The following is a 131,372-nucleotide window of genomic DNA, read 5'->3' as shown; positions in this document are numbered from 1 at the left end:
TGGACTGAAGGGTCCCAGGTTCGATTCCGGTCAAGGGCATGTACCTTGGTTGCGGGCACATCCCCAGTAGGGGGTGTGCAAGAGGCAACTGATCGATAATTCTCTCTCATCGATCTTTCTAACTCTCTATCTCTCTTCCTCTCTGTAAAAAATCAATAAAATATATTTAAAAATAAATAAAGGATAAACAAAATAGATGAACCATTAGCCAGACTCATCAAGAAACAAAGAGGACCTAAATAAATGCAATCAGAAATGAAAGTAGAGAAGTGACCACTGACACCACAGAAATACAAATGATTCAGAAATACAAAAGATTGTAAGAAAATACTATGCCAACAAGCTGGACCTTGTGTAGGAAATGGACAAATTCCTAGAAAAATACAATCTCCCAAAACTGAATCAGGAAGAATCAGAAAACGTGAATAGGCCAATAACAACTGATGAAATAGAAGCAGTAATAATAATAATAAAACAATCTCCCAGCAAACAAAAGCCTGGGTCTGGGAGAGTTTCTCCAAACATTCAAAGAACTAACACTTATACTCATCAAACTATTTTTAAAAGTCCAAGAGGAAGGAACACTTCCAAACTCTTTTTTATGAAGCCAGCATTATCCTAATTCCAAAACCAGATAAAGAACTACAAAGAAAGAGAATTACAGACCAATATCCATGGTGAACATAAATGCTAAAATCCTCAACAAAATATTAGCAGAACAGGTTCAGCAATATATTTAAAAGATCATGCACCATAACCAAGTGGGATTTATTCCAAGGGGTGCAAGACTGGTATAATATTTGTAAATCAATAAATGTGACACATCACATAAACAAATTGAAAAACAAAAATCACATGACCATAACAATAGATGTGGAAAAAGCATGTGACAAAATCCAACACCCATTTTTTATAAAAACTCAGCAAATTGGGAATAGAGGGAGTATATCTCAACATGACAAAAGCCACATATGACATACATAAAGCCAAGATCATACTCAATGGGCAAATTAAAACTTTTTTTCCCTATGAACAGGAGCAAGATAGTGATGTCACTTTCACCAATCTTATTCAGCATAGTATTGGACATCCTAGCCACAGCAATTAGACAAGAAGAAGAAATAAAAGGCATCCAAATTGGAAAGAAGGAAGTAAAACTCTCATTATTCACAGATGACATGATACTGTACATAGAAAACCATAAAGACTTCACCAAAAAACTACTAGATTTAATAAATGAATTTGGCAATGTAGCAGGATACAAAATCAATACCTAAAAATCTATGGGTTTAATATATATTTAATTTAATACATCTTTATTGTTCAGATTATTACAATAGTTTCTCCTTCTCCTCCTGCTGCCCATAGCAGCTCCCCTCCACCTCATTCCCACCCCACCCTCTGCCCTTACCTCCCCTCCACTGTCCTCATCCATAGGTGTACAATTCTTGTCCAGTCTCTTCCTGCACCCTTCTCACAATCTGGGACTCCATAGGTGTACGATTTTAGTCCAGTTTCTTCTTGCATCTCCCACACCCCGTTCCCCCTAATAATTATCAATCCACTCCCTTTCTTTGCCCCTGATTCTATTATATTCACCAGTTTGTTCTGTTCTTCGGATTTTTATTTTTTTTAAAATATATTTTATTGATTTTGTATAGAGAGGAAGGGAGAGAGATAGAGAGTTAGAAACATCGATGAAAGAGAGTCATTGATCAGCTGCCTCTTGCACACCCCCTACTGGGGATATGCCCGCAATCTATTTCTTTCACCGGGTGGGGGAAGTTTTCTGACATTATTTCTTCAAATAGGTTTTCAGTATCTTGCTCTTTCCCCCTGAGGATTATCCATATATGTATTTTCAGAGAGGAAGGGAGAGGGAGAGAGAGATAGAAATATCAGTGATGAGATGGGTGTGCTTCCTGCACACCACTCACTGGGGATTGAGCCCACAACCCAGTCATGTGCCCTTGACCAAAATTGAACCCAGGACCCTTCAATCCTCAGGTCAACACTCTATTCCCTGAGCCAAACTGGCTAGGGCTTGCTGGCTTTTTTATACACCAACTAGAGGCCCGGTGCATGAAAATCCATGCACTTGGGGGTTGAGGGTGTCCCTCAGCCTGGCCTACAGCTTCTCACAATCTGGGACTCCTCAGGTAGGATCACTAGACCTGGCCTGAGATCAGGGCCTAGTGGGGCTTTCCTTCCCCTGGCTGCAGGCAGCTGGTTCCACTCCTGCCACTGCCACTGCTTGCCATCTGTGCAATGCTGCCCCCTCTCTCCTGCCACCAGAGGCCTCCCTCTGCAGGCAACAGACTGGGGTGTGCAGGAGGCAGCTGATCGATGTTTCTCTCTTATCGATGTTTCCAACTCTCTATCTCTCTCCCTTCCTCTCTGTAAAAAATCAATAAAATATATTTTATAAAAATAAATAAATAAGTCTTTATTGCTCAGATTATTACAATTATTTCTCCTTTTTCCCCCCATAGCTCCCTTCCACCAGGTTCCCACCCCACCCTCTGCCCTTACCTCCCCCACCCCATTGTCCTCATCCATAGGTGTACGATTTTAGTCCAGTTTCTTCTTGCATCTCCCACACCCCGTTCCCCCTGATAATTATCAATCCACTCCCTTTCTTTGCCCCTGATTCTATTATATTCACCAGTTTGTTCTGTTCTTCGGATTTTTATTTTTTTTTAAATATATTTTATTGATTTTGTATAGAGAGGAAGGGAGAGAGATAGAGAGTTAGAAACATCGATGAAAGAGAGTCATTGATCAGCTGCCTCTTGCACACCCCCTACTGGGGATATGCCCGCAACCAAGGTACATGCCCTTGACTGGAATCGAACCCGGGACCCTTCAGTCCCCAAGCCGACGCTCTATCCATTGAGCCAAACCGGTCTCGGCTGTTCTTCGGATTTTTAATGCACTTGATTTTTAGATTCACTTGTTGATATAGATATTTTTTTATCATAATTTTTATCTTTACCTTTATCTTCTTCTTCCTCTTCTTAAAGAATACCTTTCAGCATTTTATATAATACTGGTTTGGTGGTAATGAACTCCTTTAGCTTTTTCTTATCTCTGAAGTTCTTTATCTGCCTTTTAATTCTGAATGATAACTTTGCTGGGTAGAGTAATCTTGGTTGTAGGTTCTTGCTATTCGTCACTTTGAATATTTCTTGCCACTCCCGTCTCGCCTGCATAGTTTCTGTTGAGAAATCAGCTCATAGTCATATGGGTGCTCCCTTATAGGTAACTAACTGTTTTTCTCTTGCTGCTTGTAAGATTCTCTCTTTGTCTTTTGCCCTTGGCATTTTAATTATGATGTGTCTTGGTGTAGTCCTCTTTGGATTCCTTTTGTTTGGGGTTCTGTGCACTTCCTGGACTTGTAAGTCTATTTCTTTCACCGGGTGGGGGAAGTTTTCTGACATTATTTCTTCAAATAGGTTTTCAGTATCTTGCTCTCTCTCTTCTTCTGCCACCCCCATAATTCTGATGTTGGTACGCTTGAAGTTGTCCCAGAGGCTCCTTATACCATCTTCAACTTTCTAAATTCTCTTCTCTTCTTGCTTCTCCAGAGGAGTGTTCTTTGCCTCTTTGTATTTCAAATCTTTGACTTGATTCTTGCATTCCTCTAATTTGCTGTTGGGTCTCTGTATAATATTTTTTTTTATTTCCATCAGTGTATGTTTAAATTCTAGTTGGTACTTTTTCATATCCTCGAGGATCTCATTAAATTTATCGGCCTTTTCTAGGAATTTCTTGAAAAACCTTATAACCATGGTTTTGAGCTCTATATCCATCCTTTGTTCTCCTCCATTTTTTTTTTGTTTGAGATCTCTTTCCTTGTCTCGGCATTTTTGCTGCTTCCCTGAGTTGGTAGGGTAGCTTTGTGTGCTTGGTGTCCTATATGATCCGGTGGGTCAGCCTCCCCAGTTATCTGAGGTGGACACTCTTGGTGCTCGCCTTTGTGTACTGCGTGTACAACCTTGTTGTAGTTAAGTCTTGATTGTTGTTGGTATCACTGGGAGGAATTGACCTCCAGGCCTATTGGATGTGCGTATCAGCTGTATCTACATCAGGATACCTTCTGTATTGGAGACAGTCTTATAGGATCAGACTTTCAAAATTGCAATAGCCTCTGAGCTCAGCTTGGATGGGGCAGAGTCTCAGGGCTGAGCCACCCGTCTTGGCTTCCCTTCAGACCTGCCCTTGTGTGTGCGCCTTAGACCTCTGCCTTCCACGGATCCCCTGAGTTTCTGCTTGACATTCCAGATTCCCCTTGTAAGAGCATGGGTGCCCCAGGGGCTCTCCCTTCAGGTTTCAGTGCTCAGTGCAGTCGGAACTGGGGATTCAGTGCAGTTAGGAGCTTCCAACTCCTTCCGCTATGGAGAGACCGCAGCAACCTCTGCAGTCAGACCTCTCTGCGTGCACTCCCTCGCGTGCTGCGGCTCCCGGCTCCCCCAAGTCTCCCAGTCTCTGAGTCTCTGGGTGCCTTTCTCTACAGTTCAGACTACACCCGCATGAGCCTGGGTCCACAGGGTTTCTGCCTGGGCTGGGGTTCAGTGCAGTCGGAACTGGGGTTCAGTGCAGTTGGGGGCTTTCTTTCCCCTCCCTCCAGCCCAGCACTTGGCAGCCCTTTCTCTCTGGGTGAGCATCTCCCTACTTCAGCACTTTGCAGCTCCCGATCCGATCCGTGAGCCTCTCTCCTTCTTTCTAGTTGTAGATTTCCTGCTCAGCCAGCTTTCCTGTGGTTTTGGATGATGTCCGTTCTGCCTTTTAATTGTTATTTTGAAATTGTTGCGTGAGGCAGCAGTTTAGGTGCTTACCTAGGCCTCCATCTTGGTTCTATCCTCCTATTTTTTAATTGTTCTTTTTTTTGGTTCTCTGAGTGATTTTTTTCAACTCTGTCTTCTAATTCACTGATTTGAACCTCAGCTTCCCCTAATCTACTGTGTATTCCTTCTACTGTTTTCTTTTTTTAAAATTTCAGATGTTTTGTATATAAAAGTTCTCAAACCAACCTGTTCTTTTTTGTGCTATGTCATTCTTTATTTCCATTTTCATCATTACTATATTTTTTTTCATGCTGTGAACATCTTTACCATCATTATTCTGAACTCTGTTTCAGATAAATTTCTTTGCTTCATTAATCTATTTTTCTGGGGAATTATCTTGTTCTTTCATTTGGGGGTTCTTTGTCTCCTCATTTTGGCTGCCTGTTTGGGTTTGTGACTATGTATTAGGTAGATCCTCTATGCCTTTCAATCTTTAGTGCAGCACAGTATCAAACACTGTTTCTGACTAATTAGATCAGACAAAGATTCAATGCCTCCCAAGACTGCCTACAGGCTGATAGGTTCCAACTAGAATTGCTCCAGGCAATCGTCCTCAGGTGTGAGGAGAGGTTTTTTTAATAGCAAATGTGGAAATTTATTGAAGAACAAGTACTGTACAGACTCTCATGTTGGGAAGGGGAAAGAATCTCACAGCACAGACTCCCAGGTGGGGTGGTGGAAAGAGTCCCTGTGTGGAGAGTTTTTTAATCAACAGGGTGGGGCAGTTGCTTCTGTCTGGAGGCTAATTTTTAGTCTCTCTCTCCCTCTCTCTCTCTCTCTCTCTCTCTCTCTCTCTCTCTCTCTCTCTCTCTCTCTCTCTCTCTCAGTGATTTCAGAGAGGAAGGGAGAGGATGAGAGACAGAAACATCAATGATGAGAGAATCATTAATCGGTTGCCTCCTGCACACCTCCTACTTGGGGATTGAGCCCACAATCCAGGCATGTGACCTTGACTAGAATTGAACCTGGGGCCCTTCAGTCCTCAGGCCAGTGCTCTATCCAGTGAGCCAAATCAGCTAGGGCTATTTTTGGTATCTTAAATGACCTAAAGGCAAGGTGTTTTCCTATAGAGTGGGTCAACTACCTTTCCTCCAGACAAGGCTGCCTGTACAGCAAATGTCTGTGTGGGAAAGATGTCTTCTGCTGAGTGAGGGAATGACTCAGAATAGGAAACCAGGGTGTGTCTGCTTTCTGAACTCTAACCCCTGAGTTCCCAATCCTGGCTTCTGCTCACACAGCTTCAGCAGAAGCCAGGATTGGGAACTCGGGGGTTAGAGTTCTGCCTTCCTCTCTGCTGGAGCACAAGGTGAGTGGCTCCACAGGGAATTTTGTACTTTGGCCCTTTAAGAGGGTGCTTTCCAGCCTTACTCCCTGGCAGACAACAATCCTGCTGCTTTTCACAGTTGTTATGTGGATACCCTTCTCAACTCTAGTGCTCTCTGCTGGGGGCCCAGGTTGGGGCCCAGGGTTCTCAGTGACAACACCCTTCAGCTGAAATATTTCTCTGGGACTTCTGTTGCTATTTGTGGTACCTGAACAGCCCTTTCATGCCTCTGCCTCTCCTACTGGTCTCTATGCAGTTTCCACTTTTGGTCCTCAGGTATCAGAGTTCTCTTCCATTGATTATTCAGGAAGTTTTTCTGTATTTTAGTTTAATTTCAGTTCTGTATTTTAGTTTAACTTCAGTTTGTTCCTGGGACACTTACTCTGCTGCCATTTTTTAATATCCCAAAGTTTAATTTTTTAATAAAAGTTTAAAGTTTATTAACCAATGTCACTCCAATAAATTTAATTAAAAGGTAAAATAAAAAGCCTAATGAAGTCTGTAAAAAACTGTCAATATCATAAAAAACAAAACAATAACAAAAAATTTTAAACCTGTTAGGCCTATTCCAGATTAAAGGTGACTAAGGAAACAGGACAACAAAGTATGATTCTGGATAGAGGGCAGGTAGTGACAAATGTTATTGGGACAATGGGGAAAATTTGAATATAAATATAAATTAGATGAAAGTTTTATATGAATGTTAAATTGATATGGTGGAAAATGTTAAATTGACATTATGATTATACTAAAGGCCCAATGCATGAGATATGTGCATTGGAGGGGTTGGGGAAGGATCCCTCAACCTGGCCTGCACCCTCTTGCAGTCCGGGACCCCTCAGGGGATATCTGCCTGCCAGCTTAGGCCCAATACCCCCCGGGGATCAGGCTAAGCAGCTGTCAGACATTCCTCTCTCAGTGCAGGGTTCTCGCCAGTCAGGACCCCTTGCTCCTTACTGCTCACCTGAAGCAGAGGCCTCTGGCTGAATAGCACTTCACCTTGTGGGAGCACATTGACCACCAAGGGGCAGCTTCTGCATTGAACTTCTGCCCCCTGTGGTCAGTGCGTGTCATAGTGGCCAGTTGTTTTGCTGTTTGGTCAATTTGCATATTAGGCTTTTATTAAATAGGATAGGTTTTATTACATAGAATAGGAAAATCCCCTCTTGTTCTTTATTTTTATTTATTTATTTATTTATTTTTTTATCACAAGTTGCCAACAGCACTTTATTTTTTCTTTTCAACATCCTGTTCTGCAGCTTCTTTGGCTCTTTTTGCCCGGATGCCAAAGAGCCGGGCGTTGGCACGGGCCATTCGAAGACTGGCAAAAGCCTTGAAGTTCTTCTCCTCCTCTGTGATGGCCCTGGCCTTCTCCTTCTTGTAGACATTCCGTATGGGCATGACTGGTCCAGTCAGCTGTGTTGCCAATTTGAGTTCTTCAGCAGAACTGTCTCCCTTCTTGGGGGCCGAAGGCTTCCTGGGGAAGAGGATGAGCTTGGAGCGGTACTCCTTCAGCCGCTGCACGTTGGCCTGCAGGGACTCGGTGTACTTGTTCCGCCGCCTCGGATCCACCGAGATCCCAATGGTCCGGGCCACCTTTTTGTGGATGCCAGCCACCGGTAACTCTTCCAAGCTGAAGCCCCTGCCGCCGGCTCGCACTTTGGTGTGGTACCTCACGGTGGGGCATCTCACTATGGGTCTGATGAGTCCGGACGCGGGGCGAGGGGCGATGCGGCGCGCCTTGGCTTGCCGGGCCTTGCGCCTGCGGATTTTCCGCGCCGGCTGGTTAAACCACGTGGCAACGCGCCGCTGCCAGTCCTTGTGGAAGTGGGGCTTTAGGATTATGCCATTTCGGCTGGGCGCCATGGCTGCTGCCTACGGGCCTTCTCAGAAAGAGAACGGCCGGCAGAAAGAGCTCTTTATTTTTTTTAAATATATTTTTATTGATTTTTTTTTTTTTTTTTTTTTTTTTTTTTTTTTTTACAGAGAGGAAGGGAGAGTTATAGAGAGTTAGAAGAAACACTGATCAGTTGCCTCTTGCATGTCTCCTACTGGGGATCACACCTGCAACCAAGGTACATGCCCTTGACCGGAATCAAACCTGGGACCCTTCAGTCTGTGGACCAATGCTCTATCCACTGAGACAAACTGGCCAGGGCTCCCCTCTTGTTCTTAGAATTTGATTTTTTTTTTTAAGTACTTTTTTAAAATATATATTTTATTGATTTTTTACAGAGAGGAAGAGAGAGGGATAGAGAGTTAGAAACATCGATGAGAGAAAAAAAAAGAGAAAGAAAAAAAAAAAAAAAAGAAACATCGATGAGAGAAAATCATCAATCAGCTGCCTCTTGCACATCCCCTACTGGGGATATGCCCTCAACCAAGGTACATGCCCTTGACCAGAATCAAACCTAGGACCCTTCAGTCTGCAGGCCGCTGCTCTATCCACTGAGCCAAACCAGTTTCGGAGAGAAACCAAGATGGCAGCATAGGATAGACACCTGAATGCAGCCTACCACAACAAATTTGAATTTAGAACTGGAAAACAGGGGAAACATCGCCCTGAATCGCCGGATGGCTGGCTGAGAGGAGGCTCTACCATCTGGGAAGGAAAGAGAAGGTATGCTGAACCTCAGGAACTGTGAAGGTGCGGAGAACTGAAAAGGGGGCCACCTGACTTAGCTGCTGGCTTGCTTGCGGAGCGCAGAGAGGGTGGGCTGAGTTCGCTACTGGTGGAGAGGGCGGACAGCTAATGCAAGGCTAGCTTTCTTGTTTGGGAGGAAAACAGAACCACCCTATTGCTCTGATAGATGGCCCCAAACAGGGAGAGGCCAGACTGTCAGGCAGTGGGCAGAGATCTCTCGGAGGTGTGTGAAGCCAGCAGCCATTACTGCGGGACTCAGAAACCAGACCCTCGTAGGGAGGGGCTGAATAAAGCTTGTCTGCACCACCCGGGACTCCGCCCCAACCAAGCAGAGCACAGAAGCCCTTCCAGTGGCTAGTTTTGTTCGCCTTGAATAGGACTCTCCTAGGGAGGAACAGAAAGGAATCCAAAGCTTGTCTGCACCTATACCAAAGAGGTGCATGTGCCTGCAACCAATCTTCTGGGATTCACCAAAGCTTGGCTGTGCCGCCACGAGACTCCACCCATCCAAGCGGAATATAGAAACCCTCCTAGCTGAGACACTTCTGATCCTCATAGCCAATTGGCTTGGAGATCAACGCCTCCCAGTGATACCAACAACAAGCAAGGCTTAACAACAAGACTGCACACACAGCCCACAAAGAGCTACACCAAGACTGTCCAGCTCAGGTCACTGGGAGGCTGACTCACTGAACCATATAGGACACCTTAGCACACAAAGACACCCTACCAACTCAGGGAAGCTGTGAAAATGCTGAGACAAGGAAACAGATCACAAAGAAATGGAGGACAAGAAGTGACTGGATATAGAGTTCAAAACCACGCTTATAAGGTTTTTCAAGAATTTCCTAGAAAAGGCTGATAAAATAAACTAGACCTATGAGGATATGAAAAGGGATCAACCAGAAATAAAGAATACATTGTCTGAAATAAAAAAAATATTATACAGAGTCCTAAAAACAGAATAGAAGATCGCAAGAATCAAGTCAAAGATTTGGAACACAAAGAGCCAGAGGACACTCCTCCACAGAAGAAAGAAGATAAGAGAATCCAGAAAGTTGAAGATAGTGTAAGAAACCTCTGGGACAATTTCAAACGAACCAACATCAGAATTATGGGGGTCCCAGAAGAAGAGAGAGAGCAAGATACTGAAAACATACTGGAAGAAATCGTGACAGAAAACTTCCCCCACCTGGGGAAAGAAATAGACTTACAAGTCCAGGAAGCCCGCAGAACCCCAAACAAAAGGAATCCAAAGAGGACCACACCAAGACACATCATAATTAAAATTCCAAGAGCAGCTGAAACCGGTTTGGCTCAGTCGGTCTGTGGACTGAAAGGTCCCAGGTTCGGTTCCAGTCAAGGGCATGTACATTGGTTGCAGGCATATCCCTGGTAGGGGGTGTGCAAGAAGCAACTGGTCAATGTTTCTCTCTCATCGACGTTTCTAGCTCTCTTATCTCTCCCCCTTCCTCTCTGTAAAAAATCAATAAAATATATTTTAAAAAATTCCAAGAGCAAAAGACAAAGAGAGAATATTAAAAGAAGCAAGAAAAAAGCAGGTAGTTACCTATAAAGGAGCACCCATAGGATTGTCAGCTGATTTCTCAACAGAAACCATGCAGGCCAGATGGGAATGGCAAGAAATATTCAAGGTGATGAATAGCAAGAACCTACAGCCAAAAATACTCTACTCAGCAAAGCTATTACTCAGAATCGAAGGCCAGATAAAGAGCTTCACTTATTAAAAAAAAAAAAAAAAAAGCTAAAGGAGTTCATCACCACCAAACTAGAATTATATGAATTGCTGAAGGGGGTTATTTAGGAAGAGGAAGAAGATAAAGATAAAAATTATGAACAACAAATACGTAACTATCAACAAGTGAAACTAAAAACCAAGGAAATTAAAAAACCTGATGAACAATATTAACTGGTGAATATAATAGAATCAGAGGTATGGAAGGGGAGTAGACTGACGATCCTTGGGGAAAAGGGGAGTGGGGGTGTGGGAAGAGACTGAACAAAAACTGTGCACCTATTGATGAGGACAATGGGGGGTGGGGAAAGGACAGAGGGTGGAATGGGAACCTGGTGGAGGGGAGCAATTGAAGGGGGGGGGGGAAGAAGAACACATTTGTAATAATCTGAACTTATTTATTAAAAAAAAGAAAAAGAATTAAACAAAACTTCACATAATAGGGCCTAGCTGGTTTGGCTCAGTGGATAGAGCTTTGGCCTGCAGACTGAAAGGTTCTGGGTTCGTTTCCAGTCAAGGCATATGCCTGGGTTGCAGGCTCAATCCCTAGTAGGGGTGTGTATGAGTCAGCTGATCAATGATATTTCTATCTCTCTCTCTCCCTCTCCCTTCCTCTCTGAAATCAATAAAAAATATATTTTTTTAAACTTCACAAAAAAAGGAAAGCCAAGGAAACAATGAACATTAATAAAGGTACTCAAATAGTAATCAGGGAAATGCAAATTAAGATCACAATGCATTTCAATGCACACTCATCAGAATGGCTAAAATGAAAAAGAACACCACCAAATGTTGAAGGAGAGGGAACTCTCAGACACTAGAAATTTGTCCAAACACCAAGAAAACTCTTGAACATATCCTATGACCCAGCAATTCCACTCCAACCAGATGTGAACATCTGCCAAAAGATAAATTCCCATCAGCAAACAAATGGATAAATAAATTGTAGCATCTTCACACACAGAAAACTATACAGCAATAAGAATACAGCCCCATGCAACAGAGTGGGTGGATTTCACATACATACACAGACACACACACACACACACACAAAAAAAAAAACAGACATGAAACAATACCTACTGTGTGGCTTTATTTATATAAAGTACAAAAACAGACAAAATTCACCCATGTTAGAAGTCCAGTTAGTGATTACTCTTGGGGGCATCCTGAAAGAGGCTTGAGAGCCATCCTGAGGAGCTGCTCATGTTCTTTTCTTCAGCCGAGTTCTAGTAACCTATTGAATTCAGCGTATAACATTTCGTCCAGCTCTTCATTTATGGCTTGTGTACTTTTCTGTACATATACTGTACTTCAAAACAGTTATTTTTAAAAAGTTACATCTTTATATACAGACATACATAAATTCCCAAGATGCATCACTGAATGAAAAAACAAGCTGTAAAAAGTATGTGCACTCACTTTGGAAAACAGTATGGTAGTTCCTCAAAACTTTAAAAATAGAATTACCATATGACCCAGCAATTCCACTTCTGAGTATTGACCCAAAAGAACTTAAACAGGGTGTTGAGGAGAATTTGTACAACCATATTCACAGCAGCTTTATTCACAATAGCTAAAATGTCAAAGCAATCCATGTGTCTATCAACAGATGAGTGGTAAGACAAAAGGGAATGTATATAAACAATGAAATATTATTCAGCCTTTAAAAGGCAGGAAAATATGCCTGGCTGTTGTGGCTCTACCTATGAACTAGGAGGTCACAGCTCAATTCGTAGTCGGGGCATTTGCCCAGGCTCAATCCCCATCATGCAGAAGCCAACCGATCAACGATTCTCTCTCGTTATTGATGTTTCTCTCTCTCTCTCCGTCTTCCTTCCTCTCTGAAATCAGTAAAGATACATATATTTTTTTAAATAAAAGCTTAACAATAAAAATAAAAAGCAGGAAAATCTGACATGTGCTACAACATGGATGATTTTTGAGGACATTATACTAAATGAAATAAGCCAGTCATAAAAGGACAAATACTAAATGACTCTGCTTATATGAGGTACATAGAGTAGGCAAATTCATAGAGAGAGAAAGTAGAAAGGTGGTTGGTTACCAGGGGCTGGGGAGAGTGAAGAAGGGGAGCTGTTTTCTCATGGGTATAGAGTTTCAATTTTGCAAGATAAAAATAGTTCTAGAGATTAGTTGCACAATTATGTGCAAACACTTAATGCCACTTGATCTGTACACTTAAAAATGGTTAAGATGGTAAATTTTGTTAGGTGTATTTTACTACAAATTTTTAAAAGTTACAAAGTACATAAATAAATATTCAGTGTGATTCTTATAAAAAATGTGTAAAATATGTCATTTCAGTAACAACAACAATCATCAATAATAGCAAACATTATTGTCCTTCCCATGTGCCAGGCATTTGTATTAGTCATCTATTGCTGGGTGACAAATTATCTTCCCAAACTTAGTGGTTAAAACAATTATTTATCACTGACATAGTTTCTGCAGGTCAGTAATCTGGCGATGGCTTGGCTGAGTGGTTCTGGCTCACAGTGTCTCATGAAGTTGCAGTCAGCATGTTGGCAGACGTAGCGGTCACCTGAAGATCCGCCTAAGGCTGGAAGATCTGCTTCCAAGATGGTCACTCACATGGGCTGGTTGTTGGCAGGATGCCTCAGTTCCTCCCCATTGACAGCTTTACTGTTGTTACATCATGATGGCTCACCTCTCAACGTAAACTATCCAAGAGCGGATGCTTTTTATGGCGTGGTTTTGAAGTCCCTTAGCAGCACTTCTGCCACATTCTATTTGTTAGAAGCAACCTACCTAGTGCAGCCTATACTAAGGGAGAGAGGAATTAGGCTCCACCTGATGAAAGAATGAGAATCAAAGAACCTGTGAACATATTTTAAAACAGCTTCATACATTCATTAACTCCTGACAATAATCCAACAAGGTGGGTACCATCATTCATTCTCACGTCCCAGATGAGGAAACTGAGGTACTGAAGGTCACACAGAAGGGAAAGAGCCAAGATTGAAATTCAGGCAGTCAAACTGGGAAGTTATTATTAATCATTAATATCAACCAACAGAAGAAACTAATTGAAGAAAAAAATATTTAAGGCCCTGGCCGAGTAGCTCAGTTGGAGCATCATTCTAATATGCCAAGGATGCTTGCGAGTTCTATCCCCATTAGGGCACATATGGAAATCAACCAATGAATGCATAAACAAGTGAAAAACAAATCATTATCTGTCTCCCCTCCTCCTCTCCGTTCCTCTCTCTATATAAAGATAAATAAGTAAAAATTTTAATTAAAAATATTTAAGAGCCGAAACCAGTTTGGCTCAGTGGATAGAGCATCAGCCTGCGGACTGAAAGGTCCCAGGTTCGATTCCGGTCAAGGGCATGTACGTTGGTTGTGGGCACATCCCCAGTGGGGGATGTGCGGGAGACAGCTGATCGATGTTTCTCTCTCATGGATGTTTCTAACTCTCTATCCCTCTCCCTTCCTCTCTGTAAAAAATCAATAAAATATATTTTTTTTAAAATATTTAAGAAGGAGCATTGACAGGACTTGATAACTGGTTAGATGTGAGAAGATATAGGATAAAGGATGGCACCCACACACAGCCTGCATATTCCTTTAGCAGAGAGGTTAAGAACATAAAATGTAGAGACAGAGTCAGGCAGAACTATGATCAGTTTGCTTAGGGCAAATAAATTTGCTCCAATTTCTTCATTTTATTTTTTTTTTTTATTTTTTTTTTAAAATGTATTTTATTGATTTTTTACAGAGAGGAAGGGAGAGAGATAGAGAGTTAGAAACATCGATGAGAGAGAGTCATCGATCAGCTGCCTCTTGCACACCCCCTACAGGGGATATGCCAACCAAGGTACATGCCCTTGACCGGAATCGAACCCGGGACCCTTCAGTCCCCAAGCCGACGCTCTATCCATTGAGCCAAACCGGTTTCGGCTCCAATTTCTTCATTTTAAATAAAGTTGATCATATTACCTACCTGTCAGGATGTCTGTGAGGATGAAAGGACACTGTACATGCAAAACAATCAGTTTCCGGGGGACTGGTACAAAGAAGTAACTCAATAAATGGTAGCTTTCAAGTATACTTACCAGTGAAATATCCTACTGAATTATTCATTTAGATAAATCTTATCCTATTGGAATGTTGCCCCCACCCCCATAACTTTGAGTGGGTGACCAACTTTGGTAGCCGCATCTCTAGCGCCCCTGGCCCCTCGCCTGGGCTGGAGGACAAGGGACTCAGGCACCGCTCCCGCTCCGGGAAATGAGAGGGTGCAAGTGCCTCTGACTCAGTCACCCTCCTTGAGCCCATTACAAGGATGAGAAAACCGAAACCTAGAGCCTTGCAAAGTCACAAGACAGGTTACTGGCAGAGTCCAGGGTTTAGAATCGGATTTTCTGCAGATAAACAGGCCTCAGTTCCTCATTTCTCTTACCCACTCCCCACGCCCCCATCCTTGCTCAGAATCAGCACTGTGAAGAGCTGGGCAGCTTTTCTGAGAAGGAAGTTGGATTATCAGTCCCACGAAGCCTGGGGAACTCTAAAAATAAAGGAAGGAAAACCCCTCCCCAACTTCTTGAGTATCTGCGAATGAGGAAGGATTTTTTTTTTTTTTCTAGTTATGAGGCAAGAGGATGCACTCTGCTGAGAGTCCCTTGGTTCCGTGGTCCACGTTGAGGGAGAGACTTGGGGGTCGGGAGGCACCAATGGGGATTCCTTTGTGAAGAGGCTACCAGGGAGGGACAGTTGGCGCTCAAACTCCCTCAGCCGCTTCAGATGGCGGCAGCCCGGCCACGCCCCACGTGGCTGCGGAGACCCTTTTCCCAAAATGGAGAGCGGGAAGGGAGAGGATGTCCGTCAGAAGTTAGCCCCGCCCCCTGGGACAGCGAGAGCCAATTAGCAACCCGAAGGGCGGGCACGCGCGAGGCCAGGGGCGGAGGCTGCCGTTGCCCCGGCAACCACCGAAGAGAACGAAGGCGGTCGCGGCCTGGGAGGGATCGCGGCGCCGCGGGACTCTCCCTGCCGGAAAGGTCCCTCCCGGGAGAGCGCGAGACAGGCGGGGAGTCAGCGCCCGTGGAGAGCGGGACAGGTCAGGTCCATGAACTCCAATCCCGAAGCCGCTTTCGCGCCTCCTGTTAGCGGTTCTGAAGTAGGCTTAGCGCATGCGTACGCCTGGAGGCGGGGCTTTGCGCCCAGCTCTTAGGACGCATGCGGCATTGGAACCTTTGCGCTGGTGGGGGCGGAGCCACTGGCCCTGGGCGGGGCTTTCCTCTGCCCTGAGCTGGAAGTTGTGCAGTTAGATGCCTGCCTGCTCTTCTGCCTGGCCCTATTCCCCTCTTTTTATTTCGGGCTCTCCTGGAGAGGTATTTAGGATCCTATTAAGAACCCAGACTTAGTGGTCTGAAACTGCAATCCTACTACTGTTCCTTATTGCCTCAGTTTACTCATCTGTCAGGTGGAAATAATAGTACACTGACCTCACAGGGTTGTGACTGTTTTTACCCTCTCAGGGCTATGGCTGAAGTGCACGTGATCGGGCAGATCGTAGGGGCCACCGGCTTCTCGGAAAGCAGCCTCTTCTGCAAGTGGGGCGTCCACACAGGTATTCCCGACCTGGCTCCTTCCCCACCGAACTACCAGACTAGGGGTTCCACCTCCCTTCTGGCCCAATCCCTGAACCTCATCTCCCATCAGGACTCCTGGGCCTGACCGTACTGTGTCCATCTGTCTCATGCTCCTGCCTTATCCCTTTCCATGCCGTCTCTGGGGGCTCTGGCTCCAGCTCTGAACAAACAGCCCCTAAGGTTATGGGACTATAGGCTAGACCCCCCCCACACACACTCCCAATCCTCAGAACTCTAGACAGTCTTAACCCCATGGTTTGGACTTCATTCACTGTCTTAGGGGTGTCCTGGGTCCCTCCCCTGTCTTAATTCTTTGCTTAACAGTCTCCATTTATTGAGATCTTACTGTAAAATGGAAGTTTACATTCCAGATTTCAGAGGAAGACCACCCCTTGTATGCATAATTCTCTGTGAGAAAGGAGGAACCTGGTAATTATCCAAGCCCATCCGTATGGCCCAGGCAGGACCTCAGAGGCTCGATGTCTCCCATGTGAGGCAGAATAGTGCGGTGGTATGTGTAATGGTTAGGGCCACCAGATCCGAGCTCAAATACTAACTCTCCCATCTATTAAACGCAGGGGTCTTCAAACTACGGCCCGCGGGCCACATGCGGCCCGCAGAGGAGTCTGATCCGGCCCGCCAGGTTTTTTGGGCAGTGAGCGCAGCCGAGGTGTTACAGTAGGAATTAGTAGTTCATATAGTCCGGCCCTCCAGCTCTCTGAGGGACCGTGATCTGGCCCCCACTTTAAAAAGTTTGAGGACCCCTGTTAAAGTGTGGCCTCTGAACTTAACCTCTCTGAGCCCCCGTTTCCTTGTCTGAAAAACTAATAGCGGAGAGGTGGCAGTGTTGAGGTAAAGAGCACAAACTGCCTGGGTTCAAAACCAGTTGTTAATTAAATGTGTTGATTTTGGCCACTTGTCTTTGCCTCAGTTTCCCTATCTGTACAATGGTAATAATAATAATAATAATAATAATAATAATAATACTTATTTCATGGGTGGTTGAGCGAAATAAATGAATAGCAACAGCACTTAGAGAGGACCTGGCCTAGTAAGTGTGCAGTAAGTATTTACCCAGCTCATGTGAAAGTTGGATGGGGTCTTGTTTGTAAAGCCCTGGGTATGTTGCCCAACAGATAAATGCGCATGAAACGAGTGTGGCTATTGCTGTCCTTATCTCTTCAGGCCCTGGGTCCTGGGTGGTGGGGGAGATTCTCTGGGAAATTGTGGTCCTCCAGCTGAGCACATGAAGAGGCAGCTCTGGAGGCAGACTTGGTTTGCAGTCTGGGCTCCATCTGCCCTGTGACCCTCGGCAGGCGCTGTCCCATCACAGGGCCTCAGTTTTCTCATCTGTGAAGTGGGTTATATTGTATATGAAGAGCTGGACTCAAAGCCTGGTGCTTTCCTTGCCTGAGTCAGAGAGAACAGTCACTCTGCATGTCAGCGGACTGCTGGGGAGGGACAGTGAGTCCAGCCGAGAGCTCCGAGGCAGATAAAGGGCTTGGACTCTGCCGTCTGACCCAGCTCAGTCTGAATCCAGCTTCACAGTGGCACCTGGGTCTGCTGCAGGCCTGCTGTACCCAATGTGAACGGTGCTTGATGCACAGTAATGTTCATTAAGTGTTCATGGAACGAATGGACAAGTGACTTTCCTTCTCAGAGTCTGTTTCTTCACTTGTTTGGTGAGGCTTATATGAGCACCCACCTCCCATGCCCACTTACTTGTCCAACAAACATTTTTGAGCACTTTCTGTATACTAAGATCTGGTTTTGAGTCCTGGAAATTCAATAGTATGTAATATCCCTGCTCTCCTGGGGCTCACAGAAGGGGAGATAAAATAAATAAGCAGATAAAGAAATGAGTGTAATGATTACAGATGGTGGCAGGTACTCAGAACCAATTAGGTGAGATAATGTAACGGGGCTTAGTTTCGGATGGAAGGGTGAGGAGAACCCTCTGTAAAAGTGGCATTTGAGTTGATCCCTGAAAGATGAATAAAAGCCAGGCATGTGGACATCCAGGAGCAGAATTTCCTAGGCAGAGGGAACAGCCAGTGTCACACAGGAAATAAAAATTGGATCAAGGAAGCTAGAGGTAGCGAGGGATGGGGAGAATGATAGGAGATGAGTGCAGGAAGGGGGACAAAGGCCAGATACAGGGCTTTGGGGAGAGTCTGTAGTCTGGGGGAGGGGTAGGATTAAAAGTCCCAGAGGGTGGATTAAATGAATTCATCACTAAAGTGCTTAGCACAGGGTCTGGCATTTGGTAAGCAATCAGTGCCTGTTTGCTATTATGATCACCCTCTGTAGGCCTGGTAATATTTTGTGCCTTTCACAGAGTGTTCTTGCTTTTTGTGGAAGGGCACCCTTGGTCCCATCCTAGTCCTTGGACTAGGCCTCTAAGTGCAGCGTGAGAAAGTGAGAGTGATACTCAGCACTTACCCAGGCACTGCTCTAAGTGCTTTGTGTGTATTAGCTCTTTTAATCCGCTCACAAAGTGACAAGGAATGCGTTATTACACCCACTTGACATATTGGGAGACTGAGGCAGGAAAAGGTAACTTGCCCGAGTGTGTGCAGGCTCTGAACCAGGCCTTTGGCTCCAGAGTCCATGCTTTGTGTCCCCTGTCCCCCAGTGCTGGAAGAAACGGCCTTACAGCCGCAATGGCATGCCTTCCTGATGGCTGCCTCCACCCCTCCTTGCCTCATTAGTGTCCTGGCTCTCCTTGTAGGGGCGGCATGGAAGCTCCTGTCAGGCGTACGGGAGGGCCAGACACAGGTGGACACCCCCCAGATAGGGGACATGGCCTACTGGTCCCACCCCATCGACCTGCACTTCGCCACCAAAGGCCTCCAAGGTGGGTTCCTGTGCTGGGCCCTGAGCCAGGCTGAGGGGATGGGGCTGGGGAGCGGGGTGGAGGGTGAGGGGGTGGGGAGGGTGGTTAGTAACACTCTATGAGACTGAGAACACCAACTCCTGTCCCTGCTCCCCCGCCCTTTGGGTCCCTTTCCTGGCCAGGCCTGGCCCTGGAGAGACTGCGCTGAGGCCTCCCGTGGCTGGCTCTAGAGTGTGTCAGAGGCCAGGGGTGAGGGGAAGAGGGCAAGGGGGGACCAAGGGGAGAGGAGGGATGGCTTTCAAAGAGAAAACCCAAGAGACTCTTCAATCAAGAGGAAGCGGGAGGGTTTCTGAGGGAGAGGGAGGAAGGGCTGGTGGCTGTCCTCTGTTCAGAGGAAAAAGGAGTCTGCGGGGGAGGAAGGGTATCAGAAAATCTTTTCTGGTGGAAAATGTGGGTCATTGGAGAGGAGTGAATTCCAGGAAGTAGCCTAGGTAAATATGCCATATATTTCAACAATATAAATAATAGTTGCAGCCGAAACCGGTTTGGCTTAGTGGTTTGGCTTAGTGGATAGAGCGCCGGCCTGCGGACTGAAAGGTCCCAGGTTCAATTCCGGTCAAGGGCATGTACCTTGGTTGCAGGCACATCCCCAGTAGGGGGTGTGCAGGAGGTAGCGGATTGATGTTTCTCTCTCATCCATGTTTCTAATTCTCTATCCCTCTTCCTTCTTCTCTGTAAAAAATCAATAAAATATATTTTAAAAATAATAATAGTTGCTGATGACATGCCCTATGACGAGAGATGCCAGAGAGATGTCGGTGATTGAGACAGCTCGTGGCCCTGCTCTCACGGGGTTTACCATCCCATGGGAAGACAGAGCCATTCCCAGACTGGCAGCCCAGTGTAGGCAGGGATGGGGTGGAGAGGTCTAGAGCTGGCTATTGGAACCAAGGGGAGGCTCCTGACTCTGCCAGGGAGTTCAGGGAGGACTTCCTGGAGGAGGAGCTGTTGAGCTTTGCTGTGAGGGGCCAGTAGGAGCTAATAAGGCGAGGGAAGGAAGAGGGATCAAGGCAGAGCGGTGTGTGGGAAGCCCAAAGGGTAAAATGAGTGAGGGCATTTGGAGGATGGGGGGAGAGCAGGAGGACTGTGGGGGCGAGGTGGCAGGGGACAGGACAGGCCATGCAGAGTCTTGAATCCCAGGCCCCTGAGCTGAGGCTGTCCCCTGAAGGCACCGGAAAGCCACAGCAGGTGACTGACAAGTCCGATTTTGCTTCTAAAAGACCCTCTGGCTGCTGTGGGTGAAGGGTTGGAGGGTGAGGCAGGCAGGCAGCTGTCCTTTCACTCTTCAGACCCCACGTTCTCCGCTGGTCCCCCCAGGCAGCTCCCACCCCAGGGCCTCTCCACCCGTTGTTCCCTCTGCTGGGAATGCTCTTCCCTGGGTGTCTCCACGGCCCCCTCCCTTCCCTACTTGAAACATTCACTCCATGTCCCCTTTTTAGTGAAGCCGTTCTTGATCATCCCCTTTCTAAAACGGCATCCTACCCCCACCCTACCTAGCTTTATTTTTCTCCAGAGCAGTCATCACCATCTGGCATACCCTATAATTTGCTTATTTACTATGTTCGTTGTCTAGGATGTCAGCTACGCAAGGGCAGGAATTTTGATCTGTTCTGTTCACCTCTGTAGAGCAGGGCCAACCGCAGAGGGGCTCAGAAAGGAGAGTGAAATGAGGCTGGGTCTCCAAGGCTTTGCCTGCCAGGCTGAGGCGCTGAGAAAGATGCTTCCAGATGCCAGGAGGAAGGTGAATTGGAGGAGACAAGAAGTCCCTGAACCCGGAGAGGACTGGGTGGTCACAGGGTGGGAATCGGGGAAAGGTCCAGGACAAGGCTCAAGGTGTCTGCTTATCTGTGGATGGGCCTCCCTGAGCTGGGACCATGGACAAGGAGGACTCAGAGAGGGAATCAGCAGAGGCTTGATCTAAAGGGCCTTGAGTGTTGAAGTTGGATTTTATTCTGAAGGCACCGGGGAGCCATGGAAGGGTTTTGAGCAGGGGAGGAGAATGGATTCAGAAATAACCATTGGCTGTTGTGTGGGAGTGGGGGGGTCCAGAGAGGAGGCTGGGCAGACGCCAGGGAAGAGGACAGCCCAGAGAGTGACCGGCTATACCATCCCCCTCTCTCCTGTCTTGCAGGCTGGCCCCGGCTCCATTTCCAGGTGTGGTCCCAGGATAGCTTCGGCCGCTGCCAGCTTGCAGGTTACGGCTTTTGTCACGTGCCCAGCAGTCCGGGCACCCACCAGCTGGACTGTCCCACCTGGCGACCCTTGGGCAGCTGGCGGGAGCAGCTGGCACGGGCCTTCGTGGGTGGTGGGCCTCAGCTGCTGCATGGGGACGCCATCTACAGTGGGGCCGACCGCTATCGCCTGCATACTGCCGCTGGGGGCACCGTGCACCTTGACCTGGGCCTGTTGCTGCGCCACTTTGACCGCTATGGCGTGGAATGCTGAGGCACCCTGCCGCCGCGGCCCCCATCCACATACCTGGACGTCCATAAGGGGCAGGATGGTGCAGTGGTCAGAAACGTGGGCTCTGGAGACTGCCTTACCTGACCCAGCCACAGCATGGGGCAGCTTCTGTCCTGGCCAGCACCGCAAGCCCAGAATCTCTCCCTCTGAAGTCCATTTTCCCCACCTGTGAAATGGGGTACCAGGGGTTTGGGGAGAAGAGGCTGCCTCACACATGGACGTGCTAAATAAAGAACAGTTCTGACAGGTGTGGGTGCCTTCCTGAACTCCCGACCTGTCAGCTGGCCTGTGCCCCATCCTCTCACTGACACCCTCCTTTCTCAGACCCCCATCTTCTTCCCCTTTCTCTGCCTTAAACTCTGGGTGACTTGTCTTCCGCTTTCTCTGCCTTAAACTCTGGGTGACTCCCTATGAGCCCCTCTCCTTGGGGGTTTTCCTCCTCTGGGCCCCTGGGCCCCTCTGCCCCAGTCTCCCACCCTCTCCATTCTGGGTCCCCTCTCCTGACCCCTTGTATTCTGTCTCTATCCTCTGACTGAGCCCTCCCCACCAGGGCTCGTTCTCTCCGTCACACCCCCAACCCCCCACCCATCCCCATAGCCATCCAAGCCACCGCATTCGCTTTGGTAGCTGTCAGCCACCAGGAGGCAGCACTCCGCTTGGGGCGGGGCCGGGGTGCCCGCCCCCTCCCGGGCGGCTTAAGAGACCCCCCTCGGAGCCCGCCCACGCGAGCTGAGGACTGTGGCCAGGCCCCCCCTGATTGCCCTCCCCCGGGGGCCGCCCCCGCCCCGAGCGCTTCCTGGGTGGGGCCGGGGCGGCTTCAAAACCCCCCCGCCCCTCTAGCCGGTCCTCCCGCCGCCGCCATCCGCGCCCCGGGCCGCCCCGCTCCCTCCTCCCGCGGCGGAGCCTCTACAGCCAGGCCCCCGGCCGGGGGCAGGGGGGACGCCCCCTGAGGGGCGCACCCCCCCGGCTCGGAGCCACCCGCCGGGAGCGGAGGAAGGCGCAGCCCGAGGCCCCAGAGTCTGAGACGAGCCGCCCCCGCCGCCGCCGCCGCCGCGGGGAGGGGGGAGGAGGAGCGGGAGGAGGGACGGGCTGGTGGGGAGAAGAGGAAAAAAGTTTTGAGACTTTTCCGCTGCCGCCGGGAGCCGGAGCGCGGGGACCGCCTGCCCAGCACGGAGACAGGACTCGGGGATCCCAGACCGCCTCGCCGCCTCGGACGCTCGCTCCCTCCCTGCGCCCCACTCGGCGTCCCCCAGGCACCCCGATTCCGGACCAGCCCTCAGGAAACGCGAACCCGACGACCGACCGCGAAGGCTGGACCCAAGACCTCGGGCGCACCCCCTGCGCGCTCCCCGCCCCCAGCCTCGCTCCGAGCCCCAGCGCGCCCCGGACCTGTCCCCTCCGGGACGGGAGGCAGACCCGTCTCAGCGTCCGCGTTCAAGACCACCCTCCTCCGTTAGCGATCGCTCCCATCTCGGGCTTTTCCTAAGACAACCAGCAGCCGTTCACCAGCACCCCCTCCCTCCTCCCTGAGGACCTCAGCTCTGCCCCCCACCCCGTATCCCCCGTTCACCCGCAGACTCTCCCACCTTTCGGCGGGAGACCCCCACCCCCAGCCCCGGCAGGAGCGGGGCCTCCCTGTGCCCACAGCAGCCCGGCCCGCGCTCCCGGCAGAGCCGGGGGGCGCCGCCTCCCCCATGCCGCCCTCCGGGCTGCGGCTGCTGCTGCCGCTGCTGCTGCCGCTGCTGTGGCTGCTGGTGCTGGCGCCCGGCCGGCCGGCCGCCGGACTGTCCACCTGCAAGACCATCGACATGGAGATGGTGAAGCTGAAACGCATCGAGGCCATCCGCGGCCAGATTCTGTCCAAGCTGCGGCTCGCCAGCCCCCCGAGCCAGGGGGACGTGCCCCCAGGGCCGCTGCCCGAGGCCGTGCTGGCGCTTTACAACAGCACCCGCGACCGGGTGGCCGGGGAGGGCGCGGCGCCCGAGCCCGAGCCCGAGGCGGACTACTACGCCAAGGAGGTCAACCGCGTGCTGACCCTGGACAACAACCACGGTGAGCCCGCCCGGGGCGGGGGCGCCCGGGGGAGCCCCGGGGTGCCGCGGGCCGGGGTCCGGGAGGGAATCACCGGGGGAGGGAACTGGCTGGAGGAAGTGGACCTCGGGGGGCGCCGGGAGCGCGGGAGGCCCCCTCCTCCCCAGAGACTGGGTTGAGCTTCCTCCCCGCCAGGTGTCTGGTGCGGAGAGGAGGCAGTGAGCGCAGTGACCTCCTCTGGAGGCGACAGGGACATAGGGGGCCGTGGGGTAGCCCCTCAGTGGGAGAGAAACAAGTGGGGGGGAGCGCCTAGAAAAGGACTTTACCTCCGGGGTGCACCGGGGTGCGGGGGCTGCAGAGAGAGGGCCCTGCTTGCTCTGGGAGAGGCGAGACCCCGGTGTGGAGCGAGGAGAGGCAGCGGGGAACGCTGGTGCGGGCTCAGGGGTCCCGAGATGGGAAAATCCAAGGGCAGAAAAGCCAGGTGAGGACGAACTCCCCAGTGCCCTCAGTATGAAGTCCAACCTCGACACAACCTCGACAGGCCCTTTGGAGGCTCAGGAAAATGGAGTGGGCCCGCTTGCAGAGGGTGCAAGGGACGCGGGGTTGGGGGAGCGGTGAGGAGGTGAGACATCCTGGGAGAAAGGGGCCGAGGGAGGGGGAAACTAGCGGGAGGAGAGCTGGGACCCCAGGGGGGGCCGGGGGTGCGCGGTGAGGTGCCCAGAGTGGTTCGCAGATGGACGCGCGAGGGGACAGCCCGCCGAGGAAGCGGGCCCCGGGGAACCGAGAAGACGGGGTCGTGGGAAGGAGCGCTCCGGAGCGAGGGGCGCAGGCGTGGGAAAGGCGGGCTGGGGAGGGGGGAGGGAGACGGTGCTGCTGGGAGCCGCGAACCCCGTGCTGCGGGCTGAGTGAGGAGTCCAGCCGCAGGGGGAGCGGCGGGGAGGTGCGATCCACAAGGTTGGGGCGCGGAAGTCCCTCGTGGGTGCCACGCGCGGGGGGAGGAGCTGCGCGTCCCGAAGGGGGGTGGGGGGGACCCCACAGCTACAGGCTGAGAGTCTAGACCCCATAGTGCCAGTTCCTCCCCGCGAGGCTGGGGAAACCCCGGCGTCCGGCCGCCTGGCCCGCCCGCCCTCTTCCCTTCCTCCCCCCGTGCCCCGGGGGTGGGGACCGCGCGGAGCCTGGGGCGAGATGAGGCAGGTCCGGTCCCCGCCCTCGCGGCGGCCGCCGCGCCTCCCGCCCTGTTCACCCCAGTTCCGGGCGGGACGGCCGTGGGCCCGCCCCGTCGGCGCCCACGCGGGGACCCAGGGGTCCCCAGGGGCCCTGCGCCTTGGGGCGGCCCCCAGCCTTTCACTTTCCCTCTTGGGCGGTGGACTCGCGGGTCCCCAGCCCATTCCTTTGCCCAGTTGTGGCTCCAGCCAAATACCGCCCATCCCCCCCTCACAGGTCCGCCTCACCTTTTCCGTAATCGCTTCACCCTTTTTTTGTAGAGATTTAACGAAGACACCTTCAATGCTCTCCCTCCGGCTCCCAAACCCTGTGTTCCTCTCCGTGTGTGTGTGTGTGTGTGTGTGTGTGTGTGTGTGGTCTTCCTTCCATCTCTGTCTTCCCATCTCTCCCTCCCCTTCATTAGTCTCCATCTCTTTTTTTTTTTCTTCCTCTCTCTCAATACCAGGAAGCTATTTATTAACGTTTTGGAATGAATGAGGGTACCAGTGGCCAATAGCATGATTGCATTTATTATCTCTTCTAACCCTGAGCAATCACCTTGGTGCCAGACAGCCCAGCTCTCATCCTTAGTAGTCTCCATCTCTTGCCTCTACTCCTCCTCCACACCTCCTCCTACCTCTCCCCGTCTCTGGTCTCTGTGGTCTCGCCCTCCCTCCCTCTGTGGATCCCTGACCCCTTTCCTCCCTCCTTTCCCTCCCTCCCTCCCTGTCTCCCTTCCTCTGGGGTTGGCTGAGTAACCCCTGGACCAAAATAGTGCTTATTTGTAGGAGGCGGGACTGGTCTGGCTGGAGGGGGGATGGTAGAGGATGGGGGCCCACAGAAGGGTTTTCCTCTGACATTTCTCAGAGCCTGTCTCTGTTCTTACCTCCCCACTGCAGAGGCCTAAAGCAGATGTCCCCGTTTATCCAGAGTTCCCTCAACCTCAACCCCAAACTTTTCCTAGTCTAGAAAACACCTGCTAATTTTCTCCCCCACTGCTGAGCTATTCCTACCTAGAATAAACTTTGCCTTTTCTAACCAGCTGAGGGAGGAAGCAATTGCTAATCACAATAATAATAATATCGCATTAGCTTAGGTGTTGTCTCAGGAAACTGACTGCTTGAGTTTGAATCCCCATTCTGCAGCTTCCTAGCTATGTGACTTTGGGACAAATTACTTGATCTCGTTGTGTCTGTTTTACTACCTGGAGAACGGGTGTAATAATAGTATCTTCCTCATGGGATTATTGTGAAGTTTAAATGCAAAGTGCTTTATCTGCTTCGTCTCACTTCACACTCTCATCCTGCAATCCGTCCCTGTTTCACAGGTGAGAATCTGGCACAGGAATTCACTTGCTCAAAGTTACGCCAGCACTTCAGTTAGGAGACCCTGGGTAGGAAGGCAGGGAGCTTGATGTGGTTGCCATTTTCCAAAGAATAGCAAGAAACTGAGACTCGCCAAGGTCACAGAGCTCAAAGGCAGCAGAGGCAGGGTCTGCTCCAAATGCCCTTGACCCTACACTGCCACGTGACTTGCATTTGAGGCTCCAAGTACTGAGAAGATCTAGCAAACAGACACCTTTGGCGCTAGCCTGTATTGAATGGGCACTTGACAGATGATGGGAGAGAAGGGTTCAGAGAGGAGGAAATAAAGCCAGAGAGAGCAAGCCACTCATCCACGGTCAGGGTCGGACTCCCACCCGGGGCTGTCAGCTCTGGAGCCCAGGCTCCTCACCCTTGGGGTGTATCAGCTCCCCTTCCGCAGCCACACCGCTGACATCCCCTTTCTTCTCTCCTGCCTAGAAATCTATAAGACATACAAGCACAACACACACAGCATATATATGTTCTTCAACACGTCGGATCTCCGGGAAGCGGTGCCTGAACCCCAGTTGCTCTCCCGAGCCGAGCTGCGCCTGCAGAGGCACAAGTTGAAAGTGGAGCAACACGTGGAGCTGTACCAGGTGGGGGCATGGGCCATGCAGACAGACCATGGAATCATAGGGCTCTTTGTTTTTATTTTATTTTATTTTTTAAAATAATTGATTTTTTTTTACAGAGAGAAAGGGAGAGGGATAGAGAGCTAGAAACATCAATGGGAGAGAAACATCGACCAGCTGCCTCCTGCACACCCCTTACTGGGGATGTGCCCCCAACCAAGGTATATGCCCTTGACCGGAATCGAAACTGGAGCCCTTCAGTCTGCAGGACCCTTCAGTCTCTATCCATAGAGCCAAACCGATGTTGACCATAGGGCTCTTTAAAACTCCAGACTCCTGCCGAAACCGGTTTGGCTCAGTGGATAGGGCATCGGCTTGCGGACTGAAAGGTCCCAGGTTCGATTCCAGTCAAGGGCATGTACCTTGGTTGCGGGTACATCCCCAGTAGAGGGTGTGCAAGAGGCAACTGGTCGATGTTTCTAGCTCTCTGTCCCTCCACCTTCCTCTCTGTAAAAAATCAATAAAATATATTTCAAAACAACAACAAAAAAACTCCAGACTCCTAGCACCCTAGAATGTTAACCACTTAGAAGGCTGGAATCTTAGCAACTGGATTCTAGAACGCAGGTAACGCTGAAACCGGTTTGGCTCAGTGAATAGAGTGTCAGTCTGTGGACTGAAAGGTCCCAGGTTCAATTCCTGTCAGGGGCATGTACAATATATTGGTTGCGGGCACATCCCCAGTGGGGTTTGTGCAAGAGGCAGCTGGTCGATGTTCCTCTCTCATCGATGTTTCTAGCTCTCTATCCTTCTCTTTTCCTCTCTGTAAAAAATCAATAAAATTTATTAAAAAAAAAAAAAAATAGAACGCAGGTAACTTGAAAATTGAAATCTCTAGAACAGTTCAGGGTTCTGGACCTGCTCTGTCCCATAGGGAAACCTCTAGTTACACATGGCCATTTAAGTTTATTACAATTAAAAGCAAAAATTCAATTCCTTAGTCCCACGGGCCATATTTCAAGCAGCCGTAGTCACATGTGGCTAGCGGCTATATGGGACACCACAGATCCAGAACATTTCCACGTCACAGAGGGGTCTCTTGGATAGCTCTGTTCTAGAACATTTGGAATCTTCAGGGAGATCGGGGCCTCTGGGAGAGTTGGGTTCTCTAGAAGGTCAAGTGGCCTAGATTCTGTGTCACGTGGAACGTTAGATGTGACGGTAGATGGTAGACTCATACAACAAGGGAACTTTGTCTCCTGTTAACTCCTTGGCATCTAGAGAACCCAACTTCATGCTGCCACTCCTGGAGCATTCTGTCCAGAACCAGGGATCGTTCCACAGGAGAGTGGTGCTTACAGCTTCTAGGCTTATGGCGCGTCAGACTCCCGGACTTGTGGAACATTAACCTCTTAGAACGTCTTGGGCTCATTGACTGTAATTCTTGGGATGCTGTCAGACCCTGGAGTTATAGAATGACTTGGAACATAAGCCCCTAGAAAGTTGTAGACTCAGAACTGAGAGTGTCAAATGTGCAGAAATGTATGCTGAGTGAAGCCCAGGTGTCTGCAGGAAAAGCTGAGCAATGGGCTGTCCAAGCTCACAGGGGCCTGACATCTCACCAGCAAGGAAACTGAAGCCCAGAGAGAGAAAAGAATTTCCTCGGCTCCAAAGAGGATCAGGGTCTGAGGCTGAGCAACTTGGGTGCCTTGACCCCCAGCCTGGAGCTCGCTGTGGCCCAGGTGGTTCCTGTGGGTCCCCAGGGCGTGGATGGCTGGGAGGGGACTGTCAAAGGCCCATTTAGAGGAGCAGCTGGGGTGGGGGTGCAGGCAGTGGATGTGAAGGTGCATGGCAGCATCTACCCACCATCTCTCTCCTCCCATTCCTCATCCCCCAGAAATACAGCAACAACTCTTGGCGCTACCTCAGCAACCAGCTGCTGTCCCCCAGCGACACGCCTGAGTGGCTGTCCTTTGAGGTCACTGGAGTCGTGCGGCAGTGGCTGAGCCTCAAAGGTGAGGACCACTTACCTGCCCCACCCTGTTTTGCAAATGGGACCCCATTGTCCTGCAACTACTCTGCCTAGCACACACACACCACCTCTCACCCTCCCGCCCTGTGTTGGTGCCAAAGAGCCGAGACCTGGCCCTCCGCCCAGACACTCAAACCTGAGTGATTAATGGTTTGATCCATTTCCTGAGCACCGGCCCGTGCTGGGTGATTCTGGGGACACAGTAGGGATAAAAACAACTCCAGCCTTGCCCTCACAGAGCTCATGGCCCACTGTTGGGGTGGGGGAAGAGGATGGAGGTCCTGTAAATCAGGTAGTAATGACCCAGAATGGGTGAGCCTAGAATGGGGATCCCAGAGGAGGTGGCTGCACAGACTGGGATCCAGGAGGGCTTCCAGGAGGGGGGAGGGGACAGCAGAGCCAGCGTCTGAGGGATGAGTGGAACCAGCCCAGGGAAGGAGGGCAAGACTGTTGGAGGCAGAGGGACAGGATATGCAAAGGCCTTTACTTCGGGAGAGCCTGGTGCATGCAATCTGTCTGGAAGGAGATGGCCTCTGTCCTGTCCCAGCTGAGCCCACAGCGTCCACCTCTCCCTCCCTAATCTCCCTCTTACTCATGCCGCCATTCAGTACATGCTGGTAGGTGCCTGCTCTGTGCCTGGCCCTGGGTGGTGGTGCAAGGGAGACAGTGGTAGCCAAGCAGACTTCTAGGCGCTGTCCTCACCATTACTTCCAGACACCTGGGAAGTCTTGCCAAAGCCCTAGCAGGCAGTGATGACTGGAACGATCAGGGCCAGGAGCGGGGAGCCCAGAGCCGATAACCAAACCCATCTGGAGGAGGTGGCCCAGGAGGGCTTCCCGGGGTTAAGGGCGAATGTGTTGAGACTCATGGGGTCAGTGGTGGTTTGGCCAGATGAAAAGAGGGGGGTTAGGAAGCAGGTGGGCATTGCGAGGAGTGTCTGGGGCCACTGGACAAAGGTCATTATTTGAGCCTGGAGCCCTCAGTACAGGGTCCAGCACATAGTAGGAGCTTAGAAAACACACTCATTCATTCAAGAAGCCTTTCTCTCAGCCCTGCCTTTTCGCACCTGGGACAGGTCACGTCCTCTCTGTGTGCCTGGGCACCCTCTTCTGGGAAACGGTGGCTTTGGTGAGGGTGAAAGGAGATCCTGCCCACAGAGTTTCAGAACATGCCTGGCACTCAGTGTACCCTCCTGCACTCAGTAGAGGTTTGTTTTTATCATTGCAAGCCAGCCCCTGCAGGGAACAAGAAAGCAAGGATCCCTGCCCCCATGCATCCTGCTCTCCACTGAGAACAATGAGGGAAATAAATAGCCAAATACCAGGGACCCGGAGGGTCAGTGCTGTGGGGAAAATAAAGTGGTGTGATAGTGGGAGTGGGCCCGCATCCCGCAGGGCCTCTTGGAGGAGGTGACATTTGAACTGAGACCTGAAGGTGGAGGGAGAGGCAGCAAGGCAGAGAGCTGCAGCAGGAGGGTCAGTGAGAGGGCAGCTGGCTTGCGCCTTCCTGCCTTCTCCCCCAGGGGCTGGTGAGCCACACCCTCACACTGTGGCTCCCCTCTCCTCATAGATGAAATCAAGGGCTTTCGCCTCAGTGCCCACTGCTCCTGTGACAGCAAAGATGACACACTCCATGTGGAAATCAACGGTGAGGCCCACCCTTCTGTCTCGGTGCCATGTGCAGTGTGTGTGTGTGTGTGTGTGTCCCCTCCTCGCCCAGCCCATCCCCCATTCACCACCTGAGTGTGTGTATGTCTCCCCACCCCTCACCCCCTGACTCCCAAACTAAAACAGGAATCAGTATTGACCGCCGGGGTGACCTGGCCACCATTCATGGCAGAAACCGGCCCTTCCTGCTTCTCATGGCCACCCCGCTGGAGAGAGCACAGCACATGCACAGCCCTCGGCACCGCCGAGCCCTGGACACCAACTACTGCTTCAGGTGAAAACTGAGGCCTTCCAGCTGGGAGGCCTGACCAGTGCTGCGGGGTGGGCACCTGGCTGGTACTATACTCGGGCTAGTATCTCCTTCAGCCTGGAAAACTTAGGGGATGAGGTTTGAGTCTTAGAATGCAGGGATGTGTGGCCTGAGAGTCCTAGAATGTTGAGATCGTGTTGTTTTCTTGCTGGTGTGTGGGAATCAGAGGCTATTAGAATGTTGAACACCAAGAATGTGGGGATTCGGTCTTTGAAATTATTGGCAGGTTGGGCTCCTTAGAGCAGTGGTTCTCAACCTTCCTAATGCCGCGACCCTTTAATACAGTTCCTCATGTTGTGGTGACCCCCAGCCGTAAAATTATTTTCGTTGCTACTTCATAACTGTAATTTTGCTACTGTTATGATTCATAATGTAAATATAAGTGTTTTCAACCTGTATGAAGTAGCAACGAAAACAATTTTACGGTTGGGGGTCACCACAACATGAACTGTATTAAAGGGTCACGGCATTAGGAAGGTTGAGAACCACTGTCCTAAAGTGTTCAGGTTCTAGGATGCTAGAATTCAGTGTTAGTTATTGAAATCTGACAGTATTGGGCTCAAGGAGTGTTGGGATCCTAGAACCTGGGAATTCAGAATTGCCCTTTTGGATTCCTGTCTATTGACAGATTGGTGTGTCCAGTGCTGGCAGATTGCAATCCTCAAATCTTGGGCTCGGAGGATAAAATACTGTTAAAATGTTAGCCTTCACAAATGGCATCTGGAGAAAGCCAGAATATTGGTGCCCTAGAGTGCTGGGCTTGGTGTCGGCATGCGCATTCTGTGAAGGCCGGGATCTTGGACAGTGGCAGCTTGGCCCTCTTGAGTGATGATGGGCTCAGAACTTTGGAATGTTGGAATGCGGTAGTGAAATATTGGAATTCAAGAATGCCAAGATCCTCGAGAGTTGGAATGTGGAACTCCTAGAAAGTTGGAAGTGCTGTTGGAGTGTGAGTGTCTTGAAGATGCTGGTGTACTGTAGTCCAAGGAAGTTGAAAACTTGGATTTCTAGAATGTTAAAATTCAGAGTTAGAATGTTGTGAAATTAGTATAATCTGATCCTGTCCCTCCCTTACTTAATATAAAATAAATATACTTATTTATTTACTGATTTCAGAGGGGAAAGGAGGGAAACATCAATAATGATAGATAATCATTGATCGGCTGCCTCCTGCATGCCCTGTACTTGGGATCGAGCCTGCAATCCTGACCTCTGGTTCATAGGTAGATGCTCAACCACTGAGCTACCCTGGCCTCTGCTTAATATGTTGATGGTGCCCCTGGAGTTTTGTCATATGCTAGTCCCCCGCTGGAAAGTTAGCTCTTCTCCCAAGTTCCTTGCAGATCCTACCCTCAGCCCAGCAACTCAGTGAATGAATGAACAGATTGAGGTCTTGAGTGCCAACAGCTAATAACATTACAAAGAAAGGCAGGCAGCCATGTAAGCCTCCATTGAGAGGGACACAAAGTCACCTAGGAAGTCATGCAAAAAAAAAAAAAAAAAATTGAACCTGAAGTTGATCAAGATGGCTGCCAACTTCCAATTTTCTAGAAATATAGGGATAGTGGAGCATGTTAAACACCACCACAGTCAGCAACATCTAGATTGTGGGAGACCTGACTTAAGTTTCCTCAACACATATAATGCAAAGGTGGGAAATAAAGAGATGGTTCTGTAGATTTAAAAGAACAATCTTAAGAGATACATCAACCAAGAGCAATGTGTAAACCTTATTTGGATCTTAATTTGTGCAGACTAAAAAAAAAGATGTTTATGAAACAGTTGGGAAAATACGAACTAGATAATCTGATGATATCAAGGAATTATTAATTTTTCTTATGTGGTATTGTGGTTGTGTTTTAAAATAGTTCTGCATTTCTTGGAGATACGTATAGAAATATTTCTGGGTGGAGTGATATGGGGAGAGGAAGTGGTAGGAGTAGAGATACAGTGAAACTGGCCATGACTTGCTAAATGTTGAAGCTGGGTGATGGAGACATGAGGGTTCAAAAAAATATTCTCTGCTTTTTGTATGTTTGAGGTTCAAACACCATATTCTTGTTCTTAGCTCAAACACCATCTCCATGGGGAAGCTTCCCTGACCCTTCCTTCCCCAGCGTCCAGCGTCCGTGTGGGGCCCTGGGTTTCTTTCACTCATCAGGCCCTGTTGGGTCCTGTTGGGCTGACTGAACGGGAGAGCTCTGTAAGGGCCCCGGCTGCGTGTGTAACGGGCCCGGAATGCAGCAGGCCCTGAAGTATAAGTGCCTCAGGGCCACCTGGAGGGCTTGCTAAATCTGGCCTGCTACCTCTCATCTCCAACCCCCAGTTTCTGGTTCAGGAGTATCGGTGGAGCCTGAGAACTTGCATTCCCCACAAGTTCCTGGTGATACTGCTGCTGATTTGGGACCTCACATGGAGAATGGCTAAGTTGGATAATAGAATCACAGACTCTTCAGATCTTAGCCCTCAGAACACATCAGATTTGGCACACAAAGTAAAGATTATTCTGGACAGAGACTCTTCCACTTTTGTGAGCCTAGGACCCCACTGAGAAGCCAGAAGCCAGGCACCTTTTCTCCCAGAAGTATGTGCATACATACACATCTCTGTGCATATGGTTTGGGAGGCTCAGGACCCTCCCTGAGCCCACACATAGACTTCCTGATACCTCCTTGGCCCTCAGGTCACCAACACTTTATTTCCCCATCTTTGATGGGGAAACTGAGTCCTAACCAGACTGTGGAGGGACCGGCAGAGCTCAGGGATCTCAGCTCCCTGACTCCCTTCTTAGGGCTCTGGGGCTCGTGGGAAGGTCTTGCCCCAGAAGACCCTGTGTCATCACTCCTTTGCCCTCTGCCGAGCTGACATGGTTGTGCGGGGCAGATGAGGCCACAAGCTCTGGGTGGCATAGAGTCAGCTGTAAACCTGGCCACAAGCTTCACCACTTACCTACTGTATGTGAGCAGGCAGCATTCTTCTCTGAGGCTGGTTTTCATCCTTCAAATGGGAATAATAAAAAAAACCTGCCATGCAGTTTTGAAATGAATTGATGAGTTCTTTATTGATTACTATTTGAATAGGTAAATACGTGCACATGGACCAAACCGAGAAAGGATCTCAGAGACCCTCCAGCTCTAACCCCCAACCTCTCGCCGAAGAGGCAGCCACTTTTATTATGTTTGTGTCTCCTTCCAAAGAGTATCTACATGAGGCACTTACAGATAGCCATGTATTAATTTATTTTGCCCAAATGATAGTCTTATATTTGAGGGGAGTGAAGGGACTACATTTTCTTTCCATTTATTTTCTGATTCTAGAAGTAACACATATCCACTGTTAAGAATTTGGAAAGGATAAAGACTATTGTTCATCATACTAAATATAAATGCCATAGTAAAAATAAAAGATATTACTCATTATACCACATACAAAAGGTCACCATCAACATTTCAATAAATTTCCTTCCAGTTGCTTTATGCCAAACAGAATTTGGATCATACTGTACCTGTAGCTTTGCATAGTGCTTCTCCCACATGTTATAAACATGGAATATAAAGATCCTGTCTGCCCATAAGTCAAGCTTTTTAGCCATGCTCTCTGTTCATCTCAGCCATGGCCCCAGGGTCTGCACATTTAGTGCCCAGGTCCTTTCATACAAGCAGAAGCCTGGGCCCCAACTTAGGAGGACTGGCCCTTGGATCTGAACATGGGACAGAGATCATGAATCCAGAACAGTAGCATCTTATTCACCACTATTCTCCAATGTGCTTAAAAATGTTTTTTATTTATTTCAGAGAGGAAGGGAGAGGGAAAGAGAGATAGAAACATTAATGATGAGAGAGAATCATTGATCGGTTGCCTCCTTCATGTCCCCTACTGGTGATCAAGCCCACAACCCAGGCATGTGCCCTTGACTGAAATCGAACCTGGGATCCTTCAGTCTGCAGGCCAATGTTCTATCCACTGAGCAAAACCAACCAGGGCTCCAATGTGCTTTTTAAAACCTAACACATTGAACAATTAATTTATACATCCAATATTTGCAGAGTGCCTACTGTGTGCCTTGCACTGTAGAGGTACCTTAGGAGATAAAACAGACAAAATATCCTGTCCTCAGAGGAAGGCAGATAATGAACAAATAAATCAATATCTAATAAATAAAAGAATTAATAAATGAGTTCTAAGAAGGAAAATAAATCAGATGAAAGGATAGAGATATTTGAGAGTATTTTTCCTATTCTAATTTTTATTATGAACATTTTAAATGTATATAAAAGCAACCAGGATGGTATAATGAGCTCTTATCCAGCTTCCACAGGTTTTAAGGTTTTGTCTCACTTCAGACACAGGCATTTTCATGTTTTCTTGCATCTCTGCAATGCTGTTGTTATATGGAATGAAACCGTATTTTATTTTTTGTTTTTTTATTTTATTGATTTAAAAAATATATTTTATTGATTTTATACGGAGAGGAAGAGAGAGGGATGGAGAGTTAGAAACATCGATGAGAGAGAATCATCGATCAGCTGCCTCTTGCACACCCCCTACTGGGGATGTGCCTGCAACCAAGGTACATGCCCTTGACTGGAATTGAACCCGGGACCTTTCAGTCCGCAGGCCGACGCTCTATCCACTGAGCCAAACCGGTTTCGGCTGGAACTGTATTTTGGATTGGTATTCTGGGTAGGAGGGTCCAGCAAGGACTCTTTAAAGAGATGACATTAGCCATGGCTGGTGCAAGAGGCAGCCGATCAATGATTCTCTCTCATCATTGATGTTTCTATCTCTCTCCCCCTCTCCCTTCTTCTCTGAAATCAGTTAAACATAAAAAAATAAAATAAAAAGAGATGATATTAGTTTATTTATTGAGCACCCGCTGCATGCCAGGCAGTGTTCTAGGATTGAGGCTCCCTGAGTGAAGGACATTTAAGCATCAATTAAAGGAAGTGAAGAAATAAGCTGCAGCAGAAATTTGTGTGAGTGGCAAGCCAGGCAGAGACAACAGCACGTGCAAAGGCGCTGAGGTAGGACTGTCGGAGGAACAGTGAGGGCACTAGTATGGCGGGAGTAGAGTGGAAATGGAGAGGGAGTTGAGATTAGCCAAATCCAGTGGTGCCTTGTGGTTCAAGGCATCCGTCCTTAGCGAAGCAGGCCATGTTCAGAGCAGAAGAGCAACGTGACAGTCTGTCTCCAGCATTTGGCCCCAGAGGACAGGGTTTCTGTCTGTTTTGTTTGCCCTGAGTCCCTGTAGATCCCAGGCAGCTCACACTAATTCAGTAAGCAGTAGTTGCACAGGTAGAATGGACCAGTGGACATGGAGCTGCGCCGTTTTATGTTCCAGTGCATGGATGTGCCATGATTTATTAGCTGTCCCCTGTGGATTGGCTTCTTACAAGCTTGTTTTGAGCAGTGCATGAGACACTGCTTATTATGTTGCTCTTAGCACATGCTTGGCCAGAGGAAGTGCTTTATCAGTGTTGGCGATTATCAGTATTATAACTGTTGGCTATTGTTATCACAGTGGGTGCAAGAGAGACCGAGATGGAGATGGTGCTGGGCAGAGTGAAACACACACACACACACACACACACACACACACAGGGGCATGGCTAGCCTCTGCAGGCCCCTCTGTTGACCTGACCTGGATTCTTCATCCCGTGTCCCTGCCCGCAGTTCCACGGAGAAAAACTGCTGCGTGCGGCAGCTCTACATAGACTTCCGCAAGGATCTGGGCTGGAAATGGATCCACGAGCCCAAGGGCTACCACGCCAACTTCTGCTTGGGGCCCTGCCCGTACATTTGGAGCCTGGACACGCAGTACAGCAAGGTGCGTCGGGCCCTGGGCTGGCGATGGCAGGGACTGAGGGAGGGAGGGAAGGGAGAGGAGGGAGGGTTTCACTCAGAGGTGAAGTGGGGAAAGGAGAAACAGATAGACAGACTGGAGGAGAGGGTGATAAAGAGATGGGAAAAAAGCTAGAGACCGGGTGGGCACAGTTAAAGACAAGGCATATGGGGAGACCCACCTGGCAGAGTAGCTTGGAAGGAGAAAGAGAGACGGAGCGATGAGACAGAATGAAAAAGGCAGGAAGGCACGGGGTGATACACAGAGACAAGGAGGTGGAAGTAGAAAGAATGATTGAGATACAAATCAAGAGTGGGACACGTGGAGAGGTGGATATTGACCCGCCAGGAGAGAAGAGGTGGAGGGAGGTGGGGGCAGTCTGACCCCTGCGCTGACCCGCCCGCCCTCCCGCAGGTCCTGGCCCTGTACAACCAGCACAACCCCGGCGCGTCGGCTGCGCCGTGCTGCGTGCCGCAGGCGCTGGAGCCCCTGCCCATCGTGTACTACGTGGGCCGCAAGCCCAAGGTGGAGCAGCTGTCCAACATGATCGTGCGCTCCTGCAAGTGCAGCTGAGCCCCCGCCCCGCCCGCCCGCCCCGGCAGGCCCGGCCGCCTCCCCGCCCCCCCTAGCCCCGCCGGCTGTATGTATTTAAGGACACCGCCCTCCCCGCCCCTCCCGGCCAAGCCCACCTCGGGGCCCATTAAAGGTGGAGAGAGGACTGGGGTCTCAGTGTCTTGGCCTGACAGGGTCTCTCTACCGATGTTCCTGGGCTCCCGCTCCACCTGCCGCTCCGCCTCTTCCCTTTTCATTTGCCCTCCTCACCATTTACCAAGCCCTTATGTTCCGTGTACTCCTGGTAAGCACTAGACTTATTTATTGAGCACTTTGGGCCTTGTTCTAAGTGCATATGTTAATCAACTCACGCAATCACCACAACCAAGCTCCGAGATACCGGGGATTCTAATAACGCCCACTTTAAAGGTGAGGAAGCAAGTCCAGAGAGAACAGTTCCTGCCCACCGGGAACCTTCTTCCCAGGAAGAGGCCGGCGTGTAAACGGTACGAAGGCAGGAAACAGGATGGAGTGAGAGATGGGAGAGGGAGGGTTTCTTGGAGGAGGTAGCTTTTGGGACCTGAAGGCAGCTTAGGGAAGGAAGAGGGAGGACAGAAGGAAAGGCCTGGAAGTGAGGATAAACTGGGGTGAGGGAGGGAGGAACGAGGCCAGTGTGGTTGGAAGGGAGGGGCAAGGGGCAGGGTGTTGGGAGCTGAGTCAGTGGTAACACTCACAGGCCGGAGTGATAATCCTCCACGCCAGGTATGAATCTCCCAGCTCACTGCATTCTCCCCACGGCAGGGGTTGGCAAACTACAGCCTGCAGGCAAATTCTGACCTGCTGCCTGTTTCTGTAAATAAAGTTTTATTGGAGCACAGCCATGTCTCTGGCTGTTTTAGTGCTACAAGGGCGAAGTCGAGAAGAAACTGTATGCAAAGTAAAAGATATTTGCTATTGGGCTCTTTGTAGAAAAATCTTGCCAACTTCTGCTATAGACCACTTACCGATGGGAATAGTGTGGCACAGAGAGGCTGCTAGGCAGCGGGAGTTCAGGGTCTCTGCACCGGTACTGCTTGCCAGAGCACATCAGCCCTGGGGATGTGGGAACCCGTGAGGATCTGTACCCCAGGGGAGGATGGGCGTCATGACCAGATTCTGTATAAAGAGGGGATATGATCTGACTTAGGTGCTTAGAGCCCTTTGGCTGGTGGCTGAGAGGAGACTGGAAGGAGCCACAGGTGACTGCAGGGAGAACAGGGTTCCGGTGGGAGATGCGGGTGCCTGCACTGGGTGGGTCCCCTCTGGGCCTTGTTTCTTCCCATCTGCTGTGGTTGCTTGTGAATCCTCCCTTGCTTCCTCTTTCTCCGGCATCTTGGTTTCCTCTCCTCCTTCCAGGTTTCAGTTCCCTTATCTGTCCCCTCCCCTTCCCAGGTCCCAGGCCCTGAACTACTGCTTCGCCCAGAGGTACCCGGGGGGAGAGCTGTGTGAGTTCCAGTTTCCTTTGCCCGTGGGCAGCACTAGGTCTGAATGAGCGGGTCCTGGGATCCTACCAGCCCAGCCTAGGCTAGCCATGTGGTCACTCCACCCGCTGCAGGTCTGGGAGCCGTGAGGGATGGGTAGCGTGGGGGCAGGAGGAGGTCACTATGCAAGGAAATGCAGCCATTGTCACAGGGCTCCTATGAAAGGACACAGTGACATGGAGTCACTGCAGCCTCTGAGGATGTGGCACACGTGTGCACATATTCACACATACAGGAGGTGAAGCCGGACAGCGTCCCACAGCCACACAAATACATGCCCCTCTCAGAGCCACAATGAACACACCAGAACTCCTGCAGGACACGTGGCAGCAGGCACAGCCCACATGTGACATCCCGTTACATAGCCCAGCCTGGAGCCTCACTGGGACCCAGCACAAGCAGAGATGTCAATAGGGACACAGCAAAACACACCCAGCATCCTGTAGGGTCGTGGTCACAAGCACCACACACCAGACACAGATTCAGAGACTGTCACACACCTCACAGGATAAGGAAATGAAACAGGCCACCAGCAGTTTACACAAACATCCTCTATGGATGGGGTCATAGTCACAAACAGGCACACGACCTGACTCGTCACAGTCCAGACACACACCATACATGGAGGTCTGACACACCACCATCTCACAGACGGCCCAGTGGTCATGCCCACTCAGTTTGACATTTCACGGCCCCACACACTCAGGCCTGGGGAGTCCCACATGGCCCAGCCGACGGCAGCTGACCCCTCATAGCCAGACACACTGTCACAGCCGGGCCTGGTCCCAGACGGAGCAGTACCACAAACCCAGACACCTCCCCAGGGTCGTGGCCCTCACAAGCCCAGCTCGTGCCTGGGCCTCAGGACAAGTCCTGGCTGCACCCTGGGAATTCACTCACCCCCAGCGCTGAGCCCTGGCCACGCCCTCCGGACACACCCCACCCACCTGCCTGCTGCCAGAAAAACTGGGCTCAGCACCTTCTCACCACGTGAGCGCTGCTCCGGCCCCGCCCTCCTCACTGGGGCGGCCAGGCCCCGGAGGGGTAAGGCAGCTCAGGCTTCCAGCCAACCACGTGGGCAGGACCCGGGGTTCAGGGTGTCCTCCCCTCCCCCAAAGCCTAGGCTCAGGGAGGGAAGTTGAAGGGGGGCAGCCTGGGTTCCGGCTGGAGCCCCAGCTTCCTATCCAGCCCCCAGAGGGCAGGAAGCTGGGCTAGGGGAGGCCAGCTCAGGCTTTCCTGCCCCCTCCCCCAGACAGGCTTGGGACTGGGGTGAATGGGTGAGAGAGAGAGACAAACAGCCCATTGCCCCCACATCTCTGGACATTCCAAGCGTCGGTCTCTTGTGTTTCCAAGGTGAATTTGAAGGTGTTCAGGACCTTTGTGTGTGTGACCCAAGTTTTGTGGTGTGAGTTTTATGTGCCTAGCATGGGGGTCTCCCACATACCAGCTGGGTGCCCACAGGCTGTGTGAGGACTTTCAGTGTGTTCCCAGCACACGTTATGCTCAGTGCTGGGTTCGGCTGTGTTCCTGGTGTGTGTGGTTGTTGTACAGGTCGGTGTGCTCTCTGGGCTCTGTGTCCTGACACGTGTGGTTGGGGAGGTCTGTGTTACAACAGGGTCATATGCCTGGAGCGTGTTTTGTGTCTGAAATTTCTTGCTTATCATCTTTGCCACTTTCCCCCGGGTGTGGAAATACAATATTCAGTGTAATTTTGACTTGAAATGTGGATATTTTGTGTATGTTTATGGGCCTGGGAGATGGATTTCCAGAGGTGGTATGTCTTGTTTCTTACACATGAGCCGTGTTTTCCGTGTGTGTGTGTGTGTGTGTGTGTGTGCGCGTGTGCTCATGAGCATTCTGTGCTAACGTTTCCAGGGGAGGGGGGATTGTGCGTCCTCAGTGAAGTTGCTGGCATCCTGGGCAACAAGCCCAGTGGCCTCCGGGCTGAGTGGAGGCTGCATCTGCGGTATGTCCCCTCGCCGGCTGGTGCCACGTTGGCTCGGGCTGGCTGTGGCGGGCAGGGCAGGGCAGGGGCTGCGGTGGGCACTGGACCCGCGCCCAGCCCTTGGTATAAATATCCCGGGCTGCCGGCGGCAGTGTTTACTCTGTCCCAGCCCGGGGGTGGTGGCAGCCCAGCAGGTCCTGGGGGCCAGTGGAGGGGGTGGTGACCAGGCCACAGCACAGACACTTCCTTCTGGCCAGACAGGCTGTAACCTCACTGCCCTTCCCACCCCCTTTCTGGGTGGACGTGACCCCTCATTCTGGGCTCCCAAGAGCCACCAGTGAACCTCTAACCTGGATGTCTGCTCTGGGTTTCCAGGGTTTGGGAGCAGAGAAGAGGACAGAGATTGAGATGATGCGATGGGGGCTGGCCAAGAGACAGCAGGGAGAGGGATAGGAAAACATGAGGGCAAACAGAAGCAGGAGTGACACAGGGAGGGGACGCCCCAACAGAAAGCAGGGGAAACGGGGACACGAGACAGTGAGGGACACTCAGGGAGTGAGGAGGGAGGGAAAAGAGGCCGAGGCCCAGGCCGAAGGAGGAAGAAAGGGTAGACATGACAGCCAGAGAGGGGCAGAGGCAGAACGAAGGGGTGATGGAGAGGAGGGTGGGGGTTAGAGGGAGCGAAGCAGAACTAAGGACAGAGCAGGCAGGCAGGCCTTGGAGGCTCGTGGAGTCCATGTCAGCTTTGGCAGGACGCAGAGGTGTCAGACGTGGGGGTGGCAGCCAGGACAGACAGGAGACTGGGGGTGGGGGCCGGATGTGCACGGACTCTCCCCCAGCAGGGCCCTCCCTCCCTGACTCAGGCTCTCCACCCACCCCAATCCCAGACCTGGGAGCGAGGGACAGGCCACTGGGGCCTCCAGGTCTCAGCGCGGAGGCCGTGACCTTTGGGAAGTGTCTCTCCATCCCTCTTGACTAGCTCCACCTCCACCGCAGCTACAGCTGCTGGTCACCCCATCTGACTCACCCCAATTCTTACTAAGTCTTCACCTAAACACAAAATAAAGCAAGTTTATGTACGGCACAGTATACCACACATTTAATGACCGAAGGTGACAAATGTGCAGAGGGCCGATGCCTGGAATAGGAGTTGAGGGCATAACCCCGGTTCCAGGACACACGTCTCTCCGTGAGTCAGCCTGCCGGGACGATACTGGCCTCCTCCGGGAGGTGGATTATCTATACTGATAGCACCAGGCGCACAGCACCCTGTGATGGTTGTGATGCAAACACTGGCTTCTCCGTCAAGATGATTCAGTCAGGTCTGTGTGCAGGACGGCGCCTGGTGCCGAGAGGCCCCCGAAGCTTAGCTGCTATCATCAGCAGCAGCTAACTCTCTCGCCTTCCCGTCTGAGGACGTCTGTGCTTCTGTCCACTCTGCGTGCCCGACAGCTGACAGGCGGCCAGGAGAGCTCTCTGGGACGTGTGGTTCTTTCTAGACCTGCCTTTCCTCTCTGAAGGCTGCCCTCCTTCCTGGGCCTCCCTGCCCGGTCTGAGTTGAGTCCCTAGTTTGCAGAGATGTCGGGAGGATTCCGTGCAATGTCAGGCACCTGGCTCGGGCCTGGCACGGGCTAGAACTGCTCAGAAATCAGAACTTTCCTTTTTTAAAGTCTCATCGAACAGCCTGAGTGTCCCTCCGTGCCCATCCAGCTCTCACTTTCTGTGTCTGGCTCTAATTCTGGCTGACCCAGAGGGCAGAGCTGAGGCCTGGGGGTCCCCTGGAGGCCTCAAGGCCTCTGCTCACTAAGGACTACAGGCCCCAAGGGGCAGCTTGAGGGGTCCTTTAGGCTTGGCTGTGGAAGGATGCCACTACTCCTGTGCACAGGGCTGAGGCCCCAAGCCCCACCTCCCTGACCCTTGGCCATGCTCTCCTCCAGCAGACGGCCCGTTTCCATGTGTCTACTGGGGGAGCATGAGCTGGGTGTGGGGGCATGGGAAGGCGGGATGCCTGGGTTCCCACAGGCCGGTGGCTGAGTCACCCGGCGGCCATCTGGCTCCCATTAGCCGGGGAGGCAGGGGGCTCCGTGGGGCGGGCCTGTGGCTGGCTGGGGGCAGAGACGAGGGGCAGCCTGTGTGTGTGGGATGACTCAGGACCCATGATAACAGCCTGCGCGTATTTGGGGAGTGTAAACAAGTGGGAGAGAGAGGCAGAGGAAGTGAAGAAAGGGAAAATTGTGGCTGGGCAGAGGGGGGTTGTGGGCTGGGAGGGGAGAGCACCCCTCCCCCCACTCCTGAGCTGGCAGGCCCACGATACCCAGTGCTTCCCCTGCCCATCCCTCCCAGCCTGGGTCCCAGTGGAGAGGTGATGGCTGTGGCCACCTCTCTGGCCTCCACCTGTCTGCATTGTCTACTAGGGATGACACTGAAACCCAGAAAGCCTGGAAGATGGAGCGGACTGGCAGGAAGAACCACAGGCCCACAGGCCAAAGGAGAGAAGGGGACTCCAGAGGCAAGGAGAGCCTGACACACGGGACGGTGAATAACAGGGTGGGGACCAGGAGGGAGACAGCTGGCTGCTCTGGGGCCAGGGATCAGCCTGGCCCCAAGCTGGGCACTGGTGTCGACTTGGATGGTTCTAGCTACAAAGGGCCCTGCTGGACTTGGTCAGGGAAGGACGTTCACCCTGTTGTGGGGACAGAGGCCGAGGCACAGAATGAGGAGGAGAAGCAAAGGCAGAGGAAAGAGATCGAGGTGGAGGGAAACACAGAAAGCAGGAGACAGAAAGGCAGGGAGAAAAACAGACCAAAGACAGAAAACCCCAGAGGGACAGCCATGAAGACAGAAGCAGGGTTGGGTTGGGGGGAAGGTTGGGAACCGCAGACACAGCGGGAGGGGCAGTCTGAGATGGGACCAGACCCTATGAGGCAGCTTCGCTGGGGCCCCTGGAGTCTCTGAGCCAGCCTCTGACCAGCCGCCTTGTTTTGGGGGGCAGGGTGGCGGGTGGCTGGGCCATCAGTCCCCGTCTAGCTCCGGGCTGGGTGCATCCTCAGGCTCCTCCTCATCAAAGTACCTCTCCTCCTCATCCCGGGCCACAATGTCCAGGTTGTCGAAGTCGGGGTTCTCATCCACGGCGCTGCAGAGGGAAGGGGGTGTCAGAGGCTGGCTCTGCCTGGCCCAGACCCCTCCCTTTGGGGAAGCTGGGGAAATGGCTCGGCCCCGTGAGGTCCAAGGCCATATGCTGGCAGCTCTAAGATCCAGCTAACGCCCCTGAGGGGGATGCTGGATCTCTCAGGGCTTCAAACAAAGGCAATATTTTACATAAAACTTCTGACTTCTCTTGGAAAGCTGGAAGATGTGATGTGATGTGGTGACACCGGGGCCCACATTCCCAAGGCGGTGGTTCTCCACCTGGAAGGCTGTGTCCCCACAGACGACATCTGGTGATAACGGAAACCTTTGGTTGTCACAACTAGGGAGCTGCTACTGCCGAGTGGGTGGAGCCAGGTGCTACTCACGTCTGGTGCACTAGGATAGGCGCCCTCACAGAGTCATGTTGTCCCAAGATCATTAGTTCTGAGGCCCAGAAACTGCATTAGAGTGACAAGGGATCCTAATATGCGAGGAGCCGGACAGCACTGCAAATCCTCCCGCACCTCTCATCACGCTCACTTTGTGCAGAAAGCCCTGTCCATTCTGCCCTCCTCTCTGACGGGACCTCCTACTGCTGCTCCCTCCTGCCCCGCGGGCAGCCTTGCTGTTCTTCCTTCTTCCGTGCAGCCTTAGGGCTCTTCCCCAATATCTGTCACTTACCCCTCACTTCCTGCAGGTGTCTCCGCAGAGCCTTCCCTGGCCACCTTGTCTCCCCTCATCCCCACCTTTCCTCCATGGCCCATCACCACTGAACACTTGATGCTTGTTTTCCTCACCACAGGGGGACCTCCTTCAGGGCTGGGAGTCCTCTCATCGGTTTTGTTTCCTGCTTTATCCTAAGCCTGGAACTCAGCACGAGGTGGCTGAACACCAAAGGGACCATGTGGCCCTGCTGCCCAGCAGTGCCCCCTGGAGAGGGCACAGGCTTCGCCTCCATCATTCCTCATTTCTCACGCCAGGCCTGGATTCCTTGTGGGTTTTATGGCGGCAATGGTGCTCTCATTGAGGGCTCCCATGGTCTAAGCCAGGGGTCTTCAAACTACGGCCCGCGGGCCACATGCAGCCCACAGAGGAGTCTGATCCTGCCCGCCAGGTTTTTTGGGCAGTGAGTGCAGCTGAGGTGTTACAGTAGGAATTAGTAGTTCATATAGTCCGGCCCTCCAGCTCTCTGAGGGACCGTGATCTGGCCCCCACTTTAAAAAGTTTGAAGACCCCTGGTCTAGGCGCTCACCTTTTTCTGTGGGCATTCAGGCTGCAAGGCTGGCCCAGGCTGGAAGCGACCACCTGGACCTGACTCCAGAGCCAGGGAGTCCAGATTGGGCCAGTGGCTGTTATGATCCCCATTCAGCTGACATGCCCCCAAGGTCTGCTTGTTCACACTGCATCAGAGTGTGTTTGAAACAGAGCCCTCTGCTGCCAAAAGGCGAGACTGCCTCAGTGGACAAACCACTTATCTTTGGTTTTGATAGTTCACTCTCTTGTGTCCTCCCTGATAGCAAAATCCTTTTCAAAGCAGGTGGCCCACGCACCTTGGCCCTGAGGTTATACTGGAGAAAGCAGCCACCACAGGTCCCTCCCCGGCAGACATTAGCGTTGCCAGGGATTACTTGAAAAGGTGAGGGGGACATTTGGGAGGCCTGGGGTAGTGGCATCCTGCCTGGCCACCCCACTTGCCAAGTGAAAATGTTTCAATACCTTATCAATATTGAGCTGAATGTCAGCCCTGCTCATTCCCTCCTTACATTTGGGGAGAGGACTGAGGCTCTCAGATGGACAAGGCCAGTCCAAGATCACCCACTGATCTTTGCTGATCTGAAACCATGAGGCTGCCTGACCCCAGGGCCATGGCCTGGAACTGTTCTGGGACCTTCTAGCATTACGAAGGGAGGCCTCCATGGAGAGGCCTGGGACCTGGCAGCAGCTGAGAGCTACAGGCTGCTGGGCTGGGGGCGGGGAGGTAGAGGCATGAAGCACCTGTAGTCAAAGTCCCCGTCCTTGCCATCCAGGAAGCGCTGGTGCATCCGGCTGGTGAACTCTTCCCGCAGGATCAGCCTCTCCTCTGAGTCGGGGACCCAGGCCTCCGAGTCTTTGTCAGAGCTCTGGTCTGTGGGGGAGACACCCAGTGTGCGAGAATGAGGGTACACTCAGGGAGGTGCTGAACTCAGTTCAGAGAGCTGCACACTTTGTGCTGGGTGGCCCCGGGAACATAACAGTGACCAGAAAGCCCGCAGTCCCTGCCCTTCTGGAGCACACACCGAGCACGTGACAACCAGTGCTCCGGGAGCTGCAGAATAGGGTCAGGACCAGACACCTGAGGGTGGTGAAGGGAGCACTCCCGGCAGAGGGAACGACTGCTTTTGAGGAGTGGGGGCAGAGATGCTGGAGAGGTTGGGAAGGGCTAGGGCACATATGGCTCTTGGATCAGGCAGGACAGGGACTCGATGTCTACTACTGCAGGTGGGCCCAGCCTGGAGCCATGGACTGAGGAGACGCGCAGGGCCAGGACTGCCGAGTCCAATACTGGGGCTCTCCTGCTGCTGGTCCTCACCTTCCTTGTCACTGTCCTCTTCTTCCTCTTCCTCCTCCTCCAGGCAGGCCTCCTCCTCCTCCTGCTGCTGGAGCAGCCGTTGCTGCAGTTCCTGTTCCTGGTAGGATTGCAGCAGCAGGTCGGAGAGTGAGCAAGCGGGTGTGCCGGGGGAACCGGGCTTGGGTGGCTGGTGGGCTGGGGTGCGGGCACTGAGCTCCTCCTGGGTTAAGTACTGCCCGATGTACTGCTCATACAGCAGTGGAGCCCGGAACCGCATCTGCTCGTCACTGAAGTACTCGCCCCCTGCACAGAGGAGACAAGAGTGGGGTCAGGAGCCTAGGGGCAGGGCCAGGAGCTGCGTGCAGGGTGAGGGTGAGCAGACTTGTGTCCATACGTGTGTGTTCATACTGGTAGGAAGACATGAGCACACAAGTGTGAGTGTTCACACATTCAAATATGTAGGAAAATATGTAGATGCTTGAGGTCCTGCAGCCACCAGTATTCATGCATGCATCTGAGCACATTTGTGTGACCAGGCCTATACTAGTATCTGCATGCTTACTCATGTGTCCAAGCATGTCTGCACAGTAAGGCCCATGAATATCCTGCCCCTGGGCACTGGTGGCCTGGGGCCTGTGGACAATATGCCAGGGCAGGACTCACAATCTCCTGCCCACGTCCTCCCGTGGGTGTCCACACACTGCCACAGGTACCTGTGTGACTGCAGGCAGTCAGCAGGATGTTGCAAGCGGATGTAGCTGCAGTCTATAAGCTGTGCGTGCCTGTCCACTGAGCCCCATTCTGGCTGTTGGTGCACACATCTGGACACCTAAGTGTGTCTGGCATGTGTGAGCACAGGTAGAACATGGTCTCTGCCCAGGTGTGGTTTTCCTGGTGGTCTTCCAGACCCCAGACCCCAGCTCTCCCTAGTGCTCCTCTCTGCAGCCACCCCCCAGGTGGGCCCGGCATCCCTCACCCTAAACCTGGCTCCTCTGCATCTCTCCTGAGTGCCTGTTCGTGCAGGGGCAGTTCTGTCCCTCACCTAACAGTTAAACCGAGCCTGGTCCCTCCTGCCCTACTTTCAGAGCCCGGGGTGGGAATCTGCCAGAATCCTGGCTTCTGGAGCACCTCCCATCTTGCCCTCTCTTACCCCCAACTTTTGTGTTTCCCACCATATTCTTTCTTTCCCTCTTTTCCTGGCTCTGTCACCCTCTCCTTCTCTGACCTGTTTCTGTCACCCCCGCTCCCCCTTTCTCTCTCCTGTTTTCATCTTGCTCAGCTGTTGCTGTCTCCCACTCTTTCATTTCCTTCAGCTCATGCCTCTTCCCTAACAAGAAACTTCACTCTCTCTCTGCTTCATTTGCTCTCATCTTTTACCTTTAGTTCTGGTGTCTTTGGTCACAAAAACACCCATCATGTCATGGTAAACAGGTATTGACTGGTGTTTTCCTTTACGGGTGTCTTGTTTGGAGGGCCTTTATGTCCCAGGGTCATAAACACACTCCCCGAGATTCCCAGCAATGCCTCTGTGTTCGGAGTGAGGGAGGGTTAGTTTTCCTGACAGACAACCAGTTATCACGGTTCTGGGCACTGTGTCCTTGGTTCACAGATCTGAAATGGTACTTCGGTCACTCCCATTCTCTTTCCCTGGGTCCCTATTGTGTAGTCTACCTAATCTCACCCTGTCACTTCACATCTGTCTGTCTCTCCCTGAATCCCTGGTTCAGCACTTATCCCCCAGGATCTCTGTCCGTGTTTGAGTTGCATCCTTCTCATTTGCTCTGCCAGGCTTTCCCTTCCCGTCCAGCCCACCTGCCCCCACACCTTGGATGAGCTCACGCAGGGCAGCATAGCGCCGGTTACGCAGGCGGGTACGCAGGGTGCGGGGCCGGGCGGTGCCCTGCCGGGCCACCTCGGCACAGTAGAAGTCCGCACGATGATCACCACGTAAGTGGCCGAAGCAGGCCAGGTGCTCCTCGCGGAGGCCTGTGCGGAAACGCTCCAGAAACACCAGTGGCTTCTCGTGATACAGCTGGCCCAGGATGGCCACCTTCTCCTGCTCCGTCAGGTCAGGCTCTCCTTGCTGCTGGCTGCATACAGGCAGGTGGCTGGCAGCCACGGCATGCAGCATGGCACTCACTGCTACATTCTCAGTCCCAGAGGCGTCACTGCCCAGGGCCTCTGGTGCTCCCTCTGCTGCTTCCACCTTGTCCAGGGGTCTGGATGGGACTGGCATCCAGCTCAGCTCCCCCCAGTGCCCAGAACTGGGCTCTGTGCAGCCTGTGGATAGAGGGGAGATTTCTTAATCAGGGATGGGGGTGAGGGTGAGTAGGAGGGACTGGGTGCTCAGTCCCTCACTCCACATTTATTGAGCACCTACTATAATTTGGGCACTGTGTTAGGCCCTAGAGATACCACAATAAACAAGAAATTGACATTCAGTGGGAGACAAATAATAAAAAACATTTACTAAAACATTTACATATAGTGTGTGGTGGTTTGAGAGCTATGCAAAAAAAATACAGAGGGATGGAAGAGGGAATGGGGGGCAGGGAGGAGAAAGGTTACAATTTGCTGAAACCGGTTTGGCTCAGTGGATAGAGCATCAGTCTGCGGACTGAAAGGTCCCAGGTCCGATTCCGATCAAGGGCATGTGCATTGGTTGCGGGCACATCCCCAGTGGGGGGTGTGCGGGAGGCAGCTGGTCGATGTTTTCCTCTCATCGATGTTTCTAGCTCTCTATCCCTATCCCTTCCTCTCTGTAAAAAAATCAATAAAATATATATTAAAAAAAAAAAAAAAAGGCTGCAATTTTAAGACAGAGAAAGCTTGCCTAAAAGATTACATTTCAGTAGAGACTTGGGATGGTGGGGAACTGAACCATGACATTTCTGAGGGAGAAGAGTTTCAGACAGGGGGAACAGCCAGTGAAAGGCCCTGAGGCAGGAGCGCATTTGGTGTAGTTACTTGGTCCTTTACCACTTCGTTTATTGATTCACTCAATTTTTTGCCTTTTCATTTGTTCACAAATGAATTTAACACATTCAAAATTTAGTACATTCGCTAACTTGTTCACTCATTTATTCATTCTCTTCCAAACCATTCATTTTTTATCTTTACATTTATTTTTTATTGATTTTTTTACAGATAGGGAGAGAGATAGTTAGAAACATTGATGAGAGTGAAACATCGATCAGCTGCCTCCTGCACAGCTCCCACTGGGGATTTGCCCACAACCAAGGTACAAGCCCCTGACCGGAATTGAACCTGAGACCTTCCAGTCCACAGGCTGACGCTCCATCCACTGAGCCAAACTGGTCAGGGCTGTTTTTGTTTTTAAAAAAATATATTTTATTGATTTTCCACAGAGAGGAAGGAACGGGGATAGAGAGCTAGAAACATTGATGAGAGAGAAACATCGACCAGTTGCCTCCTGCATCCCCCCCCCCCGGGATGTGCCCGCAACCAATGCACATGCTCTAGACCGGAATCGAACCTGGGACCTTTCAGTTCGCAGACCGATGCTCTACCACTGAGCCAAACCGGTTTCAGCAGGGCTCAGTTAAAAAAATAATAATAATAAAAATAAATAAATAAATAAATAAATATATATATATATATATATTTATTGATTTCAGAGAGGAAGGGAGGATAGAGATAGAAACACCAATGATGAGAATCATTAACTGACCCCCACACCGGGGACTGAGCTCAAAACCCAGGCATGTGCCCTGACTGGGAATCGAACTGTGACCTCCTGGTTCATAAATCCCAGCCAGGCACCGGAAGATTTAAATACACAAAAATATTTTTTTTTTTTGAAAGGTCAAAAATATTTTTTTAAGGCTGACCAGGGTAGGGGCTATCGAAGAGGGGACAAGAGGAGTGGTGGCGAGAAAGATGTCTGGGGCCCGGCTGGCATGGTTCAGTGGTTGAGTGTCTACCTATGAACCAGGAGGTCAGGGTTCAATTCCTGGTCAGGGCACATGCCCGGGTTGTGGATTCGATCCCTAGTGTGGGGCATGCAGGAGGCAGCTGATTAATGACTCTCTCTCACTATTGATGTTTCTCTCTATTCCTCTCCCTTCTTCTCTGAAATTAAGTAAAAATATTAAAAAGAAAAAATGTATCTGGGAAGCCAAGTACATAAGCCATGGGGCTGAAGGGCTGGAAGGTAAGGGAGGTATCCAATTAAGATCCAGGGCTCTGGCCCCTGAACTAGTCAAACTGTGTCTGAGACAAAGACATGGACGAGCAAGTTTGAGGGAAGATGCTGACTTCAGTTCAGGACATGGAAGGTAAGAGGGAACTAGGGGACACTCAAGGGAAGCATGTAAGAGACCATTAGTACACGGGACTAGAGACTTCTTAGGAGAGAAGTGCTGGGCTGGGGACAGAGTTGTGGGGGTTATAGAGTCAAGACAATGAAAACTGAAAGAAATTAGAGGTCATGGGGAGGGCAGGGGCAGAGACATAAGTGAGATAAGAGGGACTAGGAAAGAGCCCTAACTGGATGGGGAGAAGATATGTCTATGAAAGATTCTAAAAAAATGGTCTCCAGCCGAAACCGATTTGGCTCAGTAGATAGAGTGTCGACCTGCGGACTCAAGGGTCCCAGGTTCAATTCCGGTCAAGGGCATGTGCCTTGGTTGTGGGCATATCCCCAGTAGGGGGTGTGCAAGAGGCAGCTGATCGATGACTCTCTCTCATCGATGTTTCTATCTCTCTCCCTTCCTCTCTGTAAAAAACCAATAAAATATATATTTTTAAAAAAAGGTCTCCAAAAAGAAAGCCATGTCTTAGTTCCTGGAACTTGTTAATGTTACCTGGTATAGCCAACGACAATAGCAACAAAAGGGTCTCTGTCGATGTGATTAAGTTGAGCATCTGAGATGGGGAGATTATCCTGCTTTATCCAGGTGGGCTCTAAAAGCCATCACACGTGTCCTGTAAGACTTGACATACATGGAGGAGATGGCAATGTGAAGATAGAGGGAAGCAGAGATTGGAGTGATGTGGCCACAACCAAAGAATGCCAGGAACTGCCAAAAGGTGGAAAAGGCAAGGAATGGGTTCTTCTTAGAGGCTTTGAGGTGCCCTCCACTGTCTTGCTGACGCCTAGATACCAGCCCAGTGATACTGATCTGGCTCTGGCCTCCAGAACGGTGAGAATAAACTTCTGTTGTCTAAAGCCATCCCGTTTGTGGTAATTTGCGGCAGCAGTCTTGGGAAACAAAAAGAGGCTGAGCTCGACAGGAAGGAAATCGGAAAGAAGGGTGTCAGAGAAACCAAGGGAAAACCTTAAAGAAGGACGGAGGGGTCAATAGCACTGTATTCTCCATGTCGTCTAGTAAGAAAAAAACTGAATGGGGTAACACAGGGAGGTCACTGGAGACCCTAACCAGAGCAGTTCCTGAAGGTAAAAGCCAGAGTGCAGCGGGTGGGAGATGGGGAAATGGAAAAAGTATGGATGACTCTTTGGAAAAGGTAAGATGGTTTCTGGAAGGCAGCATGGAATTAAGAGATAGATTTTCTCTTTAGGTTAAAACATTTTTTTTTATTATGGAAAATTTCAAACATGCACAAAAATAGAGAGTACAATCACTCCAACCCCCCAGTAATCCAGCTTCAACAATTATCAACTTCTGGACAGTGATGTTTCAGCCTCCCACCCACTTCACCCACGTGGGGCTACTTTGAAGCAGGGGGATGGAATTTTGAGATGAGCAAAACAAAAGCATTTTAGATACTTATGGGAAGGCATCAGGAGAAATAGATTTAAAATGCAATGGAGAGAGATCGGGGAGCACAGAAAATGACTAAGCACCCTGAGGTGGCAGATGGGGCTGGGAACTTTGGGGGGAGAATTAGAATGAAATGGAGGAAACCGATAGTCTGAGGTAAGTAGAGTTTGCATGGGGCAGGAGGAAGGCTAGTCTGGGGAAAGGGAAGCATCAGCTACACAAATGAAGGAGGAAATTTGAGAAACAGGGTTGGCTGAGACACAGGTGGGGTAAGCCGGGGGCAGGGGAGCGGTTAATGTTAGCTGACCTGAGAATTAGCCAGGAGGAACTGGGACACGGAAAAGGCTGGCCTGGAACGTGTTAGAATTTAATTTCGGGGAAGGGGACACAGTAAAGGAGGTCAGCCCGCAAAGAGACGGGTTAATCTGGACAAAGTGGTGAAGGGACAGGTAAGGTCGAGGGCAGGTGTCCCTCTCTATAGAGACCTCCGTCGCGATCTGGGAATCATTTTCCAAAGACACCGCAGCCCCACCCTTCCGCCGCCTCCGCGTCGTCTGGACCTCACCTTCATCAGGTTCCCTTGCCGCCGCCGCCACAGCCTCCATCCAGACTTTCTACGCTTTTTAACCGCCGCGGTAGGCTCAGCACATTTAACTCGGCCCCAATCCCTAAGCGGCCTCTTCCGGTTGAGCACTCCACCTGAGGTCCCGATGCCCCGCTGCACCCAGAATCAAAGTTCCGGGCCGAAGGCGGACCTTCCTATGCGCATGCGTGTCTCGCTTAAGCTCCACTCTCCGAAGCCAGGAAGCCACCCGGGTCAGAGGCCTAACATTTGGTTCCTCCACCTCCAACCTGAACTTCTACGGACCTGGAATATCTGCAGGAAGATGGACCATTGTTCAACCTGTTCACTGCAGTAATTCCAAACCCGGCATCCTTAACTTTGGGGTGGATGATTGGGTGAATGAGAAACCCTTGAGGGCTTCAAAGGGTTTGTGCTCTAGTTTTAAATGCCAGCCCTTCCTTTTTTTCCACCATTTCAAAGAATATTTACTAAGCCTTGTCTCTTGCGCTGTCATCACACCCAGTCCCTGGTTAGCATGAGATGGGTGGTGAGGACTGGGACAATCTGCGGGCGTGGAGAAAAACGTGGCCTTAGAACTCATTAGGTAGTAAGTAGACCTGTCATTAGTGACTGTCCTGAATGTTCAGGGCTCCAATGTACCATCCATTCTGGAGGCCCAGGGAAGGCTTCTTTTGGGAGGATAGGATGTCCCAGTTGAGACTTGAAAGATGATTTGTAAGGTAACCAGACGTCCCGATTTTAAACAATTTGTCCCACAGTGTTTTAAAAAAAAAAGTCCCGATTTTTAAAAAGAATCTTTTAAAAAATATATATATATTTTATTGATTTTGTACAGAGAGGAAGGGAGATAGAGTTAGAAACATTGATGAGAGAGAGTCATCGATCAGCTGCCTCTTGCACATCCCCTACTGGGGATATGCCCGCAACCAAGGTACATGCCCTTGACCGGAATCGAACCCGGGACCCTTCAGTCCCCAAGCCAACGCTCTACCCATTGAGCCAAACTGGTCTCGGCTAAAAAGAATCTTTCAAAAAATCGGGACATTTTAAAACACCGCGGGACAAATTGTTAGAAATCGGGACTGTGTCTAGTCACCTTAATTTAGGGCTGAAACCAGTTTGGCTCAGTGGATAAAGCGTCGGCCTGCAGACTGAAAGGTCCCAGGTTCGATTCCCGTCAAGGGCATGTACCTTTGTTGCAGGCACATCCCCAGTAGGGGGTGTGCAAGAGGCAGCTGATTGATGTTTCTCTCTATTCCTCTCCCTTCCTCTGTGAAAAACCAATAAAATATTAAAAAAAAAAAAAAAAAAAAAAAAGATTTAGGGCAAGAGGAAGGCTGGTAGGGAAGGGTCTCAGTTAGGGGGATGGGTGAAGCCAAATATCTAGAGCACACACATGGATAGTTCTGGTTGCTATAAAGGCTTCATATAGAATGGGAGTAAGTTCTAACTTTAAGGCCTTGATTGGGCGGCAGAGAATTGAAAACCTCATGTATATTTATGCAAGATTTCACATACACATGAATTTGGATCATGGCATTTTTATATTCAAATGACTTGACTCCCCCCAAATCACTGATCCAAAGTGCAAAGGGGGAACAACAAAAGATGAAGCCAGTGAGGTAATCAGGAGCCAGGTATGAGGCCTCATAAGCCATATTAAGTAGCTTGAGCTCCTTTATATTTTGTGGGTTTGGGGCAAAGGGTTTCAGGGGGACTGGAGGTAAGGGAGCTCTGTGAGGAGGCAGGTGCAGTTATCTAGACATTGGCCAGGACCAGTTTGCATTCCCAGCACATATCTCACACAGGATAGTAGATGGATACTACACCTAAATGTATGGAGGCCAGCAGAGGGAGCTATTGCTCAAGACATAGACCAGAGTTAGTAAGATTTTCCACGCTAAAGGCCTGGAGGCCTTGCATAGCAGGGAGTGGGCACTTACTCTAGCGTCTTTCAGTCCAACCAGCCACCAACTTCTACCCCTTATGTTTAGATATCCCGCCCTGACCTCAAAACAATTTGCCTTTCTCCTCCTTTTTGTAGTCTGTGTCCTTTCCACACGCCAAGATACTTTCTGTGAGGGAAGGGATGCGGCTGAACTGGCTATTCCTGTGCTCGCTCCAGCATTGCCCCTCACAAAGGGCCAGGAACACAGCCTATCCAGAGGGAATGGAGAAATGACTCAAATTGCTGGGGATGATGAGCTGTGGGAATGCAATCAGAATTTCCTTTAACTGGCTCACTCTAGGGAAGCCCTCACCACCATCACCACTGTAGGCTCTCATAGCTGACCACTATGTGCTTATCACCATTTGATGACAGGCCATTGTTACTTGTGGACTGGGAGTCCTGGGAGGGCAGGGTCCATGATTGCCTTGGTCACGCTGTGCCTCTCAGCACCATCCAGACCCAGTGAGGAACACAGCAAGTTCCTAACCTAATGGCTGGATAAAGAATCTCCTGTAATCTCCACGGGACTGGACCCAGACACAGACAGGAACTATCTTACGTCCAGCTCACAGGCCAGGCCTGAGGTGGATGAGCAGTGATACCCAGTGATGACTCCTCCTATTAGCCTTACACTCCACATCTAGGGATCTGGTTCCATACCTTCCAAACATGTTCTTGGAGACTTGGGACTGGGAATGGACTGGAAAGGGCAGGGACCAGAGAACCACTTCAAAAACGAACTAGTGGGCTTTAAACTAAGGGTCCCAGGTTTAAGGTGGCATCCCCAGCACCAAAAATGGGGCTAGGCATGAATCCTTCAATAAGTGTTTAATGAGTGGTAAATAATGTCCCCTTAAAAAGGCCCTCATCCCAATTAAAGGCCAATTGCACTTCAAGGTTTCAACCCTTCTTCCTTCCTGCTAGGAGGTGCCATGTCATTTATTGAAAGAAAACAAAACAAAACAAAACAGGGGAAACACATTTCTTAATAAGTGCAGTCTGTTAAAATCCTGTTAAAACATATGGGTCAAGGGCAAGTAAAAATAATCAGAGGTCACTGTAGGAAAAAGCTTTAGGTCTGCCACCTGGGAGATCTCTGGAGAGGAAGCATATTCTGAAGGCGACACCCCTCCCCCATTTCCTTCTCGCCGGCTTAATCCCACCAGAAACTACCAAGACACCTGGAATAAAAGGTTTCAAGTTCAATAGTCACACTCTCTCCAAATACAAAAAGCAGTTACAATTCAACTCAACACAGAAGCTCGTGTGCAAAGTTACGGGAAACTGAGACATTGTATAAAAAGTTAGGTTAAAGATGATTTTGTGGTTTTGTTTTGAGGGTGTGGTTCTTCATTGGTTGCCTGAACTCAGCAAAGAAATGGTTATCCTGATGAAGTATCAACAGCCAACCCACAGTAAAAACAGACAAATTCTAAAAATTAAAAAAAAGCATAATTACCAAAAAAATATCTGTCACTGCTTCCTCCCTCCATATTTTGTTTTTAAACTTTTTTTTTTTTTTTTTTAATTTTTTGATTTTTTTTTTTAAATCCTGAAAAGTAGACAGTTAAAACAGCTCCTGAAGAATTTACAACCAACTGCATGAGGGTCTGGGAAGCTGAGGGTCTGGAGCAGGGCTGGGAAGAATGGACAGAAAGGGGTCCTGCCCTCAGTCATTATAGCATCACTGCATGACCAAGGAGGGGGGTGTATTTAGTCAAGAAGGACGGAAAGAGGGAGAGGAAGAAGGCAGGGAGAGAAAGAGAAAATAAGAGTTCATTGTTGCCTGTTTGAATCCAGAGAAAAAGGCCCAGCCCTGTGGTTGAAGAAGCCCCTCAGAGGGGAGGCAGTGGGCTGGAGGGAGGCAGCCCTGGGATGACCTGTCCCCAGCACCACAGGACCCGGGGGGGCAGATGAGGGGCCATGGTGGGCGCTGGTGGAGGAAGCCGGTAGGGGCCTCCGGGGTACACTGGCTACTGAGTGCTTGTGCCCCCCTGTGTGTTCCCGGTGTAGCTCCCGTAGTCGTAGTTCCCGTAGTATGGCGGCCACTGGCCCTGGTTCTGATAGTACTGGTTCCACTGCTGAGCATACTAGGGAGAAAACAAAAGTACAGAGTTGGCCCTCATCTAGACCTCCATTTGGTTCCTCCCCTCACCCCACTTTCACCCGGGGGAAGAGATGGGTGCAGTGACAACAGCTGACACATGGGTCCCTGACAGAGAAATCAAGGCACTCAGGGAGGACAAGGGACTGACCTGATGCCACATGGATGGGCAACGAGGGACTGAAGCCCAGGTCGCCTGGCTTGCCAACCTAAGGCCCTTTCCAGATATAGGTTAAGTACCACATTCAAAATACTTAATCACGGGTATGGTGACCTAGCACCACACTGGCCATGCTGCCGAGGCAGGATATGGAGGCCACTGCTATACCCTTGTCTTGCTGCACTGGGGAGAGGAGCTAGGATATCAGTTATTGAGCAGCCAGAACAGAGGTGTTCACCTAAATGGACTGGCTACATCAGGTGAATTCCTTACAGGCTGCTCATCTTCATGGGATAAGAAAGGACTCAAGTCTGGGAATACACACTGCAAGGGGACCTGAGAGTCTCTCCATTCCATTGCCCCCAACCTCCCTAACCCATGCCCCCATTTGATACCTACCTGCTGATACTGGTTATAGCTGGGCTGAGGGTAAGTCTGTGCAGTAGGGGGTGGTGGTGGGGTGTAAGGGGCTGGGGTGTAGCCGCCGTAGCTCCCATAGTTGTAGGCAGGTGGTGGTGGAGGTGGAGGTGGTGGGGCTGTATAGCCCTGGCTGTAACCTCCCTGGTTGTAGGGTGGCTGGTTGTAACTCGGCTAGAAAGTAGGGGGAAAAACCAGGGCTCTGTGAAATAGCCAGTTCAGCTGGGATGAAGGAAAGACTTTTGTAAGCAGTGGGCCCATAAAGGAACTTCCTAGGTGGAGGTGGAGGCTGAGGGGGAGGTGGGTTAACATCATGGCAGGAAAGGCAGGGTGGGATACAGAGCTGTTATGGACTCTGAGACCTTGGGGAGCAAAGTGTAAGGCATCTCTTGAAATCCCAAGTTTTCCTGCCCTGTAAAACAAAACTTACAACAATTCTTTGATTATCTTGTGTATTCAATAAGCTTGCAAACACAAACCAATGGGTACTCAGTAAATTGTGAGTCATTACGGAAAGAGTTACTGAGAAAAAGAGTAGGTTTGGCTCAGTGGATAGAGCAATGGCCCGCAGACTGAAGGGTCCTGGGTTCAATTCCCGTCAAGGACACGTATCTTGATTACGGGCTCAATCCTTGGCTCTGGTCAGTGTGTGTGAGGAGGCAACCATTCGATGTATCTTTCTCACATTGATGTTTCTCTCTCTCTCCCTCCTTCTACTCTCTCTAAAAGTAAATAAAAAACATCCTATGGTGAGGATTAACAAAAAAATAATTAAAAAAGCTTATTTATATAAAGAAAAATAATAGTGGTAATTTCTAAAGTGCTTCCCATGTCCAAGCTATCTCATTAACTAACCCAGTCCCTCCCACCAGCTCTGAGAGGTATACTCCATCAGCCTCGTTTTACTGATAAGGAAGTAGACACTCGGGGAGGTTAAATCATTGACTGTACCCAAGAGGCAGAGAGCCAGGACTTGACCCCAAAACTGTGGTCCCATGAAGCTATAATGCCACCAACCATCTCCCACAACAAGCCTTGGGATGTGAATTCTATGAACAACTCTAGTACTTTATGAGAAAAATGAGGTCCAAAGAGGTAAGGCAGTCCAAGATCACAAAACCAGGATGTTTTAGGGTGGGGTCTGAATCTTTGCCTGCTCAATTACTGTTCTAGAAAATATTCTTGTTAGACCAGGAGTGGGAACCATTCATCTGTCTCTTGGCAGCTGTTCCCAGGCCTGGCATGTGAAAGGTATCCAGGAAACGGCTGCACAATAAAAGGAGACATCCTCTGGCTGACAGGGGCCTGTGCGATCCAGAGTCGGAGCACTGGCTTTCAGAGAACTGGAACTGAGTCTGGAGCTGCTCTGTTTGAAGGTCTCGGAGCAGAGGCCAAGTCCTCATCAAGCTTAGGGCTTGTTTCCACATCCTGAAAACAATAGAATCAGCCCCTTCTAGCCTGGGCAAGGGGCAACTCTGAGTGCTTTCTTGGGGATTCAGTGAACCAGTGACACAGCCAAGAGAAATACACTTGCTGGATGGACCTGGAGGTGGCCATCCTCGTCAAAAGCAATGTCTGAGAGAAAGAAGAGCAGGATTGGGGGAAGGAGTGGAGATGGGCTGAAGCAGGTGTTGGAAATTTCCCTGATCCCACCTCCTCTCACCTGTGGAGGGCTGTAGCTGCTGACAGTGGGGGTGCTGGTACTGACGCTGGAGCCAGGGATGTTGCTGTTCTTGCTATAGCTGCCGATCCCTGGTGGATTCCGAGCTGGGCTGTAGCTGGGTGGTGGCGGGGGCTGCTGTGGTGGCGGCTGTGGTGGTGGTGGCTGCTGAGGGGGTGGTTGCTGTTGGGGAGCTCGATTGTAGCTGCCTCGGTTATTGGAGTTGTTGTTATCCCTGCTATTGTTACCCCAGCGGTTCTGGTTGTAGCTACCACCTCCACTGCGGTTGAAACCTGCATTGGAGAAACCAGATGAGAGGCCTGTCCTTCTCAACTTGGGCCCCTCAAGAGCTGGGCTGACTTGGTGACTGCTGCAGCCCAGTGTGGGTCAGCTCAGTCAAGTAAATAGAGTACCCTCTCTGAGATTCCCCAGATCCCTAGGTGCACTCTGCCATGCAGCCCTGATAACACTTGGTTATCACTGTTGGCTGACAGGATTGTCTTGGTTTCAACTGTGTCCTCAGCACCTTGATAGCTGTTGAATAAATCATAAGAGATAATCTGGAAGAGGGGATGCCAAGCACTGGGGACAGTCCTCATCAGTGTTGTCCAAATGGGCCAGTCTCTCCCGAACCCTCATGCAGCTGTTTCCTGAGCATGAGACTCTTCCCTCTTCCAACTCCTACTGGTCTCTAGACCTTAACTTAGGCTCTCAGGAAGCCTTCCCGCTCCCCTACAGATTGGGCCATCTAAAGTCACAGTTCCGCTGGGCTTTCCTATTAAGCTCAGAATCCTTCTGGACTGTCACTACAGGGTAATGCGTCTGTCACGGTCCGGCTGTGTCCCCAAACTATGCAGCATAAGACCAAAACATAGTGGGGCATGCCAGCTAAATTATGATCATGCACTTTATTGCAGACAGCAGAACTTAGTGACTAAGAACTTGGAATTTGGGTCACTTGATCCCAACTCTAGATTTAGTTGGGCAAATTCTGGGTAAATTAACCTTTCTAAGCCCACTTTCCCATTCATTTTAAAATATAAAACACAAAGCAGTTCTAACATTTCACTTACACCAGGTCCTGAGCTGGGACCCAGGACTGACAGTAACTTGGTCTGGTTCATCTTCTCAAGCTGAAGGCCAGATGAGGAAGATGCACAAAAATGACAGCAATGTGACATACAAATGGGCAAGTGCCCTGGGGGAACAGGATAGTGGAAGCATTTCCCTGAGGCCCCCAGTCTGACTTCACCTACTGACTGAATAAACAGTTACAAAGCCCAACCCTGACCCAGAAACCAGAAGTGTGAGAGCTCACCTCCTCGGTAGTTGCCTCCTCCACCACTGCCTCCTCCTCGGTTCTGGAAGCCTCCTCGGTTGCCCCCAGGGGGGCCTCGGTTGTCATAGCGCTGGAAAGTGCCACCACCCCCACGGCCCCGGAAGCCACCACCGCCTCGGTTGTCAAAGCGCTTTTCAGGGGGTGGCCCGGCTTTACGGCCTTCCTCGTTGTATTGTCTCACCAACTTGTCTGCTTCTTCTCGCTGCAGCTCAATGAACAGTACCTCATCCAGGAAGTCCCCAACATCTGGCAACGTGAAGTTGGCTAGAAGGGAGGTCCCCAGAGGAAACAAATAGGTCAGTACTTTCTGAGGTGTGGTCCCCTCCACACCAGGACACTGTAGTAGTAAGCAAGAGACCAGACAGGATCCTAACCTTAGATTCTGACAATGGCCAGTGGCTAATGGAGACCACTTCTCATATCCTAAATAGGTAGCTAAGACCCAACAAACCAGTGTTGATAAATGCTCCCTGCAGGAGCAGGCGAGGCAGGTAGAATCAGGGAGGCAGATTGAGGCTTGCTCACAGTCAGCTCACTCAATGAGGGCCATAGGCAGGTGAGCATGCAGGTTGCTAGCATTTGTTCCCACACATTATCTCCATCACACCCATTCCCACTTGTCTGAAAACCTTGCAAAAGAGATACGGGCAGCTTTTCCATTCACAGCTGTACTAGACAGGGAAGAGACAAAGCAGAAGCAAAGAAAGAACAAGATTTAAAAAAAAAAAAAAAGGAGCTAGAGGAGATGTTTCTGATTGAGATGTTCCTCTGGGAATCATTCATTTCCTACCTTTCATTTCCAAGACAGCATGATCTGGGACATCCTTCCCTTCTTCGTCGGTTCGTTTTATTGTTCGGTCTTTTAAGTCCTCATCAGTGGGACAAATGACAATAGCTTTGCGCTGGAAGCCTTCAAATGGTCTCATTTTTCGTCTCTGAGCTGACCCATAAACATTTGTCTAGGGTAGGTGACAGAAGAGGCAAGAGATGGTATATTACAAAATGGTTTTCTCATCTGTGGGGCACTATGTCAGCCAAGAACTGAGAAAAGGGCACTAGTTCTTATAAGCAGAGAAACACAAGAAACTGCTCTTCTTCACTTTTAAGATTTTTGAATTCACCCTCAGAAAATGAACTGACTCGGGAAAGCAATTGCTGACACTCATAGGACAAGGGATTTCAATGGTTGGGCTTCGCACTTTAATCCTCTTTGTTCTCGTACTTTGCTTTACAACTGCCCCCCTCCCCACAAGTAATATAGGCCTCGTTTTATTTAGCTTCACAGATGTTGTGTGTTTTACAGATTGAAGGCAAGACCCTCCCACCAGATCATGACTCTCTCTATTGCAGTGGTGGTCTAGAACAGAACCCACAGTATCTCAGAGAAATGCCCGTACATGTTCATCATAAAAAATTCAGAGTAGCCGAGACTGGTTTGGCTCAATGGATAGAGCATCGGCTTGGGGACTGAAGGGACCTGGGTTCGATTCCGGTCAAGGGCATGTACCTTGGTTGCAGGCATATCCCCAGTAGGGGGTGTGCAAGAGGCAGCTGATCGATGACTCTCTCTCATCGATGTTTCTAACTCTCTATCTCTCTCCCTTCCTCTCTGTACAAAATCAATAAAATATATATTTTTTTTAAAAAATTCAGAGTACAAGTTGTAAAATTTAGAGTAAGAATCCCTTCATCCACCTACTTCCAGTCTTATTTCCTAGAGATGATTAAATTTGTCTATTTTTTTAAAAAAATTTATAGCTCTAACCAGTTTGGCTCAGTGGATAGAGCATCAGCCTGCGGACTCAAGGGTCCCAGTTTCGATTCTGGTCAAGGGCATGTACCTTGGTTGTGGGCACATGCCCAGTAGGGAGTGTGCAAGAGGCAGCTGATTGTGATGTTTCTCTCTCAGCAATGCTTCTAGCTCTCTATCCCTCTCCCTTCTGCTCTGTAAAAATCAATATATATATTATTAATTATATAAATTATTAATTTCAGAGAAGAAGGGAGAGGGAGAGAGAGATAGAAATATCAATGAGATAATAATTGATCGGTTGTCTCCTGCATGTCTGTCCCCATTGAGGATCAAGCCCCCAACCTAGGCATGTGCCCTTAACTGGAATCAAACAGAGTACCCTTCAGTCCGAAGGCCGTCACTCTATCCGCTGAGCTAAAACAGCTAGGCAAATTTATGTCTTTCTAAAAACATATGTGTGGCCCAGCCAGCTGTAGCTCAGTGGTTGGGCGTCAACCTATGAACCAGGTCTATTCCTGGTCAGGGTATATGCCCAGGTGGCAGGATCAATCCCCAGTGTGGGGCATACAAGAGGCAGTGGATCTATCTCTGTGTCCCTTTCCCTTCCTCTCTGAAATTAAAAATATATATATTTAAAACAAATTAAAAAATATACTTAATAAAAACATCTGTGTGATTTTTTTTTAACATGAATGAAATCATACTATACATTCTTCTGAAGCTTTTTTTCACTTAACATTTCTGTAATGTTTTTCTGTCCCAGTGTTTTCATTTAATGACTGCATAACATATATAGAATGGATATCATAATGAACCACCTCTTCTGACAGTTGCGTAAATTGTTTTCATCAGCACTGATTCTTTCATTCCCTCAGTCCTTCTCTGAAAAATCAGCCTCACCCAGGAGAATCCAAGATGGCTGCACAGGTAAACACCCAGCCGCAGCCGCACACAACAATTTCAATAAAATATAAAATGGACATTACCCAGAATTACAGGAAAGTCGACTGACTGGAAATTCTACAATGAGAAGCAAGGAGAAAACCAGAAGGAAGAGCGGAGGAGCTGTAAAAGCCTAAGGTACGGAGACATGCGGCAGGTGCGGAGAGGACGGAGCCGGGGAGAAGGGACGGCTAAGTGCCTGGCTGGCGTTCCCTAGCGGGAAGGAGATAAAAGCTCTGACTGTGCTGGGCCCCAGTTCCGACTGCTCTGAACCCCAGTTCTAGGCCAGACCCCGGGGACCCAGGCTCACACAGAGGGAGCTGGGCTGTAAGGCAGAACCCCGGGGAAGCGGCGAAAGGAGATCCCGGAGGCGTGCACATGCGCGCAGAGAAGGGCTGTGCCGTGGGATTGCCCTGGCGGGAAGGAGACAGGGGCTCCAGACTGCTCTGAACGCCACCTCCAACACCACTTCCAACTGAACTGAACCCCAGTTCCGGGCTCATTGGGGGAGAGCCTAGACTGTTTGGTAGCAGGCGAAAATCGAGGGCACCTTTCTCTCAGAGGTGCTTGCAGCGAGTACTGGAGGACCCTGAGGAATACTGAGACTCAGGAGCCTCGTAGGCACAGGGCAGTGCTGACAGAAGCCAAGCTGTAGGCTCCACCCTGAAACTCCGCCCCATCAGGGAAGCTGCGAAAATGCGACAATGAAATAGATCACAAACAAAAGAAATGGAGGACAAAAAGCGACTGAATATAGAGTTCAAATCTACGATTATAAGGTTTTTCAAGAATTTCCTAGAAAAGATCGATAAGACCTATGAGGATATGAAAAGAGATCAACTAGAATTAATAAGGAATCAACGAGAAATGATAAGGGATCAACAAGAAAGAATACATTGTCTGAAATAAAAAATATTATACAGAGTCCTAAAAACAGAATGGAAGATCGCAAGAATCAAGTCAAAGATTTGGAACATAAAGAGCCAGAAGACACTCCTCTGCAGAACTAGAAGGCAAGAGAATCCAGAAAATTGAAGATAATGTAAGAAACCTCTGGGACAACTTCAAGCGAACCAACATCAGAATTATGGGGGTCCCAGAAGATGAGAGAGAGCAAGATATCGAAAACATACTGAAAGAAACAGTGACAGAAAACTTCCCCCACCTGGTGAAAGAATTAGACTTACAAGTCCAGGAAGCGCACAGAACTCCAAACAAAAGGAATCCAAAGAGGACCACACCAAGACAAATCATAATTAAAATTCCAAGAGGAAAAGACAAAGAGAGAATATTAAAAGCAGCAAGAGCAAAGCAGGTAGTTACCTATAAAGGAGCACCTATACGATTGTCAGCTGATTTCTCAACAGAAACCATGCAGGCCAGACGGGAATGGCAAGGAATATTCAAGGTGATGAATAGTAAGAACCCACAGCCAAAGATAATCTACCCAGCAAAGCTATCACTCAGAATCGAAGGCCAGATAAAGAGCTTCACTAATAAAAAAAAAAAGCTAAAGGAGTTCATCACCACCAAACCAGAATTATATGAATTGCTGAAGGGGGTTCTTTCGGAAGAGAAAGTAAATAAAGATAAAAAATTATGAACAACAAATACGTAACTATCAACAAGTGAATCTAAAAACCAAGAAAATTAAAAAAAAAAAAATCTGATGAACAATATTAACTGGTGAATATAATAGAATCAGAGGTATGGAAGGGGAGTGAACTGATGATTCTTGGGGAAAAGGGGAGAGGGGGATGTGGGAAGAGACTGAACATAAACTGTGCACCTATGGATGAGGACAGTGGGGGGTGGGGAAAGGGCAGAGGGTGGGATGGGAACCTGGTGGAGGAGAGCAATGGAGGGGGGCGGGGGGAAAGGAACATTTGTAGTAATATGAACAATAAAAATTTATTAAAATAAAAAATCAGCCTCATCCAAAAGTTTCTAACTAGGAAGCATGACAAGGTGCAGATTTGCTACTAATGTTCTCTTCCCTGCCTCTAGGTCACGGATGGGGAACCTTTTTTTCTGCCAAGGGCCATTTGGATATTTAGAATATCATTCTCGGGCCATATGAAATTATCAACTTAAAAACTGGCCTGCTATATTTGGTCAAACATTTAATTAACTCACCCCCAATGCTGTGGCAGGGCCAGAACAAATGATCTTGTGGGCCTTAAATGGCCCATAGGCTGGAAGTTCCCCACCCTTGCCCTAGGTGAGGAGCAGGTGTGTTCTAGGCTGGTGCTGGCACAGACCAGTGCCCTAAGACACATCTGAGCAGTAGTAACAACAGCTTCCCTTTACTGATTATTTCCGATGTGCTAGGCCCTGTGGGACTGGGGAACAGATCTGTCGGACCCCAGGGCTCCAGACTCAGCCTGTTGCACCTGTGTCACCTGGACACCACTGAAAGAGAGAGCAGCCCAACCCCTCAAGACTTCCTGAACCCCAATCCCTGGAGGTGGGACCCAGGCTCCTATTTGGAGAACTGCCCTATCCAAATTGACTCAAAAGAATTGGAATGATGAGGAATACATTCATTTAAACAATTTTTGGTGGCTTGATGGCACTGAGAGAAGGTGCAGAGAAGTTTTAAAAGGGCATGAACAAACCGACACAAAGTGTGCATTTTTAAGACTCAGCCTGGCATAGTGAAAAAAGCCCAGGATAAATCACTGGTGTGACCATAAACTCACTCTGGGCAGTCCCTACAGTTGATTTACCTGTAAAATAGGAACAAAAAGCTTCCCTAAGCCTCTCTGCTGGGCTGGTGAGGACTGAGTAGGAAGACCACAAAGCACTGACTTGGCATGAGGACTCCTTGAGTGGGGGCTATGAGGAGGCCTCCAGAGTGGGAAACACCTTGATCAAAGGAGGCCTCTCAGAGGGACAGCCTTGAACACCCCAGCTGTAACCTGACTTGGCCACATAACACCTGTGTGGTCCTGGGTGAGTGACTTCCACTTAAAAGCTTCAGTCTCCTCGTCTGTAAAGTCAACTTATTGTGTATTTTCTGAGTCTTAAGTCGTAGATGGGGAAAATAGTAGGAATGTCTATCATTGCTTGCTATTAAGACTGAAGGTGTTCAGGTAAGTAAAAGCTCTTGGTTAGTCCAGGGCCTGGTTCACAGCCAACACTCAACAATAATAGCCACTGTTGATATGGCCATCACTGGGTGGGGTGCACCCAGTGATGGCCATATATTTTAAAATATATTTTATTGATTTTTTTACAGAGAGGAAGGGAGAGAGATAGAGAATTAGAAACATTACTAATCAGCCACCTCCTGCACACCCCCTACCGGGGATGTGCCTGCAACCAAAGTACATGCCCCTGACCTGAATCGAACCTGAGACCTGAGTCCACAGGCCGACACTCTATCCACTGAACCAAACCGGTTAGGGCTGGATATTTTTTTTTTTTAAATATATTTTATTGATTTTGTACAGAGAGGAAGGGAGAGAGATAGAAAGCTAGAAACATCGATGAGAAAGTTATCGATCAGCTGCCTCTTGCACACCCCCTACTGGGGATATGCCCGCAACCAAGGTACATGCCCTTGACCGGAATCGAACCCGGGTCCCTTCAGTCCCCAAGCCGACGCTCTATCCATTGAGCCAAACCGGTCTTGGCAGGGCTGGATATTCTTATTGTAAGGTTCACTCGAAGCAACTTAGACCAAGGGATGGTCAAGCTATCGTGTCTTTTCATCAGAAGGCAGGAACTGTGCGACAGGGTAAAAAAAACAGGATCTTTTTTTGTGTGTGTGTGTGTGTGTGTGCGTGCTTAAATTGATTTCAGAGAGGAAGAGACAGACAGAAATATCAATGATGAGTATCATTGATTGGCTGCCTCCTGAATGACCCACACTGGGGATTGAATCTGCAACCAGGGCATATGCCCTGATTGGGAATGGAACTGTGACCTCCTGGTTCATAGGTTGATACTCAACCACTGAGACATGCTTGGCTGTTTTTACTGAGAGGGGAAGGGGAGAGAAATGTTGATGTGAGAGGACAACATTGATGGATTGCACCCCCCACAGGGACTGATGTGCGGGATGATGCCCCAGCCATCGGAGCCACCCTGCCAGGGTGAAAGAACACAGACTTTGGTGAAGAAGCTTGAGGCTGAAATCCAAGCTATGTTCTTTACTATTCGTGAGACAAGTCACCTAACTAACTCACCTAATCAAATTTCTTCATCTAAAAGACAGGGATTTATATCACCTTTCTCCTGGCTCTGGTGAGGATCGATGTGAAAATGTCTGGTACGTGCCAGGGAAACAAGTCAACACATACAGGGTAGATCTGAAAATATGGCCAACAGGATTGACACTGTTCTAGGAGAGGACCAAGGAAAGTGAAATTTGAGGAAAAGATGAGGCACAAAAAGAACAGGAAGTTGGGTTGTGGGTCAGCCAGAGACCCCAGTGCTGTGAGTAGAGCTACTCTCTAAATCAGGGTTGGGAAACTTCTGGCTGGGGGGCCATATAAGGCCTGAGAAATAATTTGATTTGGCTCTGCCAAAGCATTAGGGGTGAGTTAATTAAATGTTTGACCAAATACACTGTATAGCAGGCTAATTTTTAAGTTAAAGATTTGTATGGCCTGAGAATGATGTTCTAAATATCCAAATGGCCCTTGGCAGGAAAAAGGTCCCCCACCTCTGCTCTAAACCAATATCCAAGTGACACTGACATACAACAGACAAAAATGTTCTTCCCTACTCCCCAGGGAGTGTCCCCACTTTCATTAAGGGGAGGGAGAGGTGTGTGGTGGGCACACAAATGCTGTGATTGGGGCTCTCAGCACTGGCCTAAATGGTTAAGAAACACATCAGGTTAGAGGGAATAGTCAAGTCCCTCTCCCCACTGCTGTTCCTGGACTCTATGCCTAAAAAACAGAGGAGAAGGTGGCATCTGGTCATAGGAAGATGAAATTTGGCTTTCTCCAGCTAAATAATGAGGTTTTCTCTTGGCACAAAAGCCAGAGTGGATGGGTGCCAGAATGTGCCCCCAGACCATTCTATGGACACCCATTCCATGGTTTATTCGCCCATAAGTGATCCTATTTTGACTCCTTTGAACCCTGCCCACAGAGATAATACCTCCTGGAAGGATTCTACAAGGCAGACCTGCTGGGTCAATGTCCTAATGCAGAGACAGCAGAGAAGCAACACTGCCAGGAGGGCTAGTCCCTAGTTTCACGGGATGGCATGAATGGGGGCGAAGCAGGCTGGACTCCTAACGAGTTGGCCTCCGTTCTGAGAAGTGGCTAGACTCTGAGCAATGCCTCGTCAGACACTCTAGAACCGAGGTGCAGAGAACCCTCTTGGTGACCATTTATTAGATGGCACCTTCCTTGCCATTCCTCATGGCTTGGGGAAGAGCGTCTAAATCACACCAGCAGACATACAAATACTTGCCTTTTCTGGAAAAAAGGGAGTTAGCTGCCAGCGACTGTTGCCACAGCAAACACAGTGAGGTCAGAGACCCTACGTTGGCCCAGGACTGTCGTGGTCACTGGGGGCTGCTAGTGTCTGTTGCTAAGAGAGACTAGCACAACAGCTGGATCAGCTTTCCCCAGCTGTGTGAGCTCCTTCTGCCTAGTTCCACTTCTTCCAGTCCCACCCTGCTTGAAGCTGCTAACTCGCAGGTCTGCTGGGGGTGTGTTCCCTAACCCTGGGCCACCCCCATTTTCCAGCAATGTTGGCCAAAGGACAGGAGTTAGCGTTCTCAGAGGTGCTGGACGGGCAGTTTTGGTGCGTGATAGCCTGGGCGAGTAAGGGAGGAACTCAGCATGCTGCTCACAGACCAGATTCTGTAAGTCCCACTGACCCATGTACACTTTCACCTGTCCCCCATCCATAGCTCAGTGGGGTCAGGTGGCAGTGGGAGAAACCTGGCTGGATCCCAGAGGAACAAATGTAAAGCTGGTGACAAAAAAGAGTTCACTCTGGGCTCACAGTAAGGTAAACCTAATGGAAGGAACCCACATATAGGGTGACAAACAGCTGGAATGTTACTATGGAACTGGCTGAGGTCCTGGGGACAGGAAGGGTGAAGGAAAGTAACACCCCTTTTCCCCAATGCCTGCCAATAAGAGGAGGTCTGGGCCTCTGCTCTACCCCTGGATTTGTTTCAGACAAAAATATGGCAAGGTCAACAGGGATGCAAAGCAGGACTAGAACCATACATTCTGATGGTTGAGGTGAGGGCAGGGATCACTGATTGGCCTGGCTCTGGACTGCTAGAGACCTAAGGGAGCTCCCTAGCCTGCAGCCCTCAACTCTGCCCCACAGAGGCTTTCTCAGAAGCCTCAAGGAGGGCAACTCTGTTGCCTCAGAGGGCCAATTCCTGCTCTACACCAACTCTTTTTTAAAAAAAAATGTTTAAAAAAATATGTATTTTATTGATTTTTTTTTAGAGAAAGGGACAGGGACACCGAGTTAAAAACATCGATCAGCTGCCTCCTGCATACTCCCTGCTAAGGATGTGCCTACAACCAAGGTACATGCCCTTGACTGGAACCGAACCCAGGACCCCCTCAGTCCACAGGCTGACACTTTATCCACTGAGCCAAACCGGTTAGGGCTGCGCCAACTCTTGTGGGACCTTGGTAGGCTAGGGATAGACCGGGCAAATGCAAATCTCATTCTTGAGGTTTTTTCACCAGCAACAGAGCCACTTGAAGCAATGTGGCCTACTTCCCCTTTCTCAAGTCTTTTAGTAGGCAGGCAAATTTAACATATCCCTCCCTGATGAAAATATGATCATGGCTCCTCACTGCCCACAGGAAAAGCCTCAATTCTTTTTATCATCCTCCATGTCCTGGCCTAGACATCCCACCTCCCAATTTCCCACCATGACTCCAACTATTCTGGGCTGTGGCCATCTGGGAAGTTAGCAGAGACATGTTCCATCAGTAAATCAACAGCATGACTTTGAACAGGTGTCTTTTCTCTGAGGCCTGTTTGCCCTGTGATCCATCTCTTCTTTTTCTCCTCGGATGTTCCACAGCTGTAACACACATGATCTGAAGAGGATACTCAGGTCATCATGGAATGTATGTCAGAGCTCAATAAAACGAAGAGCTTGTGCCCAATGAAACATAGCCTGGGGTAGACACTGGGGCCCTAACCATACATAGGCCAAGTCCTGGCTCACACAGCCTCACCTGCCTTCTGCAGGCACATTCTGCTTTCCTCTCAATAATGGGCATTACAGAATCCAACCTATGTAATAGGAGATTCAGAGGAGCCAAATGCATAGATGTCTAATCACCTGGGAAGAACCAGAGAAGGGAAAAGATGAGCTCCAGAACTGCAGGGGATTCTATCTAGCTCAGGAGACAGTTACTCATCAACTTATCCCTCATAGCCAAAGCTAGTGAGTGGGAAGACGTGCTCTGAATCTTTTACAGCACCCCCCCACCTAACCCCCCTGGGTCCCAAGGATTTCTTAGAAGCCACGTTTGGGGCTTAAGCCCAAACATTTAAAATCACTGGCTTCAGACCTCTTCCCAGACTTGCGTAATTTGAGTTTGAGGCCCCAAGTCAATCCTCCAATCTATGGTTAACCAGAGAACCCTCCTCCCCCACCTTCAGAGTTTAGGTAGTTTTGCCTCACTGGCCTGGATCACTTGGCCCAACCGGCATATCTTTCCATCAGGACAGCCCTGAAGACCACTGTATACTTGGTAAAGCCCTGGACCCTCCCATGAACAAGCCAGCACATACTCAAAAGACCAATAGTGTGTTGTTTACAGAGCCAGCTCTACTGGGCCTGGCTGAGGAGCTGGAGCCTGACCTCCAGAGAAGGCCCACTTTTAAATGCTGGACAAAAATGTTAAGATTATCTATCCCTAATACTGTAATCCTTCGCCACTGAGCCACACATTTGAAATGGGTTTCACAGCTAATTTAATCTACAAAATGACAGGCAGGGAATACTTACTGGGTTAAAAAACGAAGTCTTCGAAGAAAGAAAAGGCTGGCTATATGCATTACTGATGGGGCTGAGCTGGGGCAGTAGCCCTGGTTGGCTTTTGGACTATCCTGTGCTCAACAGTCCCATCCAGTCCCCAGAAATAAATATTTGAAAGATTAGCTGTTTGCATTAAAATTTAGTATTAGGGGATCATGTACTGTCTTCTTCACAAATGTGAGAGTCTTTAAGGACCAATCCAATCGCTGCAGAACCCAGAGCAAATCTCACATGTCCACCATCACAGATGAGGGCCACGGTATGGCCCAGCCTTAGTCAACTTTGTTTTCTTAGCTTGGCTGTTCCATCAGCACACAGCGCATGTAAACTCCTAACACCTGTCTGGCAAGACCATTTAAATTAAATTGTCTAGCCCTGGCCAGTGTGGCTTAGTTGGTTGGAGCTATTGTCCCGTACACCAAAAGCTTGTGGGTTTGATTTCCAGCCAGGGCACATACCTAGGCTATGGGTTTGATCCCTGGTCAGAGCATGTGTGGGAGGCAACCCATCTATGTTTCTCACATCAATGTTTCTCTCTCAAATCAACAAACACATGTAATAAGTTCAACAATAAAGATTAAAAAAAAAATCAAATATATCCCTGCATGAGGATTTAAAAAACTGTAAATTTGCCTATCAAGAACTATCACCAGCCCATAGCCTTTTTACTTTCTGTCTTTAAGAACAAAGTTCTTACTATGTGCTTCTTTCAAATGTTGGATGTAAGGCATCATTTCTTCACTGTAAACATAGATCACTAGTTTATTATGAAAGGATGCATTCAGGACCAGCCAGATGGAAGAGATGCATAGGGCAAAGTTATGTGAGAAGGGCGCAGAGCTTCCACACACTCTGAGTGCACATACCACTCTCCCACATCTCCACATGCTCATGACCCCAAGCTCCTGCTCAGTTGTTTCACATAAGATGCCAACTCCCATGCACGGGCAACTTGGTCCCTTGGAGTTTCCAACTCCATTCTCACCAGGAGCCTCGGAACCCCGTAACCAAGTACCGGCACACTGGGAAGGCACACCAGCAAGGCGGCCAGGGCAAGGGTGCTACTCACCTTACGTATTTGCACATTTTACAGGTTTTTAAGAAAATCATGAATGCAAGGCTTAGGGAAACAGAGGCTTGTTCACAGATCCCCAAATATAGGATTTGATTCCCTCAGGACACATGTCCAGAATGATGTCTCATAGTTGGTAAACATGAGAAACTCATTACCCTGAGACAGGGATCCTTAACTATGTTTGGGTCAATTATACTTTTGGGAATGTTGAAAGCCATGGAAGATCTTCCTATTCTAAATTGAAACTGTCTAACTTTTTCGTTTTTTAAAATAACATGCTTGCACCTGCATACAAAACTGTGTTTAATTTCAAAGGCTCCAGGAGGAACCAAGACGGTGGCATAGGTAAACACCTCAAACTGCTGTCTCGTACAACCACATCAAAACTATAACTAAAAGAAAAGCGGTTATCATCTAGAATAGGGGTGTCAAACTCAATTAGAGAAGGGGCCAAAATCTAAAATCCAGCCTAAATCGCGGGCCGAATGGTTTACTGAACAGTCACAAACTGACAATGTCATAAACTGACAGCAGAGTGCAGTGATGACAGCGCGGTGCGGGCCACATTGCAAGGCCTGGCGGGCTGGATTTGGCCCGCGGGCCTTGTGTTTGACACATGTGATCTAGAACCATTGGGAAAGCTGGCTGTGTGGAAGCTCTACGACAAGAAGGAAAGAGAAAAGCAAATCTAGACTGGTAGGAGGTTTGGAGGTGCGTGCGGAAACATGCTGGCAACTGGGTATGCTGTGGTCTTTTTTAATCAGGAGGGAGATACAAATTCCCAACTGCTCTGAACTCCAGCTTCCAGCGAGTCTCTGGGGACCCAGACTCATATGGAGAGAAACTGGACTTCCTGGCATTGGGACAGGAATATGAGGGTGCCTTTCTCTCAGAGGTGGTCACAGAGTTCATTCTTCTTGCATGGGGCTGTGGGACACAAGATACCCAGGGACCTATCGGGGCAGGGCCATCACTGATTGCACCATCCTGTGATTCCCCGAGACCATGCCCCACCCAATTTACAACCCCACACAAGCTGTGTGCAGAGACGTTTGCATATGAATGGCATGGCCTTTTGCAGCCTAACCTAACAAACTGCAGCTGGGTCAAAGAACCCCAGAGCTTTCAAAAGATCAAAGGCTTGTCAGCAGCCTGCATAGCTTCACAGCTGCGCCTCATCTGAGCACCTCCAAACCCCAAACCAAGAGGAGGAATCTGCAGATCTCTCTGTAGCTCCTGCTGGATGGCCTCAGGCAGCGACTGACTTTGCACCTCCTTGGAGATCCAAGAGCCAGTGCACCCAGTGGTCAAAGCAAGACTACATCAGATTACAATTCTTCAGATCCATTAAGAGATACACTCAGGGGGCAGACTCAATGAGCACCAAAGCCCCACTGAAGCAAGTCCTGCCCCATAAGGGTGTTTCCAGCCAAGCAGTCCTCCCATTGTAGACACAACTGGTCCTCACAGCCAATTGGTCTGGAGGTCAATTCTGCCCAGTGATACCAACAGCAATAAAGGTTACAAGACTGTGCACACAGCCCACAAAGGGGTGCACCAAGAATGTCCACCTAGGTGATTGGGGAGGCTGAGCCACTGGGCTCTATAGGACACCTAGCACACAAAGCTGCTCTATTAATACAGGGAAGCAGCCAAAATGCAGAGACAAAGACACAGGTCACAAATGAAAGAAATGGAGGGAAGCAAACGACTGGATAGAGTTCAAAACCACAGTTATAAGGTTACTCAAGAATCTTCTAGATACTTCTGAGAAATTTAGTGAGGCCATCGAGGATATGCAAAAGGATCCACTAGAACTTACTAAGCATAACTGACTGAAATAAAGAATAATATACAGAGATCCAAAAGCAGACGAGAGAATCCCAAGTATCAAGTCAAAGATTTGAAATATGAAGAAGCAAAAAACACCCAATTGGAAAAGCAAAAAGCAAAGAGAATCCAAAAATATGAACATAGTGTAAGGGCCTCTGGGACAACTTCAAGCGTATCAACATCAGAATTATGGGGGTCCCAGAAGAAGAGAGAGAGTAAGATACTGAAAACCTATTTGGAGAAATAATGACATTAAACTTCCCAACCTGGTGAAAGAATAGACTTACAAGTCCAGGAAGCTAAAGAAAAACCAAACAAGAGAAATCCAAAGAGGACCACACCAACACACATCAAATTAAAATGCCAAGGGCAGCCGAAACCGGTTTGGCTCAGTGGATAGAGCGTTTGCCTGTGGAATGAAAGGTCCCGGGTTCAATTCTGGTCAAGGGCATGTATCTTGGCTGTGGGAACATCTCATCAATGTTTCTAACTCTCTATCCTTTCCCTCCTCTCTGTAAAAAAAATCAATAAAATATATTTTAAAAAATAAATAAATAAAATGCCAACGGCAAAAGACAAAAAGAATCTTAAAAGCAGCAAAAGAAAAACAGTTACCTACAAGGGAGTACCCATACGACTGTCAGCTATTTCTCAACAGAAACTAAGCAGGCCAGAAGGGAATGGCAAGAAATATTCTAAGTGATGAATAGCAAGAACCTACAACCAAGATTACTCTACCCAGCAAACTATCATTTAGAATTGAAGGTTAGATAAAGAGCTTCACAGATTAAGAACAAGCTAAAGGAGTTCATCACTGCCAAACCAGGATTTATAAAATGCTGAATAGTATTTTTTAAGAAGAAGAAGAAAAAGATAAAGATAAAAATTATGAGCTGAAATCAGTTTGGCTCAGTGGATAGAGAGGCGGCCTGCGGACTGAGGGGTCCCGGGTTTGATTCCGGTCAAGGGAATGTACATTGGTTGTGGGCACATCCCTGGTGGGGGGTGTGTAGGAGGCAGCTAGTCTATGTTTCTCTCTCATCGACGTTTCTAGCTCTCTATCTCTCTCCCTTCCTCTCTGTAAAAAATTAATAAAATATATTAAAAAAAATAGCCACTTATTAAAAAAAATTATGAATAACAAAGTGACAACAAATACATATCTATCAACAAGTGAATCTAAAAATCGAGTGAATAAAAAAATCTGAGAAACAGAATAAATTGTTATGAATATAATAGAATCAGATGCATAGAAAGGGAGTGGACTGACAATTCTCAGGGGGAAGTGAGTGTGGAGGGTACGGGAAGAGATTGGACAAAAATCGAACACCTATGGACGAGGACAATGACAGGTGGTGGTGGTAAGGGCATGAGGTGGGGTGGGAACGAGGAGCTATAGGAAGAAAAAAAGAGATACAACTGTAATAATCTGAACAATAAAGACTTATTAAAAAAAAAAAGTTCCCAGATCACCTGATATGAAGAACCCTGCTCTTAAACAGGTACAAAATACATTTAGATATATACCTGACAGTCATCAAACATGCTAAGAGAAACTGGGACATACTTATTCTGTAGAGTAAAAAATAGTAATTTCCAGTTACTATGGTATGTGCCAGGCCCTGTGTTAGGGTAATCTCCATTTTATAGACAAGATTTCAGATTTGAAATATGAAGCCAGCTGTCTGTAGACACTCAGCTAGTAGAAGAGTTGGGATTTAGGCCAAGTCTATCCAGCTCCGAAACCCAAGCCCATCTCACTAAATGGCTCTTACCTGATAATGTTCTCTTGGACTGTTAAGAACATGAGCGAAGTCTGGATTATGGCCCCAAACCCCACCTACATACAGGGCTCAGACAGCTATACTAAGAGCCTGGGACTGTGCTGTCATGTATGGCTGACCCCCTTACTAGCACTGCAGTCCATGAGCATTATGGTGAAAAATAAGAGGACAAAAGGGTAATATCCAGGCACCCAATAGGCTTCTTCCCTCTCTAGGAGCATGATGGTCACCAGTAAGTACCTGGTCTAGAATATAGTTGCGTTTCTTGCGGGCAGCAATCTGGATGAGGCGGTTGAGGCACTGGGTGGCCTGCTGGATCAAGACGTCCCAGCGGCCGGCATAGTTCCGCTGCCGACGTAGGCCCATCACCTATGGGAAGGGGGTGGTGAGGGGTGTGTGGTCCTGGTTGTAGGACAGCACAGCAGGGGAGGATGAGGGAAGTGGCTAAGGAGAGACCAGTTGCTGCCCTTACCCGCATCTTATCCATGATGGCATTGGTACCCAGTATGTTGTACTTCTTGGAGGGGTTGGAGGCTGCATGTTTGATGGCCCATGTGGTCTTACCAGCAGCGGGAAGGCCCACCATCATCAGAATCTGTAAGAACATGATGGAGAGTCACTGATGCAGCAGCAGACACCACCCTGATTCGCTGAAGACCATGAGGGTGACTCTAAATTTCATGATCATCTCTAGGAAATGAAAGCAATAGCTTCTACCTCAGTGTTGTTGGGATTCAAAGAGATGAGGCTCATCAAATCCTCTTAGGCCTGGTATGGGATGAATATAAAACCAAGAGCTATTATGACCATTTACATTTTTTGCTTAGCAGAATTCAGTGGCCTCTGACAGAGAAGGCCGTGCATTGGGAATGGTACACAGAGTGGGCACAGAAAGTGGTACAACCTTCCCGGAGTTTGAGATGGCGACAATAGGTATGTATAAGGACAAACACCGTATCTAATCAGTGCATTTAAAATTTGCAGAAACCAGCCGAGACCGGTTTGGTTCAATGGATAGAGCGTCAGCTTGGGGACTGAAGGGTCCCGGGTTCGATTCCGGTCAAGGGCATATACCTTGGTTGCGTGCATATCCCCAGTAGGGGGTGTGCAAGAGGCAGCTGATCAATGACTCTCTCTCATCAGAGTTTCTAACTCTCTGTACAAAATCAATAAAAATATACTAAAAAAAAAAAAATTTGCAGAAACCAGTCACAACCTAATGCCCAATAAGAGGGAAATGGTAAACATAGGTATTTACAAAATAATATTAAGTGAAAAGGGTCGAATATCAAAATGCTTATAACCATAAGATCTCAATTATAAATGTGTTGGTGTATGAAATGAGCACTTAGTATGGCAAAAAGAACAGGATAGAATTTAAAACTTTGGCCCTAACTGGTGAAATGAGTTTCTGCAGCTAAATCATCCCCAAGGCCAGTAGTCATTTTTGTTCTTAGACAGCTTCAAGTGAGTGTGAGAAGCTGCACAATCTCCTTGAAGAACACACTCACCAGGAAGTGCCTTCATATCCTCTTGTCCTGTTCTAAGATTCTGACCTCACCCAAGGAGCAGTGTGGCAATTTCCCTCTGGAACCTTTCCAAGATTTAAGTCGCTTATTGTATCCCCTCCTTCTTTGGCCTAAACCACACCCACAGCCCTCACGTCACTCTCACAGCAGCTTTAAACTTGGTCCAGCCCTGAGGAGTTAGGAGGAAGATTATGCATGCAGGGAGGTGGTTTGCTTTCACCACACCCAGCTGCCATGTCTCCCCTCTGCCTTAGCAGTAAGGTGGCCCAGGAGAGACAGCCATTAACTTAAGTCTTCCAGGCCCACTCACCTCACACTCTGACTTGGTCTTTGGTCCGACAGTGCCCCGGATCCGTTCACTCAGGGGAAGGTGCTGGATGAATGTAAAGCCAGGAAGGATAGAACAGTAGGGCTCTGCCCTCTGCCCGAAGTTGAACTCCACAGCACAATTCTTCACCAGGACATGAGGATAGAGGGCCTGGCCCCCCAAAGCTTCTTTCTGAATTCGGAAAGCAATGCCCATCCACTTCCCATTCTTGGTGAAGGAGAGTTCCACGTCATTTCCACATTCAAAGTCCTAGAAGAAAAAGCCAAAGGAAGAGAACCTTAAGCCAATGCTCAGCTGAAGGCACTGAGAACCACAAGTTGGAGAGAGTAGATGCAGAGAGAAGAAATACAGCCAGCTTCCCTGATTTAGCTGTAACCCCACCTCTCAACATACAGATACAATGGGCAGCACCAGGGAACCACTCAGAGAATGTGCCCCCAAACCCTCTTTTTAAGACCCAAAGGTTGGTGGCTATGAAGCATATAATTTTTTTTAAAAAAATATGTATTTTATTGATTTTTTACAGAGAGGAAAGAAGAGGGATAGAGAGTTAGAAACATCGATGAGAAACATGGATCAGCTGCCCCCTACACACCCCGTACTGAGGATATGCCTGCAACCAAGGTACAAGCCCTTGACCAGAATAGAACCCGGAACCTCTCAGTCCGCAGGCTGATGCTCTACCCACTGAGTCAAACTGGTTTCAGCGAAGCATATAATATTAGGAAGGCCCAATTATTTAAGCCTTGTGCCTAGCCTGAGACGAAAATGAAGGAATAGATAATCCTGTGCATCCTCAACTCAAGAGCAGGCTGTGAAGAAAACAGATGGAAAGAAAGCCACGGCAGTCAAGTCCAGCTCCACAAATGAAATTCACTGCTACTCTGACACATGTTCTCCAAGTTCCTGCTCTTCCTGGTGCGTATGTCTATGGTGATCTGGGCCTAACAAAGGTCAGGGTCTAGTGGGGAACAGATAAGGACACTATCTTAATTGAATAAGAGTGCCTACAGAGGAGCAAGATTCTCTGAAAGGTAGGGACCTATAAACCAAGTCCTAAACAAAATGAAATGAGCCAAGTTTGGGGAAGGAGGAGAGAGCCATAAAGAGAAGTGTTGTAAGAGAACACAGGGTCAGGCTGTCTGAAGCATAAAGGATGAGGGGGAAGTGATTTCAGTATAGCTGGAGAGCCAGGCAGTGACCAAATATATTCAGTAATTATTCACTGAGTCCCTACTGAGCAGCTGAAGTTTAGTGGTTAAGATCCTGTTTTAGAAGGCAGGTTATTTCAGTTCTACCATTTACTATCAAAAAGGGAAGGCCATGGTAAGATACTCTAGTGCACAGGATTGTTCTGAGGAATAAGTGGGTTAGTGTGTTTATTCCACAGCGAGCACATAATGAATAGGGGTTCTCACTCCAAGATGCTAGGCACTATGCTGGGCTGGAGTGTGAGAAGAAGACATGGCTCCTGCCCTTGGCATGTGAGGATCTCTCTGTCACCTTAGGAGTTAGAGCTTCATGCTGATGGCAGAGCAGAGCCCCTGACCTGTTTCAAATATAGAAGCGGCCTGGTTTTCAAAACTGTTTCAGAAAGATCACTTTGGGTACAGGCTAGAGGTTTACGATTAAGCTCAAATCCTGGAATTAGACAGCAGAGTGTAGCAAAGTAAAGCTCAGGTTCCTGATTTAAAGTATAAGATGTGGTATTCTTTTCTCGCGACCTGCCCTTTAACGAAGTGAAAGCCCGTTCTCCCAAGGAGTTTTCTCACCACCCTCTTCCATGCTCACAGGGCACAGCTCTATACAGTCCTTCCTATCTGTCACCTCAAAGTGCCTACACAGCTCAAGACCATGCAAGGCAGACATGTAAACATTTGCTAGACTAAATCCTGCACCAATCCCTGTAGCATGGTCCCTGCCATGTCTTCTCATACAGGAACTTGTATTACACATAAACCACGTGACAAATCTACTAACAACAGGGTCTTCTGTTCAAGAGGTAAGTGTAGTCCTGTTACTCTTGCTAAAAGTCCCAGTACCACAATTTTTAATACATATATGAAACAACTCACATTTGGGTACAGAGCATTTCTGCCTTCTTAATCTCACTTAATTCTTTATTACAACCTGCAAACGATGTTGGGGAAGAATTATCTCCACAACTTTAGTTGTGACAGAATTAGGTCAAAGGATCAATTTTACTAATTTTCATTTTAAAGAAAATAGGGTAGTATAAAAAGAGAAGGAGCTAATGAATGGTAGTGTCAGACTCTATGCTATGTACATATGCATTGCCTATAATAGAGGCAGTATCACTGTTCCCATTATACAGATGAGGAAACTGAGGCTAGAGGTAGTGATTATATCAAGATCACATGAGTTATTGTCAGGTCTAACTCTTAAACAAACATCTACTTAAGTCTTGTCTCTGCTAGCTATTAACTGTCTAGCCCTTACCAGATTTTGCATTGGGGGGGAGGGGGGTGTCTCTGTTAAATAAAATTGCGTGTATGTTTATAAAAACAAAAACAAAAACAAAAAGTCCTGGTACCAGTCTGAGGCCCAATGACCCTAAGTCTTTAGGCATGGCACTATTCAGTGTGCCATTTTTAAAAATATATATATTTTTATTGATTTTGTACAGAGAGGAAGGGAGAGAGATAGTAGAGTGTTAGAAACATCAATGAGAGAGAGAGTCATCGATCAGCTGCCTCTTGCACACCCCCTACTGGGGATATGCCCGCAACCAAGGTATATGCCCTTGACTGGAATCGAACCCGGGACCCTTCAGTCCCCAAGCTGATGCTCTATCCATTGAGCCAAACCAGTATCGGCTAAGTGTGCCATTTTTGTAGCCTCATCTGTCACATCTCCTGTTGTCATCCTCAAGGCCCCACCTATTGTTTGAAATGGACTATACTGTTCTCTCTACCTGCACATTTTGTGAATGTTGAGAACTCAAGAACTGACAAAAGTTTCCTCCCCTAGGTTCCTTCAGGTCACGGATTTTTACACCTCCTCCAACTTTTCACCCTGAGCCTTTTAAAAATTCATGGCATCCTTTGAACAGAGGAAATTGCACATGGAATCTTAAAAACAGAAGTAGAGATGATATGGTTGAAGCAAGAGTCAAGGCCTGGAGTTCCATATTGCCACACACGGACAGAACCTCACGCTCAGATGGGACAGAGTCTAGGGAACATTGTCACAGATAATGACAGGTTAAATTGCTGCGACCTCTTTGGAGTGCACTCTTGGTGGTAGATATAAAAATTTAAAAATATATCTTTGATTCAGAAGTTATGCTTTTAGAAATAAACACAACTACATTCCCACAAAAACACATAGATATGCAAACTGCTCACTCCAACACTGTTAAACGTGCTCCAATGGGGAAGTGGGCCACACAGGAGACTATGGGTGAGAATACAAAAAGATCTTGAAAATACTGTAGTAAGTGGGAAATACTGCAGCATCAACCACTCCAGCAAATAACTTTCAGATTCAGCAACAGAACGGACACTTGCATCAGAATACTATACAGACCAGGCAAGAAACTAATCTAATGTCCACTAATAGAAGACTGATTATATAAATATAATTGATCTACATAATGATTACAAAATATACAAAGAACAAAGAAGTCCTCTAGGAAGTGACATAAAAAGATCTCTAGGATATATATTTAAGAAAAAAAAGATGTAAACATGTATACGCTAAGCTGCTTTAGATGAAGATCTGAAGAAGACTTTACATTGTGTACCTTTTTCTATTTCTTGGTGTTTTAGCAAACCATGTGAATTTATTCAAAATTTTCTTTTAACTCATTTACATCTATATTATCTGTATAGATAAGGAGAAATAACCAAGATTTACTGTTAAATGGAAAAAAAATTCCAGGTTTAGAATATAAATATGGTTTTATTAAAAATACAATGAGGTTATAAAAGATAAAGACTGAGAAACTGTTTCAGACTAAAACGACATGACAGGAGAATGTAGTAAGTGATCCTGGATTAGATCCTGAACCAGAAACAAAATTGCTCCAAAGAATATTGTCAAGACAACTGACAAAATTTAAATGTAAACTGAGGAGTAGATAATAGCATTACATCAATGTTAAATTTAATAACTGCTGTGTGGTTAAATGCTTGCTGAAGTATCTAGAAATAAAGATATGATATAGGGATCACATTCTCAAATAGGTTAGACAAAAATCATATATTTGAGAAAATGGTAAAGCAGATGTTAGAATTGGGACAAGACTCTATGAGAATTCTTAGGGCTTTTCTTTAAGTTTAAAATTATTTCAAAGTAAGGGGGGGGGGGAAGAGAAGAAAAACAACCCCCAAAAAAGGAGCATATGTGTACAAAACTGAGGGAGGGAGAAAACAAGACTAAGAGGAAGCATCCACCTGGGCAGCCACCCCTTGTCAGGTTCTTGTGGCACATTGCACAAACATCTATAAATCCTAAAGGTAACAGTACTAAGTAGGATTTACTGAGAACACACCATGTGCCAGGCAATATTGTCAGTGCTTCCGAAAGATTAATTTAATGATCCCACATGAGATTCTGAAGTAGGTGCAAAGATTCTCATTTAAGGAAGAGTGAAATACAGGGAGAGTAAGTGGCCCATGGCTGTGAGTGGAAGAGCAGGAACTGGGGTTAGGGAGTCTGGTCCCCGAGCAGACAGCCAGAGTCTACAGCACTGTGTGGATCACTGCTCTTGGAGACTGAAGTTTGGCAGCAGCTCAGGCACCCTCTACCTTATTCTGTTTTATATCCACTCCTGCTGTCCTATGAGGCAGTGCACTGTAGGGAAGCCTGCTTCAACCAATGTGAGGTGAAAGAAGAGAGAAGTTTAGGGATGAGATTATGCCAAAGTGGGCAATCACCAACACCACTATCTTTGAGAGCAACAGGCTATTTGGCAGCAAAGAAAAGTAAGAAATTCCTGGGTTTAGAAAATGTCACTCTGGTATCTAGGAATGGAGGAAGGGTGTGCAAATCAACAACCCCAAAGTTCTTCAGGTGCTGTCTTATAGGTTTGTACAAAAGATCAGGCAAGTAGAATGGTAGATTTATGCACAAAATGACAGCAAACATTCCAGTCTGTCAAAGAGAGACAAAGAGGTATGGCGAGAGTGGCTGGACATGGTGCAGACAATGGACAGAGTATTCTGCGGGGGGAAAAGTCTGCAGGTCCACCTAAAAGGACCAACATTTGGTTCTGCCAACTCCCACAGGCTGCTGGCACTCACCGCAAAGCAGCCAATCACATCATTCTCTGCAAACTTGTCTCCGTAGTTTTCAAATCGGCTATTGGTGGACTTCTTCCCAGTGCCTCCATAGCCATAGGAGAAAGGCTCTTCGCCTGATGAAAGAAATAGGCAAAGGCAGGTTAAACCTGCGATGGTCACAATAGCCTTTATGGTTGTCACACACTTTAAAAAAGAAAAAATATTTTTATTGATTTCAGAGAATAAAGGGGGGGGGGGGGGGAAGGAAGGGAGGAGAGAGAGAGAGAGAGAGAGAAACATCAATGATGAGAGAGAATCCTAATTGGCTGCCTCCTGCACACCAGGGATCAAGCCCACAAGCTGGGCAATGTGCCCTGACCTAGAATTGAACCGTGACCTCTTAGAACCACTGAGCCATGTCACCCGGGCTGTCACACACTTTTAAGAAAAACAAACAAACAAACAACTTTCTTTACTATTTTACTCATCAGATACTTTTTGGGGGACAGGGAAGAGGGAAGGTGAGGAAGATTCCATTGATAGGAAGCCCTTCATTGCATATGCAGAACACCTGAGGGCTTGATGGGTTTAAAGTCTGCGAACAGGAGCAAAACTGGATTGTTCTGCACAGAAAGGGAGAATCTGGAAAGGGAGGGGAAGAAAGGAGCTGGGATTGAGGAAGGCCGTGTGTTGAGATGCAACCCTTCCCTGTGACACTCAATATTCAGTAAATCTACTAATGGCATCCATTTTTTGTGCCAGGGGATTTGGGCAGCAAAAAGCCAAGAGGCTGGATTTTGCTTCTGGAAACCATGAAGTCTAACTCATTGGAAAGACACTGGATTTCCTTAGGCTACAGAACTGGAGGCTAAAGCATTCTGACTGAGATCCCAAGAGCCCTGGATGACACCTGGATTATACAGAGATCCTTGGCCAGGAACCCAAGGAGCATCCTGCCAGAAACGCAGGAGTCAACAAGCTTAGTTCCTCTATGAACCAGCTGCTTGACCATACTGATCTTTGAATCTTCATCTGTATCAACAACCCACCACTCACACATTAAAATTTAAGACAAAAATAAAATGAGATGACATGCAAAAAACATTAATATATATCTGAATAAAAACTGTACACTTCTTCTGACCTAACATTTTCACTTTCAAGAATCAGTCTTAAGTGAACAGTCAGAACAATTATGTCTCTCAGGTTTAGGTTTTTTATTTTCCTTTATTTGTATGGCCTAAATTTTCAGAAGCAGCATATATTATTTTTGTAATCAGATGATTATGACCAAGGCAGAAGGTCTCAGCATTGGTTACTGAAATCAGTTACTTGGGACAGACAATCTAAAGCCTGGGGTCCTAGGAAAATTCAAAACCTCTCACAGGGTAGCCCCTGCCTCTGCCAACCAGTCCTGCAGGGATCCACTGTTCTTTGTTTCCTCTTTTACTCTGAGTTAGGCTCTGGACAGAAAACCCTAGACAGAACTTAACGGGGCTTGAGAAACTTATTTTTATTTCCAATACAGTTTGAGGACAGGAGACAACTGATCTTTTTCAAAGAGAACTTCGAACCTTCTCCTAAAAGATGGATAAATTTTTCATAGAAAAGTTGTTATATAACTGTGGTTGGATCTTGTTTGCCCACACAGGCAATGGCATATACCTAATCCTTAAGTCTGTTCCACCCCAGGATAGTTCTGTTGATTTCAACACTAGGAAGAGATTTTTAGGAAGCACAACAATCCAGGGATAGAGGCAATTGCTCTTCTCTGGACTGCTTGGCTGCCCTCCCCTTACCTAGCTGGGTGCTGCAGGAGTCAAGGGACCAGCCGATACGGACAACATGTGGGTCAGGCTCTGTGGATGGAAGGTGCTTCACGGAGATTTCCTCATTGATCTAGGGACAGAGAACAAGAGGGCTCAGCTGATTCATTCTCTGGAGGCAGGTGGTTTATGAGGTAATATAGGAAGAAAGTACATAACACATTGAAAACAGTGATGACTTGCCTGGCCAGTGTGGCTCAGTGGTTGAGCATCAAACCATGAACCTGGAGGTCAGGATTCATATGCCCGGGTTGCAGGCTCAGTCTCCAATTGGGGATATACAGGAGGCAGCTGATCAGTGATTCTCTCTCACCACTGATGTTTCTCTCTCCCTCTCCCTTACTCTCTGAAATCAATTAAAACATATTATAAAAAACAAACAAACAAAAAAAACAGAGATGGCTTTTGTTGTTGGGAAAAAGGTCTAAGCTGCTCTGAAGTTAGGTCCTCTGAAGGGCTCAGGGAAGTGCAGGACCACAGATACAGGTTTTTCAAAAACAGTTATTTCTATTTACTTAAATACTTTGTTGATTTTTAAAGAGGAAGAAAGAGAAACATCAATGTGAGCACGAACCATCGATAGGCTGCCTCTGCCACACCTACCAGGGATTGAGCCTGAAATTTGGGCATGTGCCCTGACCAGGAATTGAACTGGCCCGACCAACTGAGTCATACCAGTCAGGGCTCAAAAAACAGTTATTTTTAGTTCTAACACTTGCTGCAGGAAACAAGTGCTCATAATATTTGGTATAGGAGGGTAAATTGGTTCAACGTCTTTGGAGGACAATTTGGCAGTCTCCATTTAAAATTGCAAATGTACAAGGCTGTTTAACCCAGCAATTTAGCGTAGCACTGTTTATATTACCAGAAACAAACAAATAGAAAAAAAAAAAAATCCACAAGGCTCTGGTCACATTATGGCACATCCAATGAATATGGCACACCACAGATTATGAGAATATGATGCAGCAGTTAAAAAAACAAACAAAACATAAGCCCTAGCTGGTTTGGCTCAGTGGAGAGAGCATCAGCCTGCAGATTGAAGAGTCTAGATTTGATTCTGGTCAAGGGCACATGCCCAGATTGTGGGCTCCATCACCAGTAGGGGGGGATATAGGAGGCAGCTGATCAATGATTCACTCTCATTGATATTTCTCTCTCTTCGTCTCTGAAATCTATTAAAAAAAAAAAAAAAAAAAAAAAAAAAGATAGGATGGTGTGTTTCAGTGGTTGAGCGTTGACCTATAACCAGGAGGTCACAGGTTCTATTCCTGGTCGGGACACATGCCTGGGTTGCGTGCTCGATCCTCAATAGGGGGCATATAGGAGGCAACCAATAAATTCAATTATTCTCTCTCACCACTGATGTTTTTCTCTCTCTTTCCCTTGCTCTCTGAAATCCCTAAAAATATATTTAAAATTGATGGGATAAGAGGGAACTTTGTCCATTTCATTGGCTATGTTGCTCTATGAGCAGCACACAAAATGGGTAACTTACAATCAACAGTATCTACCGTCAATGAAAACAATAACCCTAGGTCTCAGCTTCTACCTCTAAAAAAATGGATATAATACTTCCTATTTCATGATAGCACTGTGAGAATTAACGGAGATATCTGTGTAGAGCTTTGCACCATATCTTATGCATGCAGTGTTCCATTAATATTAACTATCATGTTTTGATACATAAAGGCAGATACTCAAGAAATTGTTGCCCTAGCCAGTTTGGCTCAGCAGATAGAGCATCAATTCAGGTCAAAGGTACATAATGTAGTTGCAGGCTCAATCTGTGGTCCAAGTTGGGATGCATGCAGGAAGCAACCAATTGATGTGTCCCCCTCATATCAATGTTTCTGTCTCTCCCCTTCCCTCCCATTCTCTCTAAAAATCGATGGGAAAATAACCTTGGGTAAGAATTAACCAAACAAAAAAGGAAACAAAACCAACAAAAAATTGTTAATACAAGTTACCTCTGGAGTGTGCAAAGGGCACAGAGAGGATGTGAGCACAAATTTTGCTTTTCCCGCCCTAACCAGTTTGGCTCAATGGATAGAGTGTTGGCCTGCGCACTCAAGGGTCCCAGGTTCGATTCTGGTCAAGGGCATGTACCTTGGTTGCCGGCACACACCCAGTGGGGAGTGTGTAAGTGGCAGCTGATGGATGTTTCTAACTCTCTTTCTCCCTTCCTCCCTGTAAAAAAACAATATATATTTTTTTAAAAAATGCAAATAAAAAATTTTTTGTTTTGCTTTTCCCCCTATACTGTTCTGTGCCACCTGAAGCCTGATGACAAAACCTTTTCTGTCCTACTCTCCCTTGAAAATCCCTCTAACTGGTGCTGCTTAAGTTCATTCTAGCTCAGTTTTTTCCCAAACTACTCCTTTTCTCAATTCTACAAACATGTCACCTCGAGAGTAGTTGGCTGTATAATATCTGGGTCAAATCCCAACAAGGCAAAATCTGCTTAATGAAGAAATGTATGGTAGGCCTGTTGATACAGTGTTTAGCAATGGCATAGTTCTCCTAAGTTCACTGTACTTTTTTAGCATGGACACAAAGTCTATGCTCAATCAAATCTCTTAAAATTGTGCTCTGGCCAGGGAGGCTGATGGCAGGCTATTCCAAAGGACGAACCTACTTTCTGCCCCCAACCCCTCTGTTGTTTCCACTCACCTTCATCTCAAAGCACACACGGCCCCTTCTGACCCCATAGCTGGCACGGGCTCCTGACCACAGGTATGCAAAACCCTCAATTGTAAGTGGGTAGCCACTACTCCGGTCTCGGGCCACCTTGAAGTGGAGGTCACAGTTATCTGTGGAGGAAAAAGCCTGGAGTTTGGTTGATGTTTCAAAGGTCCCAGAGAGACATGCACAGGCAAAAATTAAGGTCCTTCAGAACGTTAACGAGGAGTACACAAGCTGACACATTGTGGGGACAGGCTCATGAGAAACCGGCCACACTGCCTAGCCAATCTCCCTTTCAGTCGAAAGGGTACAAACTACTGCAAACTGGCCTGCACAGGATCAAAGCAGCCACTTCACATAGACACTGGGGTCCTTCACCTGGATGGATCCAAAGATAGTCTTTGGGAGGCACCTTTGGAAATTGCACACAAATGTCTTTTACAAAGATGGACACTTGTTAGGGCTAGGGTCCATATCCTCACCAATTTCAAAGGCTTTTATAACGATAAAAAAGACCAATCCCCACTGCCATTCACTTCAACCATCTCCCTGTGCTAACACTATCATCCCTGTGCTAACACTGTCAGTAAGGAAGTCAGACTCCCACCTCCAACAGCTGCACAAATATCTGACCCTGACACACATGACAAGGCACACAGGCTCCCACTCCTCCTGTAGGCCTAGGACTAGCCTGCTGTAGCTCAGACTCTTCCCACTCAAGAAGCCAGCCATGCCTCTAAGTATCTTTCCTGACCCCATCCAGCTGCTCTCTCTTTTCTCTAAAGGCTAAATGCCATGGTCTGCACATACGGCATTTGATCAAATGCTGCTTCATGGACCACTGCCACCCAATACTTAAAAAAAAAGATTAGCTTTACTATGGATATACTGTTTTTGAGATCTTGTGATACAAAGAACTGTGAAATGGCTTTATCTTCTGAAAGCATGTAGCCATCGCTCTATAAATATGAGCTATGCAACAAAATACATGAATTGTTATTTACTTTTTGCTGTTGAAAAGTCCAGTGTTTTTAGACTTGGGTGCATTTAAAAATTCAGATTTACAGTCTCTACCATTTTGATTCTGTCTTAGGAGGTCTGAAGAAGGACAGGACCTCTCTAATCATTTCTCTAAGTGTTTAGATATGTAGTCAAGAGGAAAGCCACTTATCCAGTGGAAAGAAAACTGAACTGGAGGACAAAGAGCAGGGCCGGCCAGGTTAATGCTTCAGAGGACAAAGTGGCATTGGTTTCACCAGGAACGTGAGCAGCTAATGGAAACTGGTTGCCAAAGAGTTAAGTTTCCCTAGAAGCACTCAGGTTCCCTTCCTGATTAGATTATAACCTCCACTGTGTACAGGGTGTTTCAGGGGTTTCCAAACCGCTCTCACATCCTTCCTCTGCAGTGTCACTGGAAGTCCTTTGAGTTATTAGGATAGGATTACTCCTCCATGAAGAGAAACTCCGAGAAGTAGAATGACTTGCTCAGGATTCCACAGTTTGAGCCGGGAGCAGATCTTGTCTCCAAACCAGCACTTTATCTGGACTTACACTGGCTCTGGATGGTGCTGGGCAGAGATCCTGTGAAGGTCAAGGCAGTTTCCAAATAGTAACTGGAAGGCAGAATCAGATAGGCACACAAGGACTCACATGTGTCGATGGCAACAAGGGTGTCATCAAAATCATCTTCATCTTCTTCAGCAGGAGGCTGAGGAGACCGGCCCCTGTGCCAGAAATAGGGGTTAAGTCACATGAGAACAGTTGAATGAGCGCAGAGGAAGAGAAATGAAGGTTCTGCTGGAATGTACAAGTGGCCTTCCTGCATTTCAATTTGTTCCCACAGAGATCAGCGAAAAACAAACAAAAAACCCCCAACCCTCTATTAATCCTACATCCTTGCAATGAGAGCAATGATTGTTAACTCCTAGGATGGAAACGGGGATCAGAGAGGGCATGCTCTGCTAAAGAGGGCCATCAAGAGTCATTTAGAGAACTTTTCCAAAGGAGATCTTCTCTCACAACCCAAGATTCTGGCCCATAACCTTGGCATGCCTTCATATTGAACTACTACTGAAGAGAGGTTGTAGTAGCTCAAACGGTACTGGTCAAGGAAGGGAAATGTGCAAAGGCTTGGATAAACCTCAGTAAGTACAATGTATTTACATATCAGGCTTCCTAAAACTTCGTATCTGAAAGGACATGAAATGACCCATATTTTGTCTGTCTTTCAAAAATGTCCTAAATTATGAACAACATTCATCTTCCTAGCAAAACACAAAAGGGGACTATATTAAAATACTGCTGGTTTCGGCCCAAACCGGTTTGGCTCAGTGGTAGAACATCGGTCTGGGGACTGAAAGGTCCCAGGTTCGATTCCGGTCAGGGGCATGTACATTGGTTGCGGGCACATCCCCGGTAGGGGGTGTGCAAGAGGCAGCTGGTCGATGTTTCTCTCTCATCGACGTTCCTGGTTCTCTATCTCTCTCCCTTCCTCTCTGTAAAATATCAATAAAATATATTTAAAAAAAAAATAAAAATAAAAAATAAAATAAAATACTGCTGGTTTCTAACATGTAGGGGAAGTGGTAGAAGGGTGAGTCTAATGCCCAGGGTCCTGCCTGGGACAGTCTGGATGACCTTAGTGCACTGCATGCCCAAATCAGGCACCCCATGCCCATCTGGCTCCTGGCACTCCCTTAGCAGCAGGCTTTCCTCAGGCCTTCCAGCCTGCCAGTACAGAGCCTGATCAAAGAAAGCTCATCACACGGTGAGTCCACTCTATTATGCTTTCCCTGCCAGCCTGGACCAGACCGAGCACTCCTCCTCTGCTCTGTGGGGCAATGGAAGAAACTCAGGAGAGTTCCATGTCCTAATTTTAGTCATAGCCCATGAGACCCGGGCCCTGGTTTAAAGAGATCCGTAGCTACTTAGAAGATGGTTCAGTGGATAGAGCGTCAGGCTGAGGAGTGAAAAGTCCTGGGTTCAATTCCAGTCAAGGGCACATGCCCAGGTTATGGGCTCGATCCCCAATAGGGGGTGTGCAGGAGGCAGCCAATCAATAATTCTTCTCATCATTGATGTCTCTATCCCCCCCCCCCCCACTTCCTTTCTGGATAAAAAAATAGTTTTAAAAAAAAGAAGACTGACTCCCCCAGGTAGAAAACAAAATATGTCATATGACTAGTCCAGATGAATAGAGGAATGGTCATTCCTACTTTCTGTGATTAGAAAAGGCTTCATACAGGAGCTGAAGGAGGGTAGAAAGAAGTAGGACTGGACTTAGGGTGAATGGAGGGGGAGGGCTCATCAGAAAAGGGAAAAAGCAAATGATCAGGACAGAGAGGCCCTGCCCTCCTGTGAACTTCTAACACTCACACTCACCCCGACTACTGAGGCTCACTTGTACATGTGTCTGCCTGAGTCCCTTCATTGGCAGCAACAGAAAGACAAATCCACTGTCCAAATAATCTCTTTCCCCAGTGTCCAACCCAGAGGTGAAAGCACTATGAGCACTGACAATGAATAAGTAAATGGATGAAGGGAATGTGTTTGAGAGAAGGGTGAGGAAATAGATCCCCCCTCCCCCAATCAAGAGATATTGAGCAGCCGTTATGAATAGGACACTATGAGGACTGCAGGGCAATGGGGCAAAGGACTGAAAAGGTAGGCTGTTATCTTACTCGTGAAAGGCTAAGATGTTTGGACTTGACCCTGTAGTAACAGAAAGGACCAAAGTTTTGGGAAGTTGAATTTGACAGTGAGTGCAGGAAGAAAGGGGGAGAGGAGGTACAAGAGCAGCGAGAACCCTGCTCTGCCTGCTCCTCTTGGTTAGTACAAAGGCCCTAGCAGGCACTGGACTACAGACATAGAGACCTACTGAACAAGGATGACTACTGCATCACTCTCACCTCCTATCCTCTCGGTGCTCGAAGTACCCCCTTCCCCGGTTTTCTTCATAAGGCCTCTTGCGACTCTGGAATTGTTGTCTGTCTGGCTTGAATTGAGATGTTTCAGGCGGGAGGAAGCTGGTGGGTGGTTCTTGCTTCATCTCTGTCTTCCCTTCCACTGTCAGGACAATTCCAGATGGTTAAGACACTCAGAAATTCCTCAGTTATCAGTTTTCTGGTCCCCTTTACCTTAGAAGATGCTGGCAGGATCCTGACTGCATTGATAAAGGGCTGGGCCCAGGCAGCTTGCTGAGTTCAATGGAAGCCTGCTAAGGGAGCCGGAAGGCTATACTGAAGAACAGAGTTAGGACAAAGGGAGGCCGGGGATGGCTGCCAGGCACATCAGCACTGGCAGTTGATGAAATGACAGTTGCCAGACAACTCTTAGGCTTCATGGGGAGGTAGAGGGGACTTTAGCACTAAATAAGAATTGCTCTCTAAAGACTTACCTAAAGCTGGCATGGTTGCTTGCCTTTGGCTAATCTGCTAAAGGGCCTATGACAGTTGGCAACCACCTTGGCCTGCACCCTAAGATCTCTTTAACCTGAGGTTTCACAAGTCCATTCAATTTCTCCTCCCAAAGAATTTCTCCATCTCAGTTTTTATAAAGCTCCTTCAATCTTACAAGGGAGGGAGGAAAGGTCCATTCAACAGTGTATTGTCATCCTACAGCTAACTCCACTGGCTTTAACCACTCCAGAAGGGAGGGTCTTCACTTAACACATTGCGGATGGATTATGAGAATTCTCACTTCATATTACATAGTGTTTTACAAAGTATCATACTTTAAAAAAAATATTAGGTTGTAAGAACATGCAATAAATAACTTGAAAATGCAATGGGTATTTAATTTTAAAGCATGCCTTTAACATTTATGTAAAACGTCTTTTGTACTGATTCAATAGAAACTTATCTGGTCACTGGGTAAAACTAGCAATAAAACTACTGGTCCGCAATGTGTTAAGCCAGCCCATCAATGTGATGGCCTCAGTGAATCTTCCTGAATAAAAAGTCAGGATGAGATAACCTGCTGCGGACCACAGGAATGTCCCAATCTTAGGCAGACTCCAAGAATCAGTTCCTAATCAAGAGCAAACCCTGGATTCAACCTAACTTTACTTTTTTCCACAGCATCTATACCTCATGCTGTAGATCACTTACATCTACTTGTCTCAGCACGCAACCCAAGACCACCCTAGTTTTGGCATGCAGATCAAATTCCTCAGAGAAGTTCTCCAGGACAGGGATGGTGTTCACCCATCTGAAGAGGGCCTCCCTGGTTCCCAGCACAACACTGAGCCTCACAGGAGGCCCTGATAAATGTCTACTGATAATAATACAAAAAATACTCTCCTTGGGCCAAATGACACCACAAGTCTCACAGAGCCTGAATAAATCTGCAGTTTAACCCACAATTATTAAAATCTTGACCCACCCACAAGAAATTCCTGGGGATTTTACTTTGTGGATGAACCAGAATGGAATTACATAGAGTCAACTAGATTCACTATGGCACAGGGGCCACAAAATAGTGAAAGGAGCACAAGACTAGGAGTCAGTCCAGGCTCTGTCATTACTCAAGAGTAGGACCCAGTTTTCCAAACAATAGGACACAAATGCAGTCTTCCAGGAGCCAGTTTCCTGGGTTCTAACCCAAGCTCTACCATCAGACATGTCACATCCCCAATGTATAAAACAGGGAAAGAACTGGATTACATGTGTTTTCCAAACTGGCATAATGATAATCTTTGTTCTGCAAAGATATATTTACGTGTTTAGGAAATCCTGGGCTTAAACCACATGATAGAACTTTTTTCAATCCAGGACTTCTCAGAGCTTTTAATGCTCTAAGGAGCAGTGACTCTCCCAGAGGCGATAAAGTACATGCATATTTCCAGGTATGTTTAGCCAAGAAACCCTTTCTGAGAAGACCCTAATGACAGCTCTTGGAACAATATTCTTCAGAGCTTGGGAAATACCTGACTAGATTTAGAAGGTGCTTTCTGGCTTCCACATTCGAAGATTCTAAATACGACTTAAGTATCTGCTTCCAGGTCTAAACTGTCCAAGGTGCTGACACTAACATCTAAAAACATAACCATGAAGACTCCCCTCTTCTAACACCTGGAAGCGGGACTATGTTCTTTCTTTTAAAAGAATCTTGCCGGAGTGACAAAGCCCGAATGGAAGATGCAGTCTCTGGAAAGATGGGATCTATGCAGGGGTCCTCAAACTTTTTAAAGTGGGGGCCAGATCACAGTCCCTCAGAGAGCTGGAGGGCCGGACTATATGAACTACTAATTCCTACTGTAACACCTCGGCTGCGCTCACTGCCCAAAAAACCTGGCGGGCCGGATCAGACTCCTCTGCGGGCCGCAGTTTGAAGACCCCTGATGTAGAGGGTAAGGGCCACGCACGTATACAGGGTGGCAAAAGTAAGTTTACAGTTGTGAGCATGCAAAGTACAGAGTTTATCCTTATATTATTTATTATTGTATTTTCCATACAAAAAATTGTAAACCCACTTTCCCCCTATAGATTCCATTTTCCTCAAAAGAGATGCACCATGTGTACTTTCCTACCTGGGCGGTAGGCCTGCTGCTGCTCCATTTCCAGTGGTCTTCTCTCATAGCCTGACTCGTTCTCCTGTTTGATGGCCTGAGTCTCATAGAATTGGTTCTGCCTGGTAATATTGTCCATGACATCTTAAAACAAAAAACAGACATTTAGAAGAGTTCTTCTTGGAACTAGAGGTGGCTTTTTTATGCTACCTTGGGGACAGTGTCTGCCAGAGGCTAAAATGTGTGACAACATCTTCCGATGAAAACCTATCCTGGCAGTCAGCAGTCCCAGCTGCCTGAGGACATGCTCTCTTGCCCCACAAAAGGTTGAACATCAATCTGTGACTGGGTTCTACAGAATCCCAATACAGAAAACCAATGGAAGCAGAACTGCTCTGGTTGAAGCAAGGAGACAAGAGGATCAGAGAAGGGGCCCAACTTGCCCTGTAAGACTACTCCAGGGTGGAAGGCAACTCAACAGACACATAGTAAGTACCCTGTAGAGCACAGCTGAAAAACCAAAGGCCTACTGGGGCAGGGAGAGGGGATCAAGGCAGGGTGGAGGGGGCCTATGGGGGATTAAAGGGGACATCCATAATACTTTCAACAATAAAGAATTAAAAAAAACAAAACAAAAACAAAAACGTAGGCCTACTGTTCTGTGACAAGTTATAGTGCTTAGGGAGCTACCTTCAGGGAACAACCTTTAAGTTTAGAGCACAGGCACAGGACCTAAACAGACAATTCTCCAAAGAGGACAAATGGCCAAGATACATATGAAAAAATGGCCGAAACAGGTTTGGCTCAGCGGTAGAGCGTCGGTCTGCGGACTGAAAGGTCCCAGGTTCGATTCCGGTCAAGGGCATGTACGTTGGTGCGGGCACGTCCCCGGTGGGGGAGGGGGGTGCAAGAGGTAGCTGGTACTAGATGTTTCTCTCTCATCGACGTTTCTAGCTCTCTCTCTCCCTTCCTCTCTGTAAAAAATCAATATATTTAAAAAAAGAAAAGAAAAAATGTTCAATGTCACTGATCATCAGAGAGATGCAAATTAAAATGACAATGAGGTACCACTTCAAACCTGTCAGAATAGCTACCATTAACAAATCAACAAACAAGTGCTGGTGAGGTTGTGGAGAAAAGGAACCCTAGTACACCGATGGTGGGAATGTAGACAATCACTATAGAAAACAGTGTGGAATTTCCTCAAAAAAGTAAAAATGGAACTATCATTTGACCCAGTAATCTCACTTTTAGGAAAATATCCTAAGAATCCTGAAACACTAATCAGAAAGAATATATGCACCATATGTTCATAGCAGCATTTTTAAAAATAGCTAAGATCCCAGGCCCGGAGCAGCCGGGTCTTGTGCGGCCAGGCCCGGAGCAGTGGCTGCCAGGCTGGGAGCGGCCAGGCCCGGAGCAGCAGCTGCCGGGTTGGGTGCGGCCAGGCCCGGAGCAGCGGCTGCCAGGCTGGGAGCGGCCAGGCCCGGAGCAGCGGCTGCCAGGCTGGGAGCGGCCAGGCCCGGAGCGGCCGGGACTGGAGCAACCGGGCCCAGAGCAGCCGGGTCTGTTGCGGCCAGGCCTGTAGCAGCAACAGCCAAGGCCAGAGCAACTAGGTCGGGAGCGGCAGTGACCAGACACGGAGCAGCTGGTTGTGGAACGAACCAGAGCAACAGAGGCCAGGCCCGGAGCAGCCAGGCCGGAAACAGCTCGCTCCTCGCCTGTACCTGCCCACGGCTGCCTCTCAGACATGGCTGGAAACTTTTGCGGGAACTTGAGGGTCTGCTGAATCAAGTGATGAAGGCTTAGATCTGGATGTGTTGAGTTAGTATAGCGCTGGGGTGTTGATCTGTGAGTGCCTTGGGTGGGGCCTGGATGAGGCTGGTTGACCTATTTGGAAATGTCTTTTCTGTGAAATGTATCATTGGGCATGTGGAGGTATTATTGATATGAGAAAATGCTAAGTAACAGATTTACTATCGGGGAAAGGGAGGGAGGAAGAGACTGAACATAAACTGTGCACCTATGGATGAGGACAATGGGGGATGGGGAGGGGGCAGAGGGTGGGGTGGGAACTTGGTGGAGGGGGGAAGAAATGAGGAACCTTTGTAATAATATGAACAATAAAGATTGATTAAAAAAAATAAAAAAAAAAATAAAAAAAAAATAAAAATAGCTAAGATCTGGAAACAGCCCAAGTGCCCTGCCCATCAGTACATGAGTAGATAAAAAAGATGGTACATTTACAGCATGGAATACTGCAGCTGCAAAAAAGAAGGATCTCTTATTCTTTGAGACAGCATGGAGGGACCTGGAAACTACTACACCAAGTGAAATAAGCCAGTCAGAGAAAGACAAATATCACATGATCTCATTTATATGTGGAATCTAATGAACAAAATAAACTGATAAACAAAATAGATGCAGAGTCATGGAAGCATACTACAGACTAATGATTTTTTGGGGGGAAGGAGGGGGTGGGGAGATTAATCAAAGAACTTATAAGCAAAACTCATGGACTCAGACAATAGTGTGATGAATGCCTGGGGAGGGGAAGGGAGTGGAGAGGAGGGAGGTCAATGAGGGGTGGGGGGTGGGAGAGAGAAAAGGGGACATTGTAATACTTTCAATAATAAAGATAAATTTAAAAAATGAAATAAAAAAGATTTAGAGCACAAATCAGTTCTCAGCCCAATTTAATATTCCCACCTGCACAACTAACCCCCCTAAGACTGTCCTCCACCTTGCCAATACGGTAGCTGCAAAGATAAGGGGTAACCGTCTCAGCTGAAAGGGAAATGGGGAGAGAGGAAAGGAATTGTTAAGAAAACAGGAATCATGTCCTGAAATATTTGGAGTTAGGTAGGAAGATTCTGGGAAGGTGTCTTGTGGGTCCAGCAGTTTAGATGAAGGGTGGTAAGAATAACAATATTAACTATTCATGGAGTGCGTACTACACACCAGACCCTGGGATACAGATGAGAATAAACTTGCTCCACTGAAGCCTCTAGTTTAAGACATACCGACATTAAACACATACACACACACACACACACAGTAATTATGGCTGTGTTAAGGGCTACAGAGAAGTACCGGGAGCTAAGACTGGGATTTAGACAAGTAAAGGTAAGTAATGAGGATGGAGAAAACATTTCTGGGATTGGGATAACACTGTGGTGGGCAAATTGTGGCTCGCGAGCCACATGTGGTTTGGCCTCTTGAGTGTGGCTCTTCCACAAAATACCAAGGCATGGGAGAGTCTATTTTGAAGAAGTGGCGTTAGAAGAAGTTTTAGTTTAAAAAATTTGGCCCTCAAAAGAAATTTCAATCGTTGTACAGTTGATATTTGGCTCTGTTGACTAATGAGTTTGCCAACCAATGGGGTAACACATGTGAAAGCTCACAGGTGAGACTAAAACCAGAGTACTAAGCCTGAAATTCCCTCAAGAACCTTGCAGTCAAACCCAGAAAGAAGTTTGGAAACCTAGGATGAGCAGCCACCAGGCTCTCCACTCCAGGGACAAGCTTGGCTAGGTGCCTCTAGGGCCCTATAAGTGACTGTGCCGGGACCTGTGAGGCACAACCACAGCGAAGGAGACTCTTCTGCCATTTGCTAACTGACTGGATCCTTTCTCAGAGAACAAACACCTCTGGGCACAAACCAGGTGCAGCTCGAAGGGAGGGAAGTCTCAGACAACATGGCTTGTAACAGGTCTGCTTACCAGAACTGAGGAACGCTTGGAGGGAGGAATGAAGAGGGCTCAAAGGGTTTTGTTACAGGGGATGGGAGAGAAAGAGTCTATCTACTTAACTGGAACACTGGATGCCCCTTCAAACCATTCTGTTTCCCCCAGACTCCAAGCATAGTGCTCTTCTTCCATCTCTTCCAGAGAATCTCTCCTGGACCACAGAGGCAGCCTTGTGAGAGGCGCTGTGATTCTGGGGTCCTTCTCCCCTCCCTAAGACATCCAGCTCCTAGTAACAGGCAGGCCCAGGGTTAAGCTCCTTAAACATGTGATCTCATTCCTAGCTACCCAGGGGGCACTATTATTACCCCTATCTTACACACAGGAAACCAGGACTCACGAGGGAGCCGTATCTGAAACAAAGCCTGTCTTGAATCTAGAAGCACCTACATAATTCACTTTCCTGAGACACCTCTGGCCACTGGCTCTTCTCCCCAGGCATTTCTGCCAGGGGCTCTCCTGCCCCAGACCTACAGGCTGGGCCACTCACTCCTTTCTTCACAGAGCTCTTCAATGGAGTGTTCTTCCCAGCATGTGGGTCCTGGACAACCCTCAGGCCACCTTCCACTCAAATCTACACTCAAGTTGCCCCTCCAGGAGATCCCATCTCTCAGGAACAAGTAAGTACCCAATACTAACCCCATCTTTTCTCTCCCCTGACCTCCTTCTTCTTCTCTTTCTCTTAGCCTCAAGGCCCAGGGCGCCCTCTTTTCAAAGAAATAACCACAAACCCTGGAGGCGAGTCCTTACTTACTCCTTAACCTCTCTGATCCCTGTTCCCTAGTCCTGCTAGAAAGCCACCCTTTTCTAACCCCGATTTACTCCCTCCCACCCCAAGCTTCCCTCTCTTCAGACAATCGCAGATGTGTCCTATCCCTCACTCCCAGCCATACCTTCCGAGTGCTGCAGAGGTCCCCTGCTACCTCTTCAGCCACACACAAACCCTCAATCCCCAGGAGGCACACAGGTAACCACTTCGGGGACCAAGACCTCTTTGGGAGACACTCAGTCCCAGAAACACTCCTCCACTCCACCCTAAGCACCCATCACCCCACCCCCTTTTCCTCCTCCTTCCACATCGTATACACACTCCCCTTCCCAGATTTACTAGGTCAGCTACACACTCCTGTACTGGACACAAGGATCCTGTCCCCCAGATGCTCCTAAGACTTCAAACTCCTACTTGTTATCTGCCCCACCCCAACCACCATGTTTTCCATTCCGTTAATCTCCAAGACCATTTGGCGCTGGCCACTGAGTGGTCTGTCCTCAGAGCCTTGTCAGCTCTAGACCTTCAGGTCCCGGGTCCAGTGAAGCATCCTTTCCTCCCCTGCCAGCTTCTGGACACCAGGACTCCCTGTGCCTCCTCTAGAAGTCAGCCAGGGCTCCAGGTTTCCCAACACCAAATGCCCCTGCCTCAAGGTTAGCCTTCGCTCTGGATCTCAGTCCCCAGGCTATCTTCACTCAGACAGATGTGGGTCCTCCACAGCCCCCAAATGCTCACCAGCTAAATGCCAGAGCATTCTCCCCGGCCAGACATCACCCTCACCCCCATCTCCCCAACCCTCCTAGGAAATGAGACTTCCCGCTACCCCATCCAGCAGCAAACTCCAGGATCCTCCATCCTGAACACTCCCAGCCCCGGACACTGGTCATTCCGTCCTCAGCCCCGAAAACACGGCTCCCGGGTCCAACCCACAGCTGGGCCACCTCAGCCCCCGAGCCCACCCAGCTCCACACGGCAGGATCACCATCTCCAAGACCCTCCTGGTCCCCAAGAGACAACCTCTTGTTCTCCCGACTCCCCTTCCCAGAAACCACGGCTTCGGGTCTCCGAGCCCCAGGCTTCAGAATCCTCCACCACCGCCCTCACCCCCCGACTGTCCTCATCTCCGGAACTGAGAGCCCCCGTCCCCAGTCTCTCTCCGGACCCACCCTTCGGTTGTCCCGAGGCCCCGGTCCCCAGATCCTTCTCGGCGGCGGGTAGCGGGATCCCACAGCCCTTCCTCGGCCCGGACTCGAGACTCCCCGGCCCCCCGCCCCGCGCACTCTCACAATGTCCGTCCGGCCCCGAGTAGCCGCCAGGTTCCGGATGCGGCTGCAGCCCCGGCGGCGGTGGCTGCGAGGTCCCTTCCAGCTGGGAGCCCCCCTCGGTCTCGACCTCCTCGTTATTGTGCCCAGGTATCTCCGGTTCCTCCTCGGCCTCGAGCTCCGGCTCGTCTTCGGGCTCCTCGGCCTCCAGCGCCGCCTGCAGCCGCTCCGCAAGCTCGGCCTTGAGGCCCCGAGTGTCCAGGCCGCGGCGCTGCAACTCCTCCCGAAGTTCGTTCACCTTCAGACGGCGCACATCCATGGCCCGGGCCCCCGGGGTGGCCCCCGAGCCCGGCCCGGCCTCCCAGGGTTCTGTCCCCCTTAAACCTTTACTGTCAGGAGACGAGGGGGAGAGGGGGGGCTCACTCCAATGGCGGCAGCAACTCAAAATGGCCGCCGCCACCTCCCCCTCCTCCCTGGTTCCATGCTGTGCAACACGGCTGCCAATTGGCCACAGTCTGGGAGCAACGGGCGCGGGCCCGAGACTCGGCCAATCAGAAAGCGCCTTTCAAAAGCTGGTCGATGAAAGAGCGCAGGAGCTGCCGGGGAGGAAGCGTTGGCCTACGTCGATTCAGCGACCCCAGTGGAGGGCGGGAAGAGACGGGAGGCGGAGCGCGCGGTGATTGGGTAGCGACCCTGCACTCATTCCCGTAGGGCCGAATGAGGGGAAGGGAGTAAGAATTTAGGCCAATCAGCGATGAGATCTCAGAATGAGCGCGCCTCACAGCCTTTCCTGCGCAGCCCCAGCATCAAACTAAGGTCTCTGTAAAACATATCCTGATTGGTCTACATCTCCCGCCCCTAGAGGAGTCCAAGCGGGTAAATTCACTAGAACCAATGAAATGGAGGGTCAACAGACACCTCCCCTCTCTTTCACTATTGCCTTTAGGAAACAGGAAGGAGATGAATTCACGAGGGACCCGCCCCTTACCGTTAGGGCGGTTTCAAAACAATCTGTCCACCAATCGCAATTATTTTCTTATCTCACTAAAGCTCGTACAGTTGGGTCGCTTTAGGAAAAGCTAACCAGATTGGCTATTCTTCAGCGTCTAGCCTCACAAATTTCATGTGGAGGGAGGTATATGAAATAGTGATTAAGTAAATAGCGATTAAGTTATTCTTTTATTTAAAAATATGTTTTTATTAATTTCAGAGAGGAAGGGAGAGGGAGAGAAAGAAACATCAAAGATGAGAGAGATTCATTAATCGCTGCCTCCTGCATTCTCCACATTGGGGATCGAGGGGGCAACTTGGGCATGTGCCCTGAGCGGGACTCCAACCGTGACTTCCTGGTTCATAGGTAGATGCTCACCCACTGAGTCACTATGGCTGGGCTAGATAAGTTATTCTTGATCTGGAAGGTACTAGTTGACTTCAGTGAGTCCTGAAGATTTGATAATAGAGGCTAGACTAACAGCGTGAGAAAAGTAAAGAAAATCACACCCTCTCCCCTTGAAAGTAAATCTCAGGGCGCCTCCTCCCGCTGCCGTCTCCCTCTATGGCTGTATCCTATGTGGAATGGGTGCTCTGCATGTGACCATAGGGCCTCCCCCCCCCCCCCCCCCCCCCCAGGGAAGCCCTCCGGAAGTTCTCGGGTCTCTACTCCAAATCCTTTAAATTGCTGTTCAGTATATCGGGGTGTTTAGTGTCTGTACTGACAAGCTCAAACACACAGGTCGGTGGTAGCTAAGCCTGTGTGTTTTGAGCTAAATATACCGTTTTACAGTATCTAACCCTGCACCACCTGTCGCCTGGAACTGAATGGACACAAAATTTCTGTAAGATATACAACTGAGATACACATGTAAACGCTGGCTGCCCATTGGGTCTCGAACCTTAAACCCACAAAAGCCACACACAACCTCTGTGGACACACACAACACAGATAAACACATCACGGTGAGGTCCGATCACATGCATCAATTCAAGGGACAACACACCAAACTGCAGTCCGCTCGGTCAGGGGGTATTACAACACAAGCTTACACGACAGCAACCTAGACACACAGCACCCACTCAGAAGCGGGACAGACACTCACGTGGGCGCGGGGGTTCCAATCCAGACACCCCGCCCCTGGCCAGCGTCTGACTTCCTCTCTCCTCCCAGCTTCCCACAGATTTATCCTAAAAAAGTTTGTGGCCCGGCTTGAACTGTTGTCAGTGTCCAGGAGCTGCCACCGGGGGGCGTCCGGGCGCTGCCAGTTGCTCCTCCATTTGCGGTGGGACACACCCAGGAACTTGTGTCTGCCCTGCATGCAAAACACAGCGTGGGCTTGTCTTGGCAGAAGTTCCTTTGTGGGCTGGAGATTGTTGGCGATATTCTGTGCCTGTGTTGCTATGTGAATCTGAATGTTTGGGTCTGTGAGTACCTGTTGTACTCTATGTCTCTGTGTAACTTTACTCTTTGTATTACTTTAGTTTCTTCCTAATGTTGATATCTGCCTGTGATTCATGTTTATTTGTATCTATAATTTTGTCTGTTACTCTGTGTCTGAATTTCAGTATCTCTGTATTTGTGACCAGGTGTATGCCCATTAATGGGTGTCTCTATGTGACCTTGTATTTATGTGCCTATTCCTCAGTAGGGGTTTTGGAGACTCTGCTTTTCTTTGTGTGACTTTTTGTCTATGTGTATGTTCATTTCTATCTTCTTTAAAGGGGAGAACTTCTGGATCCCATCAAATCCTTCCTTTTATGATGGGGAAACTGAGTTCCAGGAAAACCACATGACTGTGGAGAGAGACAAGAGATAGAAGTGTGGTTACAAAATTTTATGTGATATAAGCCCCTTTTAAGGTTTCAGAGTCCACAATCTGTACAGGGGGATACGAGGGACTGGCTCAGGGGGGCAACATGGCCCAAAAGGAGGAAGATTGTCCTCTGTGGAAAGAGGCATCCCTAATGCATTGCACAGGCTTAAGGGAGGTAAACCCCCACATGAGGGGAGGAGAAAGCTGAGGTGGCTCGGGAGGGTCACACAGAAGAATACTATAAAGTTAGAACCTCAGAACCTTGGAGTTCAAGACCTATAGATCTTTAAAATCTTACATTTGAATTTTAGAACTTCAGTGCTTAGAATCTTAAGATTTAGAATCATGGATTTTTGGACCCTTAACTAAAATCCTAGAAAGGCAGAATGCAACATAGAGCCTAAATGTGTCCAACATTAGAAATTATTAGAACTTTGGTCTCTAGTTAATCACAACTAACTGTAGAGTCTTATACCTTTGATGCTGAGGACCTAGAATCTTGGACCAATAGAATCTAGAGTGCCTTGGAATACAGAACTGAAAATTAGAATCTTAGATTTTAATAATCTAGGACCTTGAAACATATGATCTTGAGTCTTAGACACAGAAAATTTAGGTTCTTAGACTAAATCTTAGAATATCACATCTGAGAACATTAGATTTTAGAACCTCCATGTGTAAAAATCCCAAAGATTCTTTGAACTTTTGAATTGCAGAATCTAGAATCTTAGATCTTTAGGATCCAGAATCTCATAACAAGAGCTTCATGGATCATAAAGCCTTAGAAACTCTAATTGACCATTAGAATCTTACAACTGAAAGGATAAACTCTTGAAGCCCTATGCTCTAGTCTAGAGTCAGCTAGGGGATTTATACTCTAAGAGGCTTAGAACATCAAATTTTAGAACATTAGGCCTTAAAACCTCCATATCTAGAATTCCAGAATTCTACGTAGAATGTAGAGTCTTATACCCTAAGGACAATGAAATCTAGCATCATCAAGTCTTAATTCCTATGCCTAGAATAATAGAACTTTAGAACCCCAAAAGTTACAGGTTTTATCGAGATTCTTAAAAACAGGAAAATCTAGTACTGTAGAATCTCAGAACTTTCAAATATAAACCTTAAAGTCTGGCACTTTAAAATTAGATAATTTGGAATTACAGGTCCTTAGAATCTAAGACTCATAACATCTTTGAAACCTAGAACCTAGACTCTTTAAACATTAGAATCAAAATCTTGAAATGTTAGACTTAGGAGAACCCTTAGGGATTGCAGTCCAACCCATCCCATACAACCCCTCCCCACACGGGGGACGCTAAGATGTGAAAAGGGAGAGGATTTGTGCGAGATGGAAGTGGAATTGGTAGGAAGAGAGAGCTTCAGTTGGGGGTAAGGTCTGGAATGGGAACATAGGTGGCAGTGCCTAGCTTGGGTCCTGAGAGGAAGTCCCACGTAGAGGGTTGTCTCAGGCTCCATCCTCCTGCCCTGGTGGTGTTGGGGAGCCCCTGTCAGCAGGTAGGGTGGGGCCAGGGGCTGTAGAAGGGCAGAGGACATAGCGCCCAGCAGGATGGACCTCAGCCGCGGTGAGGCAGCTGCAGGAATCCTTAGGATCAGGCTGGGTTGGGGGGTCAGCTCCTCCAGCAGCTCCAAGTGGTTCAGCATGACTCCCACCCTCATCCATATTGACATAGAGGATTTCATCAGGCTCCTGGGCAGGTGGCAGTGTCTTCAGTGTATTCTCCAGATCTTCCCGTAGCTGTGAAAAACTTGGCCGGTCCTGGGGGTTTAGCTCCCAGCACTGAGACATCAGGGCATACCTAGGACAGCAGAGTGAGTGGTGGGAGACTTAGCAGGGATTTAGAAGGGGGACATTCTGAGAGTTTGGGGGAAATTGAGGACACTCAGGGGACCAACGACATTTCATGGGGCTGGAGGGAACTATCACAGTTGGGGGCATCTATGGTGACTGAAGAATTCTCAAGAGTTTCTGAAGGATTTCTGGGATACTCGGGAGCTGGAAAGGGTATTGGAAAACCTCTCCACATATGGGATGGTATTCTAGTGATAGTTTGCTACAGCAGAGCTTTCGAGGGTGGCTCCCCAGAACACATTGGCATCAAAAACTTGCAAGCTGTGTTGATTTAAAATGTGTTCAAATTCTTTGACATTCTTTTTTCCCCCAAAAGATAGAACCTAATTTCTCTCCCCATTTAGTGTGGACTGGACTTCTTGACTTGATTCTGACTTACAGCTGTGATGTTGTGTGTGACTTTTGAGACTAGCCTGTAAAAGGCATTGTGGTTTCCTCCTTGCTTTTTCCCATAGGATGCTCATCTGGGGGAGGCCAGCCACCATGTTGTGAGGAAGCTCAAGCAGCACTATGGCAGGGTCTGCATTGAAATGAACTGTGGCCTCCTGCCATAGCCATGTGATTGAGCTACCTTGAAGACAATCTTCTAGTCCCAATCATCAGATGGCTGCAACCCCATCTTGACAGCAATCTCATTAGAAACCCTAACTCAAAATCATCCTGAATCTTGGCTGTAACTTCAGGATCACCCTGCCAAGCTGTTCTCAGACTTTGACCTTCAGAAACTAAAGGTAATAAATGCTTCTTGTTTTAAGCTACTGAATTTGGGGTTATAGGTAACTAATACACCAGCTGTGCAGCCTTCGGGAAATGATTTACCATCTCTAGGCCCCCGTTTCTTCTCCTCCAAATAGAAATAATAATACTTCATTTGGCCATTTTAAGGACCAAATGAGTTAACATATGCAAAGCGCCTAAAACAGTGCCTTCTAGTAAGTTCTATAGAAACACTAGCTATTATTCTTGCTCCCCTTGGCTCCGGAACACCCAAGGAGGAGCTGGGGAGTCTGCAGCCCCAGGCTATCCTCTCCTGACCCAGCAACATCATGATGGATAAATGTTCTGCTCATCTGGGTGTCAACGGGCAACAATGTTTGATAAGTGCTCTTCTAAAGAAGCCTGAGAACATTTCAGAGGAGACTTGAAAGTTTGGGAAAGCTCAATAGAACAATCTGAAGAATTTTGCAGAGGATCCTGGGTGTTGAAGAGCATCTGATGAAAGCATAGGTGCTCAGGAGTCTGAGATGGATTAGGATTCGTTGAGAGTTGGGGAGTTTCAGAGTCAGAGCCCCCAGGGAAGGTTGTGTAGTTATTCACTGCTTATGGATAACTGAGGAGGCTGATCCAGCCTGCATGCCATGCACAAGGCAAAGGAGGAAAGGGCACCTTTTGCTAATTCACACCCCTGTGGAGCAGTGGTGAGGAGGTCAGGTGGCCTCCTCAACAGTCTGAGGGATTCTGTACAGGTTTTATAGGGTCCTGGGTATGTTTTGGAATGAAATCTGGAATTAAGTAGGGAAGGGTCCTCACAGTCCATCCAGACAGTCCACAGGCTGCTTCAGGCGGTTTCCTTGACGCAGGTAGTCGTAAATCTCACTGTTTTCCACTCCTGGATATGGGGTTTGGCCCCGAGTGGCAATTTCCCACATTGTCACCCCGAAGGACCACTGTGGAGGGCAGAGGGGAGAGAATTAGAGTGTTCCTCCTGCACAAAGACACCCCCAAACACACATTTATGTGCACACAGCTATTTTTGTGGATGCATCACAGCTATTCACAGAACCACTTTGGCACAGGTACACCTTCATAGAGGTAACTTTTGTGCACACAGACATGCTCACTCATGCACACATTTACCCACTTAATGGACACATGGTCTCTTGTGTCACCCTCCACAACCTGCTGATACACATGTAAATATACTTACCACCACCTCTTCTAACCTTAACTGTCTACATGTCCCATGTAGAACCTGCCACCATGCATACATGGACCTGTCCACATCCCTTGCATGTCCACAAGACTGTTCATAGTCACCCACCATAACCCAGACATGTGTCGCCCACGTGGACAGGTCCCTGTGAGCCTAGGTGCAGTGTGAGATGATCAGGCCACACCCTCCTGTTGTTACTCATTCCTATCAGAGGTGCACATACCACATCACTCTTGCTGGTGTAGACACGGTCAGCCAGGCTCTCGATGGCGATCCACTTGACTGGCATCTTGGCAATACGTCCCTGGCGGTAATAGTCGCCATTGTAGATCTTCTTGGAGAGCCCAAAGTCCGCCACACACACGGACATGTTCTCATTCAGCCTGCGAGGATTGGGGAGAGGAACAGGGTCAGGACATGGACTCCCTCCACCAGGAAGCCTACCCTCTCTCAGACACATCTCTATCTCCAGCCTGGCTCTCCTGTTTGGGATTAGGGCCTATCTCTCCTCCTTGCCCCAGATTTGGAAGGAACTGTGTTACTTCTTGTTTTTTCCATAAATGAGAGTGGGACAAAAAGCTACCGAGGACCTTCCCAGCTCTGGCTTTTTTTTTTTTTTTTTTTTTTTGTCAGATTCTAAAGTCCTTCCTAAGCTCTTTGAGTTTGATTATCTGTTTTGAAAACAAAACTGTTTTCTTGATGTATCATATATATGCACAAATCTGAATTTTCACAAACACACCCATGGAATCAGCGCACAGATTAAGAAACAGAATATTATGGGGCATCCATACAAGGAATATTATACAGGGGGGAAAAAGAACAAACCACTGAAACACACACACACACACACACACACACACACACACACACACTTCCATTAATGGGGGGGGGAGGCTTCTAGTCTCCTTATCCACTTTGGCCCTGCCCCAAGCCCAGCCCCAGACAAGACACTCAACATAGAGAGGGACAGAGATAAAGTTTAAATGTCACCACCCTCATCGGTCACCTCTGTCTCTTTGCTCACTCATGCTGCCCACTTAGCCCACCCTCTTGCCTCTTCTCTCTCCACATTCAAATACTCCTTTAAGATTTCAGTTCTGCCGAAACCGGTTTGGCTCAGTGGTAGAGCGTCAGTCTGCGGACTGAAAGGTCCCGGGTTCCGGTCAAGGGCATGTACATTGGTTGCGGGCACATCCCCGGTAGGGGGTGTGCAAGAGGCAGCTGGTCGATGTTTCTCTCTCATCGACGTTTCTAGCTCTCTATTTCTCTCCCTTTCTCTCTGTTAAAAAATCAATAAAATATATTTAAAAAAAAGAAAAAGATTTCAGTTCATGGCCCATCTCCTCCAGGAAGCCTTCCCAATCCCCTTGCTGACTCTCTATCCCAGTCCTGAATTCTGACCTGTGCAAGGGATGTGTGTGTGTGTCTAGCCCCCTCATTCATCCTGAGAAAAAGGAAATGAGCTCCCTATAGGGCTTAGGGTGTCCCTAGAAGACTCAATACTCACATGCAGTTCCTGGCGGCCAGGTCCCGATGTATGAATCTCTTGGTACTCAGATACTCCATGCCACTGGCAATGTCTGCCATAAACTTCACCAGCATCTGAGTGGGCAGGAACTAGGGGACCAGGGCAGGAGAGAGGTCAGTTGAGTTCCTGAGACCCATCCCTCCTACCTTCCCCCTTTCCTTCCTGTGTGTGCCTAGCTCTACCCTGCAATGGTTTCCCATGGCTACAAGAATTAAATCTAACCATTTCTAACAAGGCCCTATATAATCCCATCCTGCCTTCCTCTGTGACTTAATCTCCTACTGTTCTTGCCCTTGACATACACTCTTTCCAGGGGCCTCCTTTCTAGTCTTCAAACAAGCCATGCTTGTTCCTACCTCAAGCCTTTGCCCATGTTCCCTTCAGGATTGCTTCCTCCCAGATTTCCCCACCTCCCACCAGCTAGCTCCTCTCCTTGGTGAGACCTATTTGTCTATCCAAACTAATTGCCTGGGTGTCCTCTCATTCATCTTACTCTATAATTCCTTTCTAGTACTCACATTATCTTGCCTATTTATTTGTTAACTTGTTTACTGCTGTCCCTCCACTGGCAGACAGTTCCATGAGAGCCAGTTCTTGGTCACCATGGTCTGCCCAATGTCTGAGTAGCACCAGGTACCTGGTAGATGCTCAATTAATACTTGTAGACTAGTAAGACTTGTATATGATTAAATGCCCTCACCACTGGCTGGTCCCCAAGTCGAGAATAGAGAAGGAAGCTGTGTAGATCTCCATGTTTCATGAAAGGTAAGATGACCACAGGTGCAGGGAAGCCATCTAGTTCGGAACCCTGGAAACAGACGCCTGAGTCCCCCAGGCAACCTTATCACTCCAGCTGGACAGAAAGAGAAACCACCCCCTCTCCCAGCTCAGTCTGCCCCTCTCCCTCAAATCTGGCCTCCAAATTGTTTTAGGGGTGGCAAGGACCAAGCTTCAGAGAAGACATTTCCAGCACTGTTCTCAAGGATATTTCCCCAGTCCTCCTGGGGACCTCAGCTATTTCTGGGAAAGGTCACAGGTCACATTCCAAGCTGAGGGAGAGAAGGAGGGGGGAGTTTGCTGACTCTAAGGGAGGGGGAAACAGGGAGCTTAGAGCTTTGATCTTCCCCCCAAGGGATCTTCCCTCTAGTTTTGCTCCCACAAAGCCTGTAGGCCCCCTAAATCTGCTGCCCCTCACCGATGAGCCTCATGACATTTGGGTGGTCAAATTCCTTCATGCAGACAGCTTCACTCAGGAAATCCTCCAGCTCCGACCTTGTGCAGATGGTAACTTGGGGGAGAGAGGAAGGGTGGTAAGAGGGAACGGATGAGAGGGGAAGCAGGGGAGAGTATTCCCCCTCTTCCTCTTCTTCTACATCATTATCATCATCATCATCTTCTTCACTAAACATGACTGCTAAGTGTCAGGTGCTATACCCAGCATTTTACATATATTAACTCATTTAATCCTTTGAGATGTTCCTATTATTTTCTCTATTTTAAAGGGGGGAAACCAAGGCACAAAATGGTTAAGGAACCTGTCTGATGGCATACCCAGCTTGCAAAAGGAATAGGCAGAATTCAAAGTCAGGCTCCGGGTCCACATGCACACACCACAGTAGGCTATGTCCCAACGCATTTCCAATAGCAGTGGGAGTCTATGTGATTTTTCCTGTTTCACAGCTCAGGATAGTGGCTTACAGAGGCAAAGTGCCCAAGGCCACACAGTTGGTATTAAAATGCAGTTAAAGCCAAAACTGTCAGCCTGTGGACTCAAGGGTCCCAGGATCAATTCCAGTCAAGGGCACATTCCTGGGTTGTGGGCTTGATCCGCAGTGGGGAGCATGCAGAAGGCTGCCATTCAATGATTCTCTCTCATCATTGATGTTTCTATCTCTCTCTCCCTCTCCCTTCCTCTCTGAAGTCAATAAAAATATATTTTAACCGAAACCGGTTTGGCTCAGTGGTAGAAGGGTCCCAGGTTCGATTCCGCTCAAGGGCATGTACCTTGGTTGTGGGCACATTCCCAGTGGGGGGTGTGCAGGAGGTAGCTGGTTGATGTTTCTCTCTCATCAATGTTTCTGGCTCTCTATCCCTCTCCCTTCATCTCTATAAAAATCAATAAAATATATTAAAATATATATATATATATATATATATATATATATATATATATATATATATTTTTTTTTTTTTTTTAAAGAACATAGATGTTCAAAAATGACTGAGTGAGTGACTAAGTGATGACTGCATAACCCAAGCTTTTGGCCCCAGTGATTCAGAAAGGATTGTTCCTCCGTCACCCCCAGCCCCAGCCTGACCCTCACATGTGTCAAACACAAGGCCCGCGGGCCAAATCCAGCCCGCCAGGCCTTGCAATGTGGCCCGCACCGCGCTGTCATCACTGCACTCCGCTGTCAGTTTATGACATTGTCAGTTTATGACTGTTCAGTAAACCATTCGGCCCGCGATTTAGGCTGGATTTTAGATTTTGGCCCCTTCTCTGATTGAGTTTGACACCCCTACATGCTTTTTCCCTGGATGGAAATGATTTCCTGCCATGGACTTCCTGTGCTGTGTGTCGCTGGCCTGGCTCCCACCTTCTCTGACAATGTAAATAGTATAGTCACAGTCCACATCAACTACATGTACTATGATCCACATCTAGCATTAAGTGCTTTGCCTCACAACATCCTAGGAGGTAGGGCCATTATGATCCTTTTTTTCTACATGAGGAATGGGAGGCTCAGAGAGGGATAGTCACTTGCCTGAGACAACACTGCTGGTAAATGATGAAGCCAGGTGTACCTCATTTCAGATCTTTCCTGCTCTACTATGTATCACAGGGGGCTGGCTCTTGAAAACTACATTTCCCAGGCTCCCTTTCCTACTGGTTTCTTGTTGGACTTTGCCAATGGGAAGCACTAATGGGAGACTGGCAGATGGGCAGGAAGGAGGAGGGGAGAAGCCAGGGTATTTCACCCTATCTTGTAAGGCTCCCAGTATTTCCTTGGTGGTGGCTGTGTCTCCTTTGTGTTTCAAGCTCTCACGAGGTTTCCTCTAACTCTGTGATTCCCAAACCATGACAGGCATCCCTGGCCATGGGCTCTGGTAATCCTGGTCATTCCTCCCTTTGCCCTTCAGGCCTAGAGGTGGGAGTGACTATTGCTGCTGCTAATCTCCAGGTTGTGTCACTGCTCCCAGGTGTTCCTTCAGTCCTTCCTATACCTTTGTAGTAATCTCATCATATTAAATTTCTCCTGTTGAAGTATCTAGCATAAATTTCATTTCCTGTCTGGAAACTCTGAGGTTCTGTGGTAAAGCCAATTTTCTGTTAGTTCTTTTGCTCTCCTGCCTCCTTTGGGGCATTGGAAAGGAGAGGCTAGGGGATGGGGGTCCCACATGTGTGCACATGTGTGCACAGACTCACTCTTCATTGTCTTCACAGCCACCTTGAGGATGGAGTCATCCTGGTTGAGCTGGCCCTCCATCACAGCTCCAAACTCTCCTGTAGAGGACCAGAGGGAGACACTGACCTTCGGGGGACTCATAGGGATTGCATTTTCTTGTGGTTGGGTGGACATGGGGAAATGAAGGACTCTGTAGTTTGGGGGGATACATACATGTTCCAGGGGACTCACCTTCTCCCAGGGTCTTCCCCAGGGCCACCTTATGCCGGTCCACCATCACATCCCGCAGCTTCTCCTTCAGCTCTTCGCTGATTCCCAGGCTGTTCACTGCACGGGGAGTGGGGATGACAAAGCTATAAAGCTGGGCTGACATTTACATGCCCATTGTTAAAATACTGAGATATGTCTGCATTCATTCAGAAATAGCTACTGTCTTGAGCACTCTCCATTCCCACCCTAGCTCCTCTTCTTGACCCCTTGAATATTCCCCAAGAAGGGAGCCTAAAAGGTTGGAGCCGCTGAGGCTGATTTGGCTCAATGAATAGAGGGTCGTCGGCCTGTGGACTAAAAGGTCCCAGGTTCGATTCTGGTCAAGGGCATGTACCTTGGTTGCGGGTTGTGGGCATGAGCAGGAGGCAGCTCATCGATGTTTCTCTCTCATCGATGTTTCTAACTCTCCCTTCCTCTCCCTTCCTCTCTGTGAAAAATCAATAAAATATATTTTAAAAATAAATAAATAAAAGGCTGGAGCCTGTCACATAATCTCACATCAGTGGGCACACTGATTGGTTAGCATTCTGCCATACCAGTTGTTCAAAATATTTATTAATGTTTTATTGAGGTATATAATCTGTAGAAATCATAAATGAACAGCTCAATGAATTTTCACAAACCAACCCAGCAGTCTAAATAGCACCCAGGTCAAGAACAGACCATGTCCTGCCCTCTCAGGGGTGGCCACTTTCCTGACCTCTCTTACCACAGATTCACCTTCTCTGTTTAGGAATGTATACACACTTTAACTGCTGATAGCTCAATTGATGTTTCTTTCTTTTCAGATTTAACCCATTGGAAAAAAATAATTATTCAACGTGTGTATAGCCCTAGATGGATTGGCTCAGTGGATAGGTAGAATAGATCTTGGCCTGCAGACTGAAGGGTCCTAGGTTCCATTTCGGTTAAGAACATGTACCTAGGTAGCAGGCTCCTGGCCCTGGTCAGTCAATGTGTTTCTCTCCCATTAGTGTTTCTCTCTGTCTGTACCTATCCCTTCTACTCTCTCTAAAAATCAATGGAAAAAAATATCCTTGGGTAAGGATTAAAAAAACCACACACACACAAAACACAACAAAGTGTGTATACATTTTTGAGATACCCTGTATATTGATATTTACTGTGTTCAAAATTAAAGTGAATAGATTTTTAAAATACAAGAAATACATAAGCACACATTCTGTCAACCAACAGAGTGATGACATCATCATACATTAGAAAGTTTCTGGAAAACTCCATGGAATCCCTGTGAGAAAGTGAGGGTGCAAAAGGGCAAAACATATCTTGATATTATTATGAAAATAGTTTTGACCTTATGGACCTCCTACAAAGATCTCAGTGTCCCCCAGGGACTGGATCATACTTTGAGAATTGCTGCTGCATGTGATTCCATTAGATGAGTGTGACCTGCTCACTTCCTCTTCCTTCTCCTCTTAAATTAATGGCTTTTCCAGCCCCTTCTGAAGTCTCCTTGGGGCCTGGCAGCCTTCTCACTTGTGTGCTAGGAAGAGACCTAACTCTGCCCCCCCCCCTTTTTTTTTTCTCTTCTGGATTTAGGTTTCCCCAAATGGAAAGATGAAGAGATTTGACTGGGTGGCCTCTGAGCTTCTCCGTAGCTGGGACCTTCCATAATTCTACAATCCTCTAATAGAGAGCCTATAGTTTTAAGATTCTATAATTTTCAAGATCCTAAGAGTCTATAGTACTGAGCCTATAATTTTTTAAGCCAAGATCGATTCTACCTCTCTCACATCCTATAATTCTAAGAGACAGTAAAGAAGATGGACTTCAGAGCCATATTTCCTGGGTTACAATCCCAGCTCTCCAACTGACAAGCTGTGTGGCCTTGAGCAAGTGTCTTAACCACTTTATGCTACAGTTTCCTCTTCTGTGAAGTGAAGGGTGAATAACATACCTACCTCACTGGATTGCTCTGAGGATTAAATTAAGTGACATGTGTAGAGCACTTAAAACAGTGCCTGTCACATAGGAAATGTTAGGTTTGGCTGTCATTATCAGCATCATAATCATATTATCATTGTCATTATAACCATAAACACATTGTTCTAATATCCTATGGCTCTGAGGTTTGGTCTCTCAATATTTATCATGTCTAAGATTCTATTGTTCTAAGGTTTTTCTGTGTGATTCTATATTTCTGTTGTTCTTAGAGTCTGTGGTGCTAACATCCTAGTATTCCAAGGTCTTTGTTTGGTTCATGTATATGGAAGACTGAATCTCTACACTTGTTATCCCCAAACCAGGGCAGGGAGGCATGGAGTTCACTTACAGGTGGCTTCAGTGGTCCGGCGACTGTAGGACTTGCGAACGCGATACCTGACCACCAGCTCGCCCCTCTCCACTGTTGGTTCAAACACCTCTCTGGGGGAAATGGGGAGAAGGTGAGGGTAGAGCCATGTGGAACCCCCTCCTTCCACTAGCAGTGAAAGCAAGTACCGTCCCAATCCAAGTCCTACCTTTCCTCTCCTCCAGCGTTTGCTGATATTTTGGACTGCTACCTTCTTCTTTCCATTCATTCCCCAGACCCTCACCCTAATTCCAGTTCTTGGTAATCTCTCCTCCTGCACTAGCCTCTCCATGGCCTCCCTGCTTCCAAGTTCTCCATCCTAGTCCATGTGAGCCTCCCTACTCACAAAGTTCCAACTCACCCATAGCGGGTCTCCTTCTTCCGCCGGTGGATGAGGAACAGGGCCAAGATGAAGACACAGGCAGCAGCCACAACTGCTCCCAGCAGTACATACCACCAGGGCCAGGAGAAGGAGGGGGCTGGAGGTTCACTCACTGTCAGGGCATGGGGGACAGGTCATGGCTAAGGCCCTGCGTCCATCTCCCTGGGACCCAAGGGGGTGATGTTGGAGGGAGCAGATGTGGATATATTTGATTAGGCCTATCATAGGTGTATTCACACATCTGAGGAGACTGGGATGGGCAAGGCATGCAATGAATGTGATATGAGCGAGTGTTAAAGTAGGAGCATGAGACTTGTAGGATGGGTGAGGTGACTTAAGAGTGGGATGGACAGTTAAGGACAGTTGAAGAGTGTGTGATGAGTGTGAAAGGAGTGTGGGATGGAAGTGAGAGAGTTGTGTGGAATTGGTTATAATAATGCAAGGAGGGCCCTGGCCAGTGTTGCTAAGTGGTTAAAGTATTAGCCTGTGTACCAAAGGGTCACACTTCAATTCTTGGTCAAGAGCACATACCTAGGTTATAGGCTTGATACCTGGCCCAAGTGAGGGTGCGTGCAGAAAGCAACCAGTCGATGTCTTTCTCACATCAATGTTTCTCTCTCTCTTCCCCCTCCCTCCCTTCTTCTCTCTCTAAAAATCAATGGGGAAAAAAATATCCTCTGGTGAGGATTAACAACAACAACAAAAATAATGCAAGGAGGGCTGATGAGCATGAGATGGGTGTGAGTAAATTGCTAGTAGAAGGGTATGAGATATATGATAATTGTGCAAGAAGGGAGAAGTTGGGTGTGGAAAAACAGGTGAGTGGGGGAGAGAATGCATGAGTGGAGGGTGGTGTATGAGGCATGTGCAGTAAGTATGCAAGAGCAGTAAGGCTCCTGGGATAAATGACCAAGGAATAATTTTGAGGACTGTGTGATGGCTGTGGAAGGGTTTTCACTAAGCGAGGATGAGAGTGAAGTAAATGTGCAAAGGGGTGTAGTGTGCAAAGGAATGTGTACAGGGTGTGGATGGGTGTTGAAGGAATTGGGGGATGTGTGAGTGAGGATTATTCAAGGAGTTTTAGATTCAAGGAGTGAGCAATGATTTGTAAGAATTAACTTTGGTGTGAGAAGAGTGTAAAATATGTGGAAAGGACAGATGAGCCAGGGATGAATAAAAAGGGTGTGCAAATAGGGTGGGAGTGAGTGTGTAAGAAATTGAGAATGGGAATGTGCTAAGTGTGCCAGGAATTTGTGTGGGTGTGTGTAGAGAATGGGAATGGATTAGGATTGCCTAGTGGTGAGGGAGTAACATGGAAGGAGTATTGGATGAGTATACAAGGAGAGTTGTAGAGTGTGGGATAATGTGGACTGAAAATTTTTCAGTATTTGCAATGTGGGATGTATGGTGAGTGTGTAAAAAGTGTGCACAGAATTTGTGAATGAGAGGTGTGGGCAGGATTAGGTTCTGGAGGCATGTGTCAGGAATGAAGAATTATAATGGAATGAATATGAAAAGAGGGTGGGTTAGTGTGGAAGGGTATTCAAATAAATGCAGGAAGACATGAAAAATATTTAAGGATAGTGGGATGAGTTATAAGAGGTGGAATGGAATAGTGCTAGAAGGATATAAAGGGTGTAGGAGGAATGTTTGAGTATTGTTAAGAAATATCTGAGAAGGATGAATATGAAGGGATAACTCATCCACTGTTCTGTCCTTCCTTCCTACCCACCCCATTCATCCATCCATCCATCCATCCATCACCCACCCACCCATCTACCATTCACTGAGTACCTATTCCAGGCATCTCCATTAAGGACCACACAAACCCAAGAAATAGAGGATTAAAGTGATGAGTTTGAGAAACATGAAAGGGATGTGTAAAGCGTATGAGTGTGATGATAGGGTCCTCACTGGGCATTGAGGGAAGGAAGGGAGGTGAGGGGATGCAAAAGCCCTTACCCAGCAGGTGCACTGGCTGTCTTTGCCCTGTGAGGAGAAAGGACAGAGGGAGGACATGCTCAAGGAGGGCAAGACTGGTGTGACGCAGGTGAGGGTGTGAGGCTCAGTAAGATTCTGAGTAGGAACAGAGCCTAAATTGGTGTAACACTGAAAGTTGCAGAGAGCAAGTCAGGAACATCTAGGGGAGATAAGGTTCTTGTGGGCACTTTGAAAGCGGCTGACTTGTCTTTGGAGTTACCTGGGCGCCAAGGCTTTAGGGGCACGGGGAGGCTCCATGGTCCATCCCCAGAGGCGGTGTACGCTGCCACACACACTGTCAGGTTGGGCACAGTCCTGTCCTCCCGCAGCTCCAGAGTCACCTCTTGCTTTAGTCCTATGTCCATTAGCACCTAGGACATCCAGACATCAGGATAGAGCCCCAGGTTCCTAACCCTTAGGCCTCAACTCCCCAACCTTCTGGAAACCATCTCCTCATCTCCAATACCTTCTTCCCTTCCTCTTCCTACCTTTTCATCCTCACTCCTTTATCTCCATTCTCCATCCCTGTGCCCACTAAAATATCAGTTCCACTAGGACAGGACTTTGTCTCATTCTTTGTCGTGTCCTCAAGTCTACAACAGTGCCTGGCACACAGTACTTATGCTGAAAACTGAATTTTCATCTTTCACTCTCATCTCTCCATCCTCTTCTAAATCCCACCCTCTTTTTCCCACCCTACTTCTCCACCCCAGGGATGCTGTTGGCATAGCTAATAACTTTGTGCAAATTAGAAAAGGCAACCCTTCCTCAAGATGCTATACAACTGTCTGCTGTAACGTTGTTGTGGTAAAACATGGAGGCTCCTGGGATAAATGACCAAGGAAACATGTCTACTAAAACACTTTTTACAATGATTCATAAATAGCCATTCCCCCCCCCCCCCCCGACCTCTTTAACCTTCCCACAATATGCTCTCCTATGCACGACCCAACCTGCTTCTCCTCCTCATTTCCCTCCTCAGCTCCTCCGCCCCACCCCAGCCAGCAGCACCCACCTCAGGAGTGTCCTGGCCTCGATAGGCTAGCCGGTACCCTAACAGAGTGCCCTGCAGGGGTGCCATTGGCTCCTGCCAACGCACGATGGCTTGGGTCCCATTCCGTATGGCGGTAACGTTCTTAGGGGGCCCCAGAGGCACTGGAGAACAGGGAAGAGGGGAAGCTGGCACCCCCTACCTCGTCCTGACTTCTCCCTGACCCCAGGAAGTGAAGGCAGGGTGCAAAGAGCATGTGCGTGGGCAACTCATGCAGGCCTCCTAGGAGCGAAGCATAGGAAGGAGGTCCAGGAGAGATGCCAGTGATGTGCTGAGGAGTGGGGACTAAACAGGAAGGAGGTGGAGGCCACCTGGGGTAAATGGGTGAGAGTAGATACTGGGGGTGGCACTGATGTGAACGAGGTCCAGAGGGCAGAGGGCAATGTCTCCCCCACCAGCCCCTTCTTACCTCCTTCAGGCGTCTCCACGGGAAGCCAGTGGGTCCAGGGTGAGGGGCCCTGGCTACTGGCACATGCCACCCTGATGTGGTAAGGACTGTGAGGACGGAGGTTGTCCAGCTGTAGTTGGTGAGGAGGGACAGATACTTGCACGGTGAGGGGCTCCTCTGGGGGATCTGGCTCTCCCAGCCTGATGCCTACCCCCTCATCTGACAGCACAGCCTGGGGGCAGAAAAGGAGTCTGAGGACAGGATGGCCATGCAATCACAGGAGCAGTCAGACAACACTTGATGGTGGTCCTTGTTATTACACAACTTTGAGAAGATGTGTGTGTGTGTGTGTGTGTGTGTGTGTGTGTGAGAGATAGCTTCATTCTAGTGCTCCCTGGGCACCTGCATTTGCAAAGTGAGGAGACCATCCAGCTGCACAATGTGGTTCTGTCATCACTTGCAAAAGCTACCTCTGGCAAGACATTCTCTCTCTGAACCTGTTTCTTCATCTGTAAAATGAGGTATAACACCTCCCTGCTTCGCAGGGTTGACTGAAATCCTGCTGCTAAGCATTTAGAAGAGTGCCTGTGTGCATTGAGTGTTTGCCACTATTATATTGTGTGTGTTTGTGTGAGGCTGCCTTACCAACAAGTGTCCAATTCCACACACCTTGCACAGCGGCATAGGCTGGCACACCCACCTGGTCCCCAGCAACGGCCAGGTCAGGATGGCAGGGCTACAGCTGGGGAATACCCCTGGGCAACACGTAAACTGGTTTGAACACCACATCAACAGCTAACATTTCTGGAGTGTTAACTATGTGTCAAGCACCCTGTCTAGTGCATGTTTGGGGAACTCAGTGACTTCTTACCACCTCCTATGGGGTCAGTTTATTTTTTTTATTCCTATATTACAGATGAGGAGACAGAAGCCCAGAGAGGTTCAGCCACTTGCTCAAAGTCACAGGGCTCCCACATGTGGAGATAATACCACCCAGAGGCCCAGGGAGGAGGGGGGCAGAGGGTGGGTAGCAGGATGAGGGGAGGCTGTCCCCTTGCCTGCTCTTTGGCCCACAGTGACAGCCTGGAAGAGGAACCTCTGCTGGGACAAAGGGGACAAGGATGCAGACATGCCAGCTCCCACTTCTCTTTTCCCTGGGATGCCTGTGACCCTCCCATTCAACCCTTCAGCCCCAGCCTATGCACAGCAGGAAGTGAGACCTGCAGAGGGAAGAGGACACACTTCTGCTTTCCTGCGGACACTGGATGGGTGTGGGGTGGGGGTATAGCTGACACCTGACCTGGCATTTGAGGTCTCCCAAATTGGACTGGCCTCTGGGATTGAATCAGTTTCATCCTCTAGCCCGTGGGCAGGACTGGTCATTTCCTCTCCCTGGGCCTCAGTTCCTTACCTTGAAAATGGGAAGATTAATAACCACTACTTTTAACGTTAAAATGACAAGTGAATAAGGTTATGTCCAAGGTACACAATTGTAAGAAAGACAGCTGCTTTTTAATCAAGTACTGGCTCTAAAGGGTCTCTAAGGAGGTAAGGAGATCCTTTGGGTTTGGTGAAACAATGGTTCGAGTCCCACCTCTCCACTTGGGCAAGTTTCTTAACTACTCTGAGCTTTAGTTTCTTCTGGAAAAAGGTTGTAAACACAGACCATATTTCACAAGCACACAAGGGTGTGTGTGTAAAGCTGTAACACAAGGCCCCACACACAGTTGACACTCAATGAAAGTGGGCCATTATTAATTATCATCTCCTATCATGGGCAATGACCTACCAACTTCCGAATCACAGAGATCCTCAGGCCAGAATTGGATCTTGTACTCACATGTCTGTGTGTTTGTTTTTTTTACACTAGAGGAGGAGCAACTTGCAGAAAGCTGGTCTGGCCCTTCTCAGCTGTCAGGTAGTCTTCTTCTGATTGGCCCTGAGCCAGGCAATAATGAGGACTGAGTGGTGACTGAGACAGCCTGGCTGTACCCTCTCAGAGCTCTGTCCAGTGAGGAGACAGACTCATCCCCAGACAGTTATAGCCCAGAATGGTCAGGCCTGAGGTGTGAGAAGCAGGGTTGTGGGTAGCCAGTGGTGACCAAGATGGCTGTCTCAGGGTTCCCATTCTGACTAGTCAATATCACTGGTACTAAAAAAAAAAAACACCCTGAAAACAGCTAATAGTTTATCACACATTTCTACTTGCATTTACTATTGAATTCCCACAACAAGCCTTTCCAGTAGTACTACCATTATTCCCATTTTATAGACGAGATAACTAAGTCACAGTCACCTACCTGAGCTCATGCAGCCAGCAGCTGATGGAGTTAGGATCTGAACCCAATACAGCTGCCTTAACCTGATGCTCTACTGCCTCTCAACCCACAAAGCTGGGAAGGGTTGGTTACCCAGGGAGATGCTGAGGGCTTGTGGGTGTGGGTGGAGAGGCGCCTGAGGTTAGTAAAGTCTGAGTCTCACCTGCAGGGTACAGTGGGTGAGGGGATAGATGCCGCTCGGGCCTGGTGTCCAAACCACTTCCAGCTTTGTGGGCAGGCTGGAAACCAAGTGGAGATCATGGGGCCGCTGGGGAAGCACTGTGGAGATGAGAGAAAGTACTGACCCAGGGGGCCTTTGCCCAAAGGTCCTCACCCAGCTCTGACCTTTGACCCCAGCCCCACACACATATGACACCCAGATCCCCAGATCCTTTTTCTGTCACCTGTGATGATGGCCGTGCGGGATGTGGTGACCCCCTTGGCATTATGGGCTTCGCAGGAGAAAGAAGACGTCTTGTTCAGGCCTGGGGAGTCATATGAGGGCAGGACCCAGTGTCAGAGAGGTGCCCCTACCATGCCCCACCTGACAGGGCCAGGCTAACCTAAAGGGGCACCTGCTTGGAGGGAGACTATGGACAGGGAGGTAATGTGTTGGGAACACAGGCCTCCATCCCAAACACTGGGACAGGCCTGGGGCCTCAGCCCTAATGCTCCACCACATGGACACACATATATGCAGACACAGGCACACACATGGATAGACTCACATATATACACAGAAACATATAGAGACACACACACACTCTTGTACACACACTTATGCACAGACAGAGATACATATTGTACTCACGCATCACATAGGCACCCTTAGAAACACATTCGCACAGCAAGACACACAGATACAGAGTTATACAAAGGCACACATAGAAACACATAATTATACACAAGTCACCTACACCAATACACACAGTTATACCCATGAACACACAAAGAAACACATTCTCATACAGAAATACACATACTTAAAAGCTAGACACACAGACACACTCACTTAGGTGCAGAAACACACACACAATCACACTGAGTCACACGGACACACATAGAGGCATATACATCTAATAAACACACACTTAAGAAACAGGTTCTCATGGGTGTGTGTAAATGTAGAGGCATTTACTTCTATATATAAAAGCCCAAGTGACTGTTATGGTGGAACAGCCAGTCACTATGATGCGCACTGAGCAGGCTGGCAGGTGAGTGGTTAGGAGCAGGTAGGCAGGCAGGCAGGCAAGCAGTTAGGGGAGAGTGGTGCTGGATTGTGAGAAGGATGTTCAACTGCTGAATGTCCGACACAGGGATGGGCCTAAACCGGCAGTCAGACATCCCCCGAGGGGTCCCAGATTGAGAGGGCACAGGCTGGCTGAGGGACACCCGGGCACAAATTTTGTGCACTGGGCCTCTAGTTTGTTTATAAGCTCGGTTCCTACCAAGTCCACTCCCCCTCACTCACACACACCTCACTCTCCTGGGCCCTGGCCACATGCCTCCTAGATGGGAGGCACACATCAAGCACTTTCCCACCTCAGGAACTTGGTACTTCTGTCCCTTCTTAGAACAGTCTTCCCACTGACGTCCAAGTGGTTCTCTCCGCACCCCTTCACATTGTTACTCAGATCCCACCTTCTCAGTCCTTGTGTCCCTGACCACCTTGATTAAAATCAGAACTGTGTGGCTGGTGTGGCTCAGGGATTGAACCAGGAGGTCAAGGTCCGGTCCCCAGTGGGGGGCATTCAGTAGGCAGCCGGTCGAATTCTCTCATCATTGATATTTCTGTCTCTCTCTCTCTCCCCTCCTCTCTCTGAAATGAATGGGAGCATATTAAAAATGTTAAAAAGAAACACATTTGGAACCTCCCTCCATATCTAGCCTTTTTCCTGCTTTATTATTTTCCTTTTGGCTATTCTCATCACAATGTCAACTCCACTAGCATGTCAGCTCCGTGGGCAGGGGTTTCTGTCGTCCCCTGCTGTATTGCCAGTGTCTAAGATGGCCTGGCACCCAGTAGGCGCTCTATAAGTGCTTGTCCAATGAGTAATTGAATTTGTGTGTATACATTTGTGTACTTATGGGTGTTTCTGGCTGTGTATACAGAAATGTGAGCATGGGTACTTCTGAGGGTGAGTTAACCTACGTGTCATGAGTAACTGTTTTTGAGTGTCTTGGATGGATTGACTCTCCTCCCTGGTGTGATGATGGTGGGGACACAGGCAGACACACACACACACACACACACACACACACACACACACAATCTGGGTGACAGGATGTAAGGAGGACAAAGTCTTAAGTCTGCATGTATAACTGTAGTTCGTGCCCGTCTGCCTATGCCTGTACCAGTGTGCTAGTGGACCAGTGAGTGTATGTGACTGTTGAGTGCTTGCGTGCGCTTCTTGGGTTTGTTCTGTGCCTGTGTGCCTGTTCTCATCACCATCTACTGCAGACACAAAGTTTCCTTTTCTTAGTCAGCAGAGGGAGTGGAAGGAGGGAAAGCCGGCTGGCCACCTGCCCGAAGGGGTGGGCAGGGAAGCTCCTCAGTTCCGCTGCCCAGGCACTAGTTCCCAGCCAAGGTCAGGTGCCTGCCTGCCCCCGCAGCCCCCGCAGCCAGCCGCTATTGCTGGGGGAGGGACAGGACAGCCCTGGGCAGTTGGGCAGCCGGTGGGGGGGTGAAAAGCCTGGGTCCCCTCCAGCCACCTGGCATGTGGGGGCCGCCAGGGTCACTGTGTGGGAGCTGGCACTGTCCTCCGGAGGAGCACTGGGGCAGGATGGGGGTTTGGGGGCAGGATGGGGTTCTGGAGCCAGGTCCTGTTCCAACCACAGCATTCCTGCCCCGTCTGAGTGAGTCACCAGGCCCCACCCTCTGTACTTCCGGCGGGCCTTGTGCGGAGGGGCCCAGGATCCCCCTTTCCAGGCTCAGACACCAACACCTTGAGGGAGGGGAGAGCAGGGATGAAGGGGCCTGGGTCCCCTTCCCTGCAGCGGGTTCTCTCTCACAAGCTAGAGCAGGCCCACTCCAGATGTGCTTTCCAGATGCATGTCCACCTCCCGTCTGCTCCTGCTCCTCCCCCAACCCTGTGTTTTTTCCGAGGGAAAGAGAGGGATGGAAGGAGAGAGGGGGCACGCCCTGAGTCAGATCAAGGGACAGATGCACACAAATGGGAACATTTCTTAACACAGTCCCCGCCTCCCCCAATGAATCACACTTAACACACAGGGACCGTTATTGGCACAAAAAATGAGAATGCGGCACTCAATAAGCTACGCACAGGCTGATGCTGGGGAAAACACGCTGTGACACAAATACACACTCAGTGACTTACATACACACGGGCTGACACAAATAAAGGAAGAGAGCAAACATAAACACAATCAAATGTGCACACATTAACTACAAACACCTAGCAAGACACATACACCTAGGTTGCAGCTGACAGACACACAAACCTCCCTGCATCTTGAGAGGCACACCCCAAGGGACAATCACAAATTGAGGTTGAAGTGGACAAATAATACACACCGGAACCCGTAGAAGTTAATATGGACTTGCTCACACAAAAATACAGCCAAGATTTCAAAACACAGCTGGACATACTCAGGATGCTGAAGACATTCATTGAGACGCAGACTGATACAACAGTACTGGCTTGCATGGACACGAGGGTTGCAGCAGACACACAAGAGGGGAGATGTGTGCACACAGGCGGCGCAGACACATCTACACACTGGCTGCTAAGCACCCCATGTTCATCCACTTGGAGGGCACTGGGGCCTGGCTGGTACTCAGGGAGAGCAAAGGGAGAAGGGTGTTACTGTTGTCTGCTGTGAGTCACACGTGCATACAAACACACACACATACACACACACACACACACATTCACACGGTGTCCATGGGACATAGTCACATACAACATGCTCACCCTGTGACAAATACACAGACACCACAGATATCCATGAACACAGATATGTATACACACAGACAACCACAGTCAGTGGAAACACACTAAGTTGTCCATTGACACAATCTAATTCCATGGAAACAAAAGCCCACTCCATTATACTCACACCCATAGGCGCACACCTGTGAGCTGACATTGTCTTCTCTGTATAGGGAGGTATGGGAAATAGCCACAAAACGCACTGCCATCTCTGCCCCAACACACATACACACTCTACCCTCACACAGTGCGTCACAGCTATGAGCACACAAACACAAAGGCAGACACAGGATGACACTGGTATACTTAGTCACACACACACACACACACACACACACACACACACACGTGTGCGCACACCCCTCCCCCCACTCACTGAGATAGCTACAGAAGCTGGCCCTTGCTAATTACCCCCCCCCCCCATCCAAAGAAGTTGATCCAAAGGGACATGGATGCACACTCAGAACCTCCTCCACCCCCCAAACTAATACACACACACAGATTGCTTTCACAGCTGTACCAAATACTGATACATGCATAGTCCCTCTTCCACCTATGGTTCCCCCATTTTTCCTTCTTCCTGGGATGGAGTTGGGGAGCCAGCCTCCTCTCCCTTCTTCTCTCTGGGGTCCTGCCAAGCTGACTCAGTCCCCAGAGCCACTGGCCTGAGTCAGCCCTCTGGGGGGCTGGCATACTCACCACCTTTCCCTTGCACACTCAGGGTCCCTAGAATGCTGGGAATGTGGGCCCCTCCCACCACCCTGGGAGACACTCAGTCAGGAGTCCCCTCCCCATCCCAGCAGATGGAGGAGCAAGTTGGGGTGCTGGAAACTGATATCCTACAGGTTCAGCCACCTCCCTCTGACTAATTGAGCCTCCCCCTTCTGTATTCCTGTCTCTCCTTTCTCAGTGAAGGGGAACCCCCTGTGTCCATGGTCCCCTAGCAATGCCATGGACTGCTGTGTGACCCCAAGCTTGGTCCTGCCCCATCTTGAGTTACCTCTCTGTGATCTGCCCTCTCTGTCTTTGATTCTCTCTCTCTCTCTCTCTCTCTCTCTCTCTCTCTCTCTCTCTCTAATTCTCTCTCTCTCTCTCTCTCTCTCTCTCTCTCTCTCTCTCTCTCTCACTGTCATTCTGTCTCCCACTTTAACCCCCTCTCTTTGCTTCACATTCTATCCCCACCAGTGGGGTTCCTCAGTGACTGGGTGGACAGGTTGGGAGAAGTGGAGGAGAGGAGGGCACGGTTGATTCTGGTGCCCTGCTTGGGGTCAAGGGCTGACAAAGGGCCATCAGGCCTACACACACTTGGGCTATGGAACAGCTCAGAGGAAACCCAGGACAAAGAATTCTATTCAGAGACAGGCTGGAGTAGTTGGAGGGAGAAAAAGCAGAGAGACAGGACACAGAGAAACAGAGAGCGATGGCGAACAAAGACAGAAGGAAATGGAGAAAGTGAATGGAGAGAAGTGAGGAGGTAGACAGGGGCGAAGATGCAGAGGTGGACTCAGAGGCAGAGACACAGGAACAGAGAGAGACAGACAGAGAAGGACAGAGGGACAGGCAGACACTCACACAGGGGCATGAAGAGCATGCTTCTCCCACTTCCAAACTGCCAGGGCCGCTACAGTGAACTGGCCACATCCCTGGACTCACCTGGAACACGAAGTATGTGCTGGGGGGTGTGGCCCATGGCCAGAGACAGGGGGACAGCATCCTGGAGCCAGAGCAGGTTCACGGGCTCTGGGGGACCCTGGGCTCGGCAGCTCAGGTTGAAGGGGGTGTTGGCAGTAATAGTCCTGTCCTCAGGTTCCTCCAAGAAGTAGGGCAGGCCTGGGTGGGAGGTGATGGTAGAGGCTGGGTCTCTCAGCCCCCAGGTGTCTGACTCACTGTCAGGTTGTTGGAAGCTGCAGGCTCCTTAACCCCTCAGGCCTCTACCCCCAGGGCACATCGTCCCAATACCTGTTTCTCCCAAACAGTGTTCGACCCCCAGGACATATAAGCCCCTCATTCTTTTCCAGAATGCCTGACTTCTCATCCCATTTTACCAATGAGGAAGGGAGGCTCCTGAGGATGGGAAGAGGGTTAAGTCATGCCTCTGACTCCTTGTCTGTCCAAAAAATGTCCTAACCCAACCATGGTTGACCCCAGGATAGCCAACAACTCCCCACCCCAAGATGTCTTCTTCATCAGAACATACACTGGCCAGGTTATTATGATCTCTGAACACATAATAATCTGGCCACTCAGTGTATATCCTATATAATAAAAGGCTAATATGCAAATTGTCCCCTCAACCAGGAGTTCAACCAGCAGGCAGGCTGGCCAACCGCCTATTTCCCCAAGCCCTGGCCAGGCTGGCTGGACCCCACCCATACATGAATTTATGCACCAGGCCTCTAATATATATATATATATATATATATATATATATATATATATATACACACATACATATATATATAAAATGATTTCTGAACACATAATAATCTGGCCACTCTGTGTGTGTGTATGTGTGTGTGTGTGTGTGTGTGTGTGTGTATACACACACTCACACTGAGTGGCCAGATTATTATGCCTTCAGAGATCATAATAATCTGACCACTTAGTGTATAAATCCCAATAATTTATGGACCCAAGTTTCCTGATCCTTAAGATCTCTGACATTCTTAGTATGTATGTCCCTGGGAGACATCCTGAATCTTCCAATACCCTCTGATCCTGGGTTCCTGATCTCCCATGAAGTCTGAGCCCAGGGCTCACCTTCTAGTCCAATGTAGCCTGGCTGTGACACAAAGGTTTTTTCTCCTAGGACCACTGCACACCGGTACGACCCCACGTCCGAGAGCTGCAGGGACAAGATCCTGACAGAGACAGAGAGGTTTGGGATCAGAGCTGGACACTGGGAGGGAAGCATCAGAACTGAAAGATGGGGGTCTGGACTGGAAACACGTATGAGCTAAGAGGTGGGCACTATTATTAACTCCTTTTACAAAAGAGGAAAGTGAAACCCAGGGCTACATCACATGCTCACGGCCACACAGCCAGCCAGTGGCCAAGCTGGGTTCCAACCCCGGAGGAACTCCTGCTGGTGACTCTTTCACCCACCATGTGATGGAGGTGGTGGGGGGCAGGGGGCAGGGGGCAGGGGGATGTGGGGTTGTGGCTGGTCAGGGAGAGGCTGGTCACCTGAGTTTGCTGACCACTTTCCAGTCATCCTGCTCGTCTTCGCCCAGCGGCACCTGGATCTGGGTGCTGTCTGCCAGCTCTAGGGTCTGCTCATTCCGAAGCCAGGTCACCTCAGGGGGCTCTCCATGAACCAGAAGCTCACACTGAAGGGTCCCCGTGAGTTCCCGGGCACCGGTGATGTTCCCTGGGCTCCTCACAAAGGGGTCCTTCTGAGCCTGTGAGCCTGCAGGGAAATGGGGAAGGGTTGGCTTAGGAAACTCCACTTCCCTCCAATTCCTCAGTTCCACCCTGGGCCTGCCTATGGCAGCCACGACCTTGCCAGGCCTTTAGGCCCACATAGTTGTAGTGTGACCTCAGCGGGGGCTGGAGGGAGGCGCCTTGAGGGGAGGATGGGCGCCTTCCCAGGGGATTTGGGTCCAGCCTCCATCCCTCAACTTTGGGAAGAAGGCCCGGGATCTGGCAGCCTCCCACGTCCGGGCTGGCGGGCAGGGCCAGCTCTGGCTCCACTGCCCTCCCTTAGGGTCTCCAGAGACTTGACAGGTCAGGCTGGTGGATGGCGGGGAAGAAAAGGGAGGGAAGGAGAGGGAGAGGGGAAGGGAGGGAGAGAGAGAAGGAGAGATGGCAGGGAGAGAAGCCAGAGAAAAGTTGAGCAGAGGCAGTCAGAGATAGAAAGGAACAGAGACCAGAGAGAGACAGAGGGTGAGAGATGAAGAGACACCCTGGGGGTTGGGGGGTGGGAGTGGTGGCAGTGACTTTGATAGAGACAGGGAGAGATAAAGGCAGAGTCTGGGAGAGGGAGAGGGAGGAAGAGGCACCGAGATGGTAGAGCTGGAGCCTGAGACAGAGCCTCGTCCCAGAGATGGAGCAGACAGACAATGGTGGGGCAGGGACAAGTGTGTGTGTGTGTGTGTGTGGGGGGGGGGGGGTCCCCAAGCCCTCGCCATCCCACTGCCGCTCTGAGTACTCCTTTCTGGAACATTCCTTCCTGGAAGCCCCCGTCTCAGCCTCTCCCCAGAGCCCCGACTCAAGCCCAGCACCAGCCCCTGCCTTCAGCTTCTCCTTGGTGTCTGTCTCTCAGGGTGTGCATCTCTTCCGTCTCTGACCCTCCTAGTTTCTATTTCTTGTCCCGCTGTTCCTCTCTCAGAGCCCTGCTCTGTCCCCGGGGCCTCTCTGGGTTTGTCTCTGTGTCTCCCGGTCTCCCGGTCTCCCTCTCTGTTGTTCCAAGAAAATTCCCTGAGCCAGCTCTGGACCACCTGCCATCCACCCCTCCTCTCCCGCCTCCCCCAGCCCCTCCACAGGTGGTCTTGCCCCTCAGGCCCCATCACTCACCGTTGGGGGCCACGCAGCCCCAGCAGCACAGAGCCAGCCACCAGGCCAGCGGGACCCTGCCCATCCTCGGGCTCCGCGCGATCTCTGCCAAACTTTGCTCAGAAGTTGCTGGGCACACGGAGGGGGAGGGGGCAGGGCCGGGCTGTCCCCGGCCCTCCCCCCAGCTCCGGGCTCCCGGCTTTGGCTCTGTCCGCCTGGCACAGGAAGGGCTCCTCACCAGCTCCACTCCACTTCGTGGCCGCCTTCCCTGCTCCCTTGTCTTCTTCTCCCTCCCAGACCTCCGAACCCTCTCCCCTGCCCCTGGCTCCCCCGCCTCCTCCACCCACCGGGCTGGGAGCCGAGGGGGCCACTGGGATTTCGAGGGGTTAACTTCGGAGAGGAGAGGACCAGCCCTGTCTTAAAGGGACCCTGGAGGGAGGCTGAGAAGGGGAAGGAGCCCTGGTGGCTTCACCCCTAAGCCTGGGCCAGAGAGGCAGGGAGGCTGTGAGTTTCTCTGCCCGGCTCAGGGCGCTGTCGCCCTGGGCTCTCTGGATGTCCCGTAAACATTCTTCCAGAACTCCACTCTCCGCTCAGCCCCTGCGATGCCCCCTCCCCGGCCTCCACCCCCAGCCCAGCCCCAGTCAGGCACTCCTCTCACACTCACAGCTCCTCCTCTCCCCTCCTCCCCCACCCCTCCTCCCCCTTTCCTCCTTCTTCTCTCTCTCCTCCCTCTCCTCCCTCCCCCTCCAAGGACACACACACACACACACACACACACACACACACACACACGCAGTCAGATGTCATCAGCACACAGAGGCTGGGGCAGGAGGAGACATGCAGAGGCTCGCTGCCAGCCCATGGGACATACTCAGAAGACAAGCCAGGTCAGGAACTCCATTCCTGGAGAAATCTCAGAAGCCAGAACCTGAAGAACACCTGCTGGGTGGCATCTCCTTACTCGGGAGATTTGGAGCCTCCTGCCCAAGAGACCCACCTGGGCACAGGAACAGGACCCGCCCTGGCCGGTGTGGCTCCGTTGGTTGCAGCATCTGCATCATCTTGTACCAAAAGGTGGTGGGTTCTATTCCTGGTCAAGGCACATGCCTAGGTCATGGCACGTGGAGTCAGTCAATCAATGGTTTCCTCACATCGGTGTTTCTCTCTGTGTGTCTGTCTCTCTCACTTCCTCTCTCTAAAAATCAATAATTTTTTTTTTTTTTTAAGAATTTGTTTTTAAAAAAGGAACGAGAACCCAGGGTATCCTGTGAGAACACCTCAGGGAGGGTGTCTAAAGAGTTGGGCTGGAGTCCCAGCCCTACCAGGAACTGGTGATCTTAGAAGTGACTGGCCCCTCTAGGCCTGTTTGTCCATCTGTAAGATGGGAATAAGAGGCTAGAGGGAGGATATCCTGGTCAAGCGCATGTGCAGTTCTTCTTTGCACATGATGAGGACGGCTGACCAGGTGCCCTTGATTTTTGGCATGCCATCTGTTCATTTCTCTGTGCACTTGCATTATGGTCCTTGCAGACCTGGTACCTGTGTGTGGGTTCTGCTGCCTGTCCATCTCTATGCCCCTATGTATTTTGCACATGGAGGTCTCTGTAAGCCTGCATTTCTGGAGGGTAAGGGAGGTAGGGAAGGGGGATGGAGCTGGGCAGCCATCTCTCTGCCCTTAAAGCTCCTGTGTGGTGTCATCCCTACAGCTCATCACCAAGTCCTGTCCTTCCAGCCTCCTGATGTTTCCCACCTGCCCCTCCTCCCGACTGAATACAGCTCCATCCTTTCTCATCGACCCCCTGGCCTGGCCTCCTCCCTGGCCTCCTGACCTCCATTCTTGCTCTCTCCAAACCATCTCCCATTCAGCAACCAGAGAGATGTTTTAGAAATTCTCATCCGACCCTGTCCCTCCCCTGCTTGACCTTAGCTCCTTACTGCCCTCAGGTCTCTTCACCATCAGCTTCCCTGAGCTGTCTCATTTGTGTCCTATTTCAGTGATGGCCTTAACATCCATCCTGCCACCCAAGCCTGACTTTCAGGGTTCTCTCTTTAAAAATAAATAAATAAATAAATAAATAAATAAATAAATATTAATTTTTTACAGAGAGGTAGGGAGAGGGATAGAGAGTTAGAAACATCAATGAATCAATGACAGAGAAACATTGATTAGCTGCCTCCTACACATCCCCCACCGGGGATGTACCCACAACCAAGGCACATGCCCTTGATGGGAATCAAACCTGGGACCTTTCAGTTCTCAGACTGACGCTCTATCCACTGAGCCAAACCGGTTTCTGCTATCCTTTTCTGTAACAACACCACATGGGTTGCCATGACACAGTAGTCCTCCATTGTCCACAGTTCCACTTTCCTAGCCTCAGTTACACGTAGTCAACCACAGCCTGAAAATATTAATGGAAAATTCTAGAAATGAACAATTAACACGTTTTAAATTGCATGCTATTGTGAGTGGATTGATGAAATCTGGTGTGGTCCCTGGGATGTGAATAATTTCTTTGTCTAGCATATCCATGTATGTATATTCCTCAGCCAGTAGACAATAGCTGTGGGTTATCAGATCTGTTAGAGAGCTAGCGAAAGTATTCACATAATTTTTATTACACTACAGTGTTATGATTGCTCTATTTTATTACTATTTACTGTTGTTAATCTCTTACACTGCCTAATTTATCAATTAAACTTTGTTATAGCTATGTATAGGAAAAAACACAGTCTATTCAGGGATCAGTACTATTGGTGGTTCTAGGTATCTACTGAAGGTCTTGGAACATATCCCTTGTGGGTAAGGGGGATACTGCTGTATATTTATTTTATACATTTATTAGTGTGACTGTGTCTCATATCTGTCTCCTCCTACTGGTCTGTGGGCTCTGGGGGAGCAGGGACTGGATCTATCCTGGTGACCACTGCATCTCCACTACCCTGTACAAGTCCTGCCATAAAGTGGCCAAGTCATTATTGTGGCATTTTGGGGATGCAAATATGTGTAAAGGTCTACCCACCTTTTAGAATATGGTCAGAAGACCTACATATCTAGGGCTCAGTGGATCTGGCTGTGTGCATGACCAACTCAAATATCTGTTTGTTCACTCAAGAACTGTTAGGGCAAAGATAGAATATTGGGGA

General features: G+C 48.7%; 6 protein-coding genes across 10 annotated transcripts; 2 read left to right on the top strand and 4 right to left on the bottom strand.

Annotated features, from left to right (window-relative positions):
• Positions 1-7,397: 7,397 nt before the first annotated feature.
• LOC311632950 (large ribosomal subunit protein eL13-like) lies at positions 7,398-8,081 on the bottom strand. The gene has a single exon (XM_084905012.1). It carries the CDS (start codon positions 8,035-8,037, stop codon positions 7,399-7,401), a length of 639 nt encoding a protein of 212 aa, XP_084761138.1. The 5' UTR covers positions 8,038-8,081; the 3' UTR covers position 7,398.
• A 7,421-nt stretch (positions 8,082-15,502) lies between these two features.
• B9D2 (B9 domain containing 2) lies at positions 15,503-21,815 on the top strand. The gene is made up of 4 exons (XM_084860984.1): positions 15,503-15,675; positions 16,097-16,188; positions 18,942-19,067; positions 21,238-21,815. The coding sequence occupies exons 2-4, from the start codon at positions 16,101-16,103 to the stop codon at positions 21,549-21,551; spliced, it is 528 nt and encodes a 175-aa protein (XP_084717110.1). The 5' UTR covers positions 15,503-15,675; positions 16,097-16,100; the 3' UTR covers positions 21,552-21,815.
• Positions 21,816-22,352: 537 nt separating this feature from the next.
• On the top strand, positions 22,353-37,311 carry TGFB1 (transforming growth factor beta 1). The gene is made up of 7 exons (XM_084860966.1): positions 22,353-23,621; positions 26,606-26,766; positions 28,640-28,757; positions 30,344-30,421; positions 30,568-30,715; positions 36,425-36,578; positions 37,008-37,311. Exons 1-7 carry the CDS (start codon positions 23,264-23,266, stop codon positions 37,164-37,166), a joined length of 1,176 nt encoding a protein of 391 aa, XP_084717092.1. The 5' UTR covers positions 22,353-23,263; the 3' UTR covers positions 37,167-37,311.
• A 4,378-nt stretch (positions 37,312-41,689) lies between these two features.
• Positions 41,690-53,371, bottom strand: CCDC97 (coiled-coil domain containing 97). The gene is made up of 5 exons (XM_084860972.1): positions 52,597-53,371; positions 48,112-48,567; positions 46,309-46,590; positions 45,735-45,864; positions 41,690-43,743 (listed from the first exon to the last, which is right to left on the bottom strand). Exons 1-5 carry the CDS (start codon positions 52,634-52,636, stop codon positions 43,623-43,625), a joined length of 1,029 nt encoding a protein of 342 aa, XP_084717098.1. The 5' UTR covers positions 52,637-53,371; the 3' UTR covers positions 41,690-43,622.
• Positions 53,372-55,533: 2,162 nt separating this feature from the next.
• HNRNPUL1 (heterogeneous nuclear ribonucleoprotein U like 1) lies at positions 55,534-100,029 on the bottom strand. Of its 3 annotated transcripts, none has more exons than XM_084860919.1 (15): positions 99,432-100,029; positions 93,772-93,894; positions 91,151-91,307; positions 88,893-88,966; positions 87,231-87,370; positions 84,531-84,630; positions 82,753-82,865; positions 77,468-77,734; positions 76,101-76,223; positions 75,869-75,997; positions 61,039-61,207; positions 60,228-60,512; positions 58,913-59,202; positions 57,232-57,423; positions 55,534-56,658 (listed from the first exon to the last, which is right to left on the bottom strand). In XM_084860919.1, exons 1-15 carry the CDS (start codon positions 99,844-99,846, stop codon positions 56,542-56,544), a joined length of 2,694 nt encoding a protein of 897 aa, XP_084717045.1. In that variant the 5' UTR covers positions 99,847-100,029; the 3' UTR covers positions 55,534-56,541. The 3 variants fall into 3 exon arrangements, with proteins under 3 accessions (XP_084717045.1, XP_084717046.1, XP_084717047.1); XM_084860920.1 differs by having other exon boundaries at positions 99,546-100,026; XM_084860921.1 differs by having other exon boundaries at positions 99,552-100,026.
• A 2,311-nt stretch (positions 100,030-102,340) lies between these two features.
• AXL (AXL receptor tyrosine kinase) lies at positions 102,341-128,905 on the bottom strand. Of its 3 annotated transcripts, XM_084906970.1 has the most exons (20): positions 128,247-128,799; positions 126,918-127,140; positions 126,492-126,592; positions 125,385-125,561; positions 120,183-120,263; positions 119,942-120,057; positions 117,482-117,692; positions 117,037-117,176; positions 116,242-116,392; positions 116,004-116,030; positions 114,021-114,153; positions 113,642-113,733; positions 111,310-111,405; positions 111,099-111,176; positions 108,867-108,959; positions 108,372-108,493; positions 107,651-107,760; positions 106,364-106,523; positions 105,738-105,874; positions 102,341-104,154 (listed from the first exon to the last, which is right to left on the bottom strand). In XM_084906970.1, the coding sequence occupies exons 1-20, from the start codon at positions 128,308-128,310 to the stop codon at positions 103,803-103,805; spliced, it is 2,664 nt and encodes an 887-aa protein (XP_084763096.1). In that variant the 5' UTR covers positions 128,311-128,799; the 3' UTR covers positions 102,341-103,802. The 3 variants fall into 3 exon arrangements, with proteins under 3 accessions (XP_084763096.1, XP_084763097.1, XP_084763098.1); XM_084906971.1 differs by lacking the exon at positions 116,004-116,030 and having other exon boundaries at positions 128,247-128,786; XM_084906972.1 differs by lacking the exons at positions 116,004-116,030; positions 116,242-116,392; positions 117,037-117,176 and having other exon boundaries at positions 128,247-128,905.
• Between the last annotated feature and the right edge of the window lie 2,467 nt (positions 128,906-131,372).

The sequence above is a fragment of the Pipistrellus hanaki genome (genome assembly GCF_964339955.1).
Source record: "Pipistrellus hanaki genome assembly, chromosome: 15".
In the NCBI taxonomy this organism is placed as follows: domain Eukaryota; kingdom Metazoa; phylum Chordata; class Mammalia; order Chiroptera; family Vespertilionidae; genus Pipistrellus; species Pipistrellus hanaki.
This window is presented reverse-complemented; position numbering and strand designations above follow the sequence as displayed.

Bases quoted from the DNA above. Each gene is read 5' to 3' on its own strand.
- CCDC97 (XM_084860972.1), bottom strand. From the start codon at position 52,636: ATGGAGGCTGTGGCGGCGGCGGCAAGGGAACCTGATGAAG. The intron at 45,865-46,308 runs GTGAGGACCAGC...TCTCCCCCACAG, and splicing joins AGAGGACAGTGACAAGGAAG to ACCAGAGCTCTGACAAAGAC. The intron at 43,744-45,734 runs GTGCTTCATGCC...TTCCCTCTGCAG, and splicing joins GACGGGGACTTTGACTACAG to CGCCGTGGATGAGAACCCCG.
- TGFB1 (XM_084860966.1), top strand. From the start codon at position 23,264: ATGCCGCCCTCCGGGCTGCGGCTGCTGCTGCCGCTGCTGCTGCCGCTG. The intron at 30,422-30,567 runs GTGAGGCCCACC...AAACTAAAACAG, and splicing joins ACTCCATGTGGAAATCAACG to GAATCAGTATTGACCGCCGG. The intron at 36,579-37,007 runs GTGCGTCGGGCC...GCCCTCCCGCAG, and splicing joins TGGACACGCAGTACAGCAAG to GTCCTGGCCCTGTACAACCA.
- LOC311632950 (XM_084905012.1), bottom strand. From the start codon at position 8,037: ATGGCGCCCAGCCGAAATGGCATAATCCTAAAGCCCCACTTCCACAAG.
- AXL (XM_084906970.1), bottom strand. From the start codon at position 128,310: ATGGGCAGGGTCCCGCTGGCCTGGTGGCTGGCTCTGTGCTGCTGGGGC. The intron at 113,734-114,020 runs GTGAGTTGGAAC...CATTTCCCCCAG, and splicing joins AAGAAGGAGACCCGCTATGG to AGAGGTGTTTGAACCAACAG. The intron at 108,960-111,098 runs GTGAGTCTGTGC...CTCTCCCCCAAG, and splicing joins GGCTGTGAAGACAATGAAGA to TTACCATCTGCACAAGGTCG.
- B9D2 (XM_084860984.1), top strand. From the start codon at position 16,101: ATGGCTGAAGTGCACGTGATCGGGCAGATCGTAGGGGCCACCGGCTTC. The intron at 16,189-18,941 runs GTATTCCCGACC...CTCTCCTTGTAG, and splicing joins CAAGTGGGGCGTCCACACAG to GGGCGGCATGGAAGCTCCTG. The intron at 19,068-21,237 runs GTGGGTTCCTGT...CCTGTCTTGCAG, and splicing joins CGCCACCAAAGGCCTCCAAG to GCTGGCCCCGGCTCCATTTC.
- HNRNPUL1 (XM_084860919.1), bottom strand. From the start codon at position 99,846: ATGGATGTGCGCCGTCTGAAGGTGAACGAACTTCGGGAGGAGTTGCAG. The intron at 88,967-91,150 runs GTGAGAGTGATG...TTTCTGGCACAG, and splicing joins GAGCACCGAGAGGATAGGAG to GGGCCGGTCTCCTCAGCCTC. The intron at 76,224-77,467 runs GTGAGTGGGCCT...ATGTTCTTACAG, and splicing joins AGACCAAGTCAGAGTGTGAG to ATTCTGATGATGGTGGGCCT.